Source organism: Pituophis catenifer, unplaced genomic scaffold (assembly GCF_029215685.1).
Source record: "Pituophis catenifer annectens isolate HBS135680 unplaced genomic scaffold, rPitCat1.0.hap2 SCAF_3, whole genome shotgun sequence".
NCBI classification, from domain to species: Eukaryota; Metazoa; Chordata; class Lepidosauria; order Squamata; family Colubridae; genus Pituophis; species Pituophis catenifer.
Window position 1 is genome coordinate 103781296 of NW_027256883.1, and position 113200 is coordinate 103894495.

Here is a 113200-nt window from a genome sequence, read left to right on the forward strand (position 1 = left end):
GAATCGTCCCACGTCGCCCGGAGTTTCAGCAGGCTGGAAGGGAGCCGCGCCTGTTCTCTCCCCAGAAACAATTCCCTGGGGGGTTACAGGGGCTCGACCTGTGCCCTGCGATCTCTACTTCAGCAATCCTGAGGATTTTGAAGTTTTCGAGCCGCTTCTGGGTCGCGAAGCGGCTCTACAGGCAGCGGGGCTGGCGGAGCTTCAAAGGCACCGCCGTCGCCGAAGACAAGGAAACCGGAAGTCTCTCCCCTCGGATCTTGAGATTTTCCAAAGTTTCCATCACCAATTGGGTTATATGCCTCTTCAGACGATCCTCCCTCTGTGGTGCTTCTGTTAGTTCCCCCTGATCAGTGAGGGCTTCTAGTTCCAGTTTCCACCCCGGTTTTCGGTTACCGTGGCTGAGGTTGACTCCTCTGGTTCTCTCATCCCAGCTATCTTTCTTCCTGATGCCAATTGACCAGCGGGGCTTTTTGGGATTCTCCAGGATTACCTCATCCTGTCCGATGGGGTGTATGAAACAGGCATTGATGGTTGATATGTCCCCCAAGCATTCGGCTTCTCCCCTGCTTCGTTCGGACATGGTTTGCAAGGTCCACTCAGTAGAGCGAAGATTGCTTCTCTTGGTTGACCGTTTTGCAGACGTTGCTTTCTGTAAGGATTGCCTCTCCTTTCAATTTAAGAAAGTAAAAACTCTTGAAACGGAGTATTTCAAAAGGAACCTTTTATTAAGCAGAAGTGACAGCAATGGATTCAAAGCAACATCTGAATACCCTTAGGCAAGACAAGTAGGATTAAAGCAGTAGAGACCCCTCCCTTTAGCCAGAACGCAGATTTTAGCCAATACACAAGTGTGAAGATGTTTTCTTTACCAACTGCCCTGAGAACTGGATAAACATGTATTCACATCATTATCCTCCGTTATCCTTTAACCTGAAATAGCCCAGATGGCTGTCATAAACATTCCTCAACATTAAGATCTCAGGGCATTTTGGCGCCAGGATATAGGTTGTAAAATATCTGTTGACACAGGCAATGCTAGTAAATTGAATCCAAGTCTCCCCCTTCTCCCAATTGAATGGCAGGATCACTTTTAGGGATCTGAAGGAATGGTTTGGATGGAAAGGAATTAGCTTTGGCTCAACTCTGGCTGTGGGGTGATGCATCAGGATACATTTTGTACCACATCCTAGATGTGCATCAGGAAGACAGAATGCTTCATTGTGATAGCTTGTCTGGGCCATCCACTATTATATTGTTCCTGGCTCTTGTGACTATCAATCTTGCACAATTACAATCTTTCCCTCTTCCTCAAAGAATAACTTGATTTTATTAATTTCTGGAGAATTGAGAGTCCCTTCCATTTTCTAGAGAGATTGAAATTATTGGAGCTGTTTCACATACAACCCCCCCCCAAACTTCTTTCTTCCTATTTATATTCCTAGTTGCTCACTCTAATCATAGCCCTGAACTATCTTCTTTCTAAAGAAGATGGGTAAGATGGAAGCTAGTTAAGGAATGCAACTGAGCTCTATTAGTGCTTAGTTCATGAATCAGTCAATAAGTCTTTCCCTCAAATGATACTCTCAGCAAACAAAGCATATATTCCCTCAAATTGAAAATTATATAGCCCCTGGCCAAAAAAAATATTTCTCCAAATTCAGCAGTTTACCAGCATCCCTGTAAAACTCCCTTATTTGCTTGCTCTTTGGTTTTTTAGAGACTGCTTAGAATATTCTAGCAAAGATATTTATGAGAAAGAAAAGCAAAAATGATTTAAAGTCCTTTTCTTAAAAAAAGAAAATCAATAGATGCCAAACTGGCTATAACTGTGATGGTGAACCTATGGCACACATGCCAGAGATGGCACACAGAGCCATCTCTGTGGGCACATGCGTCATGGCCAGCTGGTCTTCAGGTTTCCGGCACACACATGCGCGTACCGGCCACCTGGTCTTTGGTTTTCCGGCGCTCCGGCACAAAGACCAGGTGGCTGGCACGTTGGTCTTCGAGTTTCTGGGGCTCCGCACACGCATGTGCGCGCATTCCAGTTTGGGCATTCATATAGCCATCACTGGGCTATAAGGTATGTTCAGAATCTGGCAGATTGAATTCCAAAATTTTCTTTTACCAAATTTAATCCTATAGCATTCATCTGGTGGCTATTCAGAAATGGAAATCTGCACACAAGTTTCTAAGTTGATCATAATAAACATTTGGATTTTATATTATCTGAAAAAATTGTTGACATTCTTATGCAAATTGATCAATTGGTACTATTCCTTTCTGTGATTCAGAAGGAAAAATAATCTTTCCAGCAAAGATTAAGAATAATTGAATTTGCTCTAGTATGGATAGCCAGAAATGGCTCAGATTCAGCATTAACAATTGAACATACCTTGTCAGCTATTATACATTTTTTCTCAAATTTGACAGGAAATTGTAAGAGAAGTTATAATCCTATAGCATTCATTCTTGGATAATTATTATCCAATTATATTTTCCAATATATATGTTTATATGTGTGCATGTACATGTATTTTATACTGTTTCAAAGTTTATATTATCCAGATTGCTATTTTTAATTTCTTTTCTCCTTGTTGCATATATGTAGACTGACCAAGCTCTTTGGCTTATTTGATATTGATTTAATATTGTCTTTTAGCCATTTTATTTTTGTCTGTATGTACTTTTCTTGACTTTTCTAGTTTTGTCCATTTAATTTTAGATTTTTAAAAATATTTGAATATTAATTCTCTTGTGCTAATTAATGACTGCAGTAAAAGTTAAGTAAAAAAAACCTTTCCAAATAACTAGATGATAAGTCAGCTGATAATAAATTCAATTCATTTAAGCTATACAGGTAGTCCTCAACTTCCTTTAGTGACCATTCGAAGTTACAACGGCACTGAAAAAAGTGATTTATAACTATTTTTCACATGACCATTGCAGCATCCCCATAGTCATATGATCAAAATTCAGAGGCTTGGTCACAGATTCATATTTATGATGGTTGCAGTGTTCTAGGGTCATGTGATCCTCTTTTGCAACCTTCTGACAAGCAAAGTCAATGGGGAAGCCAGATTCATTTAACAACCTTATTACTATCTTAATAATTATCTTACTATCTTAACAATTGCAGGGATTCACTTTACAACTGTGTCAATGGTTGTAAAATGGGGCAATATTCAGTTAACACCTGTCTCATTTAGCAACAGAAATTTTAGGTCAATTGTGGTCATAAGTCAAGGACTACCTGGACTCATTTATTTAAATCCCTATAATGAATAGGAATAAAAAAGTAGTAACTATGTCTAAAATTAGTGTTTTTTTTTTAAATATCTTTATTAAATATTTACAATAAAATTAGCACACAATAATGATTAGAAAACAATATAAGAAGTGAAATGTAGGAACACATAAATACAAGACTAAAACGAAACAACAAACATGACTAACCGAGAGTTAAGCTCACTCTCCAATTAATATTAACTAATATCATCCTAACCAAACATTTCAATACAATCAAGTTCTTTTAACTATCTACAAAACAATTGGCCTGTTTTTTTTCAAAATTATAAAGAATTATATAGCCTATTAAGTATCTATTTAATCTAATTAGACGATCTTATCACCTATCTCCTAGGTTTAACCTTCTTTTGAGCCAGACAAAGCATCTGTCCCAACTTCTATTATATATTGAATCTTTTAAGATATACGTTAGCCTGTCCATCTCAGCACATCGAAGAATCTTATTTATTATCAGATAGTCAGGGGGCGTATCTGCATCTTTCCACAGTTGAGCAAATGCCATTCTCGCCGCTGTTGAGACATGGACAAATATATACCAATCCTTGTTGTCAATGTGGTCCGGTCTTATTCCGAGTAAGTAGAGGTCTGGGTGAAGGGGAAAGCTCACACCTGTTATTTCCAGCAGCCACTGCTATATTTTCCCCCAATAGCATCTAGTTGATGGACAAATCCATCACTGATGGAAGAAAGTATCCTTGGCCGACCCACATTTCCAACATCTATCAGCGGATCCTGGGAACATCTTAGCGATTCTGGCGGGGGGGGAGATACCAACGGTAGATCATCTTATAAAAGTTTTCTTTGAATGGGGAAGAAAGGGTCAGTTTCATAGTTTTGTTCCATACATTTTGCCATGCATCAAGCTGAATTGTTGTTCCAATATTTCTCCCCCAGGCAATCATCGTGTCCTTTACAATCTCCTCCGCCATAAAATTGGACAGAAGAAAATTGTAAACGTTGGAAATAAATTTCCTTCGGCCACCTAGGAGAAACTTGTCAAAAATTTGTAAATGAAGGGAAATACCATGTTCCTGTTTATCCCTAGCGAATCTAGTTTGAATTTTCGCATAGGATCACCAATCTATATCTAATCCTCTAGTTTGGAGATCGGCTCTAGGTCTAAATTTCCCGACTTCATCCAACAAGTCACCATAAACCCAGTTCCTCTTTGTGTTGTGCACAGTCGGAAGGATCACTGCCTCTAACGGAGACACCCACTTAGGAATCTGCGTGTAAACTTGCTTCTTCACCATTTCCCAAACTCTTAATAAAATTCCTCTAATATAATGATTTGTAAAATATTTGGATTGTTTGTCTTTCTGAGACCACAAGAAGGAATGCCATCCCTGCTGCAAATCATATCCTTCAATTGCCAAAATGCGCTTTCTTGAGAGGATCACCCAATCTTTTATCCAAACCAGGGATGAAGCTTGGTAATAAAGCTCCCACATAGGAGTGGGTTTTCAGCAAAAAAAAAATCACATTTTTTATTCCCCCATCTTTCTGATTAGAATGCAATTTTGTGTCATATTTTTATTCTTTTTCACTGCTTTTCTCAACTTCAAGGTTTGACCTATCAAACCTTTAAAAAATATAATCAAAAAGATGTTTGGTTTAATTATAACAATTATATGTACTTCTCAGTTACAAAGGAAACTGTTCAGAAAATCAAGTCTGTTAAAGGAATATTTGGGAGAATAATCTTGATATTGCATCAATTGATATGCTATTCTAGTCTAGTTATTTCCAGCATTACCATTACTTACCTAGATGACTGTAAACAACAGAGATCCAAAGTCCCAATTTTTCTGCTCACTGGAACAGACACCTAAAATGTTTAGATACCTAAAACATTATCTAATTTAGCCTAAATTTACCCACCAATTGTTGCCTAGTTTTACACAGCATGTTTACAAGTACTTGTCTGAACTCAGTATCTGGTACAAACCAGGGGTGAAATGCTACCGGTTCGGTCTAGTTCACCCGAACCGGTAATAAAAAATGCTACTGGTTTGCCAAACCGGTAGTAAAAAATGTTTTAAAAAAAGTTCCGAGTGACCCACGATTGTTGGAACTTTTTTTTTTTTTTTTACTTTTTTAGCATTTTTTTACTACCGGCTCAGGCGAATAGATAGTAAAAATGCTTTTAAAAGTAAAAACAAAAGGCTCTGATGATCACAGCTGTGCTGCGCGATCGTCCGAACCTTTTTTTTATTGGGGGGGGGCGGGTCCATTTTTGCTCCCAGAAGGCTTCCCTGAAACCTGCTAGGCCAAAAACGGGAGGTGTAGGCCAAAAATGTGGTGGGGGGTCCGTTTTTGAGAGAGGGGGGGAGGGAGGGAGGGAAGGAGGGAGAGAGAGAGAAAAAAAGAGAAAAAGAGAGGGATGGAGGAAAAAAGGAGAGGAAAGGAAGGTCTATAAACTGGGCACCAGACACAGCTTCAGAGGATAATCCAGGGCTGGAAGGGACCTGGAGGTCATCTAGTCAAACTCTGCTCCAGCAATGTCCTGCTCCAGCAGGACATTGTTAGTGAGTTTCTGTCTTTTGATTCCTCCAGTCACATGGTTATAGCTATGCCCACTCAGTCACATGACCCTCACCCACCAGTAGGAAAGAAATTTAGATTTCACCACTGGTACAAACCTAGTCAATATGTTAAGAGAATCTTTAAAAGGACTCAGGCATTTTAACTAGATTTTAAAGTAAGCAGTCCACAACTGTTTTAAACTTCACTTTTAAGAAATCACAAATTCTGTTGCTCCCTGTAAAGTTCTGTAGTGTGTGAGAGATAGAGCAAGCAAGCAGATGAATATTGGCTGAGTAGGCTTCCTACTCACAGTAATACTTATTTGTGGTTATTGATGTCTGCATTTATATTCTGCTTCAGGCCAATGACTTTGGCAATGTTCATGGTCGGTTTTGCATTTTTATATCACCAGTTCAAGCATACATCTGTCAGAGAGAAACTCGTACAGCCACAGCCTTTGTACAATTTCAGAGACACGAGCGAAGATCACACCTGTAGGGTGCAGAGGCTTGAATGGTTTGAACGGATAGACTTCCAGGCAGCAAAAAGCACCGGCGGATTTTTGCTGACGTGGTAGTTACTGATTTTTGCTGATGTAACACAGACATGTGTTGTTCCCTTCGGATGAATGCCAAGTCTCGTTTGTGTGGTGCAGCGAGCCTTACACCCGAAAATGAGCGCCAAGAACGGGCCCTTCGTAGCAGAGTCCGTTTTTTGCCCTTTTTCCAGCTGCATCCTTTTCCGCTCCAAGGATGCCTTGGGGTAACCGGAGTGTCTCCGCAATGCACCTAGGTCAGCTCAAGACAAGGAAGGGGCAAACGAAAAAGTGGCGAGAGAGAAGCGAGGCGAGCTGCCTTTGAGCCCGCTTTGCTTTTGTCAACAAGGAACTCAACAGTGGCAGAATGAAGCCAAGGTATTTGTGCTGATGCAGGGAAAATTCCACGAAGGGGCGGAGGTTATGGTTGGTGAGGAAAAGTGGGAGGAGGTGGGACCTTGACACTCCGCTCCAATCGAACGAAGGGCGAGCGAGTCTTTATCACGCGCTGCAAAGCAGCTCTCTCCCTCTTTTCGCCTTCAAGACCTTAGAAAAGGAGTAGCTACAGCCCTACCGCGAAACTAGGATGGCCCCGGCGGCAGCTGCAGGAATGCTTACCCTGACTAAAGTGTTGATCAGTGATATCCTGGACCCCTGCTGCAAGCAGATCCTGGAGGCGGCCGGAATCCAAGTCCTAGAGAAATCTAATCTCGGCAAAGAACAGTTGCAGGCTGAGATCAAGGTAAAACGAACCTGAGGTTACTTCTTTCGTTTCACCCCTCTAGCCGTCAAATAATCCCCTGGATAAATTTCAATGCCGGAAAGGGGGGGGGGAGGCGAAACAAAACGTTAAGCTAGGCAAGATAGAGTCGGAGGATGAGCTGTGTCCCTCTCCCTCCCAGCTGTGTTCATGAATTCATATCTATATTGTAAAGAATACCGGGACTAAAGTTAGAATATTTGCCTCATTTCCTTTAAGAGGAACGGGATTGGGGATAGAGAGCACTTAGCTATTTTAGTCTTCCCATCGGTCTAGAGATTCGTGATCCAATAGTGGAAGTTTAAGGGTGTAGCAATCAATGCTAGATAAGATTTGTTCAAGCTCGAGAGTTCCTGACTCAACCTCCCCACCCCCCCACCCCCGTCGTGATTTTCTTTAATGGCTCTTTTTAGTTTTTACTTGTTTTAATCAGTTATATTTTGTAAGCCGCCAAGAGTCCGCTGGAGCGGGCGATTACAATAAATCGAATGCAAAAATAATACAAGTATTGCAGGATAGAAAGCGGGTGCATAAAGTGCAACTGCTCCTCTGGCTTGGTAGTGGAGAAAATAAGAAATTCCAGAATACTTTGTTCGAAGAAAGGTTGCTGAATTTGTAAATCAAACGTGCTAATGGCCCAACTCTAAACCTTCTACTTTTTCTTTAAAAGCTAACTTACTTTGGGGATGATGGGAAAATTGAAGAATGAATCTGAAGAATTAGGGTGACTAGATTCAATCTCACCCGATTGAGTTATTTCTCGGAGAACCGTTTTTCCTTTAAACTCAGTGGGAGATACAGCGGCAGTGGCAGTGGTAACCCGAGTCTGCTGTGATTTGCATAACACCACCTCATTCCTTTGTTCCAATCATGTTGGAAGATTGTAGAACTAAAGGAACTGGCCCAATTTATTCTTGGCTCTAGTCCTGAGACCTGTTGAAATTGGATTGTTCCCAATGGCTGTTCCCAATCCCAAGAACATTTTGCCAATTACAAAGAGAAAGTTGGTGGAATTCTGTTGAAAAAATTATGTCCTTGTTTTCACCCCCTCCTCTTTGGAGGAAGGGAGTGGAGATAAAATTTGCTTGGCTACATATTAAGCTTCTGGAATGGGAAAGGAACTTGCCTGCACCTGTCTGACAACCAAAGAAAGCTAAAAGTAGACAATTGACTTAATGTTCCTTATGCTTTGCCTATTGGACATAAGGGAGTAAAAAGATCTTCAGCCTGATGAGTCCTATGCAGGGTGAAACTGATCATGTGCTGCTTTCCAGTGATCAATAATAACAGCTAGAAAAATCTCTCTCCCTCCCTCCCCCCACTTTCTATAGGAGAAGTTATGTTAAACAGTACACAATATCTTTCTGGTCTGAGAGCTTAAAAAAAGGAAGGTGGGCTGTATACGGTATGTGTTTTTACAAATAGGTTCTTTAAAAAGGGAAATCTTGGTTGCTGCAGTTTGTGATACAACCTTGTCCAGAAAAATTAGCTGGGGGGCAGTGTGTGGGTACAGGGAGGATCCTGGGGATAAAGTGATGAACGCAGGGCCTATATTTCATGTGAGTAATATCTTATTTTTCCTTCTTTGTGAGACATCACCATATACTGTATGTTAGGTTGCTTTTTTTCATGCAAAGGCAATGCACATACTTGGAATTTCTACTTTCCCCCCTTTTGCCTTCAATGAAATGGACACCGGATTAGAGAATTGATTTTGGAAGAATGTGTCAGACCTGCCCCAGTTGGTCCCCTCAAGAAAGCAAGACTCTTGAATCCATTTTCAAAAGAATTTTCACTGAGAGAAAAGAAAACTCTGGCGGCTGCCTCCTTTTCGCAACCCACACCATGCCAGCCCTCCACCTCGTGCTCCCCCGCCTCAGGACTGCCACAGTGCCCCCCACCTCACTTGAGCAGGGGGATGCTGCTGCTGCTGGCCGCAAAGCAGGCTGGGGAGCACGGGAATCATGGGGCAGCGGCCAGAGAGGTAGCCAGCCACCCAGGTGGAACGCTGGCACAGTGGGGGATAGTGAGGAGGGGCAGCCGCCAGACCACCTCCGGAGGGGAGCAGGCTGCAGATGATCTGCGAGGAAGAGGAGGTGGCAGCAGAGGGGTGAGCAATGGACAAAACAATGCTGGTCCGCCACCTATGCACACGCGCACATGCCGGGTTGGGGTGGGCCAGGCCACCATGCATGCGCCCACCGCCTCCTGCGAGCGTGTGCACATGCCAGGATAGCGTGGGGCTGGGTTGAAGCGACACTGGCCAGCTCCTTATAATTTCCAGGACTGCCATGCGGACCGGATCCAACCATGTCTAAGGCTGGATCCAACCCTTGGGCCTTGAATTTGACACCCCTGTTCTCTTACAAGAGGAATAGAGCTAGGGATGGAGGAGGTGGGTTAGGCATTTTAGCCTTTCTCAGGTTCTTTGCTTAAAATTACTTCTTTTCTGCAGTGTTTCTGTGGGAAAGTAAGAAATATAGAGGTGATCTATGAATTAATGTGTTCACAGCTTTATTTGGGATCTCTATCTATAACTCATGTAGCTTTCAGCCCTCCTTATAGTTTCCTGATACCTGTCTGGTTTAGGAACAGGAACAGAGGGCACATTTCTAAGCCTTGATTGTAGTTCTCTGGGCAGCTTTGTGTTCCCTTCTCATCCAATTGCTGAATGGATTTTGATTTCTTCAGGATGTTGATGGGCTCATTGTACGCTCAGCAACCAAAGTGACTTCAGAGATCATCAATGCAGCAGAAAAGTTGCAGATCATTGGGAGAGCCGGAACTGGGATTGACAATGTAGATGTGGAGGCTGCTACAAGGAAAGGAATCCTAGTCATGAAGTAAGTCAGCAAGAGGTTGCCAGAGAGCAAAGGCATTCCCTGTTTTTCCATGGAAGAGAATGCAGAGATCACCAGGCACCTAATTCCAAAGCAGGCCTGTCTGATCTGATCTTCAATGAATCAGGAGGCTTCTTTCTGAAAGATATTTGCTATCACTCAGTAAAATCAATTTTAATTGCCTGAGTTGTAAGAGATCATGTCTTTCCTTCTAAGGATGAGCACATATGGTACTAGGGTTCTGTAGCGACAATCCCTATCTTCCTTTCTCAGCTCTGAGTTTATGGGTGGCCCTTGTTGGAGAAGTGAATGCTCAGCATAACTTTATATCTTCTGAAGTCTTTCCTTACCTGCCAAACTGAGCATGCTATTTCCTTGCCTATATTAAACAAAATCTTTAGCCTCTTGTTTTTTCTCTTATTCCTTCATAGGAAGAGAATAATTTCCCTCTTACATTCATCACTGCATAGGCTCAGGAAAAGAGAAACTGGATAAACACTGCCTTCCTACTCATTCTAGGGACAACTACAGGTAGTCCTCAACTTAACAACAATTCATTTAGTGACCGTTCAGTTACAATGGCACTGAAAAAGGGACTTATCACCATTTTTCAGTTACAACTTTTGAAGCATCTCCGTGATCATGTGACCAAAATTCAGATGCTTGGCAACTGGTTCATACTTATGACCATTGCTGTGTCCCAAGGTCATGTGACTACCTTTTGAAACTCTGACAAGCAAAGTTAATGGGGAAGCCAGATTCACTTAACAACCAAGTTACTAACTTGTTAACTGCAATGATTCACTTAGCATCTGTAGCAAGAAAGGTTGTTAAATAGGGCAAGACTCACTTTACAAATGTTTTACTTAACAGAAATTTGGACTGAATTGTGGTTGTAAGTCGAGGACTACCTGTATTCAACTCAATCCATGCAGCTCATCTTAAAGGAAGAAACAAGCAAGTGGAATTTTAAAAAAACGTTCTCCATTATTGCCAAAGCAACAACTCCTTAAGAATAACAATTCCTATTAACTCTGGAGGAGAAAATCTTGTTTTTGTCTTTGAAAATATTTCAAGTTGCTTCTAAGTTTATATGGTGTGTTTTTGCCTTCACCTACAAGTCACTGATGTGCTGTGTCAATTCTTCATTTTTTGTTTATTTTTTCATAGTTCATTTAAATGCACTCTGATCACTGGAAATACCTCTGAAACTGCACAGATGGATTTTAATTGTTTAATTCAGACAGGAGCTAGCTATGGTATGCAGTCTTCCAAGATTTATTACCAAATTAGTTTTTAATGTGACAATGTTAAACATTAACTATGATTCCAATCTAATTGTCACAGGTGAGCTGGAGTCTGCAAACTCTAGATTTTCTTAAATTCATTTCTACAGCTCTAAACTATAGTCTAACATTACATTTTAAGATGTAATTCCTAAGTGATTATTTGGGCAATGTAAGTAATGAAAAAAAATCAACTGGAGTACCTCAAAAGTGTAAGGGGTAAGGAATATTTTGCCTGCATAGAAATTATGTATGGTATTTAGGTTGAGAGATCAGATTAATTGCTGGTGGATACTTTTTGAAATTTTGAGGCATGGCATGAAAAGTCTTCCTTTTCTTCAACAGGATTCTTCTTCTTCTCAGCTAGAATTGAAAGCACAATTTCAATTATGGGGCACTATCTTTTAGAACTTCCTAAACATCATTTGTGTCTTTTTCACTCAACAGTCTGTGTGTAGTGTATATTTGGAATGTTACTTTAGCTCTGGGAAAACAATATGAAATGAGTGCATAGAAGGCTACTTTGATTGCTGTCCCAAGTGACTAGGAACTGTTAACTCTATATTTCTTTCTTATTGCTTTGCCCATAGTACTCCCACTGGCAATAGTCTCAGTGCAGCAGAGCTAACATGTGGTATGATAATGAGTCTGGCGAGGTAAGTAATATCATTTCTGGGAAAGAATGGAACATTCTAGCAAGAGCATAGGCTACCTTGAACTTCTGTGTCTTGCAAGAAATTAAATATTAAACAAGAAAAGAGTTAAAATCTCATAAGGAGTTGAGAAGGTACTGTACTAGTTGTAGTTATTTCATTAAACTAACTGACTGATTTATATTTATATTTTGTATTCCTAAACATGGGATATTAATTTAATTAAAGTAAGTCTTAATATGGAAGTGCTTGATAGGCATATAATTGGTAGTAACCAAACAGTTTTGAAATCAAAATTCAGCAACTCAGAACTCATCAAATAAAAACAGAATAATAAAAAATAATAGTGCCCCCCCTGATTAAAAGCCTGGGGATTTATTTATTTTTATTAGAGACTGTAATAGAAATTGTTATTTCAGGCAAATTCCACAAGCTGCAGCCTCAATGAAAGATGGAAAATGGGACCGTAAAAAGGTAAGAAGTTGATTCTGTGGGAATGTCAGATAGGACAGTCATATATTTATAGAGAGATTAGGAATTAGTTCAAACTAATGCGTCTTTCTGCTGCAGTTTATGGGGATGGAACTTCAAGGGAAGACCCTAGGCATTCTAGGCCTTGGCAGGATTGGACGAGAGGTAGCCATTCGGATGCAGTCCTTTGGCATGAAAGTAAGTGTGATTTCCCCCTCAGCTGCCTTGGACCTTCTCTTCTCAAAAAGGCTGTGGATAGCCAGTGCTCCTATTTCCTAGTGGTGGTAGATGGAAATCTCAGCCATTCAGACAACTTTTCTTCTCTCTATCTGTGTAGACCATAGGCTATGACCCCATAATCACATCTGAGGAGTCGGCTACCTTTGGTGTTGAACTGTTGTCATTGGAACAGATCTGGCCACTCTGTGACTTCATCACAGTGCACACCCCACTCCTGCCTTCCACCACAGGTAAAGTGCCAGTTTTGAGGCCTCTTGTTATGTTGGGGGGATCGTTGTGTATACTGAGTTATGCATACTCACATTTGCTGCTTATTATTAGCAAATGGAACAGATATATAAACCCACAATTTATGCAAATAAAACTGAGTGAGAAAGGAGTCAGTGTAGGGAGTAAGGAAGAAATTTTGACAGAGATATGCAGGATTCACTGCCTAAGCAAAAGATGCTGAAGCATTTTTAAATAAAATAAGGAAATGGCTGAAGCAGACACCTCCATAATTCATTGAAATAGGAGGAGAAATATTGCACAATCAGACTTGCATGATTCTGTTAATATAACCTATCTCAATAAAAGTAGTTTTAGCCTTATCTTGAGTTGATTTCCTGGTCTATTCTAACTAGTGGGCTGACAGTAAGGAAGGAAAATTGGAATGATTGACCATGAGAAGTTTTATGTGGTAAGTAGGCATCTTGACTAAGAAAAAGGAATTCTTTGGGGATAAGGAATGCAGAAGTCAGAATATGGATGTATGTAAGAAAACCCTAATGGTGCAGACAAGGATTACTACATTGTAGACACTATCAGGGAAGAATTCTGGATAATGGGCAGTTATATGTCTTTGTATTAAAATTCTGCAGCTGTAATTGTGGAAACCATGAGAAAAGCACATGTTTTACTATGATAACTTGCTTGAATAATTCTTAACTGGTTTATTGCTTTGTTCGCAGCTTTGAATTTTCCTACAGGAAAAGATTGTATTCAAGCTTTTTCATAATGGAAAGGCAATCAGTTCACTTGGCATGTGATATAATTGTGTTGCAAATTTCTAACAAGAGTAAATACCAGAAGAAGAATACATTGGGCTTTTACTTCAAGTTCTCTGCTTTTCCTGCTGCTTTTTTTCTAGGGCTTCTCAATGACATTACATTTGGTCAATGCCGACATGGGGTCCAAGTGATCAACTGTGCCCGAGGAGGTATTGTGGATGAAGGTGCCCTTTTACGGGCTCTCCAGTCTGGCCGCTGTGGAGGAGCAGCCTTAGATGTTTTCACAGAGGTGAGGCTTTGTGACATCTTGTTTTGCTTTTAGCAGTTCAGTTCTGCTGGTCAAAGTGGTGGTGCTGGTGGAACTAGTAGTTCTACAGCAGTTTCCTCTGACAGCCAAGCTGGCTGCAGAACTCTGGAAGTAAACGACCATATTTTTGGTTGTGTACTGTGATTGGGGAAAGTGTGCACCTCAGGATGAAAAATACATAGTTGCCTACTAATGTTCTAGAGCTAAATACCTGAAAATGCTGCTCCTTGTTGTTTCACTGCAAAACTAGTTGGAGTCTTACAGAGTCTGCATTATTAAGGATAATAATTTTTTTCAAACTCAACTAAGCCTGGGCTTAGCCTTTCATAACTAGACAAATTCTTTTTCCTTTTTAGGAACCACCCAAGGATAAAGCCTTGGTTAACCATCCCAATGTAATCAGCTGTCCCCACCTGGGTGCCAGTACCAGAGAAGCTCAGAGCCGCTGTGGAAGAGATATTGCCATGCAGCTTGTAGACTTGGCCCAGGGCAAGGCACTGGTTGGCATTGTGAGTCCCACATTTAATCCTCAGCTAGTCATGATTTGTATTATTGTTTTTAAAATTCATGTAACTAATTTTAATTTTAAACTTATCATTAAATATTTATTATGGTCAAAGACCAGCACAAATTTTAAACTCAGTTTCTGCATATTCTAGCACATTTCATTTTTCCAGAAAGAATTGAATTTGTAAGCAAAATCACAGCATCATACAACACATTTAAAATGTGATAAATATATTGTGTTTCCCCGAAAATAAGCGCTTTATTTATTTTTTTAACCCCGAAATAAGCGCTTGGCCTTATTTTGGGGTGCGTGCAGCAAGACGGGGCTCCTCTTGCCATCTTACCTGATTGCCAGCTCTGTCTCCCTAACCGTAACCTGAGGAAATGGGGACCGGCTGCGCATGCAGTTAAATATTTTCAGAGAGGGCATTTGTTTGTTTGTTTGTTATTTGATTTATATGCTGCCCTTCTCCGAAGACTCAGGGCGGCTTACAATGTGTTAAGCAATAGCCTTCATACTTTTGTATATTTATATACAGCTTATTGCCCCCACAATTTGGGTCCTCATTTTACCTACCTTAGAAAGGATGGAAGGCTGAGTCAACCTTGAGCCTGGTGAGATTTGAACTTGCAGTAATTGCAGGCAGCAGCTGATGTTAATAATAGTGCTTTAGTCCGCTGCACTACCAGGGCTCAGGGGAGGGCTTATTTTTGGGGAAGGGTTTATTTTCGGGGGAGGTCTTATTATCCGGCAAGGTCTTATTTTTGGGGAAACACGGTAGCTAACTTGAATAAACTAAATTAGCTAATACACACAATATTAAGTTAAACCTAAAGTTCAGTCAAGCTTCAAGGTATTGTGCTTGTACTGACCAATCCAGCTTATAAATGCTAACTTTCATTGTGTGACTGCCAGTATTACTTTTAACAAATGATAATAAAAATAGAACCGATTGATACAGTGGAAAGATATTCAGCTCTAAAATTGAAAGCAGGCCTCAGGATAAATACCCCAAGGGAATAGATTTTCAAAGAAGATAATATTCATGATCTTATTTCGGAGGGGGGTGCTGACCTGGCAGGGATTACGGAGATCTGGTTAGGCCAGGAGGGAGGAGTTCCCCTTGTGGAAATGTGCCCGCCAGGTTTCCGTGCATTCCATTAGCCAAGGGCTCAGGGAAGGGGTGGGGGAGTGGCAGCAATTATTAGAGAAAGTCTTTGCCTGAGGGAGGCCACTGTTCCTCAGATAGCCAAATGTGAGTCCCTCCTTGTGAAGTGGGGTTGGGGGATACAGATGGGCCTACTGATTACGTACCTGGCTCCCTGCCACATGACGGCGGTCCTGCCTGAGCTGCTTGACGTTAGCCGGGGTGGCGGTGGAAACCCCCAGACTTATTGTTATGGGGGATTTTAATCTGCCATCTGCTGGTGAGATGTCAGAGGCGGCTCGGGAGTTCATGGCTTCCATGACGGCCATGGACCTGACCCAGGTAGTTCAAGGCCCCACCCACTTGGGGAATCACACTCTGGACTTGATTTTTGTCTTGGATCAGTGACTGAATGATCTTAAAATAGGGGATCTAGACATCAAGCCCTTGTCATGGTCTGATCATTTTCTCCTTCACATGGACTTTCAGGTCACTTCCACCCACCGCAGGGAGACGGAACCAATCAAATGGTTCTGTCCCAGGTGCCTGATGGACCCTGAGAGGTTCCTGACGGAGCTTGGGCCATTTCCTGAGACACTGGCTCACGACTCGACTGAGGACCTGGTGGTGGCCTGGGACAGGGCGGCTACTGGGGCCTTGGACCGCGTCGTGCCTTTGCGGCCTCTGACCCGATGCCGATCTTGACTAGCTCCTTGGTTTTCCGAGGAGCTGAGAGAGATGAAGCGTCGGAAAAGACGCCTGGAGAGCGATTGGAGGACAAGCCGATCTGAATCTGACTGAACACAGGTGAGATCTTATATTAAGACCTACCTAGTGGCGATAAAAGCGGCGAAGTCTAGTTACTTCTCTGCTCTTATTGCATCTGCAGAGAACCACCCAGCCGTGCTGTTTAGGGTGACCCGCTCCTTACTTCAGGTGGGGGTGCGGGAAGACCCCTTACAGGGTCGAGCTGAGGATTTTGTGCAATTCCTGCATGATAAAGTTGCTCAGATTCAGGAAGGCCTGGACTCTGATTGGATAGATCCAGGGGAGGAGACGGGGTAGGTCCTGAGAGTGTTATCTGGGAAGAGTTTGACTCTGTGGCTCCTGAGGATGTGGACAGGATTCTGGGCAAGCTTAGCGCTGCCACATGTTTATTGGACCCGTGTCCCTCCTGGTTGGTACTGGCCTCCCGGGACGTTACACGAGGCTGGTTCCAGGGAATTATAAATGCTTCTCTGAGTGAGGGTGTCTTTCCTGCCGCCTTGAAAGAGGCGGTTGTGAAGCCCCTCCTCAAGAAGCCTTCCCTGGACCCGGCTATATTATCAAATTATCGTCCAGTCTCCAATCTTCACTTCGTTGCGAAGGTTGTTGAGAGTGTGGTGGCACGACAACTATCCCGATACATGGATGAAGTTGTCTATCTGGATCCGTACCAGTCAGGCTTCAGGCCACGATACAGCACAGAAACGGCATTGGTTGATGATCTCTGGAGGGCTCGGGACAGAGGTTGTTCCTCTGTCCTGGTCCTATTAGATCTCTCAGCGGCTTTTGATACCATCGACCATGGTATCTTACTGCACCGGCTGGAGGGGTTAGGAATAGGGGGCACCATGCTTCGGTGGTTCTCCTCCTTCCTCTCTGACTGTTCGGAGTTTGTGTTGGCAGGGGGGCAGAGGTCGACCTCAAGGCACCTTATTTGTGGGGTGCCGCAAGGGTCAGTCCTCTCACCCCTTCTGTTCAACATTTATGTAAAACCGCTAGGCGAGATCATCCGTGATTTCGGGGTGAGTGTTCATCAGTATGCTGATGACACACAGCTATACATCTCCACCCCAGACCACCCCAATGATGCCCTTACTGTGATGTCCCGTTGCCTGGAGGCCGTGAGGATCTGGATGGGGAGAAACAAGCTCAGACTCAACCCCTCCAAGACCGAGTGGCTGTGGCTTCCGGCGTCCTGGTATAGTCAGCTGGTACCATCACTGACAATTGGGGATGAGACCTTACTCCCCACAGAGAGGGCTCGCAACTTGGGTGTCCTCCTGGATTCACGGCTATCTTTAGAAGAGTGCATGACGGCCGTGGCCAGGGGGGCCTTTATCAGGTTCGCCTGATCCGCCAGTTGCGTCCCTTTCTGGATTGGGACGCCTTGCGCACAGTCACCTCCCGTATGGACTACTGTAATGCTCTCTTCATGAGGCTCCCCTCGAGTACCCAGAGGCTCCAGCTGGTCCAGAATGTAGCGGGTGATTATGGGTGCAGCTTGTTGCGCCCATGTAACACCTCTCCTGCGCGAGCTGCACTGGCTCCCGGTGGTCTTCCAGGTGCGATTAAAGGTGTTAGTCATCACCTTTAAAGCGCTCCATGGCTTAGGACCTGGGTACCTACGAGACCGTCTTTTGCCATCAATAGCCTCCCACCGACCAGTTCGTCCTCACAGGGAGGGACTACTCAGGGTACCGTCAGTCAAATTATGCCGACTGGCGACTCCCAGGGGGAGGGCCTTCTCTATGAGGGCTCCAACCCTTTGGAATGAACTGCCCCCAGAGATACGGAATATCCCTGATCTCCGTGCTTTCCGCCGTGCCCTCAAGACCCTGATGTTCCAACAGGCGGGGCTAAACATATGAACATGTGAATGATTTTTTTTTAAATGTTATCTAATTCTGGGTTTTATTTAATTGGCCAAACTAAGTAATAATTTTAATTAGCAATTTTATGATGTTTGTGGGTCTATATTTTTATAGATCTATTTCTAGCTCATTTGCTTTCATCAGTAAGCCACACCCACACCTTATGTATCCTCCCTGTAAAGGTATAGTATCTATTTTCTTGCTTCTTCGTAGAGTTTATGTGTGTTTTTCCTCTAGCCAGGTTTTCCCTATGTAACCAAGGTTTTTCTGCAGCCCTAGCTCAGTAGAATCACATCCACTCGATTCTGGGCTTTTTTCTTTTCTAGCAGCCAGCAAGTTCTTCCTGCTAGGTGGGAGACTTATATAGATCTATTTCTAGCAAGAAATAGAAATAGATCTAGAAATAGATCTATATAAGTCTCCCACCTAGCAGGAAGAACTTGCTGGCTGCTAGAAAAGAAAAAAGCCCAGAATCAAGTTTCTGGGCTTTTTGTTTCTTGCTGACAAACAGCAACTCTGTGTTGCTCTTTGGGAGACTCAGATAGCTATTTCTGCCTCATAAGGCGTCATCAGTGAGCCACACCCTCTTCTCAGGTATCCTCCCTGTAAAAGTACAACGTTTCTAGAAAGAATATGCACATAAAAGCCTACGAAAAAGAAAAAGAAACATTGTACCTTTACAGGGAGGATACCTGAGAAGAGGGTGTGGCTCTTATGAGGCAGAAATAGCTATCTGAGTCTCCCAAAGAGCAACACAGTTGCTGTTTGTCAGCAAGAAACAAAAAGCCCAGAAACTTGTGAATGAGATTTCACAGAACCAGGGCAGTAGAACATCTTAGCTTACGTAGGTAAAACCTGGCTAGAAAGAATATGCATAGATAGATAGATAGATAGGTATAGATATAGATATAGATATAGATATAGATATAGATATAGATATAGATATAGATATAGATATGTTGGTATTCAGCTGCTATGAAACTCATCAAATTTGGTACTTAATACATTTTGATGTGAAAATATTGTCCCAGTAATCAATGTTTGTTTGCTACTTAATGCACGAGCTAGAACCTGACAGTATTGGCTACTTTATGACTTTCTATATTATTCGTTATGAGAAAAGTATGTTTGGTACTCCTCACACCACCTGGAACCAATTGATGATGAGTACCAAGGTAACATTATACTTTAGAGCTTGAATGGTATTCCATCTGTAATTATTATATATATAATAAATAAATAAATTATATCTATAATAAAGAAAAAATATAAATTCATTTATTAAGTAACCAAGCACTGTAAACAAAATAACTGGGGAAAGGTTGTGGGTTGGAAGTCTAGTCCAATAGGCAGTTTCATATTTCTGTTCTTCCCTCTCTCAGGTAAATGGCCAGGCTCTCAGCAGTGCATATGCATCCCATACCAAACCATGGATTGCACTGGCTAGAGCTTTAGGAAGTGTGCTACATGCACTGAGCCACCAAGTGAATGGAAGAGTGCAGCTTATTACCGAGGGTGAGATGAGAGATCCAGGCATAGTGCTTGGGCTTCAGATATTGGCTTTCTACCAAAATCTTTTCACTCCTTTGCCTTTGTTCTCTCATCTTCCTACTTAACTAAACAGAAAAGCTTTATTTTTCAGCCTACATAATTTCTCTTTTGTGAAATTTCATCTTTTTAAAGAGAATTAATAACTTTCACCCTCTCTGGGATGCCTTTCGTTTCCTTCTTTGTTTTAGCTTCTACTTTCTTCTCAAAGTTTTAAGAAAACTTGTTTCAGAAATGGTTAGATTAGAGATTAGATTAATCAAGTCCTTCCCTCAGATTGCTTATTCTCAAACTAATTGTGGGAAATTCTTCTGCAACAAAAGGATGCATGGGATCCATTTTTATATATATTTGTACGTAGATATATACATCTACGTAATAGCCACCTTATTAAAATGGTTAGGGGAAGACAACACTCTCAATCTGAATTAACAATCATTTAATAAAATTAATTCTGTGCATGTTGTGTTTGTCATCCAATTTGAGTAATGATTCTTATTTGCAAGTAAACATACGATTGTGCTTGGGGATGGATCTGTTTTTCCCAGTTTAATCCATATAAACTGATCCTTAAGCTGTTGAGCTTGACCCCTTTCTATTTGAAATATAAAAATATGCCATAGAAGCATATTTTTGTTCTGAGCTGCAAAGCTACAGAAAGCTAGGCAACTTACTCTTCCTTCATAGTCCCATGAGTGCAATGGTTTGCAACTGAGAACTGTTCTATCCATCAAGATTTTCCACTGGAGGATCTTGATTTTTCAAACTATCTTCTCTCTCTCTCTCTCTCATTACCTATCCTATCTATCTATCCCATCCATCCATCCATCCATCTATCATCATCATCATCACCACCATTATCTTTCCTAGCCTCTACTTCAGTCACTTTATTTACACATTTGTTTCACTTTCAAAAGCATCTTGCTCCATTAGCTTTTGCTCTGTTATTTCCTATAGTGTAGTATTCTCAGCAAATACGATAAGGTTATGGGGAGGGAGGGAGAAGTCTTTAATTAGCTTCCTTATCAATAATTTTTTTTCTTTTCCGTATCAGAACCAATCTGTCTATTAAATGTATGGATGTTGGGTTGCTCTTAAAGACACAGGAGGAAAGCCCTATTAAAAAAGACTGGGGTGAAAGGCAAAGGGCCTTTTCCTTCTCTGAAGGAGTGAAGCTGGTGAGAGGATCATCTTTCAGGAAAAGACTTACCTGTTGTAGTCTCTAACAAGAGTCAAATGGAAACCTGTAATTCTGCTTACAGGGATGGCTTCTGTTTGAAACCCTGGACTTGGATCCTCAGTTTATACATCTTCTGAAGTGAGTTAATATTAACTACCTTCTGATGATTCGATCATGCCTGTAATTTTCACTAGGTTCAACCTTGCAGAAGTCTAGCAACTACTTGATTCCTGCAGTGGCAATGGGGCTCCTTCAACAAACTACACAGAAGGATGTGAACCTTGTGAATGGGCTGCTTCTGGCTCAAGAGGCTGGGTTGAAGGTACGTAACTCCCTTTATCCCCCGTTCCGAGGGCCAGTTTATTACAGGCCTTTGAGACAACTGCAGGATCATTAAGGAGATGTGTAAAGTTATTTCTCTTAAGAAATGCTGCTATTTCTTTCTGTATATTTCCATAATTATAAAACAGGTTGAAATTCAAGGTATGCATCTTTCCCAGCAGATATGGCTGTACATAATAATAAACCTACACTTCTATTTTCATGATAGACAAGAACTCTGTTTTTTGCAGAGTATAGCTATGCATATCTGGAAGAAATTTGGAATACAATTCTTCTTTCAGGGAAAGTAGTGTACTAACTTCCCTCTTTCTGATTCCTAGATCACCACTACTCACACTGACAGAGCACTGGGCAATAACGGACAACTGCAACTAACTGCAACCAATACTCCTCATGTGCTTGTTGGCTCTGTGCAAGGCACCATTCCATGCCTGCTAGAACTCAACGGAGCAACCTTCAAGCAGCTGGTTCCCCTCAGTGGTCCTCTGCTTTTCTACAAATCCAAGACCTCCAGTGCCAGTGTGTTACCAACAATTATTGGTAAGGCGCAAAGCATTTCTCATCCCCTTCACTGATTTTTTAGTAAGAATTTTGTTTAGAACCAAGTTCCCTCCAATTTGTGTCCCAAAGATTAAAACCATAGACAAGGATGAGTCATGAATATACACCTTTGGTGAATACACCTTTGGTGTATCTATGAATAACATTGGATTTTAGAAGAACATGATAAAGAACAGGTGAAAAATTAATAGTTGTATAAAGATGCTTTAAACCATGATCTAATGAATAATATGATCTGTATTGGTATATAATAGCTATAACCATCTGTTTATGGGATTTAGGATGGAGGGAAGTATGGGTAGTCCTTAATGACCATTCATTCATATACTGTTTGAAGTTAGAGAAGCACTGAACAAATGGTAGTTATGACTGGTCCTCAAAATTACGGTTACTACAGCCCTCTAGTCATGTGCTCAAATTTCAGGCACCAAGCAGCCCAATCACATTTACTTTCGCAGTGTGTGCTTCAACTCCCCCCATATCTGCCCTTTTGGTCATCCTGCACTTCACTGCCATCACCTATTTTTGCCATTCTTCACCACCTCCTGCTGTTTTTTGCCATCTTCCCCCTCGTACTGTTGATGACATGTGCTAAACTGAGGTAGCTATTGGCTCTAACAACTGCAGCTGGGTCTACCAGAGCTGCTGTTGTTAAGTGGTATGATCACATGTTTCATGTAATGACTGCTTTGTGACAGAAATTTCTGCCCCGGTTAGAATTGCTAAGCAAGGATTACCTCTATGGAAAGCAGTTCTGTGATATATGGAAATAAATGGCATGGTTAATGGAGAGAAGATTGAAAAATTATTCTGGAAGTTCCAGACATGAGTTTATTACAAATTACAATTTGTAATGAACTCACAAGATGTGCTATATGACAGGCAGTCATTATGAAGTAGTTTTTTAAAAAACCAGTGTATAAGGGAGAGAGACAAAATATTGTGACAACAGGGGATAGTGGCATAATTTTTGGTCTTTTTCCTTTATTGAGGGGGTGTATGAAGTATTTTAAAATTAAAATAGAGATCTATTTTGTGCACCCATTTTATTTTTAAAAAAACATCACTACATTTTGGCACCAAAAGTTAGCAGTGTAGGCTTAGATTACTGGTCTGCAAATGCATAATCAGATTTCTGGAATGGGCATTGTTCTGATTTCAGATCTGCTAAGGAAGACCAAAATAGAGCTGCTGTGCTACCACCATTCCAGTACTGATAGTGGACAGGAGTGGAATGTCCTGAGTCTATCTTCTGCTGTACAAAACCTGCAGGAACTGAAGCCACATCTGACAGAAGTGTTCCAGGTGATACTTTAAATTCTGGTGAAGAACCTGACAGGGCCCACCAGTTTCTGTAATGTGAAACTTAATATCTAATTAAAAATAATGCAAAAATGATTTGTGCATCATTGTTTTATGTATAATACAGTTCTGTCCTTGAGAGCTCTAAGATAAAAACATATTTCAGTGTGAGAAATGAAAGATGGCTCTTAGTTCTGAAGAAAACAATGTGTAGCTTTATTATTCAGTAATCATACATTTCTTACTTTTGTTTGCAAATAACATTTATTTTAGTATTATTTCTACAGTGCATTTTTCAGATGTTAGTTTGAAGGACAGAACTTTACAAAGCACACTCAGCACATTTCACACTCGGGGGGAAAAATTGTACCTCAGTTCTTTAGAGGATCTTGTCTTAGGTGAGTGACCCAGTTACCACCTTCAATATCTGAAACAATTTTTTCAGGAAACCAGCATCCTCTGAAGACTTGGAGCTCTTATGTGGAACTTCCATTTTCTTTTTCTTGAAAAAACTCTCTCCCTCTCTTTTTCAGTAATTTATTTATTAGTACATAGAAATGTTCAGTCCTCTGAATCTTTTTACAGCCAGGGACCTAAATATTTTTAGGAAGGTAAAATGCATTGGCATATTGAGTGTTGTCAAACAATATTTTCTATAATTTAACCATTGTCTATCTAATTCCGATGTAGGAGATGACCAGGCTGAGCTGATGCATCAATCAGTTTGCAGTCTCTATGACCTAAGTCCAGTCCCCCTTGAAGTCCATTGACTCTTATCTGGTGCCAATTTGCTTTGACTGTTAGTAGATCAGATTCTTGTTTATAGGTAGCATGAAATAAACTTCTAATACTTAGGAATTCTATCCTGGTTCCTGAAATCTTGCACCTAACATCGGTTCCCTTAAACAGCAATTTTAAGCTTAATTGGAGATTCAGAATTTCCCATCCCAGTCTTACTACATAACATGCCGCTTCCCTAATCCCTTAAATTCCCCCACAGTCCTGCCTCAAGTATCTGGTTATAATGTCAATAACCCCCAATACCCACCTCTTTAAATCAGGGACTAGTTGTTTAAATAATGAAAAATAGTGTATTTTTTTTTTTTATTACATTTTTTAAAAAAATAATTAAATGCTTGAATTTCTTATAATAATGCCTTTTAGAGCTGGATGATCCTTTTGAAAAGCTAATAAACATGTAATTCTGAAAGTTTTAATATAGCCAATTTAAGGCTTTAAGGTAACAATGGCATTCAGCTCATTGATTTATGTCCATCAAGTTATTTTTGACTCCTAGCCACATAGATACATGTGCTCCATGACGATCTATTCCTAACCTATTCTTTCAGGTCTCCCAATGATGCTTCATTGCCACTGTAACTGAATCCATCCACCTCACTTCTGCTCTTCCTGTTCTTCTCTTTCCTTCTATCTTTCCCAGCATTAAAGCCTTCTCCAAAGCTGCCTTCTTCACATAATGTGTCCAGAGTAGGATAATTTGAGCCTGGTCATTTGTGCCTCAAGCAGGAGCAACTCTGGGCTGATCAACACAATGTAAAAATAAAATTTTGTGAGAGCTAGTGATAGTTTGAGATGGATGCTTTCCTTTGCAGCATGCTAATTTTTCAGTATTTCAAAAAAATTAAAAGAATAAAACTGTAAAGCTAAGGCATGGAGTTTGGTATCAAATTGATACATTGGAAAGTCTGGGTGCTGAATTAAACCCAGGTTGCAGATAAAGGTACGAGAGGTTCTCTGTTAAAGACCGTGGCATATACAAAATATTGAAATATAAGCAGAGTAAATAATATAAGCTAACGAATAAAATGAATCATAAATATGCTGTATGAAAGTGGCAAATATGTAATAAACCTAAATGAAGAACATTTAATTTTTGAAGTAAAATTGATAAAATATATGCAGGGAAGTGAAAGTAAAAATCTAATTATTAATGAATGAATTAAATGTGTACCACAAAATATAAATTTACCATCTAGGTTCTGGAAGGTATATTTGAAAATTGGAATCTTTAGGCTGATGATAGGTTTGCTCCAGTCAAAGGTAAAAATGAAAGAAGCAAAAATGAATTTGGGAAAAATGTAAAAATTCATTTATTTCTGAATGATTCAATCTAAGGGTGGAACCTATTCTGCTGGATAATGGATGTCAGCAAAGATAAAAGTATAGAAATAGCAAGTGGGCCATTCAGAGATTAGCGAATCAGAATTGTGAATGATGAGTATCTGCATATAGAAAGGGCAGTTCTTACTATGTGACACAAACAAGTTATGCATCTGCATGACAGATTGTTTATGATTGAAGTGTGAGAAAATTAGCAAAGAATACAAAAGTGAGAAGTTCTAAATATGGGACAAACAATATTTGGTGGTGTCAAGAATGTTTCTTTAGAAAAAAATCATTGAAGTAATCTATAAAAGTAATAAAGGCAAACAGCAAGAAAAATAAAGTGACAGTAGAATGGCAGTAAGAAAGTAAAGATATAAATTATCTAGGATAAAGTACTAAAAATATTAATTTCCCAATAGAATAAATGAAAAGAGAATGTAAAGAAAAGATGTGGCAGATGCTTGGGACAAATGAATTACTGTATGTTACAACATGTCACAAATGTGAGTTAGAGTTATGCTGACAGGAAATGCAGTCTGGAGTCATCCATTCCTTTTTCTCTATTAAACATGTGGATATACTCTTGTGGATACCTTAATTTTCAGATCTGTACTTCATGCTGCATCATACAATCTATTCAATTTTGCTATAGTTTATTTGGAGTCTTAGCCAAGACTTAGTCTTTGTCTTCCTGCAACCAATACATCTCTAGTGTATTGATTGCATTCCTTTATAAATCCTTATTTTATTGCATGGTGAACCATTTGCTAAGGATTTCATTAATTCCCATGTGTGCTTTATTTCTGTCATATTTTCCTTTGCAATCACCAACCTACTTCCGCCCCAGGCGCCTGATGGATCCTGATAGGTTCCAGATGGAGCTTGGGCCATTTCCTGAGGCTCTGACTCATGGCTCGGCTGAGGAGCTGGTGGCCGCCTGGGATAGGGTGGCCGCTGACACTTTGGACCGAGTCGTGCCTATGCGGCCTCTGACCTGTCGCCGAATCTACCTGGCTCCTTGGTTCTCTGAGGAGCTGAGGGAGATGAAGTGCCAGAAAAGACGCCTAGGGAGCAATTGGAGATCTAGTCGCTCCGAATCCGACAGAAAACTGGTAAGATCTCATATTAAGACTTACCTAGTGGCGATAAAAGCGGCAAAATGTAACTATTTTTCCGCTCATTGCATCGGCAGATAATGGCCCGGCCGCCCTGTTTAGGGTGACCCGCTCCTTCCTCCATCTGGGAGCGCGGGAGGATCCCTTGCAGGGTCGTGCTGAGGATTTTGTCCAGTATCTGCACGATAAAATCACTCAGATTCGGGAAGGCTTGGTCTCTGATTAGGTAGGTACAGACGGGATGATGGGTGCCGGTCTTGAGACTGCCATTTGGGAGGAGTTCGACCCTGTTGCTCCCGAGGACGTGGACAGGATACTGAGGCGGCTGAATGCGACCACATGTTTATTGGACCCCTGTCCCTCCTGGTTGATGCTGGCCTCCCGGGAGGTTACGCGAGGCTGGCTACAGGGGATTATCAACACTTCCTTGAGTGAGGGTGTCTTGCCATCCGCCTTGAAAGAGGCGGTGTTGAGCCCCTCCTCAAGAAGCCTACTCTGGATCCGGCTGTTTTGGCTAACTACCGTCCGGTCTCCAACCTTCCCTTCTTGGCGAAGGTTGTTGAGAGTGTGATGGCACGACAGCTTCCTCGGTACCTGGATGAAGCTGTCTATCTGGATCCGCTCCAGTCCAGCTTCAGGCCTGGGCACAGCACGGAAACGGCATTGGTCGCATTGGTGGATGATCTCTGGAGGGCTCGGGATAGGGATTGCTCCTCTATCTTGGTCCTGTTAGATCTCTCAGCGGCTTTTGATACCATCGACCATGGTATCGTGCTGCGCCGGTTGGAGAGGTTGGGAGTGGGGGGCACCATTCTACGGTGGTTCTCCTCCTATCTCTCCGACCGGTTGCAGTCGGTGTTGGCAGGGGGGCAGAGGTCGACCCCGAGGCACCTTGTTTGTGGGTGCCTCAGGGGTCGGTCCTCTCGCCCCTTCCGTTCAACATTTATGTGAAGCCGCTGGGTGAGATCATCCGTGGCTTTGGGGTGGAGTTCCATCAGTACGCTGATGATACTCAGCTGTACATCTCCACCCCAGGCCATCCCAACGATGCCCTTGAAGTGATGTCCTGGTGCCTGGAGGCCATGAGGATCTGGATGGGGAGTAACAGGCTTCGACTCAACTCTTCCAAGACCGAGTGGCTGTGGCTTCCAGCGTCCCGATATAGCCAGCTGGTGCCATCGCGAGTTATTGGCCCCCACAGACAGGGCTCGCAACTTGGGCGTCCTCCTGGATGCACGGCTGTCTTTAGAAGAGCATATGACGGCCGTGGCCAGGGGGGCTTTTATCAGGTCCGCCTGATTCGCCAGTTGCGTCCCTTTCTGGATCGGGACTCCTTACGCACTCGTCACTTCCTGCCTGGACTACTGCAATGCTCTCTACATGGGGCTCCCCTTGAGGAGCACCCGGAGGCTCCAACTGGTGCGGAATGCGGCCGCGCGGGGGATTATGGGGTTGAGGGGGCGCTCCCATGTGACACCTCTCCTGTGTGAGCTGCATTGGCTTCCAGTGGTCTTCCGGGTGCGCTTCAAGGTGTTGGTTACCACCTTTAAAGCGCTCCATGGCATAGGACCTGGGTATTTACGGGACCGCCTTCTGCCGCCGATAGCCTCCCACCGACCAGTACGCTCCCACAGAGAGGGACTCCTCAGTGCCGTCAGCCAGGCAATGTCGGCTGGTGACCCCCAGGGGGAGGGCCTTCTCTGTGGCAGCTCCTGCCCTCTGGAATGATTTGCCCCCGGAGATACGAAGGATATCGGATCTCCGGGTCTTTCGTTGTGCCCTGAAAACTTCTTTTCCATCAAGCAGGGCTGGTGTGAACCCCCCCCTTTTTTAGTCTGTTTAGTCTTTTTTAGTTTTTTAGCTTTTAAATTGTCAATGGGTTTTAATTCGAATTGTTTTAAATTTGGGCCAAAGTTATGTAATTCTTTTAATAATTTTAAATTTTGTATTGGTATGTGTTTTAGTTCTGGCTGTGCACCGCTCTGAGTCCACTAGGAGAAGGGTGGTATACAAATTGAATAAAATAAATAAAATAAAATAAAATAAATACTTTGATTCCATATTCATACAAATCATTCTCCATTTCAAGCCTATTTATTATACATTTTCTTTAAATCAGTGGTCACCAACCAGTGGTCCGTGGACCAGTGGTGGTCCATGAGAAAATTTTGGTGGTCCGCAGAGAAATCGTTGCATTTCTCTCGAGGAGCCTACCCAGGGTTTCCTGCGCCGCTCGTGCTTCAGCGCTTTTACTCCCAGAGACAGAATGGGGTCCTTCAGGCAGTTAGCTTGGCTGCCTGTCAGCAGAGAGAAGCAGCTGGAGTCAACCCTGGCTTTGCTGTCCATTGCAGATGCTAGATCGGCCCCCTGCAAACTCTCATCTCTCAATCCAATACAAAGAGAAGTCTTTAAAGCCCAATATTTCTAAATCTTTGTTTTTAAATTGCACAGGCAAAAAACAGCAGGTTGGAAGCAAATGGAGGACTTTGGGAAAGTAATGGTTGGGGGAGGAAATCAATGAGAAAAACGGAGATGTCCGGAAAGGGACGGTCGATGTAAATAATAATTTTCAAAAATCACAATCAAAGGGGATTTGGGCAGCTAACACTTGAAAAGCCAACTTTGGAAAGCGCCAACTGGGTTAAAAAAAGAGGAAGGGTTCCCCCCCCCCCAGAAAAGCCACAGGGAAAGAAGGGGAAAGAGCCAGTCGGCTTTGTGTGGAAAAGTCGGGCAAAGATACCTCAAAGATATCTCCTCCTCCTGGAACCGCTGCTGCTCTTCTTCCTTTTCTTCCCGGCCTTAGCCACCCAACCTCTGAAAATCCAGTATTTTCATCCAAAAGGCTGGCTGGGGGCAGAAGGATGGAAGGGGTGGTGAGGGCTTTGTGGGGTCCCTCTGATGGGGGATGGCGTGAAGTAGATGAAGGGCTCAGCTTGGCATACGAGAGCCAGCACTGGGCTCAACCTGCCGGCTGGAGAGGAGCTGCTGCAGGGGACTGATGGGGCACTTGAGGCTCGGAGCCCTTGGGGCTCGGAGCAGTAAACCGTGTCCAGGAAGCACTACAGCAGAGAGAAGCAGCTGGAGTCTACCCTGGCTTTGCTGTCCATTGCAGACGCTAGATCGGCCCCCTGCAAACTCATCTCAGAGCGGGTTCAGCGCTCTGACCCTCATGGTTCTGCTTGTGTCCCTAGGGGGCTAGGAGTGTGGAACCCAGGACTCCGGCTGGTGTATGTTAATGCCAGGTACATTGTTAATAAGGCTCCCCTTGTACGAGATCTGATCGACGAAGGGGGTGCGGACCTGGCTTGTATCACTGAGACCTGGTTAGGCCCAGAGCGGGGGGTCCCCCTCTCTGATTTGTGTCCATCAGGCTTCTGTGTATTGTACCAGCCACAAGGGGTGGGGGAGTGGCGGTTGTTATTAGGGAAGGTCTTAGACCTAGGGAGATCACTGTCCCTCAGATAGGCGGATGTGAATCACTTCTGTTGAAATGGGATCCTGGAGTGCAGTCGGCTCTGTTGATTACGTACCTGTCTCCCAGCTGCGTATCCTCAGTCCTGCCTGCACTGCTCGAAGTCTTAGCCAAACTGACGGTTGAGTTCCCCAACCTGATGGTTGTGGGAGATTTTAATCTCCCATCAGCTGGTGAGACATCTGAGCTGGTTAGGGAGTTCATGGCCTCCATGACGGTCATGGACCTGACTCAAGTTGTGCAGGACCCTACTCACAGTAGTGGGCACACACTCGACCTGATTTTTGTCTCTGGGTAGTGGATAAATGCTCGGGGTAGGGGTGAACTTTCCATCCAACCCCTCTCATGGACTGACCATTCCCTCCTTAAACTAGACTTTCCGTCTGTCAACCCCTACCGCTGGGAGGTGGAACCAACTCGTTGGTTCCGCCCCAGGCGCCTGATGGACCCTGATAGGTTCCTGACGGAGCTTGGGACATTTCCCACTGACCTAGCCGGCGATTCGCCAGAGGCCCTGGTGGATGCCTGGGAACGGGCTGCCACCGGGGCACTGGATCGAATCGCCCCTTTGCGGCCTCTCCGCCGACAGGGATCCCGGACAGCTCCATGGTTTTCCACGGAGCTACAGGAGATGAAGCGTTGGAAGAGACGCCTGGAGGGCTGTTGGAGATCGTCCCATTCCAAATCCGATTGAGCACAGTTAAGAACCCATATTAGATCTTATCTTGTGGCAATGGAAGCGGCGAAACGGGATTATTTCGCTGCTTTCATTGCTTCTGCAGAAAATCGCCCAGTGGCCTTGTTTCGAGTGACCTGCTCCCTCCTCAATCAGGGAGCGAGGGAGGACCCCTTACAAGGCAGTGCTGAGGACTTTGTACAGTTTCTACAAGACAAAGTCGCTCAGATCCGGACGGGATTAAACACTGACTGGGCAGGATCCGACGAGGAAGTGGGAGCTAGTCTTGAAGGCAACATCTGGGTTGACTTTGACCCTGTTTCCATTGATGAAGTGGACAGAATTGTGGGTAGACTGTGGGCCTCCACATGTTTGTTGGACCCTTGTCCCTCCTGGCTTGTTACGGCAACCAGAGAATTGACTGGAGACTGGATCCAGGCAATTATCAACAGTTCTTTGAGGGATGGGGTCTTCCCCGCCGTACTTAAGGAGGTGGTGGTTCGAAAGCAGGCTTCTTCCCCTCAAGAAGCCTGCTTTGGATCCGGCCTCCTTGAACAACTTTTGTCCCGTCTCAAACCTTTGCTTTATAGCGAAGGTTGTTGAATCTATGGTGGCATACCAACTTCCACAATTCCTGGAGGAAACTGATTATCTGGACCCATACCAGTCGGGCTTCAGGTGTGGGCACAGCATAGAAACGGCGTTGGTCGCCCTGGTGAATGATCTCCGGCGGGCCTGGGATGGGGTTTTTTTCCTCCATTCTGGTGCTACTTGACCTCTCAGCGGCTTTTGATACCATCGACCATGGTATCCTGCTGCAACGGTTCCGGGGGTTGGGGGTGGGAGGCACTGTTTTACGGTGGTTCTCCTCCTATCTCTCAGGCCGTACACAGTTTGCTTGGGCGGGGGGTCAGAGATCCTCACCGAGGCCCCTCACCTGTGGGGTGCCGCAGGAGTCGGTTCTCTCCCCTCTGGTCTTTAACATCTACATGAAGCCGCTGGGTGAGATTATTCATAGTTTTGGGGTGGGGTATCATCAGTGATGATACCCAGCTCTACATCTCCATCCCAGACCAACCCGGGGATGCCCTTTCCATGATGTCCCAGTGCCTGTAGGCGGTATGGGCCTGGATGGGTAGAAACAGGCTCAGACTCAACCCCTCCAAGACTGAGTGGCTGTGGATGCCGGCATCTCCTGATCTAGCTGCCCCATCACTTCAGATGGGAGGGGAGTCTCTAACTCCCTCTGAAAGGGTTCGTAATCTTGGTGCCCTCCTTGATTCTCGGCTGTCCTTGGTGGAACATCTGACGGCCGTGACAAGGGGGGGCTTTTGCACAGGTTCGCCTGGTGCGCCAATTACGCCCTTTCCTAGACAGGGATGCCCTCCGTACAGTCACTCATGCTCTCATTATTTCTCGCCTGGATTACTGCAATGCCCTCTACATGGGGCTGCCCTTGGGGTGCACCCGGAGGCTCCAGCTGGTCCAGAATGCGGCCGCGTGGGTTGTTACGGGAGCTTCTCATTACTCCCGTGTGACACCTCTCCTGCGCGAGCTGCACTGGCTGCTGGTTGTTCTTCGGATCCGCTTCAAGGTGCTGGTTCTTACCTATAAAGCTCTTCATGGCATGGGCCCGAGATACTTGCAGGACCACCACCTACCGGCCTCCCACCGCCCCGTGCGGTCACATAGGACTGCCCTCCTCCGGGTACCATCGGCCAGACAATGTTGGCTGGTGGCCCCCAGGATGAGGGCATTCTCAGTGGCCGCACCGACTCTGGAATGAGTTACCCATCGGGCTCCGGACGGCCCCTGACCTCCGCACATTCTGCACCGACCTAAAGACATGGCTGTTTCAGCGAATTCCATTATCTGCTATGAGATTTTATTTTGTTTGGGGTTTATATTGGCTGCTTTTAGGGTTTCTATTGTTATATGTTTTAATTCTGTATGCCGCCCCAAGTCTTACGGGAAGAGGGCGGCATATAAATTTAATAAAAATAAATAAATAAATCTCTCGAGGAGCCTGGCCAAACTCTCCCGTGGCACTTCAACAAGTGCTCCTTGAGAGACGAGAGTTTGCAGGGGGCTGATCTAGCATCTGCAATGGACAGCAAAGCCAGGGTTGACTCTGGCTGCTTCTCTCTGCTAACAGGCGGCCAAGCTAACTGCCTGAAGGACCCCATCCTGTCTCTGGGAGTCAAAGCACTGAAGCACGAGCGGTGAGGGAAACCTTGGCTGGGCTCCTTGAGAGAAATGCAACGATTTCTCTGCAGACCGCTGGTCCACGGAATTTAAAATTATGAGTTTGGTGGTCCCTGAGGTCCAAAAGGTTGGAGACCCCCGCTTTAAATCAACATGTGTACAATATATTTTCTATTGGTATGAATGAGCTGGAGGGTAGTCTGAGAAGCAAAGACGACTGCAGATATTTTAGGGCAGGGGTGTCAAACTCAAGGCCCGCAGCCCAGATTCAGCCCATGGGGTGCTTAGACCTAGTCTGTGGGGCCACCCTGGAAACAGTGAAGGTCCGGCCTCCGATGCCTCTGTCAGTGAAAACGTTTTCAGCCATGATGCCCTCCTGCAGCCAGCAAAAATGGAGCTCAGGGGCCGTGACAGCCTCCTGTAACTCTCTGCCAGTCAAAACTGAGCTCCGTTTTTGTTGGCAGAGGGCTGCAGGAGGCCGTCACCGTTGAAAACAGAGCTTGGGGGGCCAGGCGAGGAGAGCAAGGAAGGAAAAAGAAGGTCCCGGTGCCCTGGAGCTCGAGGACTGGGCTAGATGCTTACCTTCCACTGCCTGTGCTACTATCCAGGGGTCCTCTATGTGGCCTATGAGGAACGGGGAGGCTCCTCTGGAGGACAAGGGTTTGACCCTCTCCTTGGTCTTGCCCTCCGCTGGAGACAATGGATCTCCTCCAACTTCAGGTGCCCCTGACACAAGTGACGTCAAGCTGGCCACGCCCCCCCAGCCATGCCCCCCCCAAGGTCAAACACAGCCCTGATGCGGCCCTCAATGAAATCGAGTTTGACACCCCTGCATTAGGGAGTCATTCTTAAATTCTTGGGATAGCTGATGCAATCTATTTTTCTCAATATTTAATTCCTCCTACCCTATAATGGCAATTTTTGTGTATAACCAGGCTATTTGTAGAAACACTTTCAAAGATACTCAACTACAGTTAGTCCTCAACTGACAACCATTCATTTAGTGATTGTTCAAAGTTATAACAACCCTGAAAATAGTAACTTATTACCATTTTCCACATGATTATTGCAGCATCCCAATGGTCACGTGATCAAAATTCAAATGCTTGGAATTGGCATGCATTTATGACAATTGCAGTGTCCCAAGGTCATGTGATCACTTTTTGCAACTTGACAAGCAAAGTCAATGAGGAAGTCAGATTCACTTAATTTAACAACTGCAGTGATTCATTTAACTGTGCCAAGAAAGGTGGTAAAATGGGGCAAAACTCACTTAACAAATGTCCTGCTTAGCCACAGAAATTTTGGGCTCAACTGTGGTCATAAATCGAGGACTACCTGCATTTGCAAGATTTTTCTTCACCTTTTGTTTTGATATCAGGCAGGATAGAAGGGATTTCCCACGTGGGAATTTTCTGATTTGATATTATTCTTTATTGCACATATCTATGAATAACGAACCATTCAACCTTTGTTTATCAGCCTATTTTGCTGCCCAACTGAACAACACACACATATAACAGCTTGAAAGAACAGTATTGGCATATTCCTCTTCCAGCTATAAAAGTCTAATAATTATGTGCTTTATTTTAAATGTTTCTGCACAGCAGGATAGGTAGACAGGCAGTTACCAAACTAACAAAATTCTTATTTCCATAAGTATTTTCCTTTTTCCTTTTTGCCTAATAAATGGTAACCGAGCCTTCCATCTGCACATCTCCTTTCTATGAAGAGTTCTTATATCTAGAGTTCTGACTTACCAGAAAAAAAACTCATTAATGATAACTCTATTCCTAAACTAGTTTTCGTGCATATTTCCTGCGGTTTTTCTCATCCACTTGCTCCAAGTACCAGGTTCCTGGGAACAGGTCATCCTTGGATCCATGGGGAATGTGATCAACTATGGGAAGATAGAGCAACATGAGTCAATACAAATCAGTAAGAATCAATATGAAGAATTAGCATTGATACCTACACTTTTTCTCAAAGCAATGCTCACTTGTCTTCCTATATGCATTTACAATGCATTGAAGAGACAGGAGAACATTATCAAAATTATGATTTCCCTTCAAACGTCCAGAAGAGATTCCTATGTATTCAGCTCAGGGATGTGTAGTCTTTATTCTGGGCCTACTTAGCAATACCCTGTTTCCCCCAAAATAAGACATACCCTAATAATAAGCCCAATTGGGCTTTTGACGCATGGCAATAAGGCCAAGCGCTTATTTCAGGGTTAAAAAAAATATAAGACGGTCTTATTTTCAGGGAAACACGATAGTAGGGGTCAGCGGCTAAGAAACAAGGAAGAGTAGAAATGTTTGCATCTCATGGCATGGCATGAGCATGGGCATAGGATGTTATTACATGGTAAATCAACAAGATCAGAGCAATCCCCAAATTATCATACAGTATAGGGTTCTTGTAGAGCAAAGATGTCCTCCAAAAAGCCAAACCATTGGGGGAGGGGCGCAGTCTCCACAGATTGCCACTTTTTTCATGAATATTTTGAGAGTGGACAGATGACATTGGTTACACAAGGCAAAACTAAGACTATATTTTCTTGAGCTCACCTGAATTATGAGTATCCTCCCTGACTTTCAGGATCTCATTGAACTTTTCAGGAGAAACACATTTCCGGGAGCCTAAGCGAGTCTCTAAATCTGAAAGACTGGATACCAGTTTCTCCAGGGGAGAGCCTGAAATAAAAAGTCAGATACCTTTCAGTAAGAAAGCTGGTGGTATCTTGAGACACAGCAGCTTCATGCTCTGGTAGGACAGTGTTACACCCTCTCAGTGTTTTTCAACTTCGTCAACTTTAAGATGGTTGAATTTCAGCTCCCAGAATTCCTCAGCTGGAATTGAAGTTCACTCATCTTAAAATTGCTAAGGCTGAGAAATACTACTGGGATGGTGGAGGGCATATCTAATGGCTATAATTTGATTCCACAAGATTGGAAGGATTTGTTTCGCATGCTTCTCACACCAGCACAGTATGTTGTTTGGGATTCAGAATACCAGAGGGAAGCTATTCATGCAGGGAACAATTCAGGAGGTTTGTATATACCAGATCAATTATATGGGGTGGGTGCTTTTTCTACAATACAGCAACAAACCAATGGCACACCCCCGCCAGCTTACTCTGTGATAGGGCGCTGCATGATTAAAGCATTTAAGAAAGTGCCGATCTCAGGCAATCCTAGTAAACCTTTTGCAGCGATTTGACAGGGGGCTGGTGAAACATACTCTGATTTCATTGATAGATTGCAAGAAGCTATTCAGCAGCAAGTAGATAATGAGGAAGCTAGCGGAGAGTTAATGAAAAGGCTAGCTTATGAACATGCCAATGTGGATTGCCGCCGCACATTGCAGTCTATTGTTAATAGAGGAGATTACACCTTGGCTGTTATGTTAAAAGCACGCGCTGACATAGGCACAAATGTCCATCAGATGGAAGCCTTAGCAGCTGCCTTACAAAAAGGAAAGTTTGGCAAGCTCAAAGGCAATTGTTTTAATTGTAATAAACCTGGCCATTTCAAACAGCAATGCAGAGCCCCTGGTGGCGGAGCCCATAAAGGCGGCGGGCCAGGAGGAGGTCAAACATCCAGACCAAAAACTGTTTGCCCTAAATGTAAGAAAGGGTTTCACTGGGCAAATCAGTGCAGGGAAAGTCAGGGAAACTAGATTTCGGGCTCACGGCAAGCCCCGGCCCAATTGCCGCAATTCCTGTTAAAAATGCTAAAGCAGCTACGAAAGGTAGCGCGGGTATTGATTTGATTAATCAAGAAGAAAAATTCATTCCTTTCCCTGGAGTTGTTACTTTAATGTCATCACAATTGAAAGGACCATTACCTATTAACACTGGGATTGGTCCTCCCTCGGTCTTCCACAGAGAAAAACGGGATTTTTGTCGTCCCAATGTTTGAGTCATTGATTCAGATTATGAAGGCATAATTATGATACAATTTGAAACAAATGTGCCCATGACTTTAAAAGAAGGAGATTCTTGGGCACAATTGGTGATTGTTCCGTATGTAGTGCCAGCAGAGGGTGAGCAAATTAACAGAGGAAGTGGAGGCTTTGGTTCTACTAATCCTATCCGCTCCCTGCATCCTAGCATTCTGGCAGTAACACAATCCATTCAAGAAGAAAAACCAAAGCGCATATATTTGTTAAATGGCAGATCTTTTGAAGGAGTCCTTGATTCTGGCGCAGACGTCTCTGTCATAGCCACTGACAATTGGCCCACAGGTTGGCCTACTACGGAATCGCCTTCTGTGTGGGGAGTTGGAGGACCCCAAGCAGTTCAATGCACCAAATGGCTTACGGTAACAGCTCTTGACGGCAAACGCACAGCCCAATTAAAGCCTGTTATTCTCCCCATTCATGTAAATCTGTGGGGGAGAGATTTGATGTTGCAGTTTCAAGCAAAGTTAATTATTGATGATTAATAGGTAATATGTCGCAGGGTGGACTTGATTTAAATCGAGTAGATTTAAATCATGATTTAAATCACTAGTAAAAAGACTTGATTTAAATCAACTCGATTTAAATCATAATTTTTAAAGAGCAACTGTCATCTCTGCTACTCCTTTGACCCGCTGTTGACTCACCGACAGTCCCAGTGTTGCAGAATATACAGCCTTGTGCTACATAACTAAGCTCCATTTCATGCTGAATAAACTAAATTATTTATGTATCCTAAATAGAAAACTATCTTACGATAGATTTTTACCCCCAAAGTTTTTTATTAAAATAAATTCAATAAAAATCAAAAAAATCTGATTTAAATAAAAAAATCCGATTTAAATTAAAAAAATCTGATTTTTTTGATTTTTTTAAAAAAATCATTGATTTTTATCCACCCTGCTATGTCGCCACCTACTGCTCTCCCTTTAGTATGGCAATCTACTACGCCTGTGTGGATTGAGCAATGGCCTTTAACACAAGAAAAGCTTATAGCGTTACATGAGCTAGTGAAAGAACAGCTAGCCGCTAACCATATTGAACCCACTACAAGTCCATTCAATACACCAGTGTTTGTAATAAAAAAGAAATCTGATAAATGGAGGCTTCTTCACGACCTTCGGGCTGTGAATGCCATTTTACAGCCAATGGGATCTCTACAATGTGGCACCCCAAATCCAAACATGATTCCCAGAGACTTTCAGGTTATGATCATAGATTTAAAGGATTGTTTCTTTCCCATACAATCCTTGTAGGCGTATCTGAGAGGAGTAGTAATCTCGTACACGGCGTTCAAAAATAAGGAAGAAAGAAAAGTTAGAGATGATTATAATAAGAATTTAGAGGAAACAGATAGTAAACTACAACAAAACCCGGGAGACGAGACAGCCAAACAAAAATGGATGATGGCAAGACATAACCTTAATGTCCTGGATCAGAAAGAGTTGGCACAAAAAATTAAGAGGATAAAACATTATCACTTTGAAAACGCCAACAAGTCGGGAAGATGGCTAGCATATAGATTAAAAAAAGAACAGGAAAAAAATCAGATTCTTATATTAGAAGACATTAACGGGGACATTCTGACAAAAGAAAGGGATAAGCTAGAAAGAGCGAGAAAATTTTACGAAGCCTTATATAAAGAGGAAGCGATTGACCCAGACAAAATCACACAATACTTGATGGAAGCTAACTTGCCACAGATAGCAGAAGAAGAGAGAGAAATGTTAAATAATAAAATCACAATGGAAGAACTCAAATCTGCGCTTGCCAAAATAAAGAAAAATAAAACACCAGGCCCAGACGGCCTCCCGGGGGAAATTTATGCAAAATTTGAGTAAGAACTACTATTAGAATTGTTGGACATATTTAATGAGGTACTAGTGGGTACAAGAATCCCTGACTCCTGGAAGGAAACCTATATTACCCTCATTTTGAAAGAAGGTGCTGACCCAAAACAGATAGCAAACTACAGGCCAATTTCTCTGTTAAATTCAGATTATAAATTATTTACTAGTATAATTGCGGAGAGACTAAAAAAAATCTTAAATGGCTGGATTCATAGTGATCAGAAAGGATTCCTCCCAGGGAGGCAAATGAGGGATAATGTGAGGACAATAATAGATGTCATAGAATACTATGAACAACACCCGGAAAAACAGCTGGCGTTAGCGTTTTTGGACGCCCAAAAGGCGTTCGATAATCTAAATTGGAAATTCATGATTAATCAAATTGACTTGATGGGATTCGGCACAAATTTTAGAAAGATGATTGAAAATATATATCATAAACAGAGAGCAAGTATATTAATAAACGGGGATAAGACACGGATATTCTGGATACAAAAGGGAGTCAGACAGAGATGCCCCCTGTCCCCTCTTACTCTTTATAATGGCGCTGGAAATTCTATTAAGAAAGATTAGAGACAACAAAGAAATTAAAGGATTACAAATTAAGAAAGAAATTTTTAAAATACAAGCCTTTGCGGATGACGTGGACTTGATAATGGAAGATCCCTTAAAATCTGGTCCCAAGGTACTCCAGGAAATACAACAGTATGGTGAAGTTGCTGGTTTTAAACTTAACAAAACCAAAACCAAAATCTTAGTAAGAAATATGGCGGAGATGAACAAGAAGCGGTTAGAAAAGTCCCTGGAACTTCAAATAGCAAAGAAGATAAAATATCTGGGAATCTGGATCACTGTAAGGTATTCCTCCTTAAAAGAGGACAATTACAGTCCATTACTACAAAAAATAAAGCAGGACATAGATAGATGGAAGAAACTAAAATTATCCTTTACAAGTAAGATTTCAGCAATTAAAATGAATATTCTTCCCAAAATCATATTTCTGTTTCAAACCATTCCGGTGAACCTGGATAAAAAATATTTTCTAGATTTGGAAAGGAAGATGCGAGATTTTTTATGGGAAGGGAAGAAGGCAAGAATTGCATACAAAACGCTGCAAGGGAAAAGAAATGTGGGCAGTTTTGGATTACCGGATTGGCAATTATATCAGAAAGTGGCCAAATTAGTATGGATCAAAGATTGGGTCACATTACAAAATGTAATGACATTTTGACATTAGAAGGCCATGATTTACATTCTGACATTAGAAGGCCATGATTTACAAGCAGGCTGGCACGCTTATTTATGGGGCCCAAAGAACAAAAAGAAACTACATTTTCACAGACACAAATTAAGGGAGACGCTGATCCAAACATGGGAAGAAATTAGACAAAGATTTTATACCAAAATTCCGATTTGGCTCTCAATCACGGAGGCGTTACTTGCTACTAATAAAAGGGACAATGGAAAATTCGGCACGTACAAAGACATACTAGATGGAAATGGTACTCTTAGACCTCGAGAAACACTAAACAATCAAGGCTTTAATTTGGACTGGTGGAGTTACATGCAGATAAGCTCTAGATACCAAAAAGATAGGGATCAATTTGGGATAGAGACGAAGTACAACAATCTAGATAAAATTACGTTGGGGATTGAAAAGAAAATGTTAGCCAGATTCTATAACCTCTTATTAGGCGAAGACAGAGTAGAAGGGATAGCTAGGAACCAACTAAGCATTTGGGAAAAAAATATTGGCCACAGACTAAATTTTAATGATTGGGAGGAGGCTTGGAATAGAAATTATAATTTTACCAAATCAGCAACTTATAGGGAGAACCACTACAAAATATTTCACAGATGGTATCTAGCCCCAGCTAGATTAGCAAAAATATTTCCTAACGCCTCAGGAACTTGTTGGAAGTGTGGAAAGGAGGTTGGCACCTTCTTTCATATGTGGTGGTCCTGCTCAGAGACAAAGAAGTTCTGGACAAAAATACGAACTTGGCTGCAGGAAATAGTGGAAGAAGATATAGAATTTTCTCCAGAAATTTTCTTACTGGGAATGATGGGTGACGGGTTCTCTAAGGACAAGACGCAATTAATAATACATATCATAACAGCGGCCAGATTAACCTTCGCAAAATATTGGAAGGATAAACAAGTCCCTCCAGAGGTGATAATAATAAATAAAATTTTGGAATGTGCAGAAATGGCGAAATTAACCAGTATGCTTAAAGATGAGGAGAATTCAAAATTTAAGGCAGTATGGCAAAGGTGGTATATATGGTGGAATAATAGAACATGACTATAAGGATATGCCTATCTCTAATAATGATAGATAGATCTGAAGATACTTGTTGTGTATATATTGTATATATGTAATTGCACGATACCTCAGATGTTACCTGAGATTTTATATTTTCTTTTTAAACCTTTTTTTAAAATTCAATAAAGTATATTTAAAATAAATAAATAAATAAAGGATTGTTTCTTTACCATTCCATTATGTAAAAAGGATAAGCCATTGTTTGCTTTCACAGTTCCAGTCTTAAATGCTGATCAACCCACGGAAAGATATCAATGGACTGTCTTACCTCAAGGCATGTTAAATAGTCCTACACTCTGTCAGCAATTTGTTGCGAGAGCTTTAAAACCCTTTAGGCAACGATATCCTCAAGCTCTGGTATATCATTATATGGATGATATTTTAATTGCTGGGCCACAAATTCCTCCCTACCGGCTGGAACATTTAACACAAGATCTAGCTGCGTATGGTTTGCAGATAGTACCAGAGAAGGTACAGCTACAAGAGCCATTTCTTTATCTAGGTCACAAGTTATTGCAAACATATTCACATCCACAAATTCCTCAGCTAAAGGTAGAGGATAAAGTTTCCTATGTTCAATTACAGCAACTTTTGGGTTCAATTAATTGGTTGCGACCATACGTGGGTCTTCCTACTAATATGCTTAGTCCTTTGTTTGATGCATTAAGGAATAAGAAAGATCCATCTGAGGTGATCACACTTACCCAAGCTCATAAAGCAGTCTTCACAAAACTTAATGAAGCATTGAAATTGGTTTCGGTAGATAGATGTCAGGAAAATCTTCCCTTGTTAATGATTATCATTCCAACCGCAAAACAACCTACAGCAGTATTAGCTCAGGAATTCCAACAACAAAGTAAGCCTAAGCCTTCTTTGTTAATAATTGAATGGCTATATCTTTCACACAGCCCTAATCATACTATTAGTGTGCCAGCACAAATGCATGCAGAGTTAATTTTTAAGGGAAGGGAACGCTGCAAGGTCCTTCTAGGTCTCGATCTTGTTAATATCATAGTTCCCTTGCCATTGAAAGATTGGGAGCGCATGGTTAGCCTCTCCTCTCCTTTGCAAGCAACACTGACTGATTACGCTGGGAAAATCTCTTATCATATTCCTGCAGATCCGCGCCTGCTTGCCTTTAATCAGATAGAAATCATAGTTCAGAATGGTATCTCATTAAAACCTTTGGTGAATGCCCTCACAGTCTTCACTGATGGGGGGCCAAAATGGGGTGCAGCTGCCTGGCTTGAGCATGGAAAATAGGTTACTAAAATCACACCCCCACAAAAATCCGCTCAGCGTGCAGAGGTTGCAGCGGTAATTTTGGTTTTGCAAACCTTTCCAACTCAAGATTTTTCTTGAGATTTTTCTTCTGCGCATGCCCAAGATGGCGCTCCGACGCTGAGTCTCGGCTTCTTGGGGGCGATGCTTCGGCTTGGGGGGGCTCAGGGGGATCATTTCAAACATCTATGACCCCCCGCCCGGGCGAAGCAACATCTGAGGAGCCCGTTGGGAGCTTTGTCGGCTCCCCGGATCATCCCAGCTCTGAGGGGGATGACGTCGGGACGGCGGTGGGTGACGGCGGTCTGCGGCCTGCAGGGGAGTGGCGCCAGCGACGGCGGCCACGTGCGATCATGGCGGCGGTGGCGGCAGCTCCTGGACGACGTCGGCGTTGTGAGGCCCCTACGGAGGTTCCCCACGCCCCTGGATGCCTCAAGGTGGATCTTTGGAGGCAGGGGGTGGCTGGGGACGTCTGTGGGGGGGCCGATGGTGACGATGACGATGGGGACTGCGGCGGCCGAGGCGGTGACCGTGGCGATGGCGCCTGAGGTTGGGGTGGCTCCCAAGGGCCTACAGACTTCCAAACAGACGGCACAGGACCCTTCAGTAGTGGATTTAGATCTGATTTCGGGGTGACTGGAGAGTATGTGACCCTTGGGGGAAGGGTTACCTCCAGGGAGACCAAGAGACCCCCCCCCAGGGTGAGCTGGATAGGGGGGGACAAAATAGGGGAGCTTTACCCACTAGAATGGAAGGTTGAGGGTTACTGGGGCCGGAAAATGACTACAAACTTATGCGGTTTGAATCCCCCCCTCCTCCTTCCTTCGGACTGAGTTTTGGCCTATTGGCCTATTACAATCATAGCTTCCCATCCATCTTGGCTTGCTGAACTACTCCTAATTTTTCCCCACTTCCATCTGGCCTGTCTGGATTCCCTACCATGTAGAACTGCTTTGACGAACATTTACGAACTTAAACCTCCTTTGAGCTGGATATTGGATTCCCTGATGCCGCTAATCCCAGGCAGGATACTGGTTCTATGGACATAAGGCCCGAGGAGGCAGAATATGGCTATCCTCACCCCTGAGCTTTCTATCAAAGTCTCCATGGGTTGGCCTTGGTGAGAGACGGCCACCCTGGAAACTTTCGGGGTCGAATGATATGCACCTCCTTAGCCACTGTTGTGAGAGGACAGTGGAGCTTGGCGGCCTGACCATGGACTGGAATTTTCCCTATGTCTGTAACATCAGCGGTCCCCCACCCTTGGACTGTTTCCCCTGATGACTATATGTATTCGGTGTCGGAACTCCTCGCCCTGCGAGATTCTCCCCTCTCGCAGGTTTGGCCCCCCACATTATCGAGGGCCTATCTCGATGACGGACTTTGGAGTCCGGAGAGATGGCATGGAGCAAGGAAGAATTTATGGGGCTTTTTAGGGAATTTTTTAAAGATTTTAAGGGGTTCTGGGGGGGGTTGTAATTATTCTTTTAAAGATACTGGGAAGACGACTATGGCAGATGGGGGGGGGGAAATCCACCAGGGTCAGAGCCGTGCCCGGCACAGGGTAACGATTTGGGGGGCACCGGATGAGGGATTGGGAAAGGGATGGGGGACGATATCTATGAGGGCTGTACCATCGGCACGGTAGATGGGAGGGGCAGATATGGCGGAAGCAGGGGACCATATCAGGTGTTGGGGGCTCGCACTCGCTGTCTGAGAGCAATTGCTTGCCCCAGTCCCCAAGGCTCTGCTCGGATACTAGGTGGCTTAGATACTCAGGAGCTGGGCCTTCGGCTGATGCTGTGCAATACCAGGTCCGTGGTCAATAAGGCCCCCCTCATTCACGATCTTATACAAGAGGGAGGAGCGGACCTGGCGGGTATTACGGAGACCTTGTTGGGCCCAGAGGGTGGCGTCCCTCTGGTTGAAATGTGCCCACCAGGCTTCAGAGTATTCCATCAGCTGAGGGCCCAGGGGAGGGGCGGGGGGGGTGGCGGTTATTATTAACGAGGATCTGGATCCGAGGGAGACCACTGTGCCTCAGATAGCCGGATGTGAGTCCCTCCTTGTGAGGTGGGGCCATGGGGTCCAGATGGTCTTGTTGCTTACGTACCTGGCTCCCTGCCACATGGCAACAGCCCTACCTGAGCTACTCGACGTGATAGCCACGGTGGCAGTAGATACACCCAGGCTTTTAGTCATGGGTGATTTCAACTTGCCATCCGTTGGTGAAACGTCTGAGGTGGCTCAGGAGTTCATGGCTTCCATGACGGCCATGGACCTGACCCAGTTAGTTCACGGCCCTACTCACAGGGGAGGTCACACTCTGGACCTGATTTTTGTCTCTGGCCAGTGGTTAAGTGGTCTTGTTATAGGGGATATAGACATGGAACCCTTGTCATGGACTGACCACTCACTCCTTCGCCTAGATCTTCGAACCGCGACCCCTCGCTGCAGGGAGGCGGACCCAATTAGATGGATCTGCCCCAGGTGCCTGATGGATCCTGATAGGTTCCAGGCGAAGCTTGGCCCATTTCCTGAGGATCTAGCACATGACTCGGCCGAGGACCTGGTAGCCGCCTGGGATCGGGCGGCTGGTGGGGCCTTGGACCGAGTCGTGCCTTTGTGGCCTCTGACCCGATGCCGATCCCGTGCGGCTCCTTGGTTTATTGAGGAGCTGAGGGAAATGAAGCGCCGGAAAAGACGCCTGGAGAGCGGTTGGAGGGCCAGTCTCGCTGAATCTGATCGAACACTGGTAAGGTTGCATATTAAGGCCTACCTAGTGGCGATAAAGACGGCAAAGTCTAACTACTTTTCCGCCTCTATTGCATCATCAGGGAATCATCTGGCCACCCTGTTTAGGGTGACCCACTCCCTGCTCCATCCGGGAGTGTGGGAGGATCCCTTAGAAGGCAGGGCGGAGGATTTCGGACAATACCTGTATGACAAAATCACTCAGATCCGGGGGGATTTGGACTCTGACTGGGTAGATCAGGGCAGGGTGACGAGGAACAGTCTTGAGAATGTTATCTGGGAGGAGTTTGATGCTGTGACTCCCGATGATGTGGACAGCATTTTGGGGAGACTTAGTGCGGCCACATGTTTACTGGACCCGTGTCCCTCCTGGTTGGTACTGGCTTCCCGGGAGGTTACACGAGGCTGGCTCCAGGGCGTCATTAATGCTTCATTGAGTGAGGGTCACTTCCCCGCTGCCCTGAAAGAGGCGGTGTGAGGCCTCTCCTCAAGAAGCCATCCCTGGATCCGGCAATATTGGCTAACTATCATCCTGTCTCCAACCTTCACTTCATTGCGAAGGTTGTTGAGAGTGTGGTCATGCAACAGTTTCCGCAATTCCTGGATGAAACATCCTATCTAGATCCGTTCCAGTCGGGTTTCAGGTCTGGGCACAGCACGGAAACGGCATTGGTCACGTTGGTGGAAGATCTCTGGAGGGCTCGGGACAGGGGTTGTTCCTCTGTTCTGGTCCCATTAGATCTCTCACCGGCTTTTTATACCATCGACCATGGTATCATGCTGCACCGGCTGGAAGAGTTGGGGGTGGGAGGCACTGTGTTGCAGTGGTTCTCCTCCTTTCTCTCCGACTGGTCACAGTTTGTGTTGGCAGGGGGGCAGAGGTCGACCTTGAGGCCTCTCATTTGTGGAGTGCCGCAGGGATCGGTCCTCTCGCCCCTTCTGTTCAACATTTATGTGAAGCCGCTGGGTGAGATAATCCGTGGCTTTGGGGTGAGATACCATCAGTACGCTGATGACACCCAGCTGTACATCTCCACCCCAGGCCACCCCAACGATGCCCTTGAAGTGATGTCCCAGTGCCTGGAGGCTGTGCGGATCTGGATGGGGAGGAACAGGCTCAAGCTCAACCCTTCCAAGACTGAGTGGCTGTGGCTCCCGGCATCCCGATATAGTCAGTTGACTCCATCATTGACTATTGGGGGTGAGTCTTTGGCCCCCACTGAAAGGGCTCGCAATCTGGGAGTCCTCCTGGATAGGCAGCTGTCTTTGGAGGAACATCTGACGGCTGTTACCAGGGGGACCTTTTATCAGGTTCGCCTGATTCGCCAGTTGTGGCCCTTTCTTGATCGGGATTCCCTGTGCACAGTCACTCACGCCCTCATCACCTCTCACCTTGACTACTGCAACGCTCTCTACATGGGGCTCCCCTTGAAGAGCACCCGGAGGCTCCAGCTGGTCCAGAATGTAGCAGCGCGGGTAGTGATGGGAGCAACATGGCGCTCCCATGTAACACCGCTCCTGCGCGAGCTGCACTGGCTCCCGGTGGTCTTCCGGGTGCGCTTCAAGGTGTTGGTTATCACCTTTAAAGCGCTCCATGGCATAGGGCCTAGCTATCTGCGAGACCGCCTGCTGCTACCGACAACCTCCCATCGACCCGTGTGCTCCCACAGAGAGGGCCTCCTTAGGGTGCCATCAGCCAAACAATGTAGGCTGGTGGCCCCCAGGGGGAGGGCCTTCTCTGTGGGGACTCCCACCCTCTGGAATCAGTTGCCCCCGGAGATAAGGAGAATCCATGACCTCAATGCCTTCCGTCGTTCCCTGAAAACCCATCTTTTCCAGCAAGCCGGGTTGGCTTAAGAAGAAATTTTTAAATTCTTTTAATTAGTCTGTGATTTTTTAACTTTCGGGCCAAAATTTATATATATTTTTAAATGTTTTAATATTTGTATTCTATGTTTTTTTTATCTTGGCTCTACACCGCCCTGAGTCCTCAGGGAGAAGGGCGGTATATAAATTGGAAATTAAATTAAATTAAAGATCTTAATATTATTTCAGATAGCCAGTATGTTTGTCAAATTGTCACCTCCCTCCCTGGTGCATATGTTACACCATCTTTGGATGAGGATCTCTTGTCCCTCTTTTTAATGTTGCAACAGCTTTTGCACTTCAGAAAGAATCAAATTTATATTGCACATATTAGGAGTCATCAGTCTTTCCCAGGTATGTTATCAGAAGGAAATGCTGTTGCAGACGCTGCAACGAAGCAGCATGTTTTATCTGTTACACCATGGGAAAGTCATTCTATGTTTCATCAAAATGCCAAGGCTTTAGCGAAACAATTTCACATTCCTTTCGATCATGCTAGAGCGATTATACAACAATGTCCTCAATGTTCTCAAATCACCCCATCTCCTTCCATTGGGGTGAATCCGAGAGGGCTTAAAGCAAATGAACTTTGGCAAATGGATGTAATTCGATATCCCTCTTTTGCTCCTTGGAAATATCTTCATGTAACCATTGATACTTTTTCTCATTTTATTTGGGCCACTCCTGAGAAAGGAGAAGCCACTAAACATGTTGTTAATCATTGTATTTGAACATTTGCTGTCATGGGTCTGCCTTCTACGTTAAAAACAGACAATGGCCCTGCATACTGTAGTCACTCCTTTGCTGAATTTTGTGACACATGGCAAATTAAACATCTTTTTGGCATACCTTTTAACTCTACAGGACAAGCCATAGTGGAGCGCACAAATTTTACATTAAAGTCTGCTTTGGATAAACACAAACAAACAGGAGGGATTCCTATAGGTCTCCCTAGTAAACAGGAATGGTTAAATAAAGTTCTGTTTACTCTGAATCATCTTAATATCTCAAATTTATCAACTCCAGTAGATGATCATTTTGGAAATAGAATAAGTCATCCCCAGCCACAGGTAATGTATAGATTATTGCCTAACCCTGAATGGCATGGACCTGTTCCCTTATTGACGTGGGGATGGGGCTACACCGCTGTGTTTGCTCCTACAGGTCCGGTGTGGATTCCTGCTAGGTGCGTAAAACTGTGGAAGGATAGCGTGGCACAAAGGACTGAAAAACCCGATCCCGAACTTCTCACTCAACCTGCAGAACCCTCAGCAGGATCGGGACCAAGCACCTTGCCAGGCTCATCAAGTGACCTGGGGACAGATTAAAGCCCTTTCTGTTCAATCCACAAAATTGCTACAGGAAAAGAATGTGCCGCAGACACCGGATAACTTTTTAGTAGCAGCTTTTGCTTGTTTAAATGCTAATTCTGTAACCATTATAATGTGTATTCTTTTTATGTGTATTTTCCCTCCTTGCGTGGCTATGATGACTTTGCAACATGGAATTCCAGAACAAGGTCTTTGGGATCAAAATTCCTATATATGGGATGTGCAGAATATCTCTCGATTAATAGGTAAAACTGATTGCTGGATCTGTATGCACGTTCCCCCACATGTCAAAGGAGGACTTTTAATACATGCTGTTCCCTTTAATGACACGAGATGGAAGACTTTCACTTGGAAGAATGGAGGCATTAGAGGCACTAAGATGACTGGCAAGAACAATATCCTAACCATTGGAAGCAGGTTTCAGGAAATAGTGACATACTGTTGGGAATTCATCAATAAAACTAGGCGTTCATCTGTGGACGTTGGAAAGTATCCTTATTGTAACACAACATTTGTTCTTAGCACCACTATGAAGAGAAACAATACTTCTTTAAATGTTACCCTATATGAACATTTACATAATTTCACTCACTATGGGTGTACATACCAGATATTAGGGTGTCCTACAACATGCATATGTCCAGGACCAGCAGATGTTTTAAAGTGTGGTGGGTTGTTCCTTTGTAATGTGGTTGAGTCTATGGTCCAGCAGACCCAGTCATCAGATAACTTAGCAATTCCGCTTTTAAATAATATTTGGATGCTATGTGGTAGAAGGGCATATCAACATATTCCTGTATGGTGGTCTGGTCGTTGTACTCTGGGATACATTGCTCCCTCTGTAGTGATATCTGATCATTTACCTAAAGGATGGTTAAGGAATCGTCGAAACATAGATGTTCAAAATCCCATTAATCATTACACTGCGACCATGTTAGCAAGGGGTGTTCTTCCTCCTTTAGGAGTAATGATGAATTATAGAGATTTGCATATTTTATCAAATTGGACAACTGCATTGTTTAAGGCTACTGTTCACTCCCTAAAATTGATCAATGAAGAGATGTCACAAATTAGAGATATAGTGTTGCAAAATCGTTATGCTTTAGATATTATTTTAGCAGCCAAGGGTGGTGTATGCGCTTTGATTCATTCGCATTGTTGTATGTATATTACTGATCATAAAGCAAATATTTCAGCTACAATTGAGCATATGGAAAACATGATTGCAGATAATCCAATTGGCTCCACTATTCCACAATCCCCATGGGAGTGGTTATGGTCCTGGCTCCCAGATTTTGGATGGGTGTGACAAATAGTATCCATCATTATATTAGTCATCATTGCTTTGATTTGTTGTTGCTGTTGCATACAATGTTTGCCTGGGTTATTAGCGATATTTCGTCCAAGAATTCGGCCCTCCAAATCTGAAGTTATGTATGCTTGCAAAATATTAAAAAATAAAAAATAAAATAAAAGAGGAGGACATGTGGGGATGGTGTTATCTCAGTGGTTGGCAAACCACGCTGAGTAAATAACGTCAGCACAAGGTCCTAATCTCATCAGGAATGTAAAGACAGGATGTCTGGCAGAGACCCTATCTCAAATATGCAAGGCATGGGCACCTGGCACGTAGACATTGTTTGTCACAGGAAGAACATGAGGGAAACACAAGGGGTCCACATGGAATTCACGAGCCTTCTTTAGCCAATCAGTACAAGTAAACGTTGATTAATGTTTTGCCATGGTAGTTGTAAAATGACAATAAAAGGGAGCCTTTTAGATGGGGTCAGGGTGCGTCAACAAGGTGCCTTCCCACCGAGAGGCCTTCCCATGAACTATCTTCCTGCCTATGCATCTTTCTTCATCGAAACAACAGTCCAGTTTGAAAAAATTTTCCCTTTAACGAGGTGTGCTAGCATATCTTTCATAAGGGGGAGGTGGTACATGTTCTCCACACTGATTGCATTTAATTTTCTAAAATCAACACAGAGATGTTCTGAGCAATATTTTTTTTTTCTCTAACACTGGAGCTGCAATTTTTGGTCGGACTGATTCGATGAAACCCGTTGCTAGGTTTTTCTCAATAAATGCTCTCAGTTCTTCCAGCTCTCTCAGGGACATGCTGTACATCTTGGGTTTAGGCAGTTTAGCCTAAACGGGTAAGATTTCTATCACACAGACAGTGGTGCGGTGGTGGTGGTGGAGCTCATCCGAGGCTTTTTCGTTAAAAACTTCAGAGCCAAGTCCTATGGGTATGCCCTCAGTTGGCATAGCGTGACCAGGCATGGCTGTTTCTCAGTGCTCTGCCCCCTGTGTTTTTTTATCTGGATTCTCAGCAAAAGTCACGTGCATCTGAAATTTTATGATGCCTTGTTTCCAATTTTGGGGTTCCATTTTTTCAGCCATGCAAGGCCCAAAACTAACGGCCATTCCATGCCAGGTGCCACTATAAATGTAAGTATTTCCTCATGGCTCCCAATGCCTATTTGTAGAGGCTCGGTGGCAAAAGAAGCTGGCTGTTGATCCATCTAGTTGGCAGAAAGCAATGGGGTTTTTCAGCTTTCTTACGTTAATCCTCAACTTCCCTACTAGGGTTGGGCTGATCAAGCAGCGGGTGTTCCCCGAGTCCACTAACACAGAGATATTTATCTCCCTGTCCCAGTTTGGGATAAATAGTCTTTAAGGGGAGGGTAAGCAGTTTAATTGGTTTGCTTACCAGTGGTTCATCTTCTGGATTGCTTCCAAATAAGTGTGATTCCTCCTGCTGAGATGCCAGAGTTTCCTCCCCAAAGGGGTGGTGGTGGAAATTCTGTGATCTCCCTGCTCCTCAGGGCAGTTACCTTCCCATGCTGGCCAGGTTTTGCAAGTTTCCCCCCTGGCAGGAGTTCAGTGATTCAGTGTGCCTCAGGCCATACAGGCATTGTATAGATCATCACTCAGCCCATCCTTGAAACAGCTCACTAAAATATCCTCTGGCCAGGTCACATGACTTGCGAGGTCCAGGAATTCTTCAGTATACTCTGCTACTGGCCGTCGCCCCTGCTTTACCACCTTAATGTGGTCGTGTGCTTTGCGATCTGCGAGGGGATCCTCAAACCGTCGTTGCAGGGCCATCATGAAATGGTCAAAATCCTGGGGGCGGGGCTGGTGAAGTTTTTGGGGCTCCAGAACTACTGCCGATATCTCCACCGCGGGACGATCCAAATTGGATCTCACTGTCCTGTTGAGACAGTGATAGAGGAGGGCACATTCTGTTGATCCCAGGGACATCGCAAAGTCCCTGGTTGATCCAGGAGAAGCTCTTTTTTCCGGCACTGAAGAGGCAGCCATTAAGCTGCTGAAGTTGGGACAGCCCCGAACGGAAGAAAATGAGTGAAAGTATTATGATCTGGTGAGAGTTTTTTCTAATTTGATTTTAAAAACACCCTGAAGAGCAAATGCAACTAGCATTTAATATAGAATATTTCTGATTAATAATACAATATTGGGAAAACAGCAAAAAGGAAAGCGGGGGGGGGGGGAGCAAGAGAAGGGGGAAACAACGGGGAAAATGTAGGCTTCTAACAATTCATTACCTTATTCTTCAATTACTTACAGAATAAAATGTATTTTATTATAATAGTTCTAAAATAGAATCAATATCAGTTTAATTATTATAGTTCTATCTAATTATTTAAATTAATTTACTGTATATGAATAAATTGATTAAATATAATTAAAGATAATATGCTATAATTGTTTAATTAACTTCAAATAGACAAATTAGACAAACTGCTTAAGAGAAAAACTAATAAGTTATTAAAGGTTATTTTCCGGATCTAGTATCTTATGATATATAGTAGAATAAACTTAAATCGAATCAAGCGTATATATATTGTCCATTAACTATAGTTTTTATCTTTCTTGGTGTTATGTAAACTTATCTTTCTTCCAACCAAATACGGTTCCAAAGGTCTGGATCACCTGTTCACTTCATTATTCCACCATCCAATTTAATCTACAGTCCTCTGTGTTCCTATTATTCAAATCCACGTCCGGTCCCAAAGGTGTAATGTTATATCCTCTATTTAAGTCCTTATCGTCTGGTTCATCAGCTATTAGTCAATAATTAAATTGTTAAATTGTTCAATCCAAACAGTTCAGTCTCTGGTAGTCAAATAGTCAAAGTCCCTCACACTTTGTATCAGTTTTGTATCCTATTCTTCGCAAGAAGTATCACTAAAAGATAGTTTGTATGAATCCACTCCAATCAAATTTACTGGATTTTGTCCCAACTCTCCGCACTCTCCCACAAGCTTTTCCTCTCTCGAATTATCTAGTTCAATCCACTCTGGCAACTCCACATCAGTAAAATCCAATACGATCAGTTTGTAAAGGTCCATCCAAGTTCCGCTCCTCTCCTCTCCTCCGATCTCCAGCACTCCACGCTGCACACACTCTCTCCGCTCACTCCGATGCTGCACGGTCCGTTCTTGTTTTATTTTTTATCCAATTCTCTCCACTCAATCCAGTCCACATTTATAAGATCCAATACTAATATCCAAGTCTTTTTAAATTATTCTCTATTCTCGTCGCAGTATTCATAGGAATTGCCTCCTTCCGCTCTTCCGCTCTCACTGTACACTCAGCTGTTTGGATTTTTGCACTGTCACTTTGCTTTCAAAATGGCTCCGTTCCGATCTATCTTCCGTCGCCGCTTATCCTCTTTCTTTTTTCGGGTTTCTCTTCCACCAGCGCTGCTTCTTACTATCAGATAATTATTTGGGTTTTTCTAGCTAAGGGTCTTCTGTTGATGACCTCTTATAGCTTTCAATCTTCGCTTCCCTCTTATACAGTTATCAGCGCCTCCGGCCAGCCCCGTAAGGCTGGTTTTTCCTCACTCTGGATTAAGGGCTTTATCTTGTACCTTCGGAGAAGTTGCGATCTCCTCCGAGGTCCTAAGATGTTCCCCTTTAAACTATTGATCACTACGAGATCAATAGCGCCTGTTTCGGCTCCAGATGCGGGATTGTTAGGGACTCAGGAGCGGAGCTTCGCCCCTTTCATCCCTAACGTGCTGAGATCGCCACCGGAAGTATTATTAATCAGAAATATTCTGAAAAAATCTTGTAAAAATAATCCTGCATCCAGGTTATAAACATTATATGTGAGAATTTTATGAAATTGTGGGCAAAAATAATAAGCATAATAGATATGGCAACCTCAAACATACCAACTACTATTAAATCAACCAAGAAAATACCCCCAACCCAAACACTATTGGTGGCTTCCCCGGTCCAGCAGAAGACAGGGGAAACAACAGATAAAGAAAAGACTAACATAGGTATTCAAAACATCCAAGCTGCCCTTGCAATGATCCAGGAGGGAATGAAAAGGATGGAAGATAAGATGACCCTCAATCATGATGAAAACAAAAGGAACCATGAACAAATGTGATTGGATGTAGGGGAAATTAAAGATGAGATTAGAAATATAGATGAGAAAATAGAGAAAATTCAACAAAATATAACCGAAAACGAACAGAGAATCCATAAAGTTGAGGAAAAGGCGGAAGCCACAGCTACCAGGTTGGAACAGATGGAGAATCAACAAGTGATAAGGAGTCGAGATACAGAAGATGCATTGACATTTCTTGAAATGGAAAAGGCATCTTTCTACTTAAGATTCCAAAATATAGATGAACAAAGAGATGAAGACTTGGGTGAAATCATGGTTGGAATCTTGGCAGAGGCAACACATAAAGATAAAGATGAAATAAGAGGTGGTATCGATGAAATTTACAGGGTCTTCACCAACTATGCAAGAAGAAACAAACTCCCTAAAGAAGTACACATCAGATTTACGAAAAAAAACAATGAAAGAAGAAATATACCGAAAGATGAGAGAGGAGACAGTTATGTACAAAGGGAGGGAAGTTCTAACACTAAAACAAGTACCGAGAAGGGCCAGGGATAGGAGAAGAGAATATAACTTCTTAACCCGACAGTTAAATAAACTCAAGATAAAATTTAGATGGCTTATACCAGAAGGAGTACTCATTTCTTGGGAAGGAAGAAAATTTCGAATTGACACCATAGAAAAAGCCCAGGACTTCGCAGATCAACACTTAGGATATGAAGGAGAACAGGAGAGCAGAGGAGGCAGAGAAGATTCAAACCCCAGTGACCAAGAAGAGCAAGAGCAATAAACAAGGAGACAAGGAACGGAAGAAGGGAAAGTTGGGGAAGGAGGAAATGATGGGGATTACACAAAGAGTCACAAGAAACACAACAAAACTTAAAATAACAGACAAATAAACAACAGCAGGAATGGAAGAAGAACTAAAACTCATTTCTATAAATATAAATGGTCTAAACTCACCAAGCAAAAGACATCAGACATTCACCAAACTGCAAAAATTAGGAGCAGATATAATCACATTACAAGAGGTACACATAAAAAAACAACAGAAAAAATTACTCGAAAATAAAAAATTAGGAGTAATGTACACATCCTTAGGCGACTGTAAAAAAAGGGGAGTGGTAATATATGTTAGAGACCATATAAGAACAAAGCCAATATATGTGGACAAAGAGGGTCGAGTTTTAATAATAGAAGTAAAACTGGAAACAAAAATAATACTGTTAGTAGCCATTTATGCTCCAAATGGAAACCAAATAGATTTCTATAGAAAATTACACGATAAATTAAAAGAGCTGGATTATGAAAATATCTGCATCATCGGAGATTTTAATGCAATTGTTAACACACGAGAAGACTACTATAGTAACAGGAAGAATAAAATCAAAAGGAAGACACTGCCACAAACATTCAAGGATTTGGTACAAGAAATGAGTCTACATGACACTTGGCGAGAATTAAATACTAAAACCAAACAGTACACATACTTTTCAGGCCCACATCAATCGTGGTCAAGACTGGATATGGCTTGGATGACACCCCAACTAAGTAAAGAAACACACGATGTAGAAATTATGCCTAACATATGGGCCGACCACAACCCCATTAAAATAATTTGGAAAGGCTCCCGGAAACAAAAAAGATGGAAAATGGACACAAGTATTATAAAGGAAAAAGAGTATCTACAAATGATAGAAAAGGAGATCAAGATATTTTTCCAAATTAACACAAAGGACCAAACGTCGTTACAAAATTTATGGGACACGACGAAAGCATATATTACGGGCTTAACCATTGCATACGTGGCAAAAAGGAAAAAAGAGAAACAAAAAATCAGGAATGACTTATTGGAAGAAATCAAGATAGAGGAAACTAAATTACAACAGAACCCTAATAACAAGATAGCACAGCAAAAACTTAATTTGGCTAAACACAAATTTGACTACAAAAGTTGATTTGGCACAAAAAATAAAAATGGCAAAACAGACCAACTTTGAACATGCAAACAAAACTGGACGCTGGTTAGCTCATAAATTAAAAAAACAAACAGACAAAAGAATTATACACCAACTCCAGGACGAATCAGGAACTTTACTCCACACACACCTAGATAAGAAAAACATAGTGAAAACATTCTTTCAAAACCTCTATCGACAGGAAGATGTCCCGGAAGACCAAATTCGAAAATACCTTAGTAAAGTAAATATTACACAATTCAAAGAAGAACATAGAGAGATCCTGAACTGCCCCATAACAATGATCGAAGCTCGCAAAAAACAAAAGAACAATAAAACTCCAGGACCAGATGGAATTCCTACTGAATTTTATAAACACTCCCAACAAGAAATAGATGAAATATTGCTACAAGTCTTCAACGCAGCATTATTGACAGCTGAAATTCCAAAATCATGGACAGAAACCATTATTACGTTAATACACAAAGAAGACTTAGATCCGACCCAAGTTAGAAATTACAGACCCATTTCATTACTCAATGTGGACTACAAACTATTTATGTCAATATTAGCGCAGAGACTTAAAACAATAATTCATAAATACATACACACAGACCAAAACGGCTTTATACCCAGGAGGCAGATCAAAAATAATTTGAGAACGATTATAGATATCCTGGAATATTACGATAAGAAGATAGACAAGGAAATAGCTTTAATATCTCTCGACGCCCAGAAGGCCTTTGACAACTTAAATTGGTCCTTTCTTACAATACAACTGGAATCGATGAATTGCGGAGAGAAATTCCTTAAATTGATAAGAAAAATCTACTCCTGTCAAACAGCCAAAATTGCAATAAATGGTGACATGACACAAACTTTTGACATTCAGAAAGGAGTACGACAAGGTTGCCCCATGTCACCTCTATTATTTATAATCACACTGGAAGTTTTATTAACGGAAATCAGGAAGGAGGAAGACATAGAAGGCCTTAAGATCCGGGGAGAGGAGTATAAACTACTTGCCTTTGCAGACGATGTGATTTTCATACTGGAAAACCCAATACGATCTGGAACCAGGTTGATGACAATGATAGAGGAATACGGGGAAGTTGCGGGCCTCAAAATAAATAAGCAGAAGACGAAAGTATTGACGAAAAATATGACCCAAACACAGAAGTTGAAATTAGAAGAAGAATTAGGACTTCAAATAGTAAAGAAAATAAAATACCTAGGTATTTGGTTGACAGCAAAAGCAACTACAATTAAAGAAGATAATTATACCAAATTGTTAAAACAAATTAAAAAAGACTTGGAAATTTGGAGTAGATTACAACTCTCATTGATGGGCAGAATTGCTTCAATAAAAATGAACATATTACCCAGAGTATTATATTTATATCAAGTGATACCGATACACCCCGGAAGAGATTTCTTTAAGAATCTCAACAAAACAACAATGAATTACATATGGCAGGGAAAGAAGGCCAGAATTAAAATCAAAGCTCTACAGGACAAAGGAGGCCTAGCAATACCGGATTGGGAACTCTACTACAAGGCATCAGGACTGACCTGGATTAAAGAATGGATGAAACTGGACAACAAAAGAACCCTATATTTAGAAGGCTTTGACTTAATAAGAGGATGGCACGCTTTCCTATGGGACGGATCGGACAAACAACACACGTACTTCCAACGTCATACAATTCGAGCTTCACTATTCAAGATCTGGCAGGATATTAAGAGAACTCACTATACTAGAATACCAAAATGGTGGTCCCCGATGGAAGCATTGATATACCCGAATACTCTCGAAATAGGAAAGATGATGCGGTACCAAGACTTATTGAATCATGAAGGCGAACTCATCTCAAGACAGCAACTTCTAAACTCTGGCATAAATATCGATTGGTGGCCCTATACTCAAATACACTCAAGACACATAGCAGACAAAAAGCAATATGGAATTTCGAAAAATTTGAACGAATTGGACAAGATTTTACAAGGCCCAGAACAAAAGATGATAACCAAAATATATAACTATCTTCTTAGATATAAATTATTGGAAGAAACAGTAAAAGAAAATATGATAAGGTGGGCCAGAGACATAGGGCATAACATTCAACTGGCAAACTGGGAGAAATTGTGGAAACTGAACATCAAAATGACAAGAGCCATACCCTACAAAGAAAACCTCATAAAAATGTTTTACAGATGGCACTTAACACCAGCCAGATTAGCCAAAATATACCCGAACGCCTCCCCACGCTGTTGGAAGTGTAAAACAAAAAAGGGGACATACTACCATGCCTGGTGGAAATGTATAAAGGCCCAACAATATTGGAAGGACATAAAGGAAACTATTGAAGAAATAATAAATCAACAAGTAGAAAACACTCCAGAATTCTTTTTATTTGGAATGATAACAACACAACACAACAAAGAGACAAAATACCTCATCATACACATTCTGACAGCAGCACGGCTACTGTTCGCGCAAAATTGGAAATCAGACCAACTCCCAACCAAAGACAAATTAATCTCAAAGATAACAGAGTGTGCCGAAATGGATAGATTGACACTGGAACTCCAGGATAAGGAAGAAAGTGAATTCTATCTTGTATGGCACCAGTGGTATCAATGGCTGGAAAAGAAAATCAGTACAAATATAGATGAAAGAAAATAGGGTAGAAAATCTAAAATTGGAAATGAACAAAGAGGAGATGCAAGATTATTTCTAATTTAAAACACCTGAATTGACAATGTATCACTTATATATCAACATACAAAGCAACATATATTCTGATGATGACCAAAACATATATGTAAAATATGGTGTGGGTAGGTTGGTGGTGGGAATCTGTTTGTCTTTGTAATGTCTTTGTATTTTTTTCTGTATTGTCTTTATCTCTTTGTTTAAATTCCAATAAAAAAAAAAAGGATTTAATATAGAAGTAACTCAGCGGTGGAATTAAGCCTGAATTTAAGTTCATTTTCCTAAAATATAAACTATTTCTATGTGTGGATATCAGTGGAAAGTTTTACTTTAAACTGGACTGGAAAGGAGGCTTACTTTTTTATCTGCTTAAATATTAAATTTTTGATGTTGACTGAGATTATTAATTTTGGAATTAGATTTGTCATTTTTGTTTTTGGCAGACTTTTATTTTTTAATATTCTTTCTGCTATATTGCTAATTGAAAGGAGAAGTGGAAGTGGAAGAAATAAGAGACATTGCCATCTAGTGGATTGAAACATTGTACTTTCCTTTTGTTTTTTTTAACTGAGGGGAAAGGGAAAAAAAGTAGCAACTGTGTTATTTTCCAAGGTCAATTGGCTAACTTACAGATAAAATTTAAAAAGGACATCAAAGAGTGTCTACAAGTCTGTTTATAAAGGTGTCTTGCTGAGAAAAGCATTGTTGAAAGGCGATTAAAACTGGAAAGAAGAAAATAACAGCGGCTCTGAAAAAGAGAGCTGTTAGATTAAGTGTGCACAAGAAAGAGATTTTGAATGTTACACAGTTATGGACTTTTATATAAGATGGAAATACTTTCCATCTCTAGCTCTACCTTTCCACTTCACTAATATTTTTATTTTTAAAACATTGGAACAGATATATATTTTTCTCCTTTTTTCCCCTTTTTCTTTTATTCTTTTATTCCTTCACAATAAGTGTTTACTTAATTGGATTAAGGCACATAAGAGCCTGAAGAATTTTTTTTTCTTTTTTTCTTTTTAATTTACTGATTGGAGATTGTTATTTGAATTTGTTTTTGGCTACTTTACACAATTGGATTAAGACATACAAGAGTCTGAAGAAACTTTTCCTTTTTCTCCTTTGGTCCTTTTTCTTTTCTTTTTTCTTTTTCTTTTTTACTTGCTGATTGGAGATTCTTACCTGAATTTGTTTTTGGCTATCTCAGATGATTGGATTAGGGCACACAAGAGCCTGAAGAGTGTTGGTTTTTTGGGGGGTACTTTTTTTTTCTTTGCTTTGCTTCTTTTTCCTTTTTTCTCTTTTTTGGTCTCTTTTCTGTTTTTTCTTTTTTCTTTTTATCCTTTTGTAATCTCCTGCCATCTACAAAACGGATTAGGGTTGAGAAGAACCTGAAGATATATTACCTTACTGTGTCGAGTTGGATTACTTATAGAAATGAGCAAAAAAGCAGTTATTAGTTCTGCTGGATCGACCCCCTCTTCATCACCAGCGGGAGGACAACAATCAATACAGACAATGATTCAGCAGGAAAAAGAGAAAGAACATGAGAAAGAAAAAGATGCGACAATGCAGATGATTTTGCAAGGAATACAAGATATAAAATCCAAAATAGAGAAAACAGATGAAAAAGTGGAGATTATACAACAGATGATGAAGAAATATGAAGACAGACTTGAAAAAAATGAAGAAAAAGAGGAACAAAGAGATAAAAAAATCAGAGATATGGATAATAGATTAGAAGAAGTTGAACGTGATAGAAGCGGCTTAGGATGGGAGATGGATAAATCAGAATTTTACTTAAGATTCCAAAATGTGGAGGAAGCAAAAGGAGAAAATTTGGCGGAAAAAATGATAGAAATTCTTGCAGGAGTTCTAGAAATTTCTAAAGAAAAAATGTTTGATGGCGTTGACGAAATACACCGAGTATATACTAGATATGCAATGAGAAATAAACTACCAAGAGAAGTCCACATAAGATTTACCAAAAAATCAATCAAAACACAAATATTGCAGATAGCAAAAGAGAAGGCGTTACAATACAAGGGCAAGGAAATTAGAGTGCCGAAGCAAATACCAAGAAGAGTAAGAGAGCTGAGAAGAGAGTATCAATTTTTGACAAAAATATTGCTCCAGAAAGGAGTGAACTACCGATGGCTGATACCAGAAGGATTGATGTTTACATGGCAAACACAAAGATTTAAAATAGATTCAATTGACAAAGCTAAAGTATTCCTTGTGGAATATATAAGAGAAAAAGATGTTGAGCCAAGAAGGGAAGAGACACTGCTCCAACTAGAAGAAGAGGATCTCCTGATGATGGGAAAGGAGGAGAGCACATTAGAAGGCACAATAGGAGGTGCTATAGAATACAAAGAACAACGTGAATTGAGACCTAATAGATCAACAATACTTTATACACATAAAGTATAAACATGGAGGAGAAAAAATTAATTACAATAAATATAAATGGACTTAATATAGCAACTAAAAGAAGAAAAATATTTCACAAATTGGAGAAATTGAAAATGGATATAATCTGTTTACAAGAAGTGCATATTAAAAAGCAGCATGAATTACTTTTGGTACAGCCCAAACTAGGGAGATTATTTGCTTCACTGCCACAATGTAAGAAAAGAGGAGTGGTTTTGTACATCAAAGATACAATATTAGCGAAAAAAATTTATGAAGATGGAGAAGGACGAATTCTGATGGTGGAAATGACAGACAATAACAGGAAAATATTGCTAACAGCGATATATGCTCCTAGTGACAACCAAGAAAACTTTTATAGAAAATTACATTTGAAATTAATAGAGCTGGACTACGACAACATCTGTATGATGGGAGACTTCAATGGAATAGTAGATGAGAAAATGGACTATAATACACAAAAGACAACAAAACAAAGTAGGAAAACTTTGCCAAAATCTTTTTTTAAGATGATAAAGGAAATAAATTTAAAAGATATATGGAGAGAAAGAAATGCAAAAAATAGACAATATACTTTTTATTCCAATAGACATTTATCATGGTCCAGAATAGATATGATATGGTTGACAATGGACTTGACCTCGAACATAGAAGAAATGGCCATAGAGGCTAATACTTGGGCAGATCATAATTCAATGATGATGAGATGGAAAGGGCAAAAGGAAAAGGTCCAGATGGACTTTAAACACTACAATATTAAAAGAAAAGGACTTCCTACAGAATATGGAGAAAGAATTAGCTTTTTTTTTAAAAAGAAAATAGAAAAGAGGATACATCACTGCCGAATCGATGGGATACCATGAAAGCCTATGCCAGAGGCCTGATTATTGACTATACAAGGAAAAGAAATATTAAGAAAAGGCAAGCATATAAAACTTTAGAGAATGACTATAAGACATTGGAAAAAGAACTGCAGAAGTTCCCACAAAAAAAAGACATTAAAATGAAAATGGGCATGATTAAACATAAAATGGGATTATTAGAGAAAGAAGAGCTAGCACAAAAAATCAGGAACGCTAAACAGAAATATTTTGAAGATGCTAATAAACCAGGCAGATGGCTAGCATATAAATTGAAAAAAGAAAGAAACTCAAGGAAAATAACACAGTTAATAGATGATCAAGGACAAATTAGATTTGGAAATGAGGAGAAGAAGAACATTGTACAAGACTATTATAAAAAACTATATGAAAAAGAAAAGATAGAAGAGGAAAATATTAAACAATATTTACATAAGGCGAATTTACCTCAGATTCCAAAAGATGTTGAGATGATGTTAGAAGGGAATATAACAATGATGGAGTTGACAGAAGCAATTAAAAAAGAAAAAAGTAGGAAAGCACCAGGTCGAGATGGATTACCGGCGGAATATTATAAGACTTTGCAGGAATCACTGAGTCTCCCATTACTAGAAATTATGAATGAAGAATGAAGTAATGTTACAGAAGGAAATACTCAACTCATGGTTAGAAGCATATATTACACTTATTCCAAAAGAAGATACTGATCTACAACAAGTAAAAAACTATAGGCCAATATCCTTGCTAAACTCAGACTATAAAATCTTCGCTACAATACTAGCAGAAAGACTTAAAAGATATTTAAATAATTTTATATATCCGGACCAAAACGGATTTCTGCTAAAAAGGCAGATTAGAGATAATTGGAGGATAATTTTGGATACATTAGAATATTATGATGCGCACCCAGAAAAGCAAATGACTTTGATGTTTTTAGATGCACAGAAAGCCTTTGACAATGTGAACTGGCGATTTATGATACTACAATTGAAACAGATGGGCTTTGGAGAGAAATTTGTTCAAGCTATAGAAGCTATATATTATAAACAAACAGCAAAAATAATGATGAATGGAGAGATGACAGAATCTATTGAAATACAAAAAAGAACGAGACAAGGATGCCCATTGTCACCATAGTTGTTTGTGTTAACATTAGAAGTACTAAACAGAAATATCAGAGAAGAAAAAGGAATAAAAGGAATGAAAATTCAAAATCAAGAATATAAATTGCAAGCATTTGCTGATGACCTGGTGTTTATCTTGGAAGAACCACTTCAATCTGTAAACAAATTGATAGACAAAATAGGAGATTTTGGGAAAGTGGCTGGTTTGAAAATAAATAAAGACAAAACGAAGATGTTGACAAAAAATATGTTAAAAAAACAGAAAGAAGAATTGGCGGAAATATCAAGGATGCAGGTCACGAATAAGGTTAAATATCTGGGAATACATTTGACAGCAAGATGTGGTACTCTTAAGGAGAATAATTATGATAAGCTTAAACAACAGATAGCGACAGACCTAACAAAATGGGAGAATTTGCAGCTATCATTGATAGGGAGAATATCAACTATTAAAATGAATATACTGCCCAGACTTTTATACTTGTTTCAGACAATTCCAATTAAGTTGGGGAAAAATGTTTTGAAGATTTAAATAAAATGGTATTAAAATATATATGGCAGGGCAAAAAGGCAAGGATAAAACTAAAATTGATGCAAGATGTTAGATCAAGAGGAGGTTTTGGTTTGCCGGATTGGGAATTGTATTATCAAGCTTGTAACTTGATGTGGATTAAAGAATGGATAACACTAAGGAATATTAGATTGTTGACCTTAGAACGACATGATTTACTGTTGGGTTGGCACGCTTTTATGTGGTATAAAAGTACAAAAGTACAGGGTTATTTCAGAAGACATATGATATGAGAGTCTTTGCTATTAAACTGGGAGAAGATCAAACAATGTTACTATTTAAAAATTCCAGTCTGGTTATCACCTATTGAAGCAATCTCACACGCAATAACATTTATGAAGGAACAAATTGTTAGATATGGTGAATTATTAAATGAAAGGGGTGAACTTAAGTCGAAGCAAGAATTAGAAGAACAAGAGCTTGAAATGGATTGGTTTTCATATATGCAAATACAGTCTAGATATAATGAAGATTTTTAAAAGGAGGGTTTTTATAGTAACTTGACAAACTTAAATAAAATCTTAACAGGTTCTGCTGACCATGTAATTAAAAAATTGTCCAGTCATTTATTAGAAGTAAAATTGGCAGAAGAACAAGTTAAAGAAACAATGATTGCATGGGGGAAAAATGTGGGTCATGGGATTGACTTAGAGAAATGGGAAAAATTATGGTTGCAGAATTATAAAATGACAATGTCAACAGCATATAAGGAAAATTGGTATAAGATGTTTTACAGGTGGCATTTACCCCCGGCGAGAATAGCCAGAATGTACAAGAATAAATCGGAGAAATATTGGAAGTGTCATCAGACTCCGGGCTCATATTACCATATGTGGTGGACATGTACAGAAGCTAAAAAATATTGGACTAAAATCCACAAATGGTTGGAAAAAATGACAAAGAAACATATTGACTTTAAACTAGAGATATTTTTATTGGGGATTTTACCAGAAATATACAATAGAGAAATGAGATATTTAATTGTGAATGTTTTAACTGCGGCTAGAATTGTATTTGCTAGAAACTGGAAAGGTGAGAAGATACCCACGGATGACGATGTTATCAAGAAAATTTTGGAGTGTGCTGAAATGAGCAAATTGACATTTGAAATTAGGAAACAAGAAGATAAACAATATTATTTGATATGGGATTTATTTTATCAATGGTTAGACAAGAAAGAATGGAAATGAAATATGAAATGGATAAGATAATAAAACATATAAAGCAGCGGTTCTCAACGTGGGGGTCGAACGGCCATTTCACAGGGGTCGCCAAAGCCCTCTCTCGCCCCCCCACGCCTTCACTCACCCTCACTCTCTACCTCTGTTGGATCGCCGGTTGCCGTTCGCTTACCCCACCCACTCCCAATCTATTGCTGCCTCCGGAGTCCCAGCTGATGGCTAGAGGGAAAAAAACTTTAAATTCTTGCCGCGGGGCTTCAAAGAGCCGCCCTACTCTCAGCTGTTTTGCGGAGGGCTCTATTGCTAGCTAGCTGCAAAGAGGTAAATTCCTGGAGCAGATTTTTTTCCCCCTAGCTATGCTGAAAAAGCAAAATTGAAAGTAAGCAGGCTGCAACGTGACAAAATGAGGCAGAGAGATTTGTTTTTCCTCACCAAAAAAGGTAGGTGCAAAACTGCAAACAATGGGAAATTTAGGGCAAAAGAGGAGGTTCAAGATTTTAAAACACAAAAGAAAAAAAGTTCTATTTAACTAGGGAATTGTAATAATTGAGATACTATTAATTGTATATTGTGTTGAAAGCAGAAATGGTTAAGTTGTGGTTTGGAGGAATATATGGGGGAAATTATTTGGTTTAGTATTATTGGTAAATATAATTAATTGATTTGTAAGAAATTGGATTGCATGGAAATAATTGGAATATTCATGTTCATATTAATTAATATACAAAAAAGATAGTTATATAACTAATTGATTTATATTAAAATGTTGAATTTGTATTAAACAACTGTATTACATAATTACATAATTAACCAATGTGAGGATGGATATAAAAATAGATGACAATGTGAAGGGGTATAATATAGAATAGAAGGGAAAAATTGAATTTGATTAAGATTAGAGATGAGGATGAAGGGTAATATTGGTTTTTTAAAAAAATAGATGAGGAATAAATATGGTAAAAAGGAAATATAAAAATTGTAAATTTAATTGAAATGACTAAACACTGTGTCTGAAGAAATATCCTTCTGAGTTCTGCTCCAAGTGGGGAAAAAGACACTGGAAACATGGAGACTGCTTGGAAAGATGCTTTAATGGTGGACAGGATCACATGGCTTGAGTTCCTGAACAGAAAAGGGGCAGATACAGTAAATCCTCGGGTTTTTATGCTTTCTCTGGCTTTGCATTTCTTGGGGCCCCGAAAGAGTATCCTGATTGGTTGTCAGACTCCCAGGGGGTGGGGGTCTTAGCTAGCCTTGCTGGCTGATGGTCACATGTGCTTCCCAGGTCACATGCTTCCCAGGTCACGTGTGGTGAGTTTCGGTTGCTAGATGGGGCCCATTGTGTTAGTTTCTGTTGCTATTGTGTTGCAAATGTCCTTTGACAAAGGATTGACTTTCTGCCTCTGGCCCATTAAGAAAGGGTGAGGGGCAGGAAGGTGGGAGCTGCTTTGTCTGTAAAATATGCTTCTCCATTTCTCATCCAGGGAAATATAATATTCTGCCTTTTTAATATTTCATTCTTCTAGGAAAGGGATGGGTGCTAACCTCCTACAACTGTTTAAATTTGTGAACCGGCCAAATACTCTGTTCAAAGAAAATACGTTGTATGTTTGTTTCTAATTATTGCTATTTATTGCTATTTGTTCTCTTTTATTCTTTAAAGTTTAACAATTCATTCTTTATCTTAATATCTTTATATTTGTTTGGGGTTGGCTTTCTTCCCTTTCATCTTTTTTATTGTACAGCAATCTTTCTCCTCAAACCTATCACCTCTGTCTTTTCTTTCCTTCTTACTTTCTCTTCCTCCCCTCTTCTTCTTCTCCCTACTTCCTCTTCCTTTCTCCTTCTCCTCCTCTCTTCCTCCCTCTCTTACCCTCACTCCTACTCTAATTTCCCTTCCCTTCCTTCATCCCTCTCTATTGCTGTATCCTTTTATGCATATGGACTACTCAGAGGGCTGAAAAAATTATTTTTGACTGGTCCTCGCACTTTTGACCAGTCCTCAAACTTACGACTGTCCTCACAATTTACGTTTTTGCCCTATCTTGTCACCATGTTGAAGAGAAGCAGTTGTGAAATGAGTGACACGGTTGTTAAGAATGCTACAATGGGCATAAATGATGACCAGTCATAACTGTGAAGACCGGTCAAAAGTGCGAGGACCTGTCAGAAATCACTTTTTTCAGCCCTCTGAGTAGTCCCTATATACATAGCCATGGCCACCCGGTCACATGACCAGCTAGCCACGCCCACCCACTCACATGACCTCCAAGCCATGCCCACAAAATAAGCCATGCCCACAGAACCGGTAGTAAAAAAATTTAGAACCCACCCCTGGTTGGGGGTCACCACAACATGAGGAACTGTATTAAAGGGTCGCGGCATTAGGAAGGTTGAGAACCACTGATATAAAGAGTTTTTTTCCCCCTTATAGAGGACAATTTACTGTTAAATAATTGGTAAATGAGAACAATAATGTAATAAATTGTTAAATAAGAAAATGTGGGATAGAGGATTAAGCACAAAAGATTCATAACCGATCAATACACTTTCTGTAATTGTAATGGATGATAATTGTTTTATGTTTTAAGTTTTGTTTAAAAATAAAAAAAAATTTCCCAAAAAAAAAAAAGAAATGGTCAAAATCCCACAGTTCTGGTGCATCGGCGTTATGCAGGGTCACCATCCATCTGGCAGTGGCTCCCTCTAGGGCTAGGGTCATATCTCACACTTGGGATCCTTGGATTTGGAAATCATGCCCGTATTCTTGCATTTAGGTGAGCACGTGTGCCAGAAAGAATCCTAATTGTTGTGGATCCCCATCAAACTTCACCACAAGGGAAGGAATTTCTCTTTCCAGTTGTGGGACTCAGGGCTGGTTGGGAATGGGCGCCAGTGTGCGTGCTGCCTGGAGGGGAGGGTTTGCTAGATCTTCTGCCACTGCTGCTGTGCCATCTGCTCGATAGGCAGGCTCCAGAGGGGGATGCCTCCCCTGGCCTCATCCGTGGCTGCTGCCCTTTCCATGCTCCTTGGCTGTCATCCTGGCTCCCCTTGGATATTGAGATTTTCCAAAGTTTCCATCACCAATTGGGTTATATGCCTCTTCAGACGATCCTCCCTCAGTGGTGCTTCAATTAGTTCCCCCTGGTCAGCGAGGGCTTCTAGTTCCAGTTTCCACCCCGGTTTTCGGTTACTACAGCTAAGGGTGACTCCTCTGGTTCTCTCATCCCAGCTTTCTTCCCGATGCCAATTGACCAGCTGGGCTTTTCGGGATTCTCCAGGGTTACCTCATCCTCTCCGATGGGGTGTACGAAACAGGCATCCGGCTGGGTGGTGGTTGATGTCTTCCCCCAGCATTTGGCTTCTCCCAGGTCCCTGCTTCGATCGGACATGGTTTGCAAGGTCCCCTCAGTAGAGCGAAGAATGCTTCTCTGGGTTGACCGTTTTGCAGACGTTCCTTTCTGTAAGGATTGCCTCTACCTCTAACTTAAGAAAGTGAAAACTCTTGAAACAGAGTATTTCAAAAGGAACATTTTATTAAGTAGAAGTGATAGCAAAGAAATCAAAGCAACGTCTGAATATCCTTAGGCAAGAAAAGTAGGATTAAAGCAATAGAAACCCCTCCCTTTAGCCAGAATGCAGATTTTAGCCAATATACGTGTGAAGATGTTTTCTTTACCAGCTGCCCTGAGAACTAGATAAGCATGCATTCCCATTGCTATCCTCTGTTATCCTTTAAAGTGAAATAGCCCACATGGCCATCATAAACATGTCTTAACCATCTGTTTTAAACCATCTTTAACACCTTAAGAAGAAAATGACCTTTCATCACCTCCAATTCTATCTCACCTCCGATGTATTCAATAACAGAGCTCCTAGCACTGCGAGATTCCCCCCTCTCGCAAGTTTGGCCCTCCCAGTTATCTAGGGCCGCCCTCGAGGACGGGTTTTGGAACCCCGAGAGGTGGTATGCTAAGAACCAGAAGCTTTCGGGTTTTTTAGATAGTTTTTCAAATTCTATTTTAAGGGGATCTGGGAGGAGGGTGGTTTCCAATGTAAATAATGAGGCTGGGGGGCCTCCCGGGAGGGGGGTGGGTTGTATGGGTTCAGGGATTAACCCGCGAGGGACGGGATCTAGTCCATCTGAAGAGCACGGCGGAGGAGATGCAGAATCCGGGGCCAAAGAGAGGGTTAGAGCTTGTGCTGTTGATAGACATTACATCAGTACTGTAGGTGGGAGGGGCAGATATGGCGGGAGTAGGGGGCCACATAAAGTTGCAGAAGTGCGCGCTCGCTGTCTTCTAGTGGTGGCACGCTCCGGCCCCCAATGCTCTTCTCATTCCCCAGGTGGCACAGACCCTCAGGCCCTGGGCCTTCGGCTGATGCTATGCAATGCCAGGTCCGTGGTAAATAAAACCCCCCTCATTTGTGATCTTGTTCAGGAGGGGGGAGCGGACCTGGTGGGTATTACGGAGACCTGGTTGGGCCAGGAGGGGGGAGTCCCTCTCGTAGAGATGTGCCCACCCGGTTTCCGGGCATTTCATCAGCCAAGGTCACAGGGAAGGGGCGGGGGGGGGTGGCAGTTATCATTAAAGAGGGTCTTGGTCCGAGGGAGACCACTGTTCCTCAGACGGCCGGATGTGAGTCCCTCCTTGTGAAGTGGGGTCATGGGGTGCAGATGGGCCTGCTGGTTACGTACCTGGCTCCCTGCCACGTGGCAGCGGCCTTGCCTGAACTACTCAACATTATAGCCGCAGTGGCGATTGATACCCCTAGGCTTATGGTCACGGGGGACTTCAACCTGCCATCCGTCGGTGAGGTGTCTGAGGTGGCTCAGGAGTTCATGGCTTCCATGACGGCCATGGACCTGACCCAATTAGTTCATGGTCCTACTCACACAGGGGGAAACACACTGGACCTGGTTTTTGTCTCTGGTCAGTGGCTGAGTGGTCTCGAGATAGGGGATATAGCGATCGAGCCCTTGTCATGGTCAGATCACTCCCTCCTTCGCTTTGACCTTCGAACCGCCACACCCCACCGCAGGGAGGTGGAACCGATGAGGTGGTTCCGCCCCAGGCGCCTGATGGACCCGGATAGGTTCCAGACGGAGCTTGGGCCATTTCCTGAGGCTCTGGCACACGGCTCGACTGAGGAGCTGGTGGCCGCCTGGGATAGGGTGGCCGCTGGAGCTTTGGACCGGGTTGTGCCTTTGCGGCCTCTAACCCGGCGTCGATCTCACCTGGCTCCCTGGTTCACCGAGGAGCTGAGGGAGATGAAACGCCGGAAAAGACGCCTGGAGAGCAGTTGGAGGGCCAGCCGTTCTGAATCTGACCGAACACTGGTAAGGTCTCATATTAAGACCTACCTGGTGGCAATAAAAGCGGCAAAGTGTAACTATTTTTCCGCTCTTATTGCATCATCAGATAATCACTCGGCCGCCCTGTTTAGGGTGACCCGCTCTCTGCTCCACCAGGAAGCGCGGGAGGACCCCTTGGAGGGTAGAGCCGAGGACTTTGTACAATATCTGTATGACAAAATCGCTCAGATTCGGGAAAATTTGGACTCTGACTGGGTAGATTCGCGAGGGAGGATGGAGGCAAGTCTTGAGAATATTACCTGGGAAGAGTTTGATTCTGTGACTCCGGAAAACGTGGACAAGATACTGGGCAGACTGAGCGCGGCCACATGTTTATTGGACCCGTGTCCCTCCTGGCTGGTGCTGGCCTCTCGGGAGGTTACACGAGGCTGGCTCCAGGGGATTATAAATGCTTCCTTGAGAGAGGGTGCCTTCCCCGCCACCTTGAAAGAGGCAGTGGTGAAGCCTCTCCTCAAGAAGCCTTCCCTGGACCCAGCAGTGTTGGCTAATTACCGTCCAGTCTCCAACCTTCGCTTCGTTGCGAAGGTTGTTGAGAGTGTGGTAGCGCGACAGCTTCCTCAGTACTTGGATGAATTGGCTTATCTAGATCCGTTCCAGTCGGGCTTCAGGCCTGGATACAGCATGGAAACGGCATTGGTCGCATTGGTAGATGATCTCTGGAGGGCCCGGGACAGGGGTTGCTCCTCTGTCCTGGTCCTATTAGACCTCTCAGCAGCTTTTGACACCATCGACCATGGTATCATGCTGCACCGGTTGGAAGAGTTAGAGGTGGGGGGCACTGTGTTGCGGTGGTTCTCCTCCTTTCTCTCTGATTGGTCGCAGTCTGTGTTGACAGGGGGGTAGAGGTCGACCCCGAGGCCCCTTATATGTGGGGTGCCACAGGGGTCGGTTCTCTCACCCCTTCTGTTCAACATTTATGTGAAGCCGCTGGGTGAGATCATCCGTGGTTTTGGGGTGAAGTATCATCAGTATGCTGATGATACTCAGCTATACATCTCCACCCCGGACCACCCCAATGATGCCCTTAAAGTGATGTCCCGGTGCCTGGAGGCTGTACGGATCTGGATGGGGAGGAACAGACTCAGGCTCAACCCATCCAAGACCGAGTGGCTGTGGTTTCCGACGTCCCGATATAGTCAGTTGGTGCCATCACTGACTATTGGGGATGAGTCATTGCCCCCCACGGAGAGGGTTCGCAACTTAGGCGACCTCTTGGACTCACGGCTGTCTTTAGAAGAACACTTGACGGCTGTGGCCAGGAGGTCTTTTTATCAGGTTCGCCTGATTCGCCAGTTGCGTCCCTTTCTGGATCAGGACTCGTTAAATACAGTCACTCATGCCCTCGTCACTTCACGCCTGGACTACTGTAATGCTCTCTACATGGGGCTCCCCTTGAGGAGCACCCGGAGGCTCCAGCTGGTCCAGAATGCGGCCGCGCGGGTAGTTATGGGACCATGTGGCTCCCATGTGGCTCCCCTCCTGTGCCAGCTGCACTGGCTCCCTGTGGTCTTCCGGGTGCGCTTCAAGGTCTTAGTTACCATCTTTAGAGCGCTCCATGGCTTAGGACCGGGGTACTTACGAGACCGCCTTCTGCCACCAATAGCCTCTCACCACCCAGTACGCTCCCATAGAGAGGGGCTTCTCAGGGTGCCGTCAGCCAAACAGTGTCGACTGGCGGCCCCCAGGGGGAGAGCCTTTTCTGTGAGGGCACCCACCATCTGGAACGAGCTCCCCCCAGAGATACAGAAGATTCCGGATCTGCGCACTTTCCGCCGTGCCCTCAAAACATTCCTGTTTCAGCAGGCCGGCCTGGCCTAACTTTCCCTTTATATTGCTTTTGATTTTATTTTAAACTGGGATGTCTTGAATTATCTAGGACCAGAGTGTTTAGTATATTTTAATTGTTTTTTTTTTAACATTTGTATTATATGTATTTTTATCGTTCGCTGTTCACCACCCTGAGTCCCTCAGGAGTAGGGCGATATATAAATTTAATAAATAAATAAATAAATAAATAAATAAATAAATAAATAAATAAATAAATAAAAAACATTCCCCAAAGGTAAGGAGTTCTCAAGGCGCTTCTGCACCAGAATATAGGTTGTAAAATATCTGTTGACACAGGCAATGCTAATAAATCGAATCCAAGCCCCCCCCCTCCCAATTGAATGGTAGTATCACTTTTAGGGATCTGACAACTCCTCTTGGGAAAGCATTGTTCTCTCCCCCCTCACTTATCATTGCTTGAAGCAAGCTTCAATTCTTATTCTGCTAAGTGCAATATGTATGATCACTTGTTTAACATCCATATGCCTGGCTGTTTCTCCTCTATGCCATGAACCAGCTTCCAAACTCTTATCCAATACTAGTACAAACATTCAGTTCAGATTTAGATTGCCCTACAAATAAAGAAAGTATGCAAAATATCACTGTGTTGGATTTCCTAGGCTTATCCCATTTGCCTTAGACAAATGCAAATTTTCCTCTATTTTCAGCCCTGCTGATATGTGTGCTCCAGCCCATTTTGTGCCTTCGGCCCTTTTTCAGTAAAGTACAGTCCTTGGTCATGCAAAGACTGCTAATTCACTCCTGCCATACTATATTTCATTAATGAGAGACTTTAGGACAGATCAATGTTTGAGGACCTCTAAAGCCGTGATGGCGAACCTATGGCATGCATGCCAGAAGTGGCATGCAGAGCCATCTCTCCGGGCATGCGAGCTGTTGCCCGTTACCCTTCCAGGTTCTGGTGCACGCATTGCATGCGCGCTGGCCAGCTGGCTTTCACATGCGTGGGAGTGCTGGAAACCGGAAGAGCTGCTGCCCAGTGCGCATGCATGCACCAGGAAGATGATCTTCCAGTTTCCGGTGCACACATGTGCACTGGGCAGCTGATCTTCATGTGCGCATGCACACCAGAAACCGGAAGACCAGGTGGCCGGTGCACATGTACGTGCCAGAAATCAGAAGATCATCTTCCCGGCACGCACATGTGCACTGGGTGGCTGCTCTTCCGGTTTCTGTGTGGGAAGAAATAAAAAAGATTTCCTAATCTGCTCTAAAAGACTTACCTGGAGCAGAGTTCTGGGATACTTTCAGGGAAAACATGCTGGCAGCCAATCCTGAGCCATAGGAGAAAACCCCAATTCTGGATCCAGCCAGCTGCTTGGCAGAATACCTGCAAAAATGTAGAATAAATAAAATCTCAGTGGAAAGACCATATTTTTTTCTCCGGTAGCTTGTTGAATCTGCGTATTGTGTCACTATTCCTTTCTGAAGATGAAAATTATAAATTGTGCTAATTTATGCTGACATGGATGGGATGCAAAAATGTCTAGAAATCTTGAGACCATGGTGGGGTTATTGACCTTCTAATTAACACTTAAATGTATTTGTTTCTCTAGAAAGAACAAAATAATGCATAAAATACACATAGAATGTCAATATCGAAAGGATAAATGATTACTATAACTCAATTTCAAGCAAAAAATTAAGCTACCCACTTCTAAACAGAGCAATAAACAGTTACCGTATTTTCCGGCGTATAAGATGACTTTTTAACACATGAAAATCTCAAAAGTCGGGGGTCATTTTATATGCCGGGTGTCATTCCCCTATACCAGGCAGACCAGCCCGAAAGGCTCTGACGAGCCAAGCTCTGACCATCCCAGCTGAGTTGCCTTCTAATCAGGCAACTCAGCTTGGATCGTCAGAGCCATTTAAAAATCATTTTTAAAAAAAAGCCATTTAAAATCCCCCCCCTCCAGCTTGTTTACTTTAGCTGCTAGTCGCAACATTTGTCTAGCTTTGCTTGCCTGCAATCCATTGCATCAGCAAGGAACTGAATCTCCCTGGCTGCAATCAAGCAGGCAGGGCGTTGTGGATTTCAACTCCCAGAATTCTTCAGCCAGCAAAGCAAAGCTGGCTGAGGAATTCTGGGAGTTGAAGTCTACAAGTCTTAAAGTTGCCAAGGTTGGAGACCCCTGTTCTATTGGGTAATTTTTTTTCCCCTTTGGGAGCTTGAAAAAAAATAGTTAATTGGGGTTTTTTTAGTTGTTTTTTTTTTAGACTTAGCCATTTAAAGTTTAGGAAGTTTTAAATTTAGCTGCTTTCATATAAAAATAAAAATAAATTAAAATAAAATAATATTTGTGCAGCTTTCTGAGATTTAGTGTGTTTCTGTAGTGTTTCACTCTAACTACACAAACACACAAAATCTCACAAAGCTGTATGTGGAATTTTGTGTGTGTAAAGTGTGAAGGTTGGGTTTTTGGTTTTTTTGTGGCTATGTGAGGTTCCTGCTTGTTGCAGGGGCCATTTTGGGTCTAGCACAGCTGCTTTTACATTGTGGGTGAGCCAGTTGTGTTGTGTTGGGTGTGTGTAAAGTGCCAGGGACTTGCCCGGCACTTGCTCTCTCTCTATTGTTTGTTATCTTCCTCCTATCATCATCAGTTCCGGTGTGGTTGACAGCTTAGAAAACAAACAGCATGGCAGCTCCCATGGGTTTATTGTTTTATCCTTCCTTTCAGCTTTAGAGTGAATTAGGAAAAGTTTAATCCAATTGCACTGTTTTATGTTTACATGTTTGATGACAAACAGCCTTATGTTTATAAGTGACAGTTTTCCTGCTAAGTTCCTGTATGTCATAAGCATTTGAATTAAAATTACAATATTGAAATCAAATCTGATGTTTTTTAATTTTTATTTGGTGTGCATTGGAAGAGGGGTAATCTTATACAGCGAGTATAGCCCTAACCCTATATTTTAACAGGAAAAGTCAGGGGTCATCTAAAATGCCCAGTCATCTTATACACCGGAAAATACGGTAAATCTAAATATCTAACATTGATGTGATTTTTATTAAAAAGGAAAAAATAAATGTTGCATATAAAATATATAAAAATATAAAATGTGTTATTTGGATAAAAATTAGTTCATATTGTAACAATATTAGGGACCACCAATATATCTGGATGCATTTAGAAGAATTCATTTCTACAGATTTTAATAAGCAACGAAGCCATTTAATTGTTACATAACATTTATAAAACTTTAATATACTACTCTTAATGCAGTATATTGAAGAATAGAAGGGAATCGAACGTTCCCATTGACTCCTGTAGTGTGAGATCAGGCCTATAACTTACTGGGCCAAGAGAGATGCCAGGCAGCCATAGACTGATGGAGTATACATGTTGCCATTGCGGGCAGAAAGGAAAAGTGAGGGCTGCGTTTTCTGCTTGAACAGCTCCTGGCTGGCCTTCTGAAAAGCTTTGTCCACCTCCCTACTGGAATAGGTTTCTTCCAATTTCACATTACTGAAAGAGAGAAAGGACATCTAGTTCCTTACAGGTAAATTGGACTATATAGGTGTATATATATATACTGAGCTGGAGCTACAAAAAAACCTTGGCTACGTAGGGAAAACCTGGCTAGAAGAAAAACATATATATATATATATGGTGTTTTTAAAAAATATTTTCTAACATGAATTACAACAATGAACAAAACTTCCCATTATATCAGATACTAATTTTTTTTGTTAAAAAAGGAAAAATATTTTATCCCAGTAAAGAATTATGTGCCATGATTCTTTTTTTTTTTTACAATTTTTTATTTGTTTTATTATATAAAACAAAATAGGAAATTAAGGGAAGAAAAAGGAATGGGGAAAAGGGAGTGGGAAAAAAAGAAAAGAAAGGCATTGATTTATGACTCTTCTTAGCACAGTACAAGATAAAAACATTCCCTCAACTTTTTGCTTTTACACATTAATATTCTATAATGAGAAATATTTCTGATCAACAAAACCAAAGTCAAAGTTACATTTTTTTTCATCAGAAGCACAAAATCCAGAAGTGATATCCAAATGAGAATATATTTCCTCTTTGAATAAAATAATTAGTTTAACCATTCCTGCTTTATCTTCCTTGCTATGGAAATACGTATTTTTTAAAATAAATTTTATTAATTTTCTATTGTTTACATTTATTAGTGCTTAATAAACATTGTGTTGTCTGAATATTTAATTTGCTTAACAATACAGATTACATTTTTAATCTCCATCCCTTTTTTCCAACCACTGGTAAAATAAATTCCATGTTTGATAATATTCTGTGTCTTCTTTCTGTTTAATTTTCATTGTAAGTCTATCCATTTCTCCACAATCTAGTATCTTCCTAATTATCTCTTCATCTCGCAGTATTTCTTCATTTTTCCAACATTGTGCAAATATAATCCTTGCTACTGTTAAAACATGCAATATTAAGTATATACTTTGCTTATAATTTTTTTCTGCTATTGCACCTAATAAAAACAGTTCAGGTTTAAAATCTGTATGTTTCCCTATCATATTTTCTATCTACCTATATATTTTTGCCCCAAAATTTTTTGCTTTTACACAAATCCACCATATATGATAAAATGTCCCCGTTTTTTGGTTACATTTCCAATGTTTGCTAGACATATTTTTAAACTTTAGCCAACCTAGCAGATAGTAAATGCGATCTATAAAACATTTTATATAAATTTTCTTTATAAAAAGTTGCCATTGTTAATTTATAGTTCCTTTCCCATAAGTTTTGCCATTTCTCTAATTCTACAGCAGTGGCCAAAATTGTGGAAACCTTTTAGGAAAAGTGTATTTTTGAGGTTTGATGGCTAAGAACCAGTGGTGGGATTCTACCGGTTTGCATCGGTTCGGTAGAACCGGTTGTTAAGTGGTTAAGTAGTTAAGCAGTTCGGAGAACCTGTTTCTTGTTAAAAGAAATCTCCTTTTGTTTTTTTCCACTTTACAGGGCTAATTCTGTAAGGAATTACAACATTTGGTGTTGTTTCTTAGCCTAATGTTTATTGCCTTGCTTACAGACACTGCCTCTCTGGCAGTATGCCTAGATTTACTGTCACTTCCGGTTCCGGAGGTTCTCGGAGGTTTTTTTTTGCTTGACTTTTTTAAAGGGGAAGGGTTGTTTTAAGCTTTTTACACTGCTGTTGGGAGGAAATACTCCCCTGTTGGAGTTCTTCCAGCCAGGGTGCAATGATCAGCACTTTGAAGAAATAATTGAATAACGAAGCAGAAGCTTTTAATGACAAGGAACCAAGATGAGTGAGATTCAGCAAGGCTTCTTGGCTAGTTAGAAAGATTGACATTCAAACGTGAGTTTACATACCCTTTCTGACTGGTTTTTGGTGAAGTTTAATTCTGTGTTTGGTGATGTTTAATCCTGTGTTTAGTGGACTACTGCAATGCTCTCTACATGGGGCTCCCCTTGAGGAGCACCCAGAGGCTCCAACTATCCACAATGCGGTCGCGCGGGTAATCACAGGAGCCGCCTGGCACTCCCACATAACACCACTCCTGTGCGAGCTGCACCAGTGGTCTTCCGGGTGCACTTCAAGGTGTTGGTTACCACCTTTAAAGCGCTCCATGGCATAGGACCTAGTTATATTTGAGACCGCCTGCTGCTACCGATGACTTCCCACCGACCTGTGCGCTCCCACAGAGAGGGCCTCCTTGGGGTGCCATCAGCCAAACAATGTAGGCTGGTGACCCCCAGGGGGAAGGCCTTCTCTGTGGGGGCACCTACCCTCTGGAACCAGCTGCCCCCTGAGATAAGGAGAATCCAAGACCTCGGTGCCTTCCGCCGTGCCCTTAAAACTTTCTTTTTTCAGCAAGCCGGGCTGGCTTAATATATTTTTTTAATATTTTTAATTGGTTTGTTATTTTAAATTGGGGCCAAATTAATATATATCTTTTTAATTGTTTTTAATGTTTGTATTGTATGTTTTTTATCTGGCTGTACACTGCTCTGAGTCCCTCGGGAGAAGGTGAGGTATATAAATTCGAAATAAAATAAATAAATAGTGATGAGATAATTTTCCCTATTCAGCTTTGTTTGGAAGGAAAAATGTTAATCTCTGTTCCTGAAAAGAAGCAACTTTGGAAATCTGACTAGTTCTGTGTCTATTTGTTCTGGTAATTGGTTTAACAAGCAACAGATACTCTGTTTGCTCCTTTGCTTCATTCTGGAGATCTTAAATGACCTCTCTGCTAAAGGGTTTCACTTTATGAGCAAGAGTTGGCTGCTGATAATTATTATCATTGCATTTTAACTATTTTAATTCCTCAAGGTGCTCTGGCACCGTCCCTGATTTGTAACTCCAGTTTGCAGGTATTTCTAATCTGATGATTGGTATTTAGGGCAGCTTTTTGCAAGCAAAGAAGCTTTTTGTATTTTTGTACAGGTAATCCTTGATTTACAACAGTTACAATGGCACTGGAAAAAGTGATTTATGACCGTTTTTCACACTTATGACCATTGCAGCAAACTGTCATTAGGGCAAAGAAGCGATGCCACATGACCACCTGGCCACGGCCACCCGGTCACATGAAGCACCGCAGTTGTGAAATGAGTGACACGGTTGTTAAGAATGCTGCAACGGACATAAATAATGACCAGTCATAAGTGCGAGGACTGGTCAAAAGTGCAAAGACCTGTCAGAAATCACTTTTTTCAGCCCTCTGGGTAGTCCTTTTGTGCATATGGACTATTCAGAGGGCTGAAAAAGTTATTTTTGACCAGTCCTCGCACTTTTGACTGGTCCTCACACTTACGACTGTCCTCAAATTTTACGTTTTGCGTCTTATCTTGTCACCATGGTGAAGAGAAGCAGTTGTGAAATGAGTGACATGGTTGTTAAGAATGCTGCAACAGGCATAAATGTGAGGATGGTCATAAATGTGAGGACCAGTCAAAAGTGCGAGGACCGGTCAGAAATGACTTCTTTCAGCCTCTGAGTAGTCCCTATACACATAGCCATGGCCACCTGGTCACATGATCAGCTAGCCACGCCCACCCAGTCACATGACTTCCAAGCAACGCTAACCCAAATAAGCCACGCCCACAGAACCGGTTGTTAAAAAAATTGAATCCCACCACTGTTAATAACACTTTTTGTGTGTGTTTCAAGATAATCATATTCCACTGCTAGAATGGCCTGGGAATAGCCCAGACCTTAACCCAATTGAAAATCTATGGAACCGACTAAAGAAACTTGTTAGTCAGAAGCAACCCAGTTAATAGACGCAAACATTCAATCTTGGTTTCACATTATAACAGCTGCAGAACTAAAAGACTTGGTTCACTCCATGGGAAGACGTTGTAAGGCTGTAATTCATGCTAAAGGTTACCCAAGTAAGTATTAACTGACATCATAATTTTTGTATATCTTGTTTTTTCTCTGTGTTTTACTTTTCTTCTTTATACTGTAACTCAGTGGTGAAATTAAATTTTTTCCCTACCGGTTCTGTGGCTTGGTGGGTGGCCACTCCTGTGACTGAGTGGGCGTGGCTGTGAGTGACATCAAGTTGGCCATGCCCACTCAGTCACATTGACTCCCCCCACCAAGCCAAACCCACAGAACCCAGTAGGAAATTTTTTAAAATTTCTATTCTGCCCTTGCCGCGAGATGCCTGCATGCGCACACCCAATCTGCCACTGATGAATGATGACTGAATAAATGGGGTATGCATGCATGGCCGGCGCATGGAAGAGGGCGGCGATGGTGGTGGCACTTTCAAGAAGGGGAGCAGCTCCAGTAACTTTCACTTGCAAGAAGCCTGCAGCCACTGCATCTTTTGGCATAAGAAGTGCCACCAGGCGCACCAAAAAAGCACCTCCAGGTGCTGGAGCTCAGCGGCGACAGCTCAGCCCTGGCTTGCCTTCCCTGGCAGCCAGCCACAGGAGGAAGATAAGGACGTGCCACGTGGCAAAGGGAGAGTGGGCAGTGGGTGGTGAGCGGGCGATAGCTCTGGGGTAAGGCTGGAGCTGGGGAATGGTGCATTCCCTGACCCGGTTGAAGTGAGTGGCCAGTGGCTCCGGGGCCTTGGGGAATGGCGCATCCCTGGGCTCCAGCCCCCAACCCAAGGTGAAGGGTGAGTGGGCGGCATGCATTGCTTACCTTTGGTGAGCTGAGCAGGCAAGGTGACTGGCGAGGCTAGTCACTGGGCTGGCCAACCAGGGGTGATTGCTACCAGTTCAGCGAACCAATGCCAATCGTCCCTAGCGGTTCACCCGATCCAATCCGAACCGGTTGGATTTCACCCCTGCTGTAACTGCTATTCTAATAGCAAATCCTTCATAAAAGTTATTGCATTACATTCTTGATTAAATTATCTTTTGATTGATATATAATTTTATATATATATATATTTGAGAATGTTAACTGGGAGGGGTTTGATGCTGTGACTCCCGATGATGTGGACAGGATTTTGGGGAGACTTAGTGCAGCCACATGTTTACTGGACCCGTGTCCCTCCTGGTTGGTACTGGCCTCCCGGGAGGTTACACAAGGCTGGCTCCAGGGTTTTATCAACGCTTCGTTGAGTGAGGGTCACTTCCCCGCCGCCTTGAAAGAGGCGGTGGTGAGGCCTCTCCTCAAGAAGCCGTCCCTGGATCCGGCAATATTGGCCAACTACCGTCCTGTCTCCAACCTTCGCTTCATGGTGAAGGTTGTTGAGAGTGTGGTCGCGTGACAGTTTCCGCAATTCCTGGAGGAAACATCCTATCTAGATCCATTCCAGTCGGGTTTCAGGCCCGGGCACAGCACGGAAATGGCATTGGTCGCATTGGTTGATGATCTCTGGAGGGCTCGGGACAGGGGTTGCTCCTCTGTTCTGGTCCTGTTAGATCTCTCAGCGGCTTTTGATACCATCGACCATGGTATCATGCTGCACTGGTTGGAAGAGTTGGGGATGGGGGGCACTGTGTTACGGTGGTTCTCCTTTCTCTCCGACCGGTTGCAGTTCGTGTTGGCAGGGGGACAGAGGTCGACCTCGAGGCCTCTTATATGTGGAGTGCCTCAGGGGTCGGTCCTCTCGCCCCTCCTGTTCAACATTTATGTGAAGCCGATGGGCGAGATCATCCGTGGCTTTGGGGTGAGATACCACCAGTATGCTGATGACACTCAGCTGTACATCTCCACCCCAGGCAACCCCAACGATGCCCTTGAAGTGATGTCCCAGTGCCTGGAGGCTGTGCGGATCTGGATGGGGAGGAACAGGCTCAGGCTCAACCCTTCCAAGACTGAGTGGCTGTGGTTCCTGGCATCCCGATATAGTCAGTTGACTCCATCACTGACTATTGGGGGCAAGTCGTTGGCCCCCACAGAGAGGGCTCGCAATCTGGGAGTCCTCCTGGATACGCAGCTGTCCTTGGAGGAACATCTGACGGCTGTAACCAGGGGGACCTTTTGTCAGGTTTGCCTGATTCGCCAGTTGCGGCCCTTTCTTGATCGGGATTCCCTGTGCACAGTCACTCATGCCCTCGTCACCTCTCGCCTTGACTACTGCAATGCTCTCTACATGGGGCTCCCCTTGAAGAGCACTCGGAGGCTCCAACTGGTCCAGAACGCAGCAGCGCGGATAGTGACGGGAGCAGCATGGCGCTCCCATGTAACACCGCTCCTGCGTGAGCTGCACTGGCTCCCGGTGGTCTTCCGGGTGCGCTTCAAGGTGTTGGTTATCACCTTTAAAGCGCTCCATGGCATAGGGCCTAGCTATCTTCGAGACCGCCTGCTGCCACCGACGACCTCCCATCGACCTGTGCGCTCCCACAGAGAGGGCCTCCTCGGGGTGCCATCAGCCAAACAGTGCAGGCTGGTGACCCCCAGGGGGAGGGCCTTCTCTGTGGGGGCACCTACCCTCTGGAATCAGTTGCCCCCAGAGATAAGGAGAATCCAAGACCTCAGTGCCTTCTGCCGTGCCCTTAAAACCTTCTTTTTCCAGCAAGCCGGGCTGGCCTAATTTTTTAAGTGTTTTTAATTGTTTTGTTTATCGTTTTTAATTAATGGGGCCAAATTTATATATATCTTTTAATTGTATTTTAATATTTGTATTTGATGTTTTTACTTGGCTGTTCACCGCCCTGAGTCCTCAGGGAGAAGGGTGGTATACAAATTCAAAATAAAATAAAATAAAAATAAAATAAATACCACTCCAAAAAAACCTGGTGTTATTAGCTAGTTTTAGAAAATACACTTTTCCCAAAAGATTTCAACCATTTTGGCCACTACTGGATGTTATCCAAAGTTTTTTTTCCCATTGTACCAGTGGTGAAATCTAAAATTTGTTACTACCGGTTCTGTGGGCGTGGCTTGGTGTGTGTGGGGGGGTAATGTGACTGAGTGGGCATGACCAACTTTTTTTTTCTTTTAAAACCATTTTTTCTACAACCTCTTCAGCCGAAGAGGTTGTAAAAAAAATGCTTTTAAAAGCCTCTGACGATCCCAGCTGAGTTGCCTGATCGGCAAAGGCTTTCTTTTTTACTTTTAAAAGCATTTTTTCTGCCAAAAAGATTGTAGAAAAAATGCTTTTAAAAATTAAAAAAAAAAGCCTCTGATGATTGCGCAGCTCAGCTGGGCATGAGGGGGGGCAGGGATTTTTGCTACCGGTTCTCCAAACCACCTGCCTCCATCGCTACCGGATCAGGCGATCCGGTCCAAACCGGGAGCATTTCACCCCTGCATTGTACCATTGTGTCTTTTACTTGTTCATCCTCCTTTTTCCAGTTTAGTAAGAAATTATAGATCTTATGTGTTTTTCATCAGAGTTCAACAGAATCTGATCAAAGGGTGTTTGTCCTTTATAGAAGCCATACTTTTTCATATCTTTATCATATCTAAGATTGTATTTGCAATTGAGGCCACCATGATAGTATAATACCCTGGTCTTCAAGCTCTTGCTTACATTTTAATTTCCCTTCAATGTCCAATGTCTTTATATATCACAATTTTTTCAAACTTCACCAGATTTGGGTATGTAAATTTGAGGCTTCCATCACTGAGAGCCATTCTGGGATTTTCAAATATATCTTAGATTTTTTTTCCCCCCCATACAGATAATAGTGAGTTTCTTTTATGTAGTGATTTTGAAAGTATCTGTGAATTTTATTCTTCTCATACCATAAGAAGAAAGAACTGTGCCATCCCAGTTGTAAATCATATCCTTCTAAATATAGCAGTCTCTTGTGCCTAAGGTTATCCATTCTTTTAGCCATGTTATCACACATGCTTGGTAGTATAGGTACCAGTCTGGTAACCCAAACCCTCCATTTTCTTTAGAATCTTGTACTGTTTTCAATTTAATTATCGCTTTTTTTCCTTGCCAGATAAATTTCAAGACCAGTTTATTCAAATCATCAAAGAATTTCTTTTCAATTGTTATTGTTTGGAACAGGAAAAGCAATTTTGGTAGGATATTCATTTTTACAGTAGCAATCCTTCCCAACATTGATTGATGGAGATTTTTCCATTTTTCCAAATCTACTTTTATTTGCTTAATTAGTTTTATATAATTGTCTTATTTTATCATTGCACATCTTGCTGTTAAACATATTCCCAAGTATTTAACTTTTACTATTTGTAAGTCTACTTTTTTTTGCCAATTTTTCTTTTTGTTTTTGTGTAAGGTTTTTGACTATAATTTTAGTTTTTTCTCTATTTATTTTTAGCCCTGCTACCTTTCCATATTCCTCTTTTTTTTTAATAGTTTAGGAATTGTCTCTAATGGTTCTTATACAATGAATACCAAATCATCTGCAAATGCTTGTAATTTATATCTTTCCTCTCTTATCTCCATTCCTTTAATTTCTGGATTTTGTCTAATATGTTCAAGACTTCCAAAGTCAATATAAATAGTAAAGGCGACAGGGGGCATCCTTGTCTTGTTCCTTAATATAGTTTCCCATTTTGGGAGCGTTCTAAGAGTTTACTGTGTTGTTTCTTTATGTGTGTTTTTTGCAGGCAAATTATTTCTGTGTCCAATTTTCATAATTTTGTAAAAAAAAAAATCTTTTAGAAGAGTTTAGTCCACTTATATTCATTGAGAGGATCCCCTTTCCTTTCTCCATCTTGCATAATTATATTTAGGGTTTGGTTTCCTAGTGGTTCTTTTCTGTCTTTGTTCTTTTATTGGTCCCTCTTATTGGTCTGTATTTTCTTTCTCTTTGTCTTCTTCTTCACTTTGTATCACTGTCTCTTCTGTCATTATTTAGAATAGAATAGAATAACAGAGTTGGAAGGGACCTTGGAGGTCTTCTAGTCCAACCCCCTGCCCAGGCAGGAAACTCTATACCACTTCAGACAAATGCTTATCCAATATCTTCTTAAAAATTTCCAGTGTTGGAGTATTCACAACTTCTGCAGGCAAGTTGTTCCACTTATTAATTGTTCTAACTGTCAGGAAATTTCTCCTTAGTTCTAAATTGCTTCTCTCCTTGATTAGTTTCCACCCATTGCTTCTTGTTCTACCCTCAGGTGCTTTGGAGAATAGTTGACTCCCTCTTCTTTGTGGCAGCCCCTGAGATATTGGAACACTGCTATTATGTCTCCCCTAGTCCTTCTTCTCATTAAATACCCAGTTCCTGCAACCGTTCTTCATATGTTTTAGCCTCCAGTCCCCTAATCATCTTTGTTGCTCTTCTCTGCACTCTTTCTAGAGTCTCAACATCTTTTTTATATTGTGGTGACCAAAACTGAATGCAATATTCCAAGTGTGGCCTTACCAAGGCATTATAAAGTGGTATTAACACTTCACATGATCTTGATTCTATCCCTCTGTTTATGCAGCCCAGACCTGTTTTGGCTTTTTTGGCAGCTGCTGCACACTGCTGGCACATATCTAAATGGTTGTCCACTAGGACTCCAAGATCCCTCTCACAGTTACTACTATTGAGCAAGGTACCATATATACTGTACCTGTGCATTTTTTTCTTCCCTAAATGTAAAACCTTACTTTTTTCACTGTTGAATTTCATTTTGTTAGATAGCACCCAATGTTCAAGTATGTCAAGATCCTTCCGAATCTTGAGCCTATCTTCTGGAGTGTTGGCTATTCCTGCCAGCTTCTCCATGTTCTTTTTAAAATTCCCTATCTTCTTGTGGGTCTTGTGTTTTCCCTTTTAAAATGCTTGCATGTCTCTCATAAAAGTCTGTGCCTTAAATGTAAAGTCCAATCTATATCTTCTGGAGTTCCAATAAATTAGGCTCCCCCCTGGAGCCAGCCATCTTAGATGTATTCCTTTTTCATTTAGTTTTGGAGTCAAGAATTGACATTGTTTTCTTAGATCTCTTATCTTCCAAGGGATCTGTTTCAGCACCATGATCTCCTTGTTTCTGTATTGCAGTGGTTCTTCTCTCACTCTTTTCAATATTTCAATTCTTATTGTTCTCTTCACAAATCTAACATGGACCTCCCTGAGCACTTTGTGTCTTCTTGCTTAGCTTCAGTTGAGTCTGTAAATTTGATCAATCTCTTCTTCTATTACGTCTTTCTCAGTTTGCAGTGCTTCCACCAGCAGGTTTGAAACCAGTCCCATTAAAACTTTCTCACTGTCTTCGGGTATATTCTGAAGTCTTAATACATATGAGGCTTTCTCCATGTCCAATGTTGCCACTGCATCTTTCAGATTTTTATTTGCTTGTGCCAATCTTTGGTTTTCTTCTTTTATTTCTTCCATCTTTTTTCCGTCAGCACCTTACAGGTGATGGGCCAAATACATTGAATCTGTTCAATCCAGTTCACTAAGGAAGGGATCTGGGGTTTCCCCTGGGGCAGTTCTGAAATGGGTACGAAATCCTGACCAGAAGTAACTTTAAATGGGGTAAAACCGGTGCTACTGTGGATCAAGTTATTGTAAGCGGACTCTGCAAAAGGCAGCAAGTTGGCCCAATTGTCATGCTGGTAGTTTACATAGCACCTGAGGTACTGTTCCATAACCAAGTTTGTATGTTCACAGGCCCCATTAGTTTGAGAGTGGTGGGCAGAGCTTAAACCCTGGGCGGAGCCTAACAACTTCAGGAACTCCCTCCAGAAGTGGAAGGTAAATTGTACCCCCCTATCCGAAATGATGTGGTCAGGAACCCCATGTAATCTATGTTGGATAAACAGTTTGGCAAGCATTTTTGCGGAAGGGATCTTGGAGCAGGGTTCAAATTGCACCTGCTTGAAAAATAGGTCTGTGATCATCCGAATGACTGTGTTCTCCCCGCTCTCAGGTAGTTCAACAATGAAGTCCATGGATATTTCCTTCCCAGGGGCATCAGGACTGGCAACACTCTGGAGGAGTCCACCAGGCTTCCCAGGGGGCCTCTTAGCAGAAGCACACACAGGACAACTGGCCACGTAGGTTTCTATATCCTTTTTCAACAAGGGCCACAAGAACTGCCATTTGACTAGATGTAAAGTTTTCACGAAGCCAAAGTGTCCAGCAGCTTTCAAATCATGGGCCTGTTGCAGCACAGTTCCCCTAAGACCGGTGGGGACGTATAGTTTAGTGCCAATCCATGCTAGGCCACCTCGCATGGTACACTCATTTGAGTGGGACAGGAACCAGTCATCACTTTTCAGCTCTCCTTTCAGCTCCTCACTTAAGTCACTGGGAAGGTCGAAGTCCACTTTCTCCTGGGTTCTGGTGACCACCAGAGCAGCCAATTGCTTGGAGGGGATAACTGGGTGGATTACTTCTGGCTGAGCACTATTGTACCAGGGCAATCTAGATAAAGCATCCCCCATAAAGTTCTTCCCCCCAGGAAGGTAGCTCAATGAAAAATTAAAATGGTTAAAGTGTTGTGCCCAATGAATTTACTTTGGCGACAGTTTTCGGGGTGTTTTTAAGGCTTCCAGGTTTTTAAGGTCAGTCCACACCTCAAAGGGGTGTTTTGCCTCTTCAAGGAAATGCCTCCAAGTTAAAAGGGCCCATCAGACAGCAAATGCTTCCTTCTCCCATATTGCCCATCTCCTTTCAGTTTCAGTTAATTTCCTGGAGGTGTAAGTGCAGGATTGTAAGGCCCTAGCAATAGCATGGCCCCTACAGTTACATCACTGGCGTCAGCCTGAACTACCAAGAGGACATCCATATCAAGATGTTTAATGACTGGTTTGGCTGCAAACAGCTGCTTAAGTTTCTCAAAGGCTGCTTGGCATTCCATTGTCCACTCGAGGGGATGGCTAGGCTTTGGCTTAACCTCTCCCTTTGTCTTTAGAAGGTTGATAATGGGTAATACAATTTTAGCAAAGGTGGGGATGAATTGTTGATAAAAGTTCGCAAAACCCAGAAAGCTTTGCAATTGCTTTCTGGTGCAAGGGGCCGCCCACTCTATGACCGTCTGCACCTTCTCAGGGTCCATTTCTATCCCCCTCATGTGATATGCGGTAACCCAAATAGTCAATTTTATCCTGGTGAAATTCACACTTTGACAATTTCGCATACAGTTCAGCAGCCCTGAGTTGTTTCAGGACTGAGCGCACTAGCTTCACATGTTCCTCCATAGTTTCGGTGTCAATAAGAATGTCATATATGTAATCCAGGATCCCCTTGTACAAATTATCATGAAGCACCTCATTGATCAATTGCATGAACACAGCAGGTGCCCCTTGTAATCCAAATGGGAGCACCTTGAACTGGAAGCAACCCAAAGGGCAATTGAAAGTGGTTTTCACTCATCTTCCTTCCTTCCACTCATCTTCCTCCTTAATATGGACTCTGTAATAAGCTTCTCTCAAGTCCAGTTTAGTAAAGATTTTTCCTTTGGCCAGATGAGCCAACATGTCTTTCATTAGCCGTAACAGATAAACATTCTCCACACACACTGTGTTGAGACACATAAGCAAAGAAAGCCTCACAAAAAAACACCACCCACGGCTTAGCTGGTTGGATGAAGCCCCGCTTTAGATTTTTGTCAATAAAGGCTCGGAGTTCCTCCAGCTCTCGCGGGGTCATCAAGTAGGCTTAGGGAGTTTCACCCCAGGGAGGATTTCTATGCTGCAGCCCATGGGGCAATGGGGTGGGAGCACATCCAAGCCCCTCTCACTGAATGCCTCCTTGAGGTTCCAGTATTCTTTTGGGATTTTCTCCTTGCCGTTTAGGCACTCACTCACTACAGCTCCTAGCTCCCTCGCGGCCTTGGCTCTGGGGGTGGTTTTGCCTCCCCCTCTTCCTGGCTGGGTGGAACAAATTCATAAAAGCCCCTTCCTCCAATTCACATGGGGGTTCCATTTTTGGAGCCAGGGTAAAGAATAAGTGTAGTTGATTATTTTAAGATTCCACAAATTTATGCTTATCTAATAATATATTTTTCTGTAGGGAATCACCCAGGTAGTGATCCTTTCCCATAAATCTGCTGTCTGAATCCTAAAGTAAAGATAAAAGTAAAGGTTCCCCTCGCACATATGTGCTAGTCATTCCCGACTCTAGGGGGGGTGTGCTCATCTCCGTTTCAAAACCGAAGAGCCAGCGTTGTCCGAAGATGTCTCCGTGGTCATGTGGCCAGCTTGACTAAATGCCAAAGGTGCATGGAATGCTGTTACCTTCCCACCAAAGATGGTCCCTATTTTTCTACTTGCATTTTTTACGTGCTTTCAAACTGTTAGGTTGGCAGAAGCTGGGACAAGTAACAGGAGCTCACTCCGTTAAGCAGCATTAGGGATTCGAACTGCTGAACTGCCAACCTTTTGATCGACAAGCTCAGTGCCTTAGCAACTGAGCCACCGCATCCCTGAATCCTAAAGTTGCTATTAAATTCTCAGTTGTAGTTCACTGTCCCCCCCCCCCAAATAACAAAAAGACCTCACATTAAAAAGCACCTCTCATTAAAAAGCTTGTGCATTTCTTTTTTTAATATATAGAATTGGAGAAGGAATTCTTATAGCTTTCACTGACCTGAAATCCTTGAGCCCTTTGTAGATTCCACTGCCCATGTCTGGTTTGTGGGATGCAAGGAAGTCATTCAACAAGATCCGTGCAAAAGACTTCTGCACCAGCTTACAGAATGGTGTGTGGAAGATCATGAACTGGAAATCTTCCAGAGTACAGAGTTTGCTTATCCCAGCTGCTCAAGTAAAATAATTTAAAGAAGAATAATAATAGAAATAATTTGGCAAATTCACCCAAAGAGAAGGGTGTTTTATAAAAACAGATAGAGATAATCTCTGTTTTCTGGAACCTCCCCATCAGGACTTCAAACTTCAGTAAACATGCTCCACTCCGTAAGAAACCATTACTTCTATAGCTCATCCCTGCTGCACAACCGCCATCTCCTGCAATTATGCATAATACAAAAATTGATTTATTTAGTATAAATAAATCCTTTGCCCTTCTTCTGGAGCCACTAATTGAGATGGGGTGATAGGGCCTGCAACTTTGAGACAATTCTCCAAATTGTCTCCTTCTCACTTCTAGAATATTTAAGTTTTCTAGACATAAGACTGTAGCAAATTCATTATTACATAAATCCAAATCATTTCACTAGCATTTTGGGTTTTATTTCTGAGAGCTGAAACTTATGTACAAAGTATTTAGAGTTTGGGGAAGAGAAAAGAAAACGAGAGTCATAAGAGAAGATAAAAGAAATGAAGAGAGAGAATTGCTTTTGAAAGAAAACATAAGTAAAGTATAAATAAGGCCAAACAGTCTTAATTCTGGAAATATCATCTTATTGCAATAAAGCAGCTGAATTACATGGCAACTTAGCATCTCTAGTCTAACTAAGACAATTGTACTTGGGATCTCCACCAATTGTATAGTTCTGTAATTCTGTGATAGTTCCCATTTCTTAAGACAGGTTTACTTCGTTGTTTGTAACAGAAATAAATTAATGCTTCTGCCACCCAACCAAGCAGAAAAAGTAGATGTACTTTTTGCTAACCAACTAACAAATATATGTAGGAGACACACTACAATAGTAATGGGGCTTTTTAATTACCCTGACATCAACAGGAAGACTAATTCTGCATCAACTGAGAGATTGAACATGTTCCTGACCAACCTAACTGACAACTTTGTTGTCCAAAAGGTAGAGGAGGGAACTAGAGAGATGGCCATAATTCTTACTAACACAGAAGAAGTGATAGAATGAGGTGAAATTACAGGAACCTTGGGTGAGAGTGACCATGTCATATTGGAATTCAACATAATAGAACATAATCATGCCAGAACATAATATACATAATAGAACATAATCATACTTGGATTTTAAAAGACTTGGTTTTAACAAACTCAGAGTTTGGGAAAGTTCCTTGGATGAAAATCCTAAAGGGCAAAACAACTCAAGAAGTTTGGGAAATTCTGCAGTGTCTGGGAGACACTAAAAAATATGATCATAAAAGCCCAGTCCAACACAATACTACTGAAAAAGAAAAACAAGAAATTCAAGAAGAAACCAGTATGGCTGCACAAAGATCTCTCTGACACACTGAAAGACAAAAAGGACAGGTACAAAAAATGGAAAGAGGGACACACAACTAAAGCTGATTATCAGCAAATAGCCAGAACATGCAAAGATGAAATCAGGAAAGCAAAGGCTCAAAATGAATGAAGATTTGCAACAAAAGTCAAAGATAATTTTAAAAAGTTACTTTCAAACATATAAATAACCAAAAAAAAAAAAAAGTCAAGGAAACAAATGGTTCACTAAAGAGAGAAGATGGCAATCAAGTAATAGGCAGTAGAGAGAAAGCAGAACTGCTTAACTCATTATATGCATCAGTCTTCATGCAAAAAGAAACTATTGCCTAATCTACCAAAAACATAACTGTAAAGGACAGACTAAAAATTAAAATAAGTAAGAAAATGGTAAGAGAACACCTGTCTGACCTTGATGAATATAAATCATGGGACAGATTACATCCCAGAGTTCTGAAGGAGTTGGCAGATGTTATCTCAGAACAATTGTACCATATCTTTCAAAAATCCTGGTGCACCGGGGAACTACCTGAGGATTGGAAAAGATGTGATGTGGTTCCCATCTTGAAAAAAGGGAAAAAAATAAAGACCGAGGAAACTGCAGGCCAATCAGCCTAACATGAATACTTGGGAAGATACTGGAAAAGATAATAAAAAAAATAGATCTGCAAACTTCTAGAAACAAATAGAGTTATAACTAGAAGCTAGCACAGGTTGGTTAAAAACAGATCATTCCAAACTTATCTTATTTCATTCTTGGACAAAGTGACCAAATTAGTAGACCAGTGAAATGTTGTAGACATAGTATACTTAGACTTCTGTAAGGCATTCAACAAAGTAGACCACAACCTATTTCTTGGTAAGGTAAAAAAAAGTGGGATAGATAGCATCACCACCAGATGGATTTATAACTGGCTAACAAACCATTCTCAAATAGTAGTCCTTATAGTACTACATCTACATGACGGGAAGTAAGCAGTGGGGTACCACAAGGTTCTGTCCTAGGCCCAGTAGTCTTCAATATCTTCATAAATGACTTAGATGAGGGAATAGAAGGGGAACTGACCAAATTTTCAGATGACACTAAGCTGGCAGGAATAGCCAACACTCTAGATGATAGGCACCAAGATCCAGCTGGATTTCAACAGATTTGAACATTGGGCCCTTTCTAACAAAATGAAATTCAATGTAGAGAAAAGTAAAGTCTTACATTTAGGCAAGAAAAACCAAAAGTACACGTATAGATTAGGTAGAACCTGGCTTAATAGCAGTAACTGTGCGAGGAATCTTAGAGTCCTAGTGGACAATCAAGTAAATATGAGCCAGAAGTGTGCAGCAGCAGCCAAAAAAGCCAATGTAATCCTAAAGAGCATTAACAGAGGGATTGAATCAAGATCAAGTGAGGTACTAGTAAGTAGTAAAGCCTTAGTAAGGCCACACCTGGAATACTGCATTCAGTTTTTGTCACCATGCTATAAAAAAGATGTTGAGACTCTAGAAAGGGTGCAGAGAAGAGCAACAAAGATGATTAGAGGCCTGAAGACTAAAACATGAAGAACGGTTACAAGAACTGGGAATGGCTAGTCTAGTGAAGAGAAGGACCTGGGGTGACATGATAGCAGTGTTCCAATATTTGAGGGGCTGTCACAGAGAAGAGGGGGACAATCTATTTTCCAAAGCACCTGAAGGCCAGACAAGGAATAATGGATGGAAACTGATCAAGGAGTGATTTAACCTAGAAATAAGGAATTTTTTTTTCTAACAGTGAGAACAATGAACCAATGGAGCAGCTTGCTTTCAAAAGTTGTGAGTGCTTCATCACTGGAGGCTTTCAAGAAGAGACTAGATAGCTACTTGTCAGAAATGGTTTGGGTCTCCTGCTTGAGCAGGCAGTTGTATTATATATCCTACAAGGTCCCTTCCAACTCTGTTATTCTAAATCTATGCCTTTATTGAGATAAATAAAATCTCTGGATGAATCACTTGTATTATCTTATAATGGAAATCAGCTTGGAACAAAGACAACTGAGGTCAGAAAAGAATTGACAATGGGGACAGTGAATGTTCATGTAAATATTGCTTTCTACCAAGTCAAGGCAATACTCAGTAATTCAGTCATGAGGAAAGGCCCTGAAATAAGAAGAAGGAATATATTCCTTACTTCAGATTCCATTGTTGAGCAGAGCTATAGGTTCAAGATTCTTCCTTCTCCTTTTCCACTGCCCAAAGCAATAATCTAAAACACAGATTAGTTAATTTTAAGATCATGGCCCCTTTCAATAGGGTTGCACAAGATGAGGACTATTTCTCTCTTATTTCCTATTACTGTATTTACTATTTCCTTTTCACATCTTAAATACAACTTTCCATGGGTGGAGCTCTATACCAAGCCATACTTGCATAAATAGATCAGCATATCAGAGGATAAGAAAAAAACATGGGAAAGCTTAGCTTTCCAGACATACAAACCTTTCTGCCATTGACTTTCAATTTTCTTTCGATATGTGGCATAGCACTGATCAAGAGCCTGGAAATAGCACTGAATGGAAAGCTGTCCATCTACCATAGGATACTCTGAAGCCAGGTCTGGCTTATAGAAGTCATAGACATGCTCCATATGGGTTCCTCGGAGACCTGAATAGGAAGATGATGACATAGACTTGATAATCTGTCATAAAAACATGATCTTCTTTACACTATGACAGGGGTATCAAACTCTATTTCATTGAGGGCCGCATCAGGGTTGTGTTTCACCTCAGAGGGCCGGTGTGTGTGTGTGGTGGTGTGTGGCCGGGGTGGGCGTAGCCATAGTGGGCATTTGACACAGGCTCAAGATGCATTTTTCCCCTTATCTTCCTTCTTTCCACAGTTCTTTACTATAACCATTTTCCTATCTCCTCTACCAGATATTATTGGCAAACATTTATTACTTATTCTTCATTTTTCATATTCCACTAAACTTTTTAATACACCATTGTTTAATAGCAAATTGCTTTTTCAGGCAGAAAAGCTATTTATACTATTGTATTTTTATTATTCAACTAATAATAAAAATACAATAACATAAATAACATGATAATAAAAGATCTAACAGCAGAGGTAAATTTCCAGGATAGTAAATAGAAATGGCTGTCAATTATAGATTGTTGATTGTAAATTAAATGGACCTACAGTATGTTAAACTGTAGTATTAACAGAGGATGTTGCTTGTTTTCTATCCAGATCAGGCACTTACTTGAGGCCACATAATTGTAATTATGTCCAATCCAGCCCTCCTGCAGCACTCTGCCGGCCAAAAATGGGCTGCGCAGAGGCCTGCTTTTGGCCGACAGAAGCAGGCCACGTGGGCTGGTCCTTTGATATTTCCAGGCCAGCCCTGCGGGCCAGATTTAAACACCCCACGGGCCTTAAGTTTGACACCCCTGTACTATTACAATTGAAGTTGTGACAGACATTCAATAATTTATTGAGTGATTTATATGGCCAGTCATCTCACCAAGCAATTTCCACTAAGCATATGATTCTTCCAAGAAGATTCTGATTTCTCCTGCTTATAAAATTGGAGAGCCCTTCCAATATGAATGATATTTTCAATGTGAATATTTATAACAATGAATGCAATAAATAGCCCACACTGAGAGTTTTATATCTCAATCTCACTTAATTTCAGAAGACTCCTTCTCTAAGGTCCTGGTGAGGGGTGTGCTATATCATTTCCCAGATGCTTCCCTTTCCAAGGTCCAGGTTCCCAGGAAGTTTTATCCATTCCCACAAACTGACACATAGAGAATATCTGCTGCTATCTCCTCCATATAAACCTGTCTTCTATTGAATCAGTTCATTCCACCATCTGGAATAAATAATGATCTCAGTGAGAGTGTGATAGAATGTACTAAGGAAATGGATTCACAGAGGGAGAGGGTGCATTACAGAGAAGTCAGAAACAGCTCACCCCAGACATTTTGTGTGAGAGAAAGAGGGTGAAAACAGCCCATCCCTAATAGTTGACAGAGTGTATTGTAGATGGAGATAGTGGAATGCTTAGTCTGGCAAGATTTTGTCTATAGATATGAAACAATAAAGAATTCAGCTGGGAAGAATTACCACATGTCTTTCTTGGTTTGGGGCCTGACTGATGGTGAATTAAAACAACAGCATCATCCTGATAAGAGAGAAGGTCAGTAGTCAGGTGGGTTACCTGTTTGGAGAAATATTTTATAATTTCTGAAAGGGGTTGTGTCCCCTCTAAAGTTCATAATCTGGGGTACACCCTGGATGTATTACTGTAATTAATTGATGGCCTTATAAAGTTCCTATAGTGAATTGCTACTTGTAGTGGGGAAGAGTTATAACCTGTCCTGAATAAGCCATCCTTGCTCTGGAATATTCTAGGATCATCTGCTATAATGAGTTGCCCATACTATTAAAGATAGGTAAAAACTTCAGCTGATTAAAACAAGAACTGAATTAAGTTACTATAATTGAATATAGTATGCTCTGATTATTAATTACATATGTCACCAGTTTTTTAAAAATGATCAGTTTCTGAATATGATGATTCTTCCCTTTAAAGCTCTATCTGGGTTTAGAATCTATTCTGGTAACACTGATCATAACAATTTTATCACAAGGATATAATGGTTGTTCAAAGCAGACTTTTCCATGCAGAATTAAAAAATGAAATCAGTATTTTTTTCCCATCAGGCTTAGTTTTGTTGTGGCTTCATGTTCATTTTATTTTTAACTAGGTCCAGTATAATACTATATTTTGACTAGAGTAACATACTTCTAACAATCATTGCGCAAAAGTTAGTTATTATTGTTCCTTATGTAAATAACCTCAAGAGAAAAGTAGTAGACATGATAGCTAGCACCAAAGGGTGCAGGGTGAATCATGTTTGCACATGAATCTAATCTCTGCCTGAAAAGCAGTACTCCTCATCAGAGTATAAAGTTTAAGTCTATAGTTCCTGTATTCAATTAAATATTAGTTTAATTATTATACTATGGTGTTATAACAAATAACAAAACTTATGTTTATGTAGATTATCTACATAATGCTATCCTGCCATAAAACTATGCAAATCACCCTGATACTTTCAGCTATGCATGTGGTGAGCTAACAGTTAAAACTCAGAAACTAAACTATAGCCCACTTGTCAAAAATGCTATGAACTTTATTTTGATTGTAAAGTGGCTGATTAAGATAAGACTTGGGCCCACACAATTGCTGTATGACGTGTTAGATTTCTAACAAGATGGTTAAATGGTTCATGCTATAAGCCATTTGCCTTTCCTATGTTTTGGAGAGAGTCAAAAGACAATTCATTAGATCGTAATTTCTGCCTGACAAGTATAATAGGAATCACTCTAAAAGTAAACACATTATGAAATACTCTGATTTACCATGTGCAATAAGTCCTATATAGTAAGCAGTTGCCTGTTTAGTGCAATGAATCTACTGATGATGATAATGCATACACAGGGTATATAAGGGAAAATATTAATTCAAAAATCCAACCTTTCAATTGAACCACATTTGTTGATCCAAAGGGATTTTAATGATCTTGTGTGATTTGAACTTGTCAAAGAAGAAGGGTGAACTTTTAGGTTCGAGAGTAAAGGGATAAAATCTTTGCTGTTATGATATGAAAGGGTTTTTGTTGTTGTTTCTGCAGCTGCCATGATGAATTTAACAAGAACATGGACTAGTGTTTTGTAAAGAAGTTTGTTCAGTTATATGTTCTTGGTCATGAACACAATGTAAATGAGTGGCACTTGTTCAGTAACTCCACAAAAGTTAGTTCATGAAAAAAATGTTCTTCATAATTTTTTATTTTAATATCAAATTTAGAGATTGCCCATCTCACCCATATAGGCGACTATGGGTGGTGTACAATTAAATGTAATAATGGAAATAAATTACTGACAGGTAATGTTGTATGACAAGTAAATGACAGGTAAAGGCAATGCCAAAGCTAAGGTGAAAGAATTGTATCAGAACATGAAACTACTTTTGGGAAAGATTCAGTATGAAAAATATAAATTGAACATTGGTGAAGATCTGAAGGTCATTACAAATTTGTAGCTTGAATACACAAAATACTTTTGCATTTTATGAGAGTAGTAAAGTAGAAACAAGTCAGAATGACTATCCAAAGATGATCAGGAAAAGAGAATTGGTAAATAATCTCCTTGCTGACTATGAATTTCTTCCACATTAGAATATGGCCTTTCATACATCATTTTAAAACTAACTCAGACTATCAAAATTTTGAAATGCACTGGAAGTTCCTTGAGTAGAAAATATTCTCCATCTTCTAAATGTACCTCCCCAACCTATCCCCACAGCAGATAATCATACAGTGGGAAAATACCTAAAAAGGACTCTTGATATGACATGTGGTAAAAGTAGACTGTTCCTCTAATCTTCCCTAGATGAGCTCTGATTAGATTTATTCAGAAGTTGCTCAGTTTCCAGATAATGCAAACACAATTCCTCGTTGTTGGGGTAGAGGTGGAAGGAGAGGTAAAGTAAATGTGGTTTGCTCATAAAATACAAAATACTTTAAGAATACCCTCTGAACCATACTAATGTCTCAGACACAAAGGACTCTTTCTTGCAGATGAGAAGCTTATTATAAAGAGCAGCTTCCTACAGCCTTCTATGTCCCTGAAATAGACATATTTTTACCATCACCAATCTTTTTCACCTGCAAGTTCTTTTGAATTTCTGGTTCAGCATACATCATTGTATCTAACTGCTGAGTAATTAGCAAGCACCATGGAGTCTGACAGATACCCATCTTTGTCCTATTCATCTTTTTCACTTGCAGCGGAATAAATTCATAGCTCTGGACTTGTTCTATCATACAAGTGTCTGTGCTGCAGTGCCCCTGTCAGGGCAGTGAAACTATTAACGTGGCTGTTGTAATGCTTAAGTCTTGTTGCAACAAGACTCATTATCAGCTTCCCTTTAAAGGAATTGTTTTCATCATACACCCATATTGTTCTTCTGCAGTAAATACTCCCCCCTTCAAACTAGTTTTAGCTGAAATCCATAATCTAAGTACTGTAAATGTTTTTACTGACCTCTCTCTAAAGTCAGAGGAGCATTTGGTCCAACCAGCATAGCTACAGCTCCAGCTCCACCTGTTGGTCTTGCATTTCCAGTAGCATACACAGCAATATCACCACAAACCACTAAGGCATAGCGTCCTGGCATGACAAGAGCATCACCAAAGCGTCAACACTGATGAAGAGAAAAACAATCTCTTTCTTATTTTCTTCATAAAATGGGCCAAAGTTCTTTTGTAGCTTCAACTCCTGATCCAGTAGCTGTTATCTATTCAAGAACATGACACTTTACCTAAGCCAATGCTTTTGAATAGTACTGACTTTAAGCTGTGTTCAGCTCTGGGATTCTGGGAATTGAAGTCCACCTATCTGAAATTTGCTGAAACACTGGACTAAGCCAAAAAAGAGAGGCCCCTACCCCAAGGACTTCCCTTTTGACATCAAAGAGCCAATAGAAGCACAGAAAAGGTAAGGAAAAAGTTACAAGACAGATGAAACATGATAGTTTTATTCAGTTTACATATGGTGAGAATTAAGATTTAATGAATGGATACACAGTAGAGAGGTTTGAAAGGAAGGACCTAGATCAAAAATACATGTGATAATATATTAGGGGTCCCCCACCCCTCAAAATTGTCTGATTTGAGAAACCTTGGTGGGGAAGGAAGACTTTTCAACCATTCCCTGTTGGTAAAAAGAGCTATGGAGGAAAACACAGCAGCATCAGCCATAAAACTCATAACAAGGGTGGAAAGAAGAAAAATCACATAGTTCTGTCAAGGTAGATATAGCTTGTATAGCTATATTTTGTCATTTTGTGCTTTAAAAATGACCTCAAGGGGCATCCCCCAACTCAATATTATGGTGGCACAAAATGACATATTCTGAAATTGTGGCTCCTTTAACAAAAAGTAGCCATTTCCTAGTAATATTCCTGACAGCCCTGTGGAAGGCAGCCATATCCTTTACTTCCCTCTTTCGCCATCTACTGTCCGATGGTTCCATCACAGAATTCTGGGTGGAGGCCAAGTGTCTATGCAAGGGCAAAATGACTACTTTAAAATCACTGGAGAATCCCAAACCTCCCCAGCCTACTCTCTGAACTCTATCACAGCAATGTTAGAACTATTCTTCCCAAGTTGGTTGAAATTGAGGATCCTGGTTTTCCAAAAGCCACAAAATTAGTTTCTAAACAGAGACAAAAGCCCAGGCTTTTTTTTTTTTTTAAATGTTTTATACTTCTTTCAGTAAGCAGTCAGGCATATCCTAAACAGGCTGAGCTCTAGAACCAAAGGTCAGATATTATTATATCATGATTTTAAGATTAATGGAAAACTACTAATGTGCACTTTTGAAATCTGGAAATTACATTGCAATCAGTATGGGTTTTGAAAGGAGCTTCCATGTGGAACCTTCTTGACAAGAATAATTGTACTGCAACTGAGAAAAGCAGGGTTTAATTACCTACACTTTTTTTTAAAGGGAGTGGTCAACTGTCTTAAAATCTAATCCATAATATGTTTATTCAAAGGTCAGACTTGGAAAACTCTATGGGATTTCTTTTGGGGGGCTGTAAACTATTAGCTAAATGTAGAGAACTTCTGAAGCCTCTATATTTTCTCCCATGGGGCAAATAGCAGTATTGGGGTCATCCCACATTGGTGGTTCAGTTAATGGGCAGCATTAATTAATTAGTAGGCAATATTAGGACTGCTTTCTTGTTTACTGACATAATAATAAAGGACAGTGACACAAGGAATGCATCTCATACTGTAATCTTCTATTTGCTCTATTTCATTTCCTCCAGAGTGAGCTCTGCTTCTTTGCAGAAGTAACTGACAGGGAGTCTTCATGTACTTTCTGCTTTGTTACATTATTCTTGCTCTTGAGACAAGGTTGATGATGACCAAATGGCCCATCACCATGCTCTTTTGCCTCTTTTTTGCTATTATTTTCTTTGGTATCCTAGAATTTGTGCATGGACTTTGAATTGACTGTTTTTCATAAGTAGAAGTGGGGGGGTAGTGGAAGGTATATCTGATGAATCCCCTATCTCTTCCTCTTTTTTCTCTACAATGAAAGTAATTCTTCACAACCCCAGGGTTATTTTCTGTCTCTGTCAGTCCCAGGTGTATGTCAACATATATTAACAAACTGGATAAAAAAAAAAAAGCATTGTGTCTGGGTAAAATCAAATCATTAATGCAGTATAAGGAAGAACTGAAAAGTTCAGAAAACTAAGCTGAATGGGAAAAGGAGAGAATTTAGAGTAAATACTTGAAAAAAACTGAACTGGATTTTAAAGCTTGATAGATTAAGAGTTGATAATAGATTAAATGGAAAAGGAAAATCAGAAAAGTGGAGAATATTAGAAACATTAAAGCAAAGTTGCTTCTGTAGCAAGAGACATTTTGTCTCCAGTATTACTGTTACTGCAACTCCAGTACTACATAGTAATGATTTATAGAGAAAATTCTTAAAAAACATTCCACTTTCTATCTTCCGCTGAAAGGGTATAATGTTGTGACTACATTATGCTGAATATATAGTATTAATAGTCAACAGCTTTGTAGAATCAAAGGCTCAGCTTCCTTACCTTTGAAATTTAACCAATTAACAATTTGAATACTCTTTTTTCAGAATGAGCATTTAAGGCACATTATACCATTGTTTTTCAACCTCAGTGCCTTTAAGATGGGTGGACTCCAATTCCCAGAGTTCTGGGAGTTGGACTCCACCCATCTTAAAGTTGCTGAAGTTGAGAAACCTTGGGTTCTACCACTAAAAGAACTGAACTAAAGTCTGCCAACACTTACCATCCCAGGAGCTGGATTCCACCCAATCAGCAGAGTTGAATAGAGAAGCTGTACCTCCATAGCAAGCATTGGTTGTGTCAATGCCCTCAATGTCTGTGTTCCCTGAATCCTGAAAGAGCTGCATCAGAACAGTCTTAACAGCTTTGGATTTGTCAATAATAGTTTCTGTTCCAACTTCCAGGCGGCCAATAGAATCCCAGCAGAGATTGTTTCGCTCTACCAGATGTTGTACCACAGTCAGGCACAAGGAATTGATGTCTTCGTGTGCAGCACAGAAACCCATCTGCTTCTGGCCTAGGCCTATGGTGTATTTCCCAGATTCTACCCCATCATATTTCTCTAGCTCACTTTGTTCTACATATTGGAATGGGAAATATACCTCCAGAGCAAGGATACCCACATCCTTAGGCCATGGAGAGGTTGTTTGGGATGATTGTATAGAATCTGTGGAGAAACTGCAAGACAAGTAAAGAGGGAAGGTTTTTCACAATACACATTTAGATATAATTCTGGCTTCTACATTATTAGGAGGAATACCTTACAAAACAAACATGTTTTTGACTGATGCTGGCAAGGATCTTGCTTGCCTCATGATTATCCCACAAGCAAATAACAAAAGCAGGTGTATTTATACTTAGGGATTAAAGGAAAGGAATATTCACAATTTTGTTTGCTAGGTAAATGTACTATAATTAAACCCCATTGTGTAAATAACTGTTGCTTCACATTTAGGCATTACTGTACAATCTGAGGCGCAAGTTACTTCAGTGCTCATTTTCTCACTCCATCTCCAATATCCCTGTGAAGCTTATGGAAAAGTGAAGTACCTTACAATCAACAATGACACAAAGGTGCTTCGAGCTGCAGTGGCAGCCTTCAGATAAGACTACTGCTGCATTCAAGGCTGCTTTTTAAATGAATGTGGAAATTCCTAGTGCTAAAGAGGACTCATTCAACGACAGAAATATTGCAGGCATCCCCAGTTTATATATATTTATGGTAGTGAAGATTTGCTTCTATACTTGAGTTCCAAGGAATCTTGTTTCAATTTTTCTGTCACTGAAAGAAATTAGGTAAGTCTCTGCCAAAAAACAAACATTTTGTATTCACTGTGGTACCCTGATATTCAGGTGCTGCCTTTTGAGATAGATTCTTGAAATAGCCTCTTTTTATTTTCTAATGTTATATTTTCATCCTTTTAAAAGAGAACTGGTGAGAACAATTTCTATAATTTGTTTTTTTATATTGTCACTGATCATATTGTTGTAGCAATACTTTTTATAGATTTGGCTTTATAGATTTTAATATTTTGCAAGCTTGTATGAAGAGCAAAATAGAAACATTTATTTTAAATTGGATAAACACCTGATATATATGATTTGAATAGTATCTAAGTTTTCTTTGCACTTTAGCATTTGGGTGAACTGTGGAATTAAGACTTTTACTGGGTTTAGATCTACAGCATCTTAAAAACAGATGCATTCCAATAGCATAAACGATACGTGCTCATCCTAACCGTAACATATTGTTATCCAAGAGGTTAATGTTTAATACAAAGATCTTTGATTACATTTGCACAAGATCAACATTGCTGGACAGCATTAGGGGTCAGGTCCAAAGGGTGTGTGCATATATTACTTAAGTTATTGCCCCTTAAAGACCCTACAAAAAGAGTATTCTAAAAATTCAGTCTCCTTGCTTTTATTCTGAGCTTTTCTTCCTATTGTCATAGAGATACAGGTAGTCCTCAACTTACAACCACAATTGAAACCAAAGTTTCTCTTGCTAAGTGAGATTTAACAAATGTTAAATGAGTTTTTCATTTTACAACCTTTCTTGCCACAGTTGTTAAGTGAATCACTGCAGTTGTGAAGTTAGTAACCTGGTTGTTAAATGAATCTGGCTTCCCCATTGACTTTGCTTGTCAGAAGCAAAAGGTGATCATGTGACCCTGGGACACAGCAAGTCATAAGTATGAACCAGTTGCCAAGTATCTGAATTTTGATCAGATGATCATGCAGATGTTTCAAAGGTTGTAACTGTGAAAAACATTCATGTCACTTTTTTCAGTGCTGTTGTAACTTTGAATGGTCACAAAATGAACTGTTGTAAGTGAAGGACTACCTGTAATACTAATTTTAATTTTGATTGCTTTATTATAAATATAAAATTAGCTTTTTTAAAAATATATTTTTATTGTTTTTTTCTTTCAAAAACACAAACAAAAACAAAACAAAAGGAAAAGGAAAAAAGTTTCCATTTTACAACAATTCCGTATCAGTTTATAATCACAATTTGTATTTTCCCCCTTCATATTCACATATTTGTAGTTGTGGTTCTCTTATTTCTTACGTATTATTTATACTACTTATGTATACATTTCTATTATATCTATATATTACTTTACATACATTGTGTATTTCATACCATTTAATACTACCTTATCTCTAGCTCATTTCTATTGTATATTTTCTTACTTATTATTCCTGTCCTCCAACCATTTATACCATTTATTCCATATTAAGTAGCATTCTGTTTCATCTTTTTCTTTTATTTCTTTCATCAATTTATCCATCTCCGCACAGTCCAAAATTTTCCTGATGTTATTTTTCCAATTTTGTGCATAGGTTATCCTAGCTGCAGTTATAATATGTAGAATTAGATATTGTATTTCTTTATTGTAATTTCTTGTATGTACAGTATGCCCAATAAAAATAATTCTGGTTTCTAGTCTATATGATGTTTAGTTATCTCTTTGAGCCATTTTTTAATTTTAGTCCAATACATTTTTGCTGTTGCACATGTCCACCATGAATATGTCCCATATGATTTTTTACATTTCCAACAAATCAGTGATATGTTTGGGAACATCTTAGCGAGTCTTGCTGGCAGAAGGTGCCATCTATAAAACATTTTATACTGGTTTCCCTTATAAGCTGCAGACAGTCAATTTCAAATTTATTTCCCAAAGTTTTTCCCATTTCTCCAAATCTATGCTATATCCAAAAATTTTTGCCCAGCTTATCATTGTTTCTTTAACCACTTCCTCTTCCATTCTATATTTCAATATATATTTATATATTTTCCTAATCAATTTTTCTTCCGGCCCTAGTAAAATCCTGTCTAATTCCTGCTGTTCTTTTTGAAATTCATATAATTTTATGTCACTATTATACCTGGTCTGAATTTGCATATATGTCCACCAATCTATAGCTATACCCTGGTCTTTTAGTTCTTGTTTAGATTTCAAATTCCCTTGTTCATTTATCAGATCCTTATACCTTATCAGTTAATCTATGTCTGTTAAATTCAAGCATTTCAACACCTCCATTGTGGATAACCAGTTTTCTATTTTGGTGTAATGGTTTCTTTTTATTTTTTGCCAGACCTGAAGCAAGGCATTTCTGATTAGATGTCTTTGAAAATAACTGTGGGCTTTATTTTTCCCATCCCAAATGAATGCATGCCATCCTGCTTGTAGGTCGTGCCCTTCTAGTGTCAAGATCCTCTTATTTTTTAGTTCAGTCCAATCTTTTATCCATGTTAACGCTGTTGCCTGATAGTATAATTCCCAATCTGGGAGTGCAAAGCCTCCTTTTTCTCTACTATCCTGCAGTAGTTTTAATTTAATCCTTGGTTTTTTCCCTTGCCAAATATATTTTGTGGTTAATTTATTTAGATCTTCAAAAAAAAAGTTTTCCCTAGTTTTATCGGTGTGACTTGAAATAGAAATAGTACTCTCGGTAGTATGTTCATTTTGATGGAGGCTATCCTTCCAGTAAGTGACAATTGAAGATTTTCCCAAATTTCTAAATCTTTTTTTTATTTGTTGTAGTATTTTGTTGTAATTATCTTCCTTAATTGAAGAACAGTTAGCCGATAGCCAAATTCCTAAAGTTTACTTTTCTAACTACTTGCATGTTTTTTCTTCTAATTCTCGTTTTTTAGTAAGATTTTTTGTTATTATTTTTTACTTTTATTAATTTTAAATCCTGCTACCTCACCATATTCTACTCTTTGAATTAATTTAGGTCCAGATTCTAATGGTTCTTCTAATATGAATACTAGATTGTCGGCAAATGCTTGGAATTTGTATTTTTTAAATTTTTAAGCCTTTTATGTCCTGATCCTAATTTTTATTAAGAGTGTTTCTAAAGTTAAGATAAATAGAAGAGGTGAAAGCGGGCATCCTTGTCTTACCCCTTTTGTTATATCAATTTTTTTCTGTAGTGTCACCATTCATTATCACTTTTGCTGTTTGAATTGTATAAATTTTTTCATTTTTATAAATTTCCCCCCAAATATCATATTTTTTAATTGTGTACCGATAAATTTCCAATTTAAATTGTCAAATGCTTTTTGGGCATCTAGGAAAACCAGTGCAGCCTGTTTTTCTGGATGTGCCTCTATAAATCCTCTAAAGTGTTTATAATGGTTCTCATTTTATTTTTTATCTGTCTATTTGAAAAGAAACCATTTTGATCTGAATGGATGCATTCATTTAAGATTCTTTTTACTCTTTCTGATATTATTGTGGCGAATATTTTGTAGTCGGTGTTTAATAATGAAATGGGTCTGTAGTTTTTATTTCTTGACGGTCTATAACTTCCTTTGGAATTAAATGCTTCTGTCCTTGTTGGTAATTTGGCCTCTTCAAGTGCTTCATTAAATATTTCTAATAATAACCATTCTAATGTAAATTAGCTCTTTTTTTAAAAAAAAGTGGGATATCAAAGGAAATAAGAGTATTTTCTTATTTAAAGGAATAGTTTATCAGGGCTACAAGCAACAAAGTCTACATCAGTTTACTATTAAGTGTGGGCAGGAATTTGAATCCCAGTTTTGAATTTTACATTGACAGTTGACTTTTGGGTTTAATATTTCATTGTGCATTCATGAAAAATATTATGTGAGACTATTAGAATTAGATAGTTCTAATTGAGATCTGAAAAATGGAAAGTACAACACAGTGAAAATATTTATGTTAAGTAGGAAAAAAATAAAAGTATACATTTAATGAACTGGAATAGAAACTATCCTTGCTGTGAAAACTGGTAAATAGATAACTGCAGACTTTCTCGTATTTTTTTAATAAATTGTACAACACCTGAGCTAATTGTGGCCCTTTATGCCATCAATATTCACATTGGACCAAACTGCTTCTGCATTACCAGTTAATTAAACGGCTTGCTATTCAAAAACTACATAATTTGGAAAAAGGTTTTTCTCACATGCATTCTTATGGATCAGATTCTCTGGGTTCCATTAGTTAATTTAACCCACTGTTCTTATAGGATTCAGATGTAAACATTCACAAATGATCTTTCACAAAGAGAAGAAATTGTAAGAAATAGCCAGTTATATTGGAATTAAAGGCAAGATAGAGGATGAAAGTTGAAAACACTTGTGCGTGCTTTTCATAGAGAAGAGTTTTAAGAGGCATTTTTTTTCACTTGCAGATTTGCAGCTGGTGATCCTAATATTTTAAAACACCCTGACTTCTATTTTTCTAATACTCATTATGATTAAAGCAGAATTTTCTTATCAAATTTTCTAGTAGATTACCATTAGAAAAGTTTGTGTAAAAGTAAAAGTCTGATTACAGAGCCTGAAGATGTCAACATTTTAGTGCTATTTTTTCTTCACTTACCTGTTCTGTTTCACCAGTGCTGAAAAAGTGAGAGGCCAAAGTGTTTTCTGCAATGTTCGTTTCATCTGAAAGCAGCACAACTGCTTAGCGTGTCTGAAAAGCCGGAACATTTTCCAATTTGGTTGAACAGTCCAACTAAACTTCGAACTAACTGCCTCCCCAGCTTTTTAAAAGACACCCCAAGGGTACTACAGAGCTCCAGTAAGTCCCTCCCTGCTCTTATCATGACAGCCAATAGTATACTCAGTACAGGTAACAATATACAAGCTGATCTAACTAGGCTTTTGTAATTTTTTGTAGCATCAAGTTTCAGTCCTGGGGGTTCCTAAGTTCCTGGCCACCTTTAATCAGGGTATCTTCCTATTTTGTCATGACTAGAATCAGTCTAAACATTTCTATCCATGAATGGTAGGGGGTTTTTTGGACCCTCGCCTCTTCCACATCCGAGTTCTAATATTAAGTCTGTATTTTCCTGTATTGCCCTGTAAAGCAAAGAGCACCCGGAGGTGTGCTTTTTTTCCAGACTAAATCCTGGAAAAAACCCTTCCTTGTTCACAAAAGTGGCTTGAACTGAAAAACAAACAAAAAATTTCCCATGTTTAGTATTTAGGAGTTAGTATAGTTTTGGCATTCATATAGGCATATATATACAAAATTATAATGTTCTTCCTTTTATTTAATGTGCTTAATATTTTATTTTTGAAAGAACATGCCATCCTTCTAAATCAAATCTTCCTAAAACATTTTATAATACATCCAAATTAAAACCCTAGCATTTCCTCTTCTAATGCTGATCATCTTAATATTGTATTTTCTGTATGTTCCAACACAAGATTTCTGGATAATCACCTACTGCAGTAACAATAATTTATTATTTATGTCTACTTGAAGGAGGCAAAAATAATAACCATAACATTAATACTGCCATCAGCCTCTCAACTATGTATTTAGCAATTTATGGCCACAATTGAACCCAAAATTTCTGTTTCTAGGCAGTTGTTAAATGAGTTATGCACTATTGTATTACCTCTTTGCCACAGTTAAGCAAATCACTGCAGTTGTTAAGTGAATCTGGCTTCCCATACGGACTTTGTTTGCTGGAAGCCAATTGGGAAGATTACAAATGGTGATCACATGACCCCAGGACACTGCAACTGTCATGAATATATGCCAGTTGTTGCCAAGTGTCTAAATTTTGATCATGTGACCATGGGGATGCTCCAACGGACATACCTGTGAAAACTGGTCATAAGTCATCTTCAGTGCCGTTGTTACATTGAACGGTTACTAAACAAATGGTTGTAACTTGAGGTCTATCTATACTATCATAATTAAATAAGCAAGTTGTACATTTCTCAATCGATTGCCTTCAACTTTAGTTGATAATCATTTATGTTGATAAAATGACAAACAAAATTCTGGGCACCAAAATAATATCTAAGGCTGCCACAAAGTGAACTGAAATACTGTCCTGTATGCATGCAAAAGTCTAACATAAAATTATTTCTGTTATTTCTATGAGCAAACAGTTATTATTATTTAAATAGCTTGTACCTCCAGGCAAAGAAAACACTGATTTAGTACAGCTGTCAGCTAGTGTAAAGAGACATCCAAAGTCAAAAAATAGTTCATTTTATTACTTTAAGTGTATAATATAAACTTACAAAATAGCAGTGCAAGAGGGGACAATTGCGGTAAGGAACTGCCTCCCAGATTTAATGTGCCAACAGATACTACTTTAAATTCAGGTGAAAGGCTACAGAAGAAATGCAGGGGAGAGGTCAGAGTAGCAGATAAAATACAGTTAAAGCTGCTGGGGAAACAAGATGGTTCAAGATACAGGTAATCCTTGAGGTATGACAGGCCATTCAACAAATGTTTGAAATTACAATGCATACCCCAAAAGCTAAATACAAATCTGTTTCAAAGTTACAAATTCTGCAGCGCCCCCACAATCATTCGCCCTTATGACTGACTGCAGAGACATTGTAGCACACCCACCCATTTCCCTCCCATTTTGCCTGGCCAGGTCCTCAGAAGCCTTTAAAACCCAGTAAGTTGGCCTGCTTTGCCAAGATACTGGGTTCTTTGCATTCCTCCCCCCCCCCCCACTCCCCCGTCACAATTCACTTACTTACATTTTGACGAGCTCAGGAAGTCAATGTAGAAAAGGCTGCTCCCTCACTGGGCCACATGGCATAATCAAGAAGAAATCTGATCTCTTTCGTTTCCATGACAATCCTTTCCCCCCAGCTAGCATAAATAGGTAGTGATTTACCCTGGCTGGGGAGAAAATAATTGCCATGGAAGCAAGAGATAGGATTTCTTCTTTTCTTTTTTTTAAATTTCATTTATATGCCACCCTTCTCCAGAGACTCAGGGCGGCTTACAATGCGCTAAGCAATAGCCTTCATCCTTTTGTATATTTATACAAAGTCAGCTTATTGCCCCCACAACTGGGTCCTCAATTTACCTACCTTAGAAAAGATGGAAGGCTGAGTCAACCTTGAGCCTGGCGAGATTCGAACCTGCAAATTGCAGGCAGCTGTTCTTCTTTGCTCTACCACCGCAAGACTAGTGTAAAGCTAGCGCTTGTGGTGCAACAAAGGAATCATGCCTATTTTGATTCCTCTCCAGTCAGCATAAATCACTATAATTTCTTCTTAGCGCCACCAGTGTAAAACTAGTGCAAAGCTAGAACTGGCAGTACTAAGAAGAAATTATGCCTATTTTGATACCTTGCAAGCAATAGCTTCTTAGCACCACCAACTTTAGCTTTACTTTAGTCATATGGTGATGGCAGTAAGAAGATATTGTAGAGGTTTACCCTGGCTGGGGAGAAAGGATTGTCATGGAAAGAAAAGACTGGATTTCTTCTTTGCTCTACCATCACTAGCTTTATGCTACTCTTACATTGGTCAAGCAAAGAAGAAATCCCATCTCTTTTGTTTCCATAGCAATCCTTTCCTCCTCAGTCAGGGTAAATTGATTTATGCTGGCTGAGGAGGAAAGGCTTGCAAAGAACCAAAATAGGCATGATTTTGTCTTAGCACCACTAACGTAAAACTAGTGCTGGTGGAGCTAAGAAGAAATCGTAGTAGTTTATGCTGGCTGGAGAGTCAAGGATTGCAACAGAAGCAAAAGTGACTGGATTTCTTCTTCTTGATTGTGCCACATGGCCCAGTGAGGGAGCGGCCTTCTCTACTCTGACTTTCTGAGCTTGTCAAAATGTAAGTAAACAAATGGTGATGGAGTGGGATATTAAGGAGGCCCACAGGGCTTTGGGGAAACCAAGAGGCAGGAGGCAGAGCATGGAATACCTTAGAGGGTGGGAGAGGCCTTCTGTGAATACCTGTGCCTGCACTAGGCCTCCCTCAGTTTCTCCCATGCCTGAGTCAATCCATGCTCTACCTAATGACCTGCACATTCATTTAAGAAATGCATTGGGGAAAGCAGGGACAGGGATATTGTTAGGTCTTCATTTAACATAGTCCTCGACTTCTGACATGAATGAGCAGGCTCCATTAATGTCATAAGTCAAGGACTACCTGTATTAGAAATAGGGTTACATATTACTGAAAAATACAGGGAAGCAGTTCTTCCCACAGGTGATGATAAGGAATGTAGGCAATAGTTCAAAATATGACACAAATTGATTAATTTTGTTACATTATCTCTTATACCAGTGGTTCTCAACCTTCCTAATGCCGCAACCCTTTAATACAGTTCCTCATGTTGTGGTGACCCCCAACCAGGGATGGGTTCTAAACTTTTTTACTACCAGTTCTGTGGGCGTGGCTTATTTTGTGGGCGTGGCTTGGAGGTAATGTGACTGGGTGGGCGTGGCTAGCTGGTCATGTGACCGAGTGGCCATGGCTATGTGTATAGGGACTACTCAGAGGGCTGAAAAAAGTCATTTCTGCCAGGTCCTCGCACTTTTGACTGGTCCTCACACTTATGACCATCCTCACATTTATGCCCGTGCAGCTTTCTTAACAACCATGTCACTCATTTCACAACTGCTTCTTTTCACCATGGTGATAAGATAGGGAAAAAAACGTAAAATGTGAGGATAGTTGTAAATTCGAGATCTGGTCAAAAGTGCGAAGACCAGTCAAAAATAACTTTTTCAGCCCTCTGAGTAGTCCATGTGCACAAAAGGACTACCCAGAGGGCTGAAAAAGTGATTTCTGACAGGTCCTCGCACTTTTGACCGGTCTTCGCACTTATGACTGGCCATCATTTATGCCCATTGTAGCCTTCTTAACAACCATGTCACTCATTTCACATCTGCTTCTCTTCACCATGGTGACAAGATAGGGTAAAATGTGAGGACAGTCGTAAGTTTGAGGACTGGTCAAAAGTGCGAGGACCAGTCAGAAATAACTTTTTCAGCCCTCTGAGTAGCCAATATGCATAAAAGGATACAGCAATAGAGAGGGATGAAGGAAGGGAAGGGAAATTAGAGTTGGAGTGAGGGTAAGAGAGGGAGGAAGAGAGGAGGAGAAGGAGAAAGGAAGAGGAAGTAGGGAGGAGAAGAAGAGGGGGAGGAAGAGAAAGTAAGAAGGAAAGAAAAGAGAGTTGGTAGGTTTGAGGAGAAAGATTGCTGTACAATAAAAAAGATGAAAGGGAAGAAAGCCAACCCCAAACAAATATAAAGATATTAAGATAAAGAATGAATTGTTAAACTTTAAAGTTAAACTTTTAAAGAATAAAAGAGAATAAATATGAATAAATAACAATAATTAGAAACACACATACAAACATACAATGTATTTTCTTTTGTAGGAAGTTAGCACCCACCCTTTTCCTGGAAGAGTGAAATATTTTAGGAAATATGAAAAAGGCAGAATATTATATTTCCCTGGGATAAGCATGTTTTGAAGCAGCTCCCATCTTCCTGCCCCCACCCTTTGTCAATGGGCCATTAAGGCCTGGGCCAGTCTATTCTACATAACAAAGATCTACCTCCTTCAGGCAGAGCCATAGTAGGAATTGCCCAAGATCCAATAAAGATAGGATTAGCCCTCTACACAACAGCAGCAGAAACTCACCACATGTGACCTGGGAAGCACATGTGACCATCAGCCAGCAAGGCTAGCTAAGACCCCCCACCCCCTGGGAGTCTGACAACCAATCAGGATACTCTTTCGGGGGCCCAAGAAATGCAGAGCCAGAGAGAGCATAAAAACCCAAGGATTTACTGTATCTGCCCTTTTCTGTTCAGGAACTCAAGCCATGTGATCCTGTCCACCATTAAACCATCTTTCCAAGCAGTCTCCATGTTTCCAGTGTCTTTTTCCCCACTTGGAGCAGAACCTAGAAGGAGATTTCTTCCAACACTTTGAACAGAGTATTTGGCCGGTTCACAAAATTAAACAGTGTTTAGTCATTTCAATTAAATTTACAATTTCTATATTTCCTTTTTGCCATATTTATTCCTCATCTATTTTTGTAAAAAACCAATATTACCCTTCATCCTCATCTCTAATCTTAATCAAATTCAATTTTTCCCTTCTATTCTATATTATACCCCTTCTCATTGTCATCTATTTTTATATCCATCCTCACATTGGTTAATTATGTAATATTATAGTTATTTAATATAAATTCAACATTTTAATATAAATCAATTAGTTATATAACTACCTTTTTTGTATATTAATCAATATGAACATGAATATTCCAATTATTTCCATGCAATCCAATTTCTTACAAATCAATTAATTATATTTACCAATAATAATAAACCAAATAATTTCCCCCATATATTCCTCCAAACCACAACTTAACCATTTCTGCTTTCAACACAATATACAATTAATAGTATCTCAATTATTACAATTCCCTAGTTAAATAGAGCTTTTTTTCTTTTGTGTTTTAAAATCTTGAACTCTCCTCTTTTTCCCTAAATTTCCCATTGTTTGCACCTACCTTTTTTGGTGAGGAAAAAGAAAAGAAATCTGCCTGCCTAATTTTCCAACGTTGCAGCAACAGCAAAGCCAACAGCCTGCTTTACTTTCAGTTTTGTTTTTCAGCATAGCTAGGGGAAAAAAAAATCTGCTCCAGCAAGCAGCAGAGCCCTGAGCAAAACAGCTGAGAGCAAATCAGCTGAGAGTCAGGAGCCGATCTAATCAAGGGCTAATTAGCCTATGCTGAAGCTCCGCGGGCCAATAAAATTACAAAAAAACACCGAACCATTTGTTAAATTGCTGGCTCCCCCGCCCCTCGCTCACCACTATTTATTGGCAATAAATAGTGGTGCGGAGGGGCGGGGCAAGCCAGCAATTTAACAAATGGTTCGGCTGCACCACTGGCTATAGGGCGGCCCTTTGAAGCCCCACGGCAAGAATTTAAACAGTTTTTTTTCCTCTAGCCATCAGCTGGGACTCAGGAGGCAGCAATAGATTGGGTGTGGGCAGGGTAAGCGAACGGCCGGCAATCCAACAGAGCAGAGAGTGAGGGTGAGTGAAGGCGTGGGGGGGGGGGGGCAGAGAGGGCTTTGGCGACCCCTGTGAAATGGCCGTTCCACCCCCAAAGGGGTCGCGACCCCCAGGTTGAGAACCGCTGTCTTATACCTTTCTCTGCAATCCTTTGTTTTATTTTTTTAACTCCTTGCTCTGTTTTATCTAACCTTCATAATCATCTTAGTTCTTCAAATGCCTATCATAATGTAGGCAAACTTAAACTTTCCCTGGTCACATTAAACATCAGAGGGAAGAACTGAAGGGAAAGCTTTTTCATGGAATATAAAAATTATTTAAGAACTACACACTTAGATCAAAAATAGAAAACTAATTGTTGGGACAGACATAATACTAGAGAAATCACACCAGTTGTACAACTATGTTAAGCATGTATAGTATAGGACTCTCTTGCTGTTGTTCCTCAGCAAATGCAGTTCAAATTCATGCAGGTCTATATTAAGGATAGCATAAACTCATTGCCAGTCTTATTTTGTTCTGAATCTGCAATCACTACATTTCTTGAAGAATACTTTAACTACAAAGTTATTTTCTCTCTAATTAGTGCTTCAAAAATGGTCCTTTAGCATGTTTAAGAGGCTAAATGAGCTTAGAATTGCATTTGCATCTTTGTTCTGAATTTGTTAATAAATTTGTTTCAGGAATGCAGTAGCAGACTGAAATACTGTAATCCTAATTCTTACTGAATTTATTCCCAAAAACATTTGCATAGAATTCAGGATTCAGGGTTGGATGCCTATTGGGTGAAAGATGGCATGCATGTTTTAAAGCGAAGTTGAGTAGCAGTATCCACCCAGCTTTGGCTGATCTTGGAAAAACAAGATCATGCAAGGTCAGATTTGATTAGCATTTGCATGAAAGACCATTAGAAAATCCCAGAGCCCTAGGCTTGACTGAAGAAAGAAAGAGATTTTCATTCATTCATTTATGGAAGAAGGCAATGGCAAATCACTTCTGTACTACAGGTTGTCGTTGATTTACAACAGTTCATGTAGTGACTGTTGAAAGTTACAACGGCACTGGAAAAAGGGACTTATGACTCTTTTTCACACTTATGACTGTTGCAGCATCCCCATGGTCACATAACCCAAATTCGGATGTTTGGCAATTGGTTCATATTTATGATGGTTGCAGTTACCTGAGGTCACGTGATCACCTTTTGCAACCTTCTGACAAGCAAAGTCAATGGGGAAGCCAGATTCACTTAAC

The 113200-nt window shown here is 41.2% G+C and overlaps 2 protein-coding genes across 2 annotated transcripts; one reads left to right on the forward strand and one right to left on the reverse strand.

The window, feature by feature from the left end:
* The first annotated feature begins 6913 nt into the window (after window positions 1–6913).
* Window positions 6914–23236, forward strand: PHGDH (phosphoglycerate dehydrogenase). The gene is made up of 12 exons (XM_070940882.1): window positions 6914–7112; window positions 9822–9973; window positions 11847–11912; window positions 12329–12383; window positions 12480–12578; window positions 12718–12850; window positions 13750–13898; window positions 14273–14425; window positions 19590–19722; window positions 21130–21257; window positions 21598–21817; window positions 23001–23236. The coding sequence occupies exons 1-12, from the start codon at window positions 6957–6959 to the stop codon at window positions 23153–23155; spliced, it is 1599 nt and encodes a 532-aa protein (XP_070796983.1). The 5' UTR covers window positions 6914–6956; the 3' UTR covers window positions 23156–23236.
* Window positions 23237–34146: 10910 nt separating this feature from the next.
* HMGCS2 (3-hydroxy-3-methylglutaryl-CoA synthase 2) lies at window positions 34147–106126 on the reverse strand. The gene is made up of 9 exons (XM_070940883.1): window positions 105507–106126; window positions 99857–100311; window positions 97056–97181; window positions 92433–92597; window positions 88443–88611; window positions 74874–75044; window positions 72798–72904; window positions 35306–35431; window positions 34147–34635 (listed from the first exon to the last, which is right to left on the reverse strand). The coding sequence occupies exons 1-9, from the start codon at window positions 105614–105616 to the stop codon at window positions 34529–34531; spliced, it is 1536 nt and encodes a 511-aa protein (XP_070796984.1). The 5' UTR covers window positions 105617–106126; the 3' UTR covers window positions 34147–34528.
* Between the last annotated feature and the right edge of the window lie 7074 nt (window positions 106127–113200).

What these genes read in the sequence shown, in the direction of transcription:
- PHGDH (XM_070940882.1), top strand. Translation starts at nt 6,957, where the DNA reads ATGGCCCCGGCGGCAGCTGCAGGAATGCTTACCCTGACTAAAGTGTTG. An exon ending in AGTTGCAGGCTGAGATCAAG is followed by an intron (nt 7,113 to 9,821) that starts GTAAAACGAACC and finishes TGATTTCTTCAG; the next exon opens with GATGTTGATGGGCTCATTGT. An exon ending in AAAGGAATCCTAGTCATGAA is followed by an intron (nt 9,974 to 11,846) that starts GTAAGTCAGCAA and finishes CTTTGCCCATAG; the next exon opens with TACTCCCACTGGCAATAGTC.
- HMGCS2 (XM_070940883.1), bottom strand. Translation starts at nt 105,616, where the DNA reads ATGTTCCGGCTTTTCAGACACGCTAAGCAGTTGTGCTGCTTTCAGATG. An exon ending in CTGGCATCTCTCTTGGCCCA is followed by an intron (nt 72,905 to 74,873) that starts GTAAGTTATAGG and finishes ACATTTTTGCAG; the next exon opens with GTATTCTGCCAAGCAGCTGG. An exon ending in ATCCCAGAACTCTGCTCCAG is followed by an intron (nt 35,432 to 72,797) that starts GTAAGTCTTTTA and finishes TTTTTATTTCAG; the next exon opens with GCTCTCCCCTGGAGAAACTG.